General features: G+C 52.5%; 1 protein-coding gene and 1 long non-coding RNA gene across 3 annotated transcripts; one reads left to right on the forward strand and one right to left on the reverse strand.

Annotated features, from left to right (window-relative positions):
• Nucleotides 1-8,922: 8,922 nt before the first annotated feature.
• On the reverse strand, nt 8,923-16,250 carry LOC309615268. 2 transcript variants are annotated; one of them, XR_014236676.1, is made up of 4 exons: nt 16,160-16,250; nt 11,344-12,803; nt 9,849-9,937; nt 8,923-9,696 (listed from the first exon to the last, which is right to left on the reverse strand). It is a non-coding gene; the product is annotated as an uncharacterized lncRNA (long non-coding RNA). The 2 variants fall into 2 exon arrangements; XR_014236677.1 differs by lacking the exon at nt 16,160-16,250 and having other exon boundaries at nt 11,344-14,527.
• KCNK9 (potassium two pore domain channel subfamily K member 9) lies at nt 16,106-105,154 on the forward strand (the record flags this gene model as incomplete). The annotated part of the gene is made up of 2 exons (XM_082364645.1): nt 16,106-16,388; nt 102,303-105,154. 2 exons carry the CDS (start codon nt 16,106-16,108, stop codon nt 103,142-103,144), a joined length of 1,125 nt encoding a protein of 374 aa, XP_082220771.1. The 3' UTR covers nt 103,145-105,154.
• Between the last annotated feature and the right edge of the window lie 37,132 nt (nt 105,155-142,286).

Below are 142,286 nucleotides of genomic sequence, written 5' to 3' on the forward strand. Positions count from 1 at the left end.
TGTCAAAGACATGGCTTTCGGTAAAAAAAAAAAAAAAGAAAGAAAGCTCCTTTGGCACAGATTCAGCAAACCAATAAAGAAATTCTTTCCTTCCACCTTTAGTTTGCCATTTCAAACCTGCTGATTAATCACAGTGTGTTCCTGGCAGCTGCCCAGACCAGCTCCTCTGAAAATAGGTGAAGTGGGAGCCCTCGGACAAGAGCACCTTCAGCACCACGGACAGCAATCCACGGCTGGCCCTTCTGAGACCAGCTATGTAGGGATTCAGAATGTTGCAGAAGGGCAGAGGATGAAATAGAACCCAGGTCTCCTGATACCTAATCTAGTCTTCATTCCATCTCTCCTGGCTTTGGCTAAATGAACTGCAACTCCTCCCTAAACCAAGAAGTCGCCAGGGGACTTCCACATGTGGCGTTCACATATGCCATTGAAAGCTTGGGCTTTGCAGTCAGTCTCAGCAGGGTTGAGATCTGACTCTGCCTGCATCATCTGAATGCTCTCGGAAGTCTCTTCACCTCTCCAAGCCTCAGTGTCAATCATATCAACTCCCCACAGAGTTGCTGCGAGAATTCAGTAATATTAGATCTTGTGCTCTGGTGTGCATTTAAAACCAAGAAAATTCCCTTTCCCTCAGTGGATTTCATATAGAAAAAAAAAAATTGGTTCTTTGGAACATTTAAAAGATGCTGAAACAACTAGAGGCTGTTTTGGAAATAAACCCCACAAAATCTCCATATAAAATCTTGGCATTTGCTAACAGATACTAAGGCTCCCTTGGATGTCGATGTCTTCGTTTTGTCCAGTCTGGTTCATTAGAGCCCCCTGATCGTTGCCTAATATGTCCTTACTTTGTCATGCCAAGAGACGCTCAGAGAAGAGGGGTGAAAATATGCCTACAAAATGTCCCCAAGGCTAAGGGTCCTAAACCACACACTGCTTTCCCACAATGAACCTGAAGGGTAATATATTGTTCTCTTGATTAGTCGCTAGATTCTATTTGCTAGTATTTTATTTAGAAATGTTCACCTATATGTGTGCCATCGGTCTATAGTTCCCCTTATTTTGTATTATTTGTATTAAAGATATTCTAGATGCATAGAATGAATAAAGGTATTTCTCTCCTATCCTTTTCTGTGGCCTCAAATAGCTTAAACAGTATTAAAATGATTCATTCTTTAGAAATTAGATAAAACTCAGCTGTGAGCCTGTCTGATTCTGCTGTCTTTTCACTGATAGATCTCCAGTCACCTTCTAATCTCTTCTATGGTAATTGGTCTATTAAAATTTTCCATTTTTTCTTGGACTGATTTTGGTAATTTACTAGGAAATCATCCATTTCCCTGAGGTTTTCAATTTGTTATCACAGAGTTGCATGTAATATTCTCTCATAATTATTTTTATCTCTCCTGTATCTGTAGTTATATTGGTATGTCTGCCTTCTTACTCCTAATCTTGTCTAATTTTACACTCTCTCTTCATTCTCCATAATTGGACTCATGAGGGTTTTTTCTATTTTATTAGCAATTTCAAAGAATAAGCTTTTGCATTTACATATTCTTCCCACTATTTAAATTTTTTTTCTATTTCATCAATTTCAGTTCTTTATGAATTCCCCTTTTCTTGTTTCTTTTGTTGTTTCTTTTCCTAATTGCTTGAGACAAGTACTAAAAATGATGTTATGTTTAGCCTTTGCCCCTTCGAATGAAGGCATTTAGGCTGTGTGTTTCTAAGCTGTTAACTTTACTCCATATGTTTTAACATGAAGCATTTTCTTTTTCTTTGTTTTCCAGATGATATATAATTTCTCCCTTGATTTTTCTCTTTGATCCAAGAGTTATGCATGAATGTTTTAAATTTGCAAGTAAAGTGTTTGGCTCCCATTTTATTATTAATTACTACTTGTATTGAATATGGCTGGAGCATGAGGCCTGTGAAAACTTCATTCTTGGGTTCTTGAATTTGGTAATGTTTTCTTGTCAGCCTATTATATATATACTGATTTTCCTCAGTGACATTTGGGCACATAAAAAGGGATTCACTATTTGAAAAAATATATATCTATATCTATATCTATATATATAACTATATTATATATACAGTCACAGTTATTGGTTGCATTATTCAGTTCTGGTGTTATTACTTTGTTGTTTTTGAATTTCAAATGTACATAAAAGCAGAGAGATAACATATACTATACATCCATCATCAAGATTCAATAACTGTGTACATTTTGCTATGTTTGTTTTTTACTGAGGTATTTAGAATTAAATTATAGGCCTCATGGCATTCCACCCCTAGATACTTCAGTTTATCTCTTTACTAAAGAAGGATGCTTCCCTACTTAACCATGATACCATTACTGCACCTGAGAAAATAACAGTGATGTTCTATAATCTTCTAAAACTTCATCCATATCAAATTTCCCTAATTGTCCCTAAAACGGCTTTTAAAAATCTGATTTGTTCAAACTAGGATCTAATCAATGGCCATGCAATAAATTTGATTGCCTCTTAACTTCTAACAGTTTCTTAATTTCTAATACTCTTGTCCATTTCTCACAGAGATCGTGCAATGGTCTCTCACTCTAATTATATTTTTATCAGGTTCTCTTTCCTTTCCTAATAGGTTTTGCTTATATATTTAACTCTTTTTTTCTTTTTAAATACAGGCTTATGACTGTATAGCATTTCACTGTATAACATTCTAATTTATCACATATAAATATTTTAAACCTTTTTGAGATTACTATCTACCCGTCCTACTTTATTTTCATTTGCTTTATCCTTGTAGATATTTTCCCAGCAACTTATTTTATTTTATTATTATTTTTTTAATGTTTTTTCTTTAACATCTTTACTGGAGTATAATTGCTTTACAATGTTGTGTTGGACTTCCAGCCTCCAGAACTGTGAGAAACAAATATGAGTTGCGTAAGCCCCCCAGACTGTGGTATTTTGTTATGATCGCCCAAGCAGATAGACCCTAAGACCCCTTCCATTGCACTGATGGCCATTCTCTCTTCCTTGTTTGCCAGATCTCTCTACTTTGAAAATAAGATACCACCTATTCCACACAATAAGATATTCTATTTTTCCCTTGATTATTCCTCCCCAGTCTAATAAGATGACACTTCTAGACATCTTTTATTTTCTTCCTTTCCCCTCCCCCTCCAAGATGAGATCCTTGCAAAGTTTATAAATTTCCTTCCTGGCCGTAACTTGTAGCTATTGCTGAGCTATGACTTTTATAAATAGACTATCATTACAATTTTTCCTTTCAGTACGGACCTTCAATTTTAGGAACCCTTACTTAGCAGTTAGATGATACAGTGCGAGACAGGTCTATCCTTATTCATTTTTATTTAATTTACCACATAGCGAGTTCCATTGCTCACCGTTATGTCTTTCCCTTTTCATCTTTCTTCATTTCGTGGGCTCTGTTCTGTCTTCTTTATTTTCAGGTTTGGATCTTCTCTTGAGTCTTTTCTTCAAATGAAGGATGCAGGGGATAGAAGAGAATTTGGGAAGTGTACTCTCAGAATCTTCCTTTTGCTTTCACGGGTGAGTGGGAACTTGCCTAGAGACAGGATTCTTGGGTGAAGGTCTTTGCCGGGTATGAGGGTGGACAGAAGACCCCAGGCTTGGCCATGTGGCCTGCTTTGGCCAACACAGTGCATTCAGAAGTGATGGAGGATGTTTCTGGGCAGAAGCTTTTGGGACCACGGTGAAATCTGTCAGGTTCTGTCTCCCTGTCGGGGATGGTGGAAGCCTAGGGCGGGGGAGCGTCTGTCAGCCTGGGTCTCAGGGGGCCAGTGAACAGAGCTACTATCAACTCACATGAGCAGGAAATAAGCCTTTGTAATTTGAACCACTGATTTTTTTATTTAAAAATTTTTCTGGTACTGCTATGTCTCAGCACAGGCTGCTGTGACAAAATACTGCAGACAGTGGTGGGGATGGGGGGGTGACTTAAACAACAGACATTTATTTCTCACGGTTCTGGAGGCTGGAGTGTCCAAGACTGGGTGCTGGCAGATCGGGCACCTGGCAAGAGCCCTCTTCCTGGTTTGCAGATGCCCTTTCTCACTGTGTCCTCACGTGGCCGAGAGATAGAGAGAGAGGGCTCTGATCTCTTCCTCTTACTATAAGGGCACTAATCCCATTACGGGGCCACACTCTCATGACCTCATCTAAACCTGATCACCCCCCAAAGGCCCCACCACCAAATGCCATCACACTGAAGGTTAGGTTTCAACATATGAACGTGGGGGACACAGACATTCAGTCCATAACATGCTGTATAATCTATCCCATCCTGACTGATTCAGAAACTGATAGGATGCGGGGAGAGTTCTCACTCTCCAGGTACAACTCTCCCCGTCCTCTCTGGCTCTGGGCCCCCCCCCCCCAGATGCCATGATTTTTCTTTGTCAGCTCTTTGGAGGCTCAGATCTGATAGCTGAGTGCCCCTGTGTTAATCTGGGTCCTCCAAGAAGCAGATGTTGAGATGCAACTAAACACACAAGAAGTTTACTAGGGAGAACACATAAGAGAGGAAACGGGGAGGGAGCTGGGAGAGCCATCACGCCGCGATCTGACCCAGGTGAAAGAGGGAGGGAAGAAAGGATGGTAGGGTGGAAACCGAATACTCAGTTAAATTTAGCCGCCAAAAGGCTACTGCTCAGAAAAGGCAAACAGACAGCAGGTGAAGTGAGGCCTGGCCCCAGAGTCTGGCCTGACCCTTTTCCTGATGCTTCCCACGGCAGCTGAGGTGCAGGCCAGAACACTGGTCAGTATGGCCAAGCATGGGCTGCACAGGAGAGAAAGGGGTGTGGGGTGCATTTGGGACTGAATTGTGGACAGTATTGCTGATGAAAGATCATGGAAGCCAACATGTACACAGTACCTTGGTCTGTGACGTGTAAGCATCCTGACCTCACCTTTGCAGCCTCCAGGGCCTGGACCAGGAACTGGCCGAGTAGATGCTTAACAGACATTCGTGTCAAGAAAGAATGAAGACCTGTATCTCTACTCTGGTCTCAGATTCTAAGACATAGTCTGGGAGAGAGAGACTTTGGGTGGAAGCACCAAGGAGGTGTCCACCAGGACCAGAGTCAGGGAAACTTACCCTGATCGTTTCACCCCTGCCCGTCATCGCTCCCCCCTTCTACCTCGTCTGCACCCCACATTCTCCCTCCTCTTTGGTTCCTGCATCTCTCCTTCTTCTCCCTGATCCCCCAGTCTCTCCACCCTTCTCTCTGGTCCTCCACTTTCCCTTCCTCTTTCCGATGTCCCACTTCTCCCACTCCTGCCCCTGCTCTGCTGGGTTCAAAATCTCAGGACTGTTGTACAGGAGTCACCGGTGACCCTGCATTTGGAGAAGCACCAGTAGCTCATGAGAGAGTGAAATTCAAAGCTAGGGGCAGAGACAAACACAACCAGCTCGCCTTCCTTCAGTGCTTACCTGTGCCAGGCACTCTGCTAAGTGCAAAACACACCACATCCCCATTTCACAGATGAGGAAATTGAGACTTGGGTGAAGTGACAGGCCCAAGGTCAATCAGCCAGTATATGGTGGAGCCAGGATTCAAACCCAGGACCATCTGACTCCAAAGCCCACCTGTTTGCACTACCTCCACCCCAAGCTTGGAGACTGTGCCAGTGTGGTACCTGGCTTTTCATCCTCCCCACCATCCAATCAGCCAGGAGCCCTCATTCCACCCATTCTGCAAGGGACGGGCCTGAGGCTTGAAGTCCGGGGGTTCACCCAGGAAGTCGGTGCCCAGATCTGAGCCAGGTCGGCCCTAGTGCACACGCAGACTGAGTCCTTGACCATTATGGGCCACGTCCTTGCACAAGGTGTCCCCTCCAGCCCTCCTCCACCCCCAGCATCGTGGTCCTGATGCGCCCATGCTCCAGCCGGCCTTGATCCGGGGCTATTCACTTGCGCTGTGTTAGGACTGCGCGGTTGTCACATACTCAAGGGACGGAATCTCTGGCTGGCTCCATCCAAGCTGCACAGTGGCAACTGAGCGTGAGGAAAACAGGAGTGCGACCTGTGACGTGGTCCTTCTCAGCTCAGCCTTCTCTCCTGGGCGTCCTCCTCTCTAACCGTATCCTCGAACCTTCTTGAACATCCATCCCCTTTGCGTTCTCACCTGCTCCCTTGCACTTGACACTTAAGGAAGGTCTTACATCAGCATCCGTGGACTTCAGGCTGTAAAAGTCAGTGTTTCCCAGGGCCGGACCCATTGCTGAAATGGTGCTAACTTCCCTGGGGAAAATCCTTAGGATTTTGTTTCTTTATATTTCTCCTTTTTATATTTTATGCAAAAAGTATTGTTTGTGATCAAGAATAAATAAATTAAAAGGGTACAATGATTATAAAGAGTCAGTAATTCAACCTGCCACCATTAAAGAGATTTTAGGCATCTGAGTGGAGGTGTGGGAGGGATTTGGGGAGTTGGGGACTCTTTCTGTTGCTGCGGAAATCACACCTTGTCCACCAGGCCTGTCCTAGGTCGTTGGAGACCAGACAGCATCAGAAGCTGCAGTGATTTCACCCAACTCACCCCCGGGGCGCCTGGTCCCCTGTGAGTGGACCCCAGCCCCGACAAGAGACGCTCAGCAGTGGCCTCTGGGAGGCTGGGGCCGTGGGCTGTGTGCACTGCAGGCCCCGCCCCTTCACAGTCATCAGAATTGGAGTCGTCATTGTTTTAATTGACCACCCATTTCTTGGGGACCTTTCTTCTTCCAGGTTGGAGAGCTCCCCGGATACCCTGTGGTGCTGATTCTGCAAGATGTGGGTGCTCCACGCTGTCCAGTGAAGCAGATGTGCCTCCTCTCCCTCCCCACACAGTGCACGCGTGGACTTCCGTGAATGCACAAGTGAAATCCATCTTCCTCCCATGGGCTGCGAGAACCTCCGTGATCTGGCCCTGCCTCCCGTCCTCCTGGGGGGGGGGGGGCTCGGAGCCCTGACCTCTGACCTCATCTTGTGCCAGCTTCCTCTGGGCCAGCATCCCAGCCACATTTGCCTTCTGGCTCTTCCCTGAATAAGCCAGTGTCCCTCCCCTGACCCCAGGGCCCTTGCTCAGGCTGTTCCCTCTGCTTAGACACCCTTTCCTGGGTCCAAACATGTCATTCAAGTCTCAGTTCCAGTGTCATCTCTACGGGGTGGCCATCCCTGACTACTGCACCTCAAATCTCTCTCTGCCCAGTACACTTTTCACCATCCCGTGTTTCTCATCTTCCTGCAATCACCTGTCTCTGGCTTTTCCCTGATGGTTAACTGGTTTGCTGTTCACTTTCCCAGCAGGACGATTGCTCCGTGACAGCAGAGACCTTGCTGCTGGCTCCCCAATACTCCTCGAGGCAAGGGCTGGATTGCCAAGCTATGTGGACTCCCTGGAGACCCTCTGGGGGGCCCTGGACCTGGGCTCGGGGGCCTGGGAGGTGGATGGTGTCCCAGCTCTGCAGACGATGGTGACTCTGTGACCTCCCATAAGTCCCTGGACTTCTCCGGCTGCGGTCTCCTTATTCATCAAACGAGGAAGGAGACCTAAGTGCCAGTGTACCTTCTGGCCCTGTGGGAAGAGACTTAAACCCTGGATGGGGCCCCACGATGTGTGCATCCTCAGAGTGTAGTTGTGCCTGCTTCATGTCCATAGCAACCAGAGAGCTGGGATCAGCCCATCCCATGGCCTGGGGACTGGCCAGGAGGAAGCCCTTTGGGGTCCCGCAGTCTAGGCTGGTCTGGGCTCCCACAGCCCCCGTGACTCATGGGTCTCCAGCTCCAGACCTGCCATGGCCATCTCCCATCTATCTGGTGTTACAAACTCCCAGCCCCTGCCTGGCACGGCGGCCCTGAGCCCGGCAGGTGATGTTGGGGCAGAGAGCAGCTCAGGGGCAGAGAAAGCCTCTCTGAAGCCCCAGACCCTTGCAGAGCTCCCATCAACTCAGTGGATGTTTCCTGATCCCTACTCTGTGCTGGGGACACAGACAGGTCGGACAGGCCCTGTCCTAGGAATCTCGAGGCCTGGACCGGAGCCGGGGATGGAGCAACAGAGCTGAGGACGGGCGGTTCGCACCGGGGCACGTGGGCCACGCCCAGACCCCACCTGGGCCAGGAGGGCTTCCAGGGGAAGGCTCCCGTGGAAGAGGAGCCTCTGGAAGCACCCCACCCTCTCTTCCCTCCCCCTGGGCGGTGACAGGCCCGTGATGATACAAACGATACACCTGCGAGTCCCCAAAATAGCAGCAGTGTGTACAGGGATGCCGTGTCTCGCTGCGAAATCGCTGCCACCTCGGGTGCGTTTGCAAAAATACCTTCTGCCACACAAAGGTGAAAATGGCAGAGGCGAGAACCAGGCTTCTGAAAAGGAAAAATATTTAAACACCTTCCGTGGGGATCTGTAAACTCTCGGCACAGGGACAACGATGGCGCCACGTGACCGGACCAAAGTTAGCTCCCACCCGGAGGAAGCTGGCTCCCGGACCGGGGAGGTGGAGGGAGGAGGGCAGCGTGTCCTCCGCGGGGCGGGCGGGACGAGCTCCCGCACCGCGTGGCCCCGCCTGCGGGCCAGGCCTCCGCCCGGGAGCCGCACACGCCTCCCCGCGCTTCATCCGGATGGACGGAGAGCCCTCTTCAGCCCTTGCCAGCCAACTGGTGGGGTGGGGGGCAGGGGCACGGAGCGGGTCGCCCACTCGCCCACGGTCACGCCGGGTGGAAACGACAAGCTTGGGATTTGGATCCCGGCCGCCTGACTCAGAAGCCGGTACTTATCCCACAGCCCGAGTGCCAGTCGGGGTCCGTCTGGGAGAACTGATCTGCTGGTGATGGAGAGCCTGCTCACAGCCCTTGTGCGCTTTAGGGACACGCTGCTTCGGGCGGGGGTGGGGTGGGGGGTGGTCCGCAGAGCAGCCCCCGCGCCCCGGCTCTGCCCCGCGCCCGTGCTGGACAACTTCCAGACGTTCCTGTCCGCAGCCGCATCAACAACCGCGGGTCAGCCCGTCTCACTCCCGAGTGCAAGCTTCCCCAAGTCCCGCGTTTAGAGCGTTTTCCATAAGCTATTGTTTGTTTTCAAGAGCGGAAGATTTTTTATTTTTAATTAATCTTATTTACATCAGCATTAGTATTACAAAGGAGAAGAGCTGGGTTCAACAAATGTCCCCTCTCTATGGGCGCCTAATTATTTTACGTACTGGGTGGTGATGAGGAGGTGACTGAGAGAAAGGTCACCAATGCCATTTCCTGGCCACCGGTATGTCGTTCTTGAATCCATTTCATTAATCTAGTCAGCAAATGCCCAGGAGCCTCTGCTCTGCCAAGCCCCGCGTACCCAGAAGCGGAGGCTGGGGACAGGCTGCCCTCCCCACGGCCCAGGAGTCCCGCTGTGGGTGTAGACGTGCTGCCCTCCCATCTCCTGGGCCTGGCTTTCGAACAGCCTCCCTCAGGGGTTGGCCCTGCCGCTCCGGCCTCGGTTAATGAGACCCTCCTGGTGGGCACAGGGTTCATGCCCCTCCAGCAGCCCCCCTCAGGAGCTGTCAGCTGGTGAAGCCTCTGCCGATGGCCTGATTGATCCTGGCAGCACTGGGGCTCCGTGGGGAACACGATGGAGCTATTTATGGACCAGGTGTGGAGCTGGGCAGTGGTTCAGGCTGCGTTAAGAAGCCTGAAATCCACTAATCATATTTCCTGCAGTAAAGCAAGGGCTTGTGTGTGTGTGTGTCGGGGTGGGGGGGGGGGGTTGGGGGCCGCCCTTGGCTCGAAGGCGGGGCCCCTGGCCTTGCCTCTGCCCTCGTTCGCATGTCACCCTGAGTCCCAGAGAGGGCTGGCTGGCTCCTCACCTGCTAGATGAACTTCCCACTCTTGAGTCCTCTAACTCCGGGGGCAGATCGGATCCTCCCTGAGCCTCGAATCTGCACACCGATCGTTCCTGCAACAGTTTAGAGTGTGAATCTCCCAGGCGTCTTTGCCCACGTGGTCACAATTGGAGACATCACCGCACAAGGAGAACTCTGGGGCTCAGAAATTCCAAGTAAGACCCCCCCCTTGGGCTTCACATCTCAGGGAGGAGGCCCACCCATCTGGGGCTTTGTGTCCTCACATCACCTGTTGATGGACTTAGGGGGCAGCTGGAGGTCCAGCAGCCCCAGGTCACAGGCTCTGACTGTCCACCCTATGAACTACTTCCCCTGCCCCTGACATGACATTCTGGAACCCTCTGGGCAGACTGAGCCTGGCCGGCCTCAGTTTCCCTTTTCTGGCATTGGCTCTGCCTCTTGTGTCTTGGAAGCCCTGGGCCATTTTCCTGCTTCCCTCCCCCGGCTCTCACCACATCAGCCCTGGGACCAGCCTTAGCATATTTGGGATTCAATCACGGAGCCAATGAAACAACTTTTAGCACCTCCTGTGTACCAGGGGCTGGGCTGACTCCCCCTCTTCCTTCTCAGCCTTTTCGCCATCGCACTGGTCCAGCCTGCTTGCCTGTGCCTGGAGAGGAGGATGCAGCCCCCCAGCTCCCACCCACCCCGCAAAGGATCTGCAGTCATGGTCACTGTCCTAAGCTTAGAGCCTTGGCTTCATCTCCGGCCAAGGGGATGACGATGGCCTCACAGAGTCATCATGAGTGCTTAGTGCCCAGCTCAGGCTGAACACCCAGCAGGTGCTCAAGAAAGACTCACTCAGGACCGGCCCACCAGGGCGCCATACACCACCATCACGGTGCCACTTGCTCACGGCTCCCTACGTCCTCTCACGATGGGTGTAAACACTTCTTTGCCATCTCAGCTGGGGCCAGATTGGTGATGGCCTTGAAAGGAAACAGGTGAGCATTGAGCCCAGGATGAGCCCTGTGTGGACCCCTGTGTTCAAGATTCTCAGGCTGTAACAGATCTCGACCAAAGACAGGGCTGGGGTTGATTAGCAATGTCTGCCATGGGCCCAGGCCAAGGGAAGGCAGCCTGTGTGTCAATATTGGTGAGCTCACCCTTGGACCCACTCCCCTCTCCAGGCTCACTCCTCCTTCCACTGTCTGAGCTCTTGTTGCTTTCTGCCCTCTCTTCCACCTCTGCGTTTCATGTTCTTTCTCCTCCTTCTTCATTGTGTTGGACCCCCAGGGACATCAGAGTCAAGGCCTAAACCTCAGAGACTCTCGGGGTCCTGGCAGGCAACCACCTTTGCCATCTGCACAGCTATTTTTTTTTTTTCTCTCACTCTTCTGCATCTACCTCTTCCTGCCTTCCTTTGAGAGATCTCACTTGGGGTGATGACTTCAGACACACTGGCATGTGAACTCAACTCTGCTCTTTAGTTTTTAACAAACATTTATTGTGCACCTACTGTGTGGCAGGTCCTGCATGACCAAGTTGAGGCCGGCATGGCCCCTGCCCTCAAGGAGCTCACAGTCTGGCAGGGGAGGTGTGACTGGCACCAAAGGGGTCACAGGATAGAAGTATGTGCAGGGACACAGGCGCCTCATCCAGGCTGGGGACAGGGGAAGCTTCTGGAGGAGATGCTGCCAGAGCTGAATCTTGAAAGATGAGGAGACGGGAGCCTGAAGAGGACAGGGAAAGGTATATAGGCAGAGGGAACAGCATGAGCAAAGGCACGGAGGTGTGATGTGCTGCACTGGGTAGCTGGCCTGGAGCACGGTACCTCCCTGCTTCCCGCCCGCAGCTGAGTCTTTCACAGACACATAGCGCTGATGTAGAAGCAGCACTAGACTGGGAGTGAGGTCCACTCTGACTCACTGAGGGGCCCGAATAAGCTGGTCGGCCTCTCTGGGTAACACAGGGTAGTGATTCTTAGCCCCAGGGGCTACGGACACGCCCACTGTGTGTAAAGAAACTAGCAAACAACTAGGTGGTAGATAGCGTTATAAAACCATGATGTTCTCTATTATCAGATACATCTGTTTTTACTAAAGAAGACACTGAGGTCCAGGGAGGCCCAGGGACAGATCACTGGAGGAGCACAGACAGGCTGCCAGCTCACAGGCACCAGCAGCACCGGTCTGCTTGGAACCAACTCACAGTGGCCTAAACCAAAAAGTGAATGTATTTGCTCCCTGTAGGGGAGTGGCCTGCAGCCTCAGTACCTGCCTCCCTCCCACGCCTCCGCAAAGAAATGCTTTCCCAGGGTTCTCATTGGTTGAGAGGTGAGCCACGCCCAGCCAATCACCGTGGCTGGGGGAACCTGGCTCTGATTGGCCACACCTGAGCTCTGAATCCACCTCTAGGCTGAGCTGGAGTTGGTGCTCCACAGGGGCAGAGAGGGAGGTGGTCTCCCCAGACGCACTGCCACCAGCCTAACCGCTTTCTGGACTGTCATGCGGCAGCAACCCACAGTGCTAGCTGAGCACCTGCCTTGGGGATGAGTGCTGGGGACACAGGGAAGATGTCAAGACCCAGGCTCTGCTTCAAGGAGTTCACTTCCACCTGCAGGTCAAGACCATGGAAGGAGAGTGTAGGGTGAGGAGAGGAGTGTGGGTGCTGGATGGACAGACCAGGAAACCCTCCTTTTACCCTCCTCCCCGACCAAGAACCCTCCAGAGGCCCGGCTCCCAGGCTTGTTTCTCTTGAGTCCAAAGGCCATATTTGGGGAGGGGGGGAAGTAAAGGAAGAACCAGCGTTTGGGAGTGGTCTGTGGCTATTCGTGGCACTGTGAACTTGGGGTCAGAAGGCAGCTGGGTCCTTGAAGGAACGCAGGACAGAAGCCAGGAGGAGGTTCAGTGCTGGTTCTGGATCCAAATTGCCTGTGTCCCTGGGCACGTGATCCTCTCCGGTTGGAAGTGTTCCCATCTGTAAAACAAGCGGTTTGGACTAGTTTATCTCTGAGGTCCCTTCCAGTACTCACACAAAGCGGCTCCGTTTTCCTGAAAGGTTGTATGTAAACTGAATAAAAGTGGCTCCCTACAAAGCTTGGAATCTGTGGGTGGACAGCATCCCATCCCCCGCTCCCGCACCTGCCAGCGGGGACAGCTTGGACTTTCCTACGAGGGGTTGACTCAAAGCGGGGCGACCTGTGGGTCGGAGTCCAGTGCCCCCTGGTGGCATCCAGGCGGGCAGGCTGCTTCCGGACGGCGTAGGCCCGACGGCTGTGACTCAGGGGTGGCGCCGCTGCAGGGCGGCGGGAGGCCCGACTGGGGTTCCGTCGTGGGCCGAGCCACGGCGCAATTAATTACCAGCTGCTGGGAATCCTTGTCGCCCGCTCGCGGTGACTCACCGGGCGGCCAGGCTCATTCGCCGAGCGCGGGGGCCTCGGTTTCCAAAATGAATTCTGGGGAGAGCGCCTGCTAGGGGTGGGGCTCCCCGCCCCCGCGGGCGAGCTCAGACCCAGTGGAGACCGGGCGGCCCAGACGTCGCCCACAGCGGGGGCCCCCTTCCCTGGTGCGCCCGGGGCGCAAGCACCCGCGAGTCCCCAAAATGTGATGGAGAGCATCCCCGCCGGGGAGCCTCCGTGGGTCCCTAGACTCGCTCGACCCAGACAGAGTCCCGTGGGCGGGGAGCCCAAGCACGGCCCGAGGGGGCGACGCAGAGGGGTCAGGGCTCCCGGAGCGAGCTGCGCGAGGGTTGAGTATAATTCCCTGGCCTACCCCTCATAGCCCATGGCTAGCCTCTGCCCCGTTTTTTAGCCCGCCGCCGGGGCGGGGCGCCCCTTTCCCCAAGTCTCCATCTTTCTTGTCTGGGGTCCAAGGGAGATCGCCTGACCCAGGGAAGTGGAGCCCGGGGGTCTCCGCCACTTGCGCTTGCCGCTTTCGGGCTCCATTGCTCAAGAGGCAATTAAAGGGGCCGGTGGTTGAGGGAAACCCCCTCGACGACCTGAAGGGAGATGGGGGGAAGAGGGCAAAGGAGGCTGAAATAGAAAGGGGGTAAAGCCGAGCGAGGACCCCTCTCTGGACTCAGGGAATAGCTACGCCCAGGCCGAGCCTCGGGTTTCCTCCCCAGGCAGGTCCCGAGAGGCGCCGTCGCGCGGTGCGGGGAGCAGGGGGGAGGGTCAGGGTTGAGTTCTGGGTGCACCCCGCGCCCAACCTCGGGGAACCAAGGAGTGTTTCTCGGAAAAGCAACAGGAAGCAGACAGGGAAAGGGGAATGCGGCGTCCTCCCCAGCGGCCCCGATCCCAAGAGTGGCGGCTCCTGCCATCCTCGGCGCTCTCCCTGGGAATGGCTCAGGTCGGCCGGTGCTGGGCCAACCGGCCGGCGATGCTCTCCGGGTCTGACGCGGCCCTTGGGACCCCAGCACGCGACGAGGAGGTGCCCCAGGCCAATGACACGCACCCGCGCCCGGGCCAGGTGGCTGACCCCGGGGAAGCCGCGTGAGCCGCCGCGCTCCCGGGAGCCCACCGACCCTCCCCTCGTGCTCCCACCCTCCGCCGGATTTCCCCTCTCCCTTAAGCCGCCTGTCTGCCTTCTCCGGCTGGGCTGCATCCCGTTTCTTCTCCCAACCCCGGGTCCCTCAAACTCTCCGCCTCTCGTGGCTGCATGTGCTCTCGGGGAGCTGGCCTAGAACGGCCCAAGCAGCCTCATTTATCCTCCCATCCCCCGCCAAAACCTGCTGGTGGCTCCGCCCCCCACCCCCTCTCGGGCGACACCCAGTCCTCGGCCCGCCTCCGCCCCCTCCCCGGCTGCACCGGCCGCCCCTCCCGAGCTCTCTTCGCGTGCGCCCTGCGCCGCGTTCGGTCTGCAGCGGGAGCCGCCGCGGCAGCCTCTCCAGCTGGCTGGTGACCAGGCGGGAGGTGGCGCGCCCGGGAGGGTGCGGGAGGGAGGGAAGGAGGGAGGGAGGGAGGGAGGCCGGGCCTCGGCTTAGCCCGGCCCCCGCCCCCCGTGGCCCTCCCGCTGGAGCAGGGCTGCCGCGCGCGCGCGCGCGCGCACACACACACACACACACACACACGCGCGCGTCCGCGCGCGCATACACACACACACACACACACACACACACACACACATACACACACACACAGGCACACATACGCACAGACACACGCACACACACTCGGGCTCCCTCCGGCGCGCACGCACGCAGCGCTCCAGGCAGAGCGGCGCTGCGGCCGCCTCCCCGGACGCCCGGACGCCGGAGGGCCCCGACCCCCGCGCGGCTCATGCGCCCGCGCCCACCCCGCATCTCCGCGAGGCCCGCGGGACCCCTCCCGCCGCCGCCTCCGCCGCGCCCGCCGCCCCCGGAGGAGCGGGCTGGGCGACCGCCGCCGCGCCGTTCCCCGGCCGCCCCCGAGGCCGCTCCGCCGCGGGCCCTGCCACCCGGGGGCCGCGCCCCGCTCCCGCGCCTCGGGGGCTGAGCAGAGCAAACTTCGTGGACCGGCCGACGCCTGGCTGGGACCCCGCCGCGTCCCGGCTCGCCCGGGTGGACGCAGCGCGCTCGGACCTTCGGGCACCCGGCCGCCCCAACCGCTGCACCTGCTCGGCCCCCTCCCCGCTCGCTGGGGACTCCGGAGACGCCGCCACTTCGCAAACTTTTTCACCCCCCCTCGAAGGGGAACGCGGAGGGGTAAAAGGGGCAGGAGGTCCCGCGGGGCGCGTGCGGACCTGTGGTCTCCTAGCTGGGCGCCGCCTCCCCGGAGCCGGACCCGGAGGGGCGCGGGCCCCGGCGGCCGCGCTCCGGCTCCCGCTCCCGCCCCTGCTTTTCCGGCGGGAGCTGGGGGCGGGGTGCGGAGGGCAGCGAGGCCCGCGCGGTGCCCGGCGGGGCCGCCGTGCATGGCCCTGCGCAGTGGGGCGGGCTGTTTCGGCCGGGTCTGGCGCAGGGTGTCGGGGCTCCCGGACGCCTGGCCCCGGCGCTCGAGCAGCCTCCTGTGCCTGTCCGCCTTCTCGCCAGAGCCCGGGCCCGCGCCGCCCCTGCCCCGCCAGCCGCCTCGCGGTGGCGGCGGCTGTGGCGGCCCCGGCGGAGGGGGGCCCCCCCAGCCTCCCCGCCCCCCGCCTCCCCGCTGCTGCTGCTGCTGCTGCTGCTGCTGCTGCCGCCGCCGCTTACAACTTGGAGGCGGCGGCGGCGGCGGCGGAGGAGGCGGCGGCGGCCGCCGGGCGCTGCAGTGGGACGCGCGCGGCTGCGAGCCTGCGGGACATGCCCCCCGCGCCGGCTCCTTGCTGGCGGCCATGAAGAGGCAGAACGTGCGGACTCTGTCCCTCATCGTCTGCACCTTCACCTACCTGCTGGTGGGCGCCGCCGTCTTCGACGCCCTCGAGTCGGACCACGAGATGCGCGAGGAGGAAAAACTCAAAGCCGAGGAGATCCGGATCAAGGGCAAGTACAACATCAGCAGCGAGGACTACCGGCAGCTGGAGCTGGTGATCCTGCAGTCGGAGCCACACCGCGCTGGCGTCCAGTGGAAATTCGCCGGCTCCTTCTACTTTGCCATCACGGTCATCACCACCATAGGTAAGGGCTGGGCGCGCCGCCGCCCGGCTCCCCGCGTCCCGGGAGGAGTCCGGGGAGGCGGCTGAGCGCGCGGCGCAGGGCTGGGTGCGGGGTGCCGAGGGTTAAACGCAGCCTGTCGCCGGGGCCCCTCCCGCAGCGCCCCCTCCTCTCCGGGAGCCCCCGCCTCTCCTGCGCCTCCGCGCCGTCTCACCCCTCGCGGACCCCACCCGGTGCTCTCCTCCGCGCCGGTGTCTGGGCCGGGCGTGCGAGCCCGGAGCGAGCGTGCCGGAGCCTGGAGGGCGGAGGCGCCACTTTTGCGAAGAGAGTGGAGCGCTAAGAATAATCCCACAGCAGACACCCACCCACCCACCGCCCCGGCGCGGGCTGGGCTGCGCGGGCCTCCAAGCCTTACACTTACTACCTCTCCGGGAGTTGGAGAGGGCTGGCCTGGCACCTGCGGCGCGGAGACCGACTCAGGTGGCCGCGGGCGGCTCTCGGAGCGAGGCAGGCGCTGACCCTCGCCAGCCTCCAGCCTTCTCAGAGCCCAGGTTTCAGTTTTCCTGCCTCCTGGCTCCTCTTCTTCCATGCTGGAACCTGGTCGTGCCAGGCCCCTGGGAGGAGAGGGTTTGCTCTTTGGTGATGGGGGGGCGGTGCGGTGGCAGCCTGGTGAGTGGCTCTAGGAGCGCGGCGGAGGGCCCGTGGGGGGGCAGGACCAGCCCACCCCCAGGCTGTGCCGGTGGGTAAGGCACGTGTGCGAATTGCCCAGAAGCCGGGGAAGTTCAGCTCTGGTCTGGGGAGAGAGTCCAGTTGGTACACCCTGGGGATTCCTGGGGGTCTGAGCCCAAAGGTGCTGCCCGTGAAGCAGCCTCTCGTGGGCACCTAGGGCAGGACCCCCACTGAGGCCAAGGGGTTCGGGCAACTTGCGTCCATCATACTTGTAGACCTGTGGGGAATAGAGCAGGTCACTTCATCCCAGTGGGTTTGGGGCTGCCCTCCCCACAGCTGCAGGAGGCAGGGTGGTGTCTCTGTGGTGTGCACCTTGTCCCAGCGCGGCACCCGGCCTCTCATGGCCACCTCCTTGGACCTGTCAGGGCCACTGTATTGGCTTGGGGCCACCTCTAGTTTGCTCCCCTCCAGTTCTTTGTGCCCCTGTGCCCTGAGAAGAGGCCTCCTCTTCCCCATCCTTCTCTCCGTCCCTCCTGCCTGACTTCTCTGGACCTCCTTCTCTGATTTTCCCCTTGATATTTTTCCTTCTCTGGAAAGCTCTGCGTGCTGAAAAAACAGGATTTCTCAGTGCCATATGCAACAGGAAGCGCCAGCACAGGACGGCTTGTCTTTCCTTCTTGGTTGAAAAGAGTTTTTAGAGAGTCATCTTGTTTGAAATGTTTAATTCATTGGTGTAGGTTTTTATGTTTTCAGGAGGAAATTGTCCTTCTGTTGTCTGTGGAAGCAGCTTTGCTCCTCTTGCCACACGCCCTTGGCCCAGGGGCCAAAACACAGTAAAGTCCTTCCTTTCCCACCCTGTGCTTCCAGCTCCTGAAAGGGCCAGCCAGTCATAACCATCGTTTCTGTTCTTTACACTTCCAGTGTGAGCTGTGGCCATGACACACATGCACGGGGCGTCCATCCTGCGGGGCAGGGCCCTGCTTGCGGGAGAGCCAGAGAGCCGGGGATATGCCTCCAAAACTGACCACCCCTGGGGAGGGGAAGAACTCATCATTCCCTAAAGTGCCTTGAGTGATGTAGACCCAAATCAGATGAAATCTGCGAGCACGCTGGCCACCAGTAGTGAAATGAGCACAGGAAACCTTGGGCTGGTCCCAAGAGTTGAACTGCAGCATTGAAGAGACGGTTGGAGTTAAAATCAAACCCAGAGATGTTCCATTTACCTGATAAGGTTCTTATCGATTGCGTTTATTGATTCTGATTGGCAGTTCTGGGCATGTGCCTCTGACGGTTAGGACTCCAAAGAGAAAGGGTCAAGGCAGGGTGGCCAGGTGAAGCGTGTGGAGGGGCAGCTGGTGACTGTGCCGACTTATTCCTCACTTCTTTTGTTGAGTTTCCAGCTGATTTTCCAGAAAGAAAGGGTGGAATATATGTGTAAGGCTAGGAAGAAAAGACTGTCCTAACTCAGCTGCCCTGCGGTGGAAAGATGCGAACCTGGAGCCAGCTGACCGGGCTTGTAACCTGAGTCCTGTCAGACGGGAAGACCATGAAGGGGAGGGTGGTGTGCTGACTCCCAGCCTGTTTCCCCACCTGTAGAAGGGGCGTGACACGGTAACCTCCCGCCAGGGTGACTCTGAAGGGCCAGTGGGATCCCTCGTGCCTGCAGCCGCCTGGTACAGCGCTGTGTGCACTTCGTAGGTGAGAATCCATGAATTTTGACATCAGCTGAGCCTCGGACTCTGCCCTAGGAAGCTGTTGAGCTCTGAAGAGCTCGGATTTACGGGAAACCAAGCACCTTTCTAGTTAATTCTGTTTGTTTTCTCCTTTTTTAATATAAATGCAAATTAAGGTGCTCCTAGGCCTAGACCAAAACCCAGCCCCAAGCCAGGCCCTCCAAGGAACCTCCTCCTATCGGGCAGTGATATTAATGAGTCAGGTGCATCTTCACGGGCGTTCTTCTTTTTAATCTAACCTTGAGTGGTTTCTTGAGCATGCGTGCTTCAACTTTGAGCTCGAGTCTCCCAGGTGGGGCAGGAAGCACCCTCACTCCCTCTGCTAGTGTACGCTGCTTCCCGGATGCAGTTAGTAGCGCACTCGGTGAACGGGATCTTAAGAACATATATAATTGCCACTTTGCCTTGGATCTGTGGCCGCCGTTTTCGTCAGAGGCTTTGTTGGGCTCTCACGCTGACCGCCACCCAGCTCTCCCGGGACCCCAGGCACAGGCACCTTTGTCCTAAGGCGGGACGAGCACAGGTCCCACTGGCTCCAAGAAGGCAGATTCACTCCCATCGCTGCTCCAGTTCTGGGTGCCATCCGTCCCCGCTCGCTGCTTCTGATGTCTGTGCCACTTGTAGCTGCTGCCCAGGAGATGGTATTGTTGCGTTCTAAATTTGGCGAGCCCGAGGCCTTCGGAACTCTCCATCATGTTCAAGATGAAAACTCCTTCTGCATCCCCTGCCGTGCCCATCTGATTAGCAGGCGGGTTGGAAACCCTCCCACCTGCCTTCCTGAGCTGTTGGCAGGAGTGGTGGCAGTCAGGAGTCGCGGCGGCCAGGGGCTGTAGAGCGCCTGCTCTGAATCGCTCTGCTCAGGGCTAAGGCCTGGGTGGGAAGGAACCCCCAGCACACTGGGGCTCTTCCTACAGGAGGCGCTTGAGGCCAAAATTGTGTCCCGCCGTCAGCGACTACTTCTGACAACAGCGGGAATCTCCAGACACTTCTCTTTCGACTCTAACATCTGTGTTGCAAGTAGTTACCACCTTCAGGATCATTAAAGAGGAAACTGTGCTTAGAATTCAGATCTCATTTGGAGGATCTAAGAGGACGATTTAAAAACTGGGCCTCACAGGGGAAGGAGGGAAGGAAGGGCCCTGGGTTTTGTTTGTGCTGCTGTTTGGAGGAGGAGCAGACTGACGTCAGGCCCTTTGGGCCCGGCTGATGAGGGCCCCGGCTCAGGAGGTGGGTTCCTGGCAGGGGGTGGGGCACAGTCCGAGAAGGTTCTGCGCTCCTGCGGGCTCCCTGCTCAAGGTCCCCCACCCCAGCATGCGGTGGGGCACCCCCTTTTCTCGGTCATCCGCAGGACCTTGAAGAGACTTCTCACCAAGTGGAAAGCGTCTCCCATGTCCTCTTCTCGCGCTCTGGGGTGCAGGTTTCGATCCACGGTTTACACTCTCGCTGCGTGCCAGCCCCTGCCTGGCCTGTGCTGCCTCTGAGGCTCTGGGGACCGTCTAGATGACAAGATAAGGCCTGGCCTTGAGGCAGGAGGGGAGCTGGAAACCCAAACAGTTGGGTGCAGTCCAGCGTGAAGCGTGGGGACAGCTAAACTAAGTTAACCCTTCCCGAGCCGCCGGCAGACAGCCCAGGGGCTGGGCTGGGGGATCCCGGTGGGCCCTCGCCCTCCAGGACGGCGCGGCTTGCCCTCTGCCCCTCACTGCCCCCGAGCTGTGCCCCCTGCCCTCCGCACCTCCCAGCTCCAGCATTGTTGGTGCCATTTATTCTGCCCCTGGAGGAACCGTGTCTCCTCCGGGCACCGGCGGGGCCTGCACAGAGCCCCACACAGAGTGGTCACCTCCAGAAGGACCGAGGATGGAAGCACCGCTTCTACGCACGTGCGCTCACGTCACCCCCGAGGCGGGAGGAGGTGTTGCCCCACTTTACAGATGGGGAAACTGAGGCCCAGAGAAGGCAGTGCCCACTGAGGCCGAGGGCCTGGAACTCTGCAGTCGGGATCTCCTTACCGCAGGCTCCAAGGATGGATTCCACCCAGGAGCCAGGGATGGGCCTGTGGAATGTTCCATCTGTGTCTTTCTGCTTCTCCCTTTACCTTCACGGTTCAGGAAACCTGCTCAGCCAGGCCCGAGTGAAGGACCCGGCCACCCAGCACACGGTGGGCTGGACGGGAAGGCTGGGGTCTCCTTGTGACTTTCAGTATGGCAGCTGGTCGGGTGCAGGAGCATGAGGTGCCGTGTTCAGCTCCTCCTCCCAGGCCTGCCCGGACCTGGCCTTGCTCGACGTGGCCCTGGCCCTCCAGCAAGCACGGACTATTTATAGATGTCCTGGGGGAGGCAAAGGGGTGAGTTCCTTGACTCGGGGTGACCTGAGAGAGACGGCTCTCCCGAGGCGTATGAGACACCACGCTGAGGGCTCTGAGACGGCAGGGATCACTTGAGACCCCGTGTGCAGACACCTATTGCCTTCACCTGCTCTTTCCTGACGGCCTGGACTTTCATCTGCTAAGTCCGGGGAGGTCAGAGCGGGAGGTGAGCCAGGCTTCCGTGTACATCTCTTCCCCTGTGGACCTGCGTTGGCACCTGCACCCGTCCATCCCCGACTCTGCCCCTCAGCCAGCCCTCCCCGCACCTGTGTGTCAGGCTCCACACATCCCCGCATCCGTCCGTTCTTCCCTCCGCGCTGTAGTTCACTTACTCGTTCGCTCACTCCTCATTGCTCGGAGCACTCACTCAGCTCCATGCGTCTGCTTTCCGTCTTTCCTCCGTCGGTGGGATGTTACCCGGTTCCTCCCATGGGCGGGTCAGGGTGGGTGCGTGGTGGTGAGGAGGAGGGGTGCGGCACCCCTGGCAGGGCTCAGTGAGTGTTAATGCCTCGATGGCGGGGGGTCTTCAGGTTGCTCCGGCCTCATCTCCTTCCTGCCAAATGGTCAGCCGATCCCAGTCACTTTTAATTTTTAATTTTTGAGAGAGTAGAATGTTCGTATGGAGAAGCGCGCGTGTCACAAGTGTCCTGCCCGGTGATTCCGATAAACAAACTCTGCCGTACAACCAGCGCTCAGATCAAGAAACAGAACATTACCAGCACCCGCGATCCTGCCTCATCAGCCGGCCTTTTCTTGAACGCCTCTAGTGACAGGGAGCTCATCACTTCACATGTGATGAAGTGTGTGTGCTTAGAGGAATGTTGAGGTTATTGTGTGAAGTTCTGATCTGTGGGCTTCCATGTGGAAGGGGGTGTGTGTACTGGGGGGGGTCTTCTCTTAAAGGGCTGGCCAGTCTCTATGGTGGTCACCTGAGTAGGGGCCAGAAGGTGTCCATTTAGAAAGTGGAACTCGGGGGCCCAGGCCCAGGAAAGGAGAGGGAACTCAGCACCCAGAGCGCAGGTGAGTCTGGAGTGGGATGTGTGTGGAGTGGTCCAGGGTGGGATGGGCATGGGGAGCTAGGATGGACAGGTGGGCAGCCCCGGGCACCTGCCCCTGTGAGTCAGAACACAGAGCAGCCCCGCTCTGCCTTCACACCAGCCGCGCCAGAGGACCAGGGAAAATGCCGGAGGAGATGAATGTAACGCTGGTCCTGGCAGTGCTCTGGGAGGGAGTTAGGAGGCAAGGACCCTGGAATTCCCCGGTGGTGCAGTGGTTAAGAATCCGCCTGCCAATGCAGGGGATCCGGGTTTGAACCCTGGTCCCGGAAGATCCCACATGCCGCGGAGCAACAAGCCTGTACGCCACAACTACTGAGCCTGAGCTCTAGAGCCCACGAGCCACAAGTACTGAAGCCCGTGTGCCTAGAGCCCGTGCTCCGCAACAAGAGAAGCCACTGCAATGAGAAGCCCGCACACCGCAACGAAGAGTAGCCCCAGCTTGCCGCAACTAGAGAAAGCCTGCACGCAGCAATGAAGACCCAGTGCAGCCAAATAAAAAAAAAAGAGTCCATGGGCAGTGGAATCTGGGACGTGAGAGTCTGGTTGAGGGTCTTCCCCTCCGCCTCGGGGATATCCTCCTCCAGGCCACCCATGGACGGCGGGCGATGTCGAGGTCCGGTGTTCATCTTCTTAAGGGATTTTGTTCAAAGTTCCTTTCTCCTGCCTGTCCCAACTCTGGGACCTCCGTCTGTAGAAGGTTCTCCCTTTTGAGCTGAAGGCACCCACCCTGTGGCTTACAGTTCTCCAACAGAAGGGCTGAGTCGAGCTTGGTTCACTTCCTGTCCTGTAACAGTCTAGGGAATTTGGAGATGGCCCCAGGGCCCCTGAGTTTCTTTTGATAACGCCTTTGTAAGCCGGCCGCTCTCGTCTGAGCAGCTCTGGTGCACACGTGCGCCCTCCAGGTCGGGTGTGATCACGCAGGGAGAGCACACGTGCGGGAGAGCAGAGGGTTGCCTGCACTGGACTTCTGTTCACGCTCCCAGTCAGCACCCCAGCGTTTCTGGGCGGCCCCCTCCCTGCATTGACATGTTTCCAGCTTCTGGCTCACGTGAACTTCTGTTATTCTCTGTCTTGGACTGGGGTGAATCCAGGCCCTGACGTTGATCTCGGAGCGCAAAACAACTATGTGCTGTGGACCCAGAGAAGAAGGGATGGTTGATGGAAAAATTTGCAGCAGGGGAAGATGAGAAAATTTAGGAGCGTCTGTGAGTGCATTGGCCCGGCTTGCCAGGACTCTGTGAGATGTCTGCCCCGGGGCCCGGGAGAAACAGGGAGTCCCCAGCTGAGGACCATCTGCTGCCCTCAGCCACCTCCGCAACCGTGCTCCTCCCTGGGGTCCTGAGCGATGACGGGCCTGGCCGGGAAACAGCTGCTCAAAGGCGGGGCTGCCCCGTGCGGTGGGCTTGCCCTGAACTGCCCTCAACCTTGTCGTGTCCCCAGCCCTGGGAGGAGCCCTGGGTGGCAATGAGGTGAAGGATGGGGCCAGACCAGAGGCGGATGAGCTGTGGCTGGCGTGAGGGACAGGTGCCCTTGGGTGGCAAGGGGCGTGCCGGGCTGGGCGTATGGAGAGCGGAGGGGGCCGGGGCCAGGCCCTACCGCTGGCCTTGGTCTTCAACCCGCAGGAGCGGGTCATGGTGCCGCTTGCCTCCAGAGCCTGAGTCCACGGGACTCGGGGCCGGGGCGGCAGGCAGATCACGGGGTTCCCATAGCCGTGGCAGTACTGCTCACGTCTGCCTGTCCTGGAGGCCTGATCCTAGGCACGTCCCTTTAGCCTGGGGCTTTCTCATCTGTGAAATGGGGACGTAGAGCTTGGTGGCTCTCGAGCATCAGAGAACGTGCCAGAACAACCGTGAAAGGCCTCCTGTCACAGCCCCGGGGCTTTGCTGTGCTGACCGTGGTTGCCAGGTGCCTCGCACCTCCTTGCACTCCGCCAGCTCTTGGCAAATTGGAGCGTCGTCGTTTGCAGCTTCCCAGCCCTGCTCTCCTGCCCCGTCCTGGAGGACATGCCATCCCCTGCCTGTCTCCAGCCCCCACCCCTGCTGGGTCCCGTGGCCCTGACCCTCGTTGGGGGGCTGCCCCACGCCCACTCTGTACTGAGAGAGCAACCCCCGAGATGGAAAAGCTTCTGGCATCCAGCGGAAGGAGGCTCCGGGGGTGGGATGCCAGGCTGGGGGCCTCAGGGGCCTCTGGGGCCGTGGGGTCCAGCCCTGGGCAGTAGGTTTTCTCAACCCAGGCCTGTTGGGAAAATATGGCTTTCCGGGAGGCCGCCTTCCACCCTGCAGCCACGGTGACCTTTCTGAAGCCCACGCCACCATCTTCCTCTGCCACTGACACCCCTGCACCCCCAACTTCTCGGGTCAGAGCCAGGCCCACCACGCCTCCTGCAAGGTGCCCCGGGTGTGTGTGTGTGCCGCAGCCTCCACAGGGGGCACCTGAGTCCCCAGGGCCGCTCAGGGCACCTGCCGGAGGCCGAGGTGCACGCCCAGCCCTGAGAGCTGTGGGGACTTTGAGTGGTTTGGGGCCATCTTCCTGTTCGGATGAGCCTCGGGGCCACTGGGCAGGTGCAGGGCAGAGGCCTGGCCTTTTGAACTTCAGCGTTGGTTGTAAGGGAGGACAGCAGGTTAGGGACCCGTCTTGCCAAATGAGGAGCTTCTCACTCCCACGCCTTAGATGTGTGATCTCGGTCCCCAAGGCCACCGCTAGTGACGGGCTCGTGTGAGTCTGTCAGGCACCTGGCGGGAAGAGACACCCACCTGTGAAACAGCCTTGGGCTGTCACCAGCCCTGCCAGATGTGAGGTACGGGAAGGCGAGAGGTTCCCAGCGGGCAGCCTCACCAGGCCTTTGCCCGGGGCTGAGGCGTTCAGTGTGTTGTCATGGCACCCAGCCCTCCGCCCTGCTGCACCCTGCCTGCCCCTCCCGCCCTGTGGGCCCTCGAACCTCCCTCCCTCTCTCCCCACGCCCCCTGGGACACCACTGCCAGGCAGTTCCCGCCTGGGACCTTGCCCGTGCTGTCCCCTCCGCCCAGCCTGGCCCTGTGCACGCACAAGATCCTGAGACTGTACTCGTGTGTGTCCTCTGGGCGCTGATCAGTAGGTGACAGCAGGAGTCTGCACTGCGCTAGGTCCGCTCGCCTGAAAGGCGCTTGAGGGCTGGGCTCAGGCCTTTTATGCCAGTGTCCCGAGCACCTGGCACATACCGGGCCCCAGAAGGTGTTTGATGATTGACTGCCCGATGGCCCGTCAGGAACAAGATGTTGTACACAGGGACCAAAATGCCAGTAACTGTGAAGCACGCGGCAGTGGTGTCTTTGGTCCCTGTTGGCCATTTGTTGGAGGCGTGCAGGGTGGCACACATCTGGGGTGCTGTGGGTTTCAGGGGCGGGTGAGGCCTGCTGGGAGTGAGGGGCAGAGCCTGGCGCCGGCAGCCACTTTGGGAGCTGCAGCCCCGAGGTGTCCAGGCTGGGCACAGCTGCTCCCTGGACCCTCCCCGTGTGCACGCCTGCCCCCCTTGCTGTCCCTCTCCCACACCTTCGAGCCGTGGTCTTCGTGCACGGGGGAGCTTGGTGAGGATCTCCCTGCTGACTCTTGGGGATTCCATTAGGTACTTCCGTGGTGCCCACTGGCAGTGTCCCCACTTCCGTGGGCAGGAGACCGTGATTGCTCATGAACCACAGTGAGGATGCCGGCATGAGGGCGGGAAAGAGCGCGGGCTGTACGCGGGGCCCCGGCTCTGGTCACCGGGGGACCTCGGGCTGGGGCAGGGTTCTCCCCGTGCACCGTTGACATTCGGGGCTGATACCTCTTTGCAGTGGGGACCGTCCCGTGCATCGCAGGACACGGAGCATCATCCCTGGTCTCCATCCTCTAGTTGCCAGTGGCAACCCCCCTCCCCCACCCAGTAGTGACAAATAAAAATGTCTCTAGACGTTGCCAGATATTCCCCGAAGTGCAAAATGTCCCCTGGCCTGGTGACTTCCCTTCCCTGAGCCTCTTCTGCAGACTGGGAGAAAAAGCCACCTTCCGAATCATGGCCAGAGGGGGCCGAGCGGCGTGGCGTGTGCGTGTGCGCAGTCAGTGCCTGGGAGGTGGGTTCCTTCCCTCTACCTGCCCCCTCCTCCTGCCCAGAGGAGGCCTCACAGCCACATGTCGGGAGGGAGGTGACTCCGGCGTTGATCTTTCAGGCACAGTCCCATGTGGATGGGGGGCAGGAGCCCAGGTGGGATTGGGATGAGTCGCTCAGGTGGGGCTGAGGCGAGCTCGCTCACTCCGGTCGGGTGGGGTGAGCTTGGAGGTGTTGGGGGGAACCGTAGGAGGGCGCTTGGCTTCCCCACCTCAAGCAGAAGCTCTAGGCAGCGTTGTTGTGTTGCAGGGAGCACCGAGGGTGTGGTTCCTGCTCCAGCCCAGCTGCGAGGCCCCAGGTATGTCTGGAGGCAGCTCGGTGTCCCACAGGCTGCACCTGCAGTGTCGGGGCCTTTTCTCTCTTGGACTCTGGTTGGAAATGACTGCTCGTGATGCAGGGCTGGCCTGGCTGGGCTCTAACCACGAGGCTCGTCTGGGCCCCAGGAAAGGGCCTCGCCCAGGGCTACCGTAGGCCTTGGGGGAACGTTCCCTTTGAGTCTGGTCGTAATGAAGGGTTTCCCAGTGTGAGCGCCATTTCCGGGGAGATAATGACCTCTTTGACTGCGCCCCGAGTGCTGAGGGGACCTGGCAGTTGGCACAATTGGTCTAGCATCTATTTGGGACAAGTGTTTAGGCCAGAGGGATTCGAACGCCGACGAAGTTGGTGCCCAGTGTGTGTTGGTTCACAAAGTAGCTCCTACATCACGGAAAAGGGGAAGTAGTGAACCGTGGCAGAGATCGTTTCATAAAGAGGGGAGAAAAGTCCCCACCACTCCCCTGTGGTCTCGTGGTCACATGCAGGAATGGCTTTAGCTTTTCATGTTCCCACTCTCCTCGTTCCCCAACTGTGCTCACTGTTTTTATCCTTTCATCAGGATGAATCTGTAAGGGACTACGTTCCGCTGCCTGTAGCAGAGAACCCAGGTAACCGTGACCGGACCAAACAGCAATGAGGGAGTCTGGGGCAGGTAGATGGGCTGACAGGTGGCTCCACGATGCCTGCAGAGACTCAGGCTCCTTCTATCTTTCTGCTCAGCCGTCTTAGCTTGGCTTCAGTTCTCAGGCTGGTGCCTCTTGGTTCCAAGATGGCTACCCTAACTCCAGCATCACCTCCGGCATCCTTTCCTGGCAGGAGAAAAGAACAAAAGACAAAGGCCTGTATCAGCTGAGCCTGCTCCTTTCTAAACAGCTTGCCTACACGGTCCACCTAAGGACTTCTACTTACACGTCATTGGCCAGGACTTTGTCTTATGGCCAACCCTATCTGCAAGGAAGTCTGGGAAAATGTAGCATGTTGCTTTTCAAGCCAAATGGGTTCTGAAGGTGAGGAAGGAGTGGAGATGGGTATTGGTAGGCCCCCATGGTGTCTAGGCATTTCAGAGTCTTTTTCTCTTTAAGTTTATATCAAACATTACCTTGTGTTTCTGCAGTCTTAAGGGAAATATATTTTCACAGCTCCATATCCACTAAATGAATGTATGATCATCTATTTAACCACTTCTCTATTTATAGTGTTTTAATGTGTCTTTCCTTTTTTTTTTTTTTTTGCCAATTATAGATAGTGCTTTATTGAATGTGTGTGTGTGTGTGTGTGTGCTGGGTTATTACTTAAGGGTTTGCTGTGGTGGTGGGATTCCCAGGTCAGAGGGCACGAGCACCTGGGAGTGATGTGTGTTGTCTTGTAAACAACAGCATATGGTGCAGGGCTTCTAGTCTCACTGCAATTTCAGCAGCCCTCAGCAATGTTGAAGACGTGTTTTGGATGTTCTTACTATTTTAGGACATTCTCTTAGCAATCTTTATGTGGCCTGGACCAGGTCATGTGGGGCTAGAGGGCTGGTGTCCACAGCTGTGAGAACCCATCGTCATCCCAGACTCAGCTAGTCCAAGGGAGTCTTGCGGGGGCAGTTGACACCTGGAACCCACAACCTCCTGGAAACCCCGGAGCCAGGTGGAGGCAGGGGAGCCAGTGGGCCCTGGTCTGGCTCCCAGGGTCGGAGGTTTTGCCTGATCAGTCTGGTCCAGCCCGTTGGCTTGGTCACTGGAACTCTGAGCTGAGAAGCAGCTCCAGTGGGGAGGAGTGCTGTGATTGATTAGTCATGTGTGCCACGGGTATAGAATGGACAATGGCAGTATGCCTGCCATGTGCTTGCCCACCCCAAGCTAGCGAAAGACATAACTTCAGAGGTGGAGGGCTTTTCCCTCAATACGCCTGGAGTGACATCTCTGTGGAGGACTCTATGGATATGGATGTGGTTTGTCCCCACTGTTATCTCGTTCACAAAGCAGGGTCCCATCCACTACCATCTCTCATCCACATAACAACCCTGTGAAATAGGCATGGTTAAGATTAACTCTGTTATGCCAGCGAGGCCAGACACGTCCAGTGGCTTCCCAAGGTCACACAGTGGAGTTTGGGACTTGAACCCAGGTCTCCTGCCCTCAAGCCCAACATTCTCTTCTTTATACCACTGTTCACCTTCCTGGCATCATGGGTTGGATACAGGGCAGAAGACCTGCCTCGGTGATTACCGTCTGACAGTCAAGAGGATTCAAAGGTCATCTGGTCCTACCCTTTCAGGATGGCATCGTTGCTTGACCCTCCAGTGACAGGGAGCTCACTGCCTCACTAAATTAGTAAGGAAAGGCAGATGTGGGACTGATGTTAAAACAAAAGAAGACAAAAGGTTCTCATCTGCTTGTCTTGGTCATGCTGACCAGAGCACCCCAGGGCAAGCTTAATCTCTAGTCCCTGTCACAACAATAGAGCTATCACTCATGGGGTTTTGTTTTTCTACAGATACCATCTCAATTAACTTTATCCTCTCAACAACCCTATCAGATAGATATTTTCATGTAGTCCCATTTTACAGATGTGGCTATGGAAGATCAGAGAGGTCAAGCAATTTTCCCAAGGTTACACAGCAAAATAATGTCAGAGTCAGGAGTTACACCCAGGCAGTCTGACTTCAGAGTCTGTGCTTGTTACTCTTTCGTTAAATACTGCTTCTTTTGACCTTCTATATCAGTTAGCTAGTGACGTGTAACAAATCACCCACAAATAGAGAGGCTTAAAACAATGACCACTTATTATTGCTCACAGACTGTGGCTCAGATGGGCTCCAGAGCACTCAGCTGGGCAGCTTTTTTCTCATTGCTGGTCTGAAGCTGACGGGGCAGCTCTGTTCCAAGCCACTGTGTGTTTTCCTCTTGGTGATGGCAGAGGTGCAAGAGGGCAGTGAAAGCAAGTGAGGTGTCTTATGCCATGACCCTGCTACCGTGCTGTCATTTCTTCCACATACCATTGTCTGAAGCAAGTCACTGACAAAGTCCAGAGCGTAAGGGCAGGAGATACACCTGCCCACGATGAGGCCAAGGCAAGGGTGCAGTCTACTCATCCTCCTGGACCAACAGTTTGTCCACGCCCCTTGCTGAGCCTTTCCTGCTCTCCATGCTTAGCTGCCTGGTGCAGTGGAGAGAGCATAGCTTTGGACTCTCATCTGGGTTCAAATGCTGCCCACTTCATAGCTCTAAGATGTGCCGTTCTCTTATCTGTGAAATAGACAGTGTATCATCTACCTCTGTATCAAGCTCAGGCTGCCATAACAAAGCACCATGGACTGGGTAGCTTAAACAACAGAACTTTATTTTTTTTGCAATTCTGGAGACCAGTAGTCTGAGATCAAGGTGTCGGCAGGTTTGGTTCCTCCTGAGGCCTCACTCCTTGGCTTAGAGATGGCCACCTTCTCTTTGTGTCTTCGCATGGTTGTCCCTCTATGGGTGTCTGTGTCCTAGTCTCTTCTTATAAGGACATCAGTCACACTGGATTAGGGCTACCCTACTGACCTCATGTTAACTTAATCACCACTTTAAATACCCCCATCTCCAAATTTGGTCCCATTCTGAGGTGGGGGGTTGGGACTTCAACATATGAATTTGGGGGACACAATTCAGCCCATAGTATCTTCCTAGGACTGCTATGAGCAGAAAAATGGAAATGAAAGTACCTATCCAGGCCTGTCGTGCAGAATTGCCTCCATAAATGTTGGTCTCTGCCCTATCACATGTAAGAGTGTGAGCGTATATCCCTACGGCCAAGGAGCTTTTGTTGCCCCGATGTATTAATTATCCTATCATTATTTTCAAAATCTGGTTACATGTTGGGTCAAAAGGCTGCCACGGTAGAGCGGACCCAGCCTGGGATGTGTCATCAAGAGGCCCGAGCTCAAATCCCTGCTCCACCTCTTACTGGCTGGGAGACGGTGGGCAAACCCCTTCCCTGGTCTCAGCCTCAGTGTCCCCATTTGTTCACTCCAGGTGATCCTTCAGCATGTTTTGGGGTATATGAGGTCTACTGTGCTTCTTTTAAACTTCTTTCTTAATTGGATTTTCTAACAGGTAGCGTGTAGTACTTCCGTAATTAAACACACATACATAGTAATGTTAAGTTTTTGGTGTGATTATTTTATTATGGTTATATATAATAAGTGAGTCCTTATCTTTTAGAGATATATACTGAAACGTTTAGAGATGAGATGAAATGTCTGGGATTTGCTTCAAAATTATCTGAATTGCAGGGGAAGTGGGTGGATGTTTAGATGAAATGAGATTGGCCATAGGTTGTTAATTACTGAAGTTTGATTATTTGTGTTTGGGGGTTTATTATACTTCTAACCTCTACCTTAGTATATATTTGAACAAAACGTAAAGTAAAAGTGGAAGTCTCTCGTCACAGTCTAGCCCCTTAGCCCCACTTCCAGGTAACAGCTGCCAGCAGGTTGCTGTGTAGAAGAGGATGAAACAGTTGGCTCCTATGCAGGCTCTGGCCTGCTCACAAGTTTTCTTTGGCCCTTACATTGCTTGAAAATATTTTGAATTAGTTGCCAACATATGTTGATCTTTCAAAAGAACCAGCTCTTGGTTTTATTATAGTATAGTAAGGTTATCTATCTTATTGATTTTTGCTTTTGCATTTATTAAATACTTATTTTACATTCTTTAGTTTTATTTTTCTTTTCCGCCCTTCACACACTGACAGCTTCTGTTTCTTAAATAAATGTATCAAAGGCTATACATGTTCCTCTGCATGCCACTTTGGCTATATCCCATAGGTCTCTCATTATCACTTATTTGTAAATAACTTGCAAATTAGTATTTTCTTTAACAAGAATTATTTGAAGTGTGTGTATGTGTTTTAAAATTATGCACACACACACACACACATAAAGTTAGCATAGTTGGTTACAAGCATAAGCTTTGGAGCCAGACTGCCTGGGTATTATTCTTTCTTGGCCATTTACTAACTGTGACCTTGGGCTTTTCCCATCTATAAAATTGACGATAATGATAGTAATAATAGGAATAATAAATAATAATAATAATAGCCCTCAAGTTGTTGAGAAAATTGTTAGCTATTGCATTCCGGAAGTTTAAGAGAGCTAATGTTTACTGAGTGTTCACTATCTGTAGGCACATTTCTAAAGCATAATTTCTGTATTCTAAGATTTACTATAATTTTTCTTTGTAGCTCAATGATTACTTTTTGTAGCATTCCATGTATATTTGAAAAGAACTTATCTCTTTGTTGTGCATGAAGTTCTATATAAATCTAAGTCAAACTTGTTTGTTATGTTGTTCAAAGCCTTTTCAAGGGTTGAAACTAGTGATTATTAGCTAAATCAGCCTGCACACCTGTGCTTCTATACTGTTTTAAATGATCATTATTTTGTTAATTCTCATGCCTTTCATGGAGCACGTGCTCTTTCCAGTTCGCCACAGTCCCCACCATCATCACATCAGGTCACCTCACTCATTTACTTCAGCTGCCTAGCTCTACAGACATTTCTGCTTGTGCCCTTGCCTTATAATCATCTGATTGTCATTATTATTAGGTCTACTTTATTTTTGAAGGAGATTGTTAGTGTCTCTTTCAGTGCTTCCTCACTGTGGTTTGTCACTTTCTCCTTGTATTTCTGTCAATTTTAGTTTTATGTATTTTGAAGCTATCTGGTTAGATGCATAAAGGTTCGTGTTTCTCATTCCTTCTTGGTGGGGAGATAAGCTTGCCTTTATAAAACATGCTTTTTTTTTTTAATGCGCTTGATATTTTTTGCCTTGGGTTCTTTTTTTCCTGATATTATTTCTGTGCCTGCTTTCTTTTATTAGCATTTGTTATATGTGTGTGTGTGTGTGTGTATATATATATATATATATATATATATATATATATATATATATATATATATATATATACACACACACACACACACACGTTTTGAGCTTATTTTTACCCTTTCTCTTTTCTCTTCTAGGAAGATTTTGATATGGCTTATAACAAAATGCCTAAAAATAAGGTACAAAGGTCCAGGAATCTGGGCTGTGTGCCTGTTTCACGTATATTAACTCTCATGATGGCCATGATAGAAGTTCAAATTTACGTGGAGTTTCCTAGGATAAAGGACAAAAAGAAAAGAAAACGTGTCAAATGTTATAACTCCTACTGTAGAGTGTTTGGCACTAAATTGCACAAGAAGGGCTCGCAGAGTAATGTGTTGGTGTCACGAACATCGATGGGGGCTGTGCTGAGATGTGGCTGACCTGGAGACAACCGGAGGACCTGGAGTTCCCGGGGGACGTCTGGGTGGAACATTCGGGGAGTGACGGTGCTAGTCTCTGCGGTACTCTGTCCAGGGCCATCTGGGCTCCCAGTTCCTTTGATTTTCCTGCTTTGTCTTCTTTACGTGTTGTCATCTATACCCGTGTTGATCATATCTATGTCCCAGGCAGGAAGAAGAAGGGTGGGCTAAAGGTCAGAAGGGGTATGCCAGCTGAGATTGCCCTTTGAACAAACTTTCCTGGAAGCCCCACCCAGCAACTTTCGCTTCTCCCTCATTGGCCAGGGGTGGATCCTGTGGCCACACTTAGACCAGTCATTGGAAGATGATGGAGAAGGGGGTGTGGCTGCGTGCCCGATTTCACACATGCCTGAAGGCCTAGGGAACATGAAGCCCGGACTTCTGGGGTGGAAGGCGCCTCCTGGCAGCCTGTTCAGAGGCCTTGCAGATTCCGCCTGTACGCCCCATGTACCAGGGACAGCTCTCTGAGCCCTCGGCCATGGTCAGCTACCACGTGTCCTGGTATGTGATCTGGTACCACGTGGTCAGCTCCGACCCCTCGGGCAGGTTTCCCTTCCCTGTTTGGGCTTTATCTCCTGAGTGCGAAGTGAACCCGCAGACGAGGTTGGCTCTGAGGTCTCCGGTGGCTGGCGATGGAAACCCTTGGACCTGCTGCTGAAGACACAGGCCACTGGCTGCGTTGTTTGGCGTCTCAGGGTGTCCCGAGAGTCCCGTCGTAAAGGGGTCAGAAGAGAAGATGCAGCTGAGATGGGGAATGCTGTTGGCAGGGGATCACCTTGTGGGAGGAGCAGGGGTGGGAGAGGTGAGCAGAGGAAGCTGCCGGCTGGTGATGCTTTCCCTGGCTGCCTTCTTCTCACGCCTGGTGTCCAGACACCTGCTCTCCACCCCTCTGGCAGGGGAGATGCTGGCAGGCCAGTGCCCTCCTCTTACGTCTTGCTGGGCCCATCAGTGACCTTTACAAGGTGGGGTGTTAGGTGCTGTTGGTACCTTGTACTCGCTTCTTCCTATCCAGTGGGCATTGGCAATCAGCCAGGACCTTGTCCTGTCACTGTCGCCTCCCCCAGCCCCTGATGCCCCTGGCTGAAGTCCTGCCTCCCACCAGACCCAGGAGACCCAGCCATCGGAAATGTTCTGGGTTTTTTCCTTTGGGTTTTGTTTTCCAGCTCAGCCTCAGTCTTTTCTGGGCACACAGAGGAGCCCTCTCTAATTTTTGGCTTGCTCTGGGGATGACCTAAGCATTTGTTTTTAAAGGGCTGGCGGGGGGCCACGGGGCATCATGCAACACTGCACTGAGACCACATTACCCACTCGGCCTTGTCCCAGTGCATGCATTTCTGAGATGGCTCAAGGCCTGTGCTGATATGCATCAAGCTGGCCACAGGCCATCAAATCAGATCGAGTCACTCCCCTGCTCCAAAGCTGTCGATGGCTCCCAGCTGCCTGCAGTGCACAGGCATTGCCCACCACGGCCCTTGGAGTCTGAGCTGTTGCCTACCACTCAGCGCCATTCAGCACCGCACCCTGTGCCATGTAGATGGAGTCCCTAACCACTAAAGACCGCTCCTCTCTGGCTGGTTAGGTGTCCCTCCTGTTGTCCCTGTAGCTCCAGGGCCCCCGCCAGCTCAGCCCCTGTCACCCCATGTCATGCCCAGCTCCTCCCAAGTCTGACTTCCTCCCCTGCCCGCTGCCTTCCCAGCAGGGACTGAGGCATTTGTCCGCCAGTGTCTGGCGCTGAGCAAGCCTTCGGAGAATGTTTGTTGAATGAATATAGGCATGGAAGTGGAACAGCTTCCACAGGAGCTATATTTAATTGTTCTAGAATATTCTCCAAGTCTTTCAGAAAAGCAAATCCTTGAAAAACCACAGCCCACGAATCTGAATGGCAGGTGTTTGCACGAAGTGGTGGGTAGTCCCGTTGGGAGGGCAGCCCCGCTTTCCGTGGGAGTGGGGTTCTCCCTGCACCCCTCACCCTCCCGGCTCACTCTCAGGAGCCTGCTGATTTTGCTGTTTTTCCTCCAAATCCCAGGGTACCTGCAGGGCCTGGTCTGGTTCCCTTGGGGTTGCCGGGAGCTTTTGTATGAGCAGGCCATGGGAAGGAAGGGGGCCTTCCTTCGTCCACCTGAGGCTGGGCTACTTTTCCAGGTGGCTTGCTTTCCTGAGCCCCGAGTGCGGCTCTGACTACGGGCCAGGCAAGCTGCCAGTCAGTTAAATAAACTTCTCCACAACGTCACTCTGTGCACTGGTCCACGTGCAGACCTCTCTAAGTAGGGTGCTGGGTCCAGGCGTCCACTGCAGGTGGCCAGTGCCCCACCCCCTGACGTAGGATCAACGCACCGCCGGCCTCACCACGGAAGCCTCTGGGACTCTAGTACCTTCCAGCAAAGGGAGCAGTCAGCCTGATGTCCCCTGTGGTGTGGGGTGAGCTTCCTAAAGCCTGTGGCCCTTGTCCCGCCCCCAAACCCTCAGGGGCTCTGGGAGGTCTGCAGGGTCAAGTCCAAACCTCGGAGATGTGTGGACCTCCCCCCACGACTCTACCCATCTGTGCCAGCATCCTCTGTCCTTCACACTGTGGTCTGTGCCTCCTGCTTCCCACCTTTGCTCAGGCTGGTCCCTCTGGCCCACATCCTTCCAGGCTGCCCTGCTGTCTCTTCATCCAATGCGCACGCGTGAAGCACCTTGTTAGTGAGAGGAGCCCTGCTCCATGGTTAGAACCGCTGTGGACTCAGGCTTTGTCGGTGCTTGTCCTGGCCTTTCTCTTGAGCAGCTCAGTGTTTTCATATGTAAAATGGGTAGACCAGTGGCTGCTTCTGAGAGGTTTTCTGAGAATTAAGAGAAAGTGGGTAAAGTGCTTGGCCTGGTACCTGGCATGTGGTCCGTGATGGATAGACAGTGGATGCTGTGATGTTGATGTGCTGGACTCTGCCAGATGCGGTTGGCTCAGAGGTGAATGAAACAGACACGAAAGCCACATGTCTGCTCCAGGAGATAGTTGTTAAACAAGTGAAGACACAAATCTGAAGCTCCAAGTCGTGGGATGTGCTGAGAAGGGCAAGAAGTGGGTGCTATGAGAGTGAGTGCTGGGGACTAAACTCCGATTAGGTGGTCAGGGGCAGCGTCCCCCGGAAGTGCCATTTAAACTGAGACTTGACGTAGGGAGAAGTTACTTGCCCAGGACGAGGGAACAGCGTGGCATGTGCAAAGGCCCTGTGGCAGGAGAGGGACTGAAAGAAGGCTGGGGATGAGGCCAGAGAGAGTGCCCCGGGCTGGGTGAGTGGGGCCTGGAAGAGTTGAGGGAGGTGGCAGAGCTCTGGAATTGGAGAATTGGGCCAGTGGGGCTCAAATCCTTAGCCATTTACTAGTGTGTGGCTTTCTTGCCCACGTTACTTAACCTCTCTGTGCCCTCGTTTTCTCAGCTCCAGAGTAGAGGTTGTGAGTGTCAACCTCAAAGGGCTGTGTGTAGATTCAGAGAAAGAGTACAAGTGCCAATCCCGGCACACAGTGGGAGCTCACCTAACTTCCAGACACTCCCTCGGCTAAATAAACCACTGCATGCACTTGAGTGCAAGGGGTTGCAAGGTGCACTTGAGAAAGACCTCTGGCTGCAGGGGAAGGGTGGGCTGCAGGGAGAGGGGGAGCGGTGGGATGCAGCCTTCATGCCTTCTGGGTGCAGAGGGAGGCTCTGGGTGGGGTGGTAGCCTCAGGGAAGGGGAGAGGCAGACCTGAGACGCTGAAGTCGCAGGAGGGCAGCTTCCTCCATGGGAAGGATCCCTCCCGTCTGCCCCTCCCCCAGCCCCAGGACTGTCCCCGAGGTGGCCCTCAGTGCTGTCCAACTCTAGCCCCTTGGAGGTATGCAGGGCCCAGCTGGCCTCAGGAGCTGCCACTGCAGGACCTGGACGAGGCCCTTGCTCTGATTCCTGAGGCCAGTGAAGCAGGAGGTCAGGGTGGGCAGCTGAAGGGGAAGGCTCCTTCCTGAAGCTGGGACCTGCCCTGTCCCCTGTGACACCCCTGCAGGATTGGGCACTGGAACTTCCGATCCCTCCACCTCTGCCGCTGCTGACCCAGGCCAGGTCAGGAGCCTGCACTTGGCTGGCCCTGGGCAGAGGCTGTGCCAGCCGGAAGAGTCTCTGCCAGCTCCTGCTGGCCTCGGGCATGACTCCCCAAGTCCCCGCAGGCATGGGTGGGCCCAGGTGGCTCGGAGGACAGGACCCAGGAGCTGCAGACCCCCAGGCCATGTGCCCCAGGCTAACCCCGCCAGGGTCACTGCATCACTTGGTGAATAATAACAGCTGTGATGTGGCTCGAAGCGAGGCTGAGAAAGAGCCTCCGGCTGCAGGCAAAGTGTGGGTTCCAGGGCCAGAGCACAGGTGGGAAGGTAGTGGGGCTGCGGCCTCTGTCCTTGTTTCATCCTTGTCCCCATGTCCTAACTCAGTACTTGCTTATTAACGAGTGAGTCCTCTTGGAGTCCTGCTCTGCCCCCAGGTGTGGAGCTGCTTCCCGGCTCTGGCTTCAATCTCCCCTTCTGTGAAGGAGGAAACTGAGCATCTCTGAAAAGACCTGGGTTCAGATCCTGACCTGTGCCCTCACAGGCTGTGTGACCTTGGGTGAGTTCATTAACCTCTCCGAGCAGTTTTCGCATCTGTAAAATGGGACTGCCAGTGTGAGGACTAATGGAGAAAAGGCTGGTGCGTGGTAACCTCTTGGTGACCTTGGCTGGTTCCTACTAACAATCCCTCAGTCTTATCCAGGCATGTGTGTACCCAGAGATCCTGGATTGAATGATCGCTACCTGTGTCAGTGAGGAATGGGTTGACTTCTTGTGAGTCTTGTAAAAATCTGACCACAGCAGCTTAACCAGTTTGGGATTTTCCCTAGAACAGGAAGTTTGGGTGTCAGCAGGCCAGCTCCTTGGGGAAGTCATCAAGGACCCAGGCCCTTCTGGCCCCCTGTGCCCCCATCTTGGCGAGCAGCTTTTATCCTGCCTCCTCGGTGGGAGGAAGGGGAGGAGTGAAGGTGGGTGTCTGTTGGGGCTGCCCTTGTGTATCGGGGACATGGGCTCCCCCAGAGCCCTGCCTGGCAGGCGCTTCCGCTGTCACTGGGCAGATCAGGGGCCTGTGCCCACCTCTGGTGTTTCTAGCTGGGCCCATGGCTGTTCCAAGTAAAACTGGGGTTCTCTCAGTGAGGAAAAAGGGAGTACGGTATGGAGTGGCCAACCCACGTGCAGGCCCCACATTGAATGCTTACTACTCTGAAATGGGCTTAAAAAGAAAAAACCTGCAAATGCGTCAGGGGTAGTCTTTCAGGTCAGTGTAGACCCGGGCCTCTGCAGTAGCTGCTGCGTCTCTGCCGCCGTGTGAATGTAACGCGGGGTGTAGCCATGCCCAGTGAGGGAGGGTGCAGCTTTCTTGCCCACTTAATGCCTGGGGAGAGGCCGTTCATTGCTGCATCTTAGAGCAAGGCCCTGGGTCCAGAACGGGAGCCCACATGTCCCTAAAGGCCCAGTGATGGCCCCCAGCCTGGCCACGAAGCCCCCAAGCCAGCAGGCCCCAGACTCCCAAAGGGAATAGTGTCTGTGTGGCGTTGGAAGTGGCCGTGCAGCTGAACCAGTGACCTTGCCAACAGCGGGCTCGGACGCCCGTGCGGACGCCAGAGGACATCCCAGGTGTGTGAGGGCCCTGCTCCCCGGAGCCTCATCCCAGCAGAGCTGGAGGCCCCCGTGGAAGGGCCAAGCTGGCTGCGGACTAAGATCCAGACGCACTTTGAAGTGACGTGGAGAGGGGTGTCCGGAGAGCCCGGGTGAGCACGGGGCAGTGGTTCCAGAGGGACAGAGACCTCGGGGCTCTCAGCCCACAGAGGGGAGGTGGGCTCAAATTCTGAATCCAGGAGGGGAGGCCCGAGGGGCATACCTGCCAGGAGAGGCCTCTCCGCGACCCTGCGGAATCCTTCCACCTGAAAGAGGGGGGCCCACACTTGGGCGGAATCCCGCTTCCAGAACTTCCCAGGAGTTGTTGCGGCCCTGCAGAGCCTGGGGAGGAAGGTTGGGCTCCCGAGTCCAGGAGGCTCCAGGCCAAGCAGGGGGGCAGCTGGGCGGCCCTGGGCTGGCCAGGGCGCTGGGCCTCCGGGCTGGGGTGCCAGGTACTGCGCTGGATTTCAGAGCATCCCGCTTCTTTCTCTTCTTGTCAAGGGTTCCGACCCACTTTTCCCCCTTTGCTGAGTGCTCAGTGTTTAGAGGAATTATGTTCTCTCTTGACCCCGAGCTGTCTCTTGGGGTTGGAACAAACCAGCAGGCCAGGCGGGCTGGGTGATGAACGCTTCTTGGCATTTGGGGTCAGACTAGCCTGCAGGACAAGTGCTGTGCACAGAGCCACAGGCCCTGGGGTTAGGCAGGCCTGCTCGTGAGCCCAGTGCTGTCCCTCCTCCCCGGCGTGACTCAGTGTCTCGGCCTCAGTTTCCCCATCTGCCACATGGGGTTCGCACACCCAGAGGTGACAGGGAAAGCATCTGACGCCCGGCACAGCTGCGGCAGGGCCCGCTGCCCAACATCAGCCTTCAGCTGGTAGGTATGAGGGACAGGGCAGTGGGGTACAAGATGGCACGTGAGGGGGCGTCTGTCTCCCAGCTGGTGGGGAGAATGGCTGTGTTTCAGCGACGTGGGCTCCCTGTGTTGGTGAGAAGTGCTAGTGACATGTGCGCCCACCTCGCAAGGGATGGTGGCGTCTGTGAGGCACCTCGTGTGCGGAGTGCGGTGTCCCTTTTGGTTCCCTTCGGTCTCCGGGCCCCTGGGATAGGTTCCTCCTTCTCAAGCCCAAGTAGGCTCCTGGGCAGGGAGGCCCACTCTCGCGGGCCACCGTCCCTCTCTGATGCCTCACTTCCACTCAGCTGGTGGACAGTGTCTGTCCCTCTTGATTCCTTTGCCCTGAGTGCCCGGAATTTGCACTCAGCTGATCTGGGGGTGAGCAGCTCACAAGGGCAGCCCTGGGGACAATTGACCCTCGGGCCAGACTGCCACGGCCTGGATGTGTGTCCTCAGCAGGAGGTGGGGCTGGAGTGGGGGCAAACACGATGCTGGCCTACGTCTGGGGGAAGCATGTACATTCCGGGGCCCCGCGGCCTGGCTTTTATCCACTACTTGCAACCTGCCCGCCATGGGCCGTGGACAAGTGACTTGCCTCGGTTTGGGGAAAGGTAAAGTGAGCATGTACTTGGGAAGAGCTTAGGACGGTGCCTGACGTGGGGCTGATCCCTAGTCATTGCTTACGCTTGGAGAATCAGGCACAAGCTGAGACTGGAAGGCCCTCTGGGAACAAACCTCTCATTTTCCAGGTGATCCTATCCTGAGGAATTCTGGTGTCTTCATCAGGCAAAATTTATGATTGCCGACTCTGCACCAGCTCCAGCTAGGGAAACGGAAATGAGGAAGTGACAGGTTGTACCTTGGTCATAGACCAGGGTGGGAGACAGACAAGAACCTGGCTAGTGGTGGTGCAGAGGACCAAGGGCCAGGAGGGGGCCTGAGGAGGGAGCCACCACTGGACATCTTTGTTGTTGGAGAGGAGTTGGGGCTGTGTATTCGTCAGCATAGGCTGACTGCTGTAACAGACACTCCCACGTCCCAGTGACTTAGCACAATACAAGTTTATTTTGCTCAAGTTAATACAGGTTAGAGACTCTGCTCCACTAGGTCACTCAGGGCCCCAGGCTTCTTCCATCTTGTGGCTGTGCCTTCTTCTAGGTCCTTGGAGTGCTCTCCGTTCAGCTAGCCAATGGGGAAAGACAGCTTGGAGGTGTGTGCAGAGACAGACCTGGAATTGGTGTGTTTCATGCCTGCCCACATCCCATTGGCCAGCACACAGTCATGTGGTCCTGCCTAGCTGCAAAGAAGTCTGGGAGATGTAGTCCAGCTGTGTGCCCGGGAGGAAGTGTGTGAGGTGTGCCAGGTTTGGCGAACACCAGCGGGTCTGTACCAAGAGGCTTCTGGGAGAAGCTAAGGCTGGCCCGGGCCGTGGAAGATGCCTGGGAGTGGGGAGGGGAGACAGGCCCTCCAGGCAGGGGGGCAGCTTGGGTGAGGGCTGAGAGAGCCCAGCACATGTAGGGGAGACAGGAAGCCCAGGGGATGGGGTGAGTGGAAAGGCGTGCAGGGGATCATGGGATGTCTCCCCTCATCCCCCAGTCCTTCAGGGTTTTGGTGTTCGTTTCCAGTTGAGGCACTGCCCGTGCCCCGAGCAGGCCCCGCTGTGAACATTATTACCTCATTCAGTCCTGCCGCCTCTGGTCCCTTTGGGGCTGGTGGACACCCAGGGCTCCGGGACATGAAGTCATTTTCCTGTAGCTCACTCAGACAAGTAGCGTGGAGCCAGGATTCGAATCCCAGTGTGCAGTCAGTGCTATTTCTGGTGCTCCACACCGCATCTGTGTCACCGGGCCAGGAGTGCATGCGGGCACCCAGCGTGGGGAAGCCTCTGGGCTGACATGCCAGCCCATGGACATGGCCCTTGGGTGTGGCTTTCAGGGAAGCACGTTCCGTGCACAGGGGCCTCTGAAGGCCGCACCCTGTGCTGAATCCCCATCTGCTGCTTGGCCTCAGGGCCACCGGGTGTCTGAGCTCTTGTGACCCTGACCGCACGGGTCCCGTCACAGTGTCATTATTCCCATGAACATGTCGGCGAAGGAGGAGGGCCTCAAGCAGAGCAGAAGTGGGGGAGGGAGGCCGTCTGGCCGGGTTGGGGTGGCACAGGTTTCTGGGCAGAGCTGGGTGCCGGGGCATGAGGTCCTGGGTTCGAGTCCTGGTTCCCTGCTCCATAGCTGTGTGCTTTGTACGAGAAAGCGCGTCGGGCTCCTCATCTGTGAAATGGGAGTGCCGGGTCCCCTGCCTCACAGACACAGTACTGGGGGCACTGCTGTCTGTCCACCTGGCCCTGGCACCCTGTCTTGGTCAGCTCAGTGACCATAACAAAATGCCTCAAGCTGGGTGGCTTAAACAACAGAAATTCATTTCTCACAGCTCTGGAGGCTGGAAAGTCTGAGATCAAGGTGCCAGCCTGGTTGGGTGAGGACCCCCTTCCTGGTTGGCAGATGGCCGCCTCCTCGCTGTATCCTTCTGTGTTGGAGAGAGAGAGCTCTGGTCCCTTCCTCTTCCTATAAGGACATGAATCCCATCATGGGGCTCCACCCCCATGACCCCATCTATAATCAGTTACCTTCCAAAGGCCCCACCTCCAAATACCATTGCATTGGGTATTAGGGTTTCAACATGTGGACGTTGGGGAGACACAAACATTCAGTACATAACACACCCCAAACGGGCCGTGGAAAACAAGCTTGGGGTTTTGTCTCCCTGGTGGGTACGGTGGTCTAGAGCTGGAAGGATCCAAAGACAGCCCAGACAGCCGAGGCGGCAGGGAGGGCAGAGCTGCCTTGGGCTGGAGCAGTGGGGTCCAGCTTTGGGAGGAGGGCGCCCTAAATCCGGCCTTGGAGGAAGCCGGGGCACTGGGTGGGCTCTGCACTCAGTGTAATGCTGGAATGGGTTCTCTTCTCTCTGTGGGACCCTGAGGTCCCACCACCGCAGAAGGAAATGGGAGGCTGGGCCGCCTCCTGGGTGGTATCTTCACCACCTGCAAAGGTGTTTAGCCCACTGTCTCAAACGTGGACGGCTGGCGTTTCGCTTGTCTCCACGAATTCTCTCTCCAGCCTGTGTTTGCCAGCTCTGCGGCCCTGGTGAGCTCCGGAAGCTCTCGTAACCCGACTGTCCCCACCTGAAAAGTGGGCTACTGGCGTTTAGCAGGTCAGATTATCAGGGCTGTCAAGTGAGATATTGACTGTCGAGGTGATCGGTGGAATGTTTGGCGTCCCCGCTGCTCACCTGGCATCGGCCAGGTCCTGCTAAGGTGCCCCTCCTGATTGTTGGCACAGGTCTGGTGGGGTTTTCTTTCTTCTTTGTAGCAGCTTTATTGAGATATACAGTTCATAGACCGTACAATTTCCTCATTCAAGGTGTACAATTCCATGGTTTTCAGCATATTTACAGATTGTGCAACTGTCCACGGTCACTTTTAGAGCCATTCATCACCTCAAAAAGAAACCCTGTGACCTTTAACCATCACCCCGTCCCCCTTCCACCAGCTCGAAGCAAGCGCTGATCGCCTTGCTGCCTCTTTCAGGCAAGGCTTTGGGCTCGTGTCTGCTGGGTGTTGGTTTGGCCGCTCAGGGGGGACTAGGTCCTGAAGCCGAGGACCCAGGGCTTCCTCGCTGTCACTCTCTGGGCCCACACCCCATTCTGCCGGGGGTGAGGCGAGGACTCTGTGGCTGGACCCATGGCTGTTTGTTTATTTCTCCCCCTTGTCGTGTCCCCCCGCTGGACTGGCCGCTGCCCACCTCGCCCACCCTGGGGGGCCTGGCACCTTGCCTCGCGGGAGGTGTTGCTGGGGAGCTGGGCTCGGGGGAGCTGTGAAGGCCCTGCAGGCTTGGGCAGCTTCTCTGTGGCCCGCCCCAGTCCACACGTTCTAGGCTGTTGCTGGAGCCCAAGCTCCTAACTCACGTTGTCCCTGGAGAAGACACAGGACTGGAAAGGGGGCCGGGCCCTCTGCCCCCGAGGTGCGCCGTGTCCTGGAGCGCCTGAGCCCACCTGCCCCATGGCCATACTCCTCCGGAGGCAGCCCTCAGGCGTGGGGCAGTTGCCATGGGAATTGTATATTGGGATCTATTTTGAGACCATCTTGTAGCAGGATTTTTATTACTGCCTGGTGTTGGCTGTTGGTTTTTCTCTTTTTCCCAAGTGAGCGGGTTTTGACTGGCCAGTAGGTTGGGCCGGGTTTGTTTCTTTCTGCGGCATTGCCCAGAGCACGGTCTGAGGAATTAGTAACAGGGGGGCAGGGGCCTTGCGAGGACCCCCTTCAGAGGACGCGATGTGGCGCCCCTCCCCCGGCCTCTGGCCAGCCGGGGCATCAGTGGGCGGGGCCCGCGCCATGCGGGACAGATGAGGACCCCAGGAGGGAGTCACCCCCCGGGCTCTGGGAATTCGATGAGAGGCCGGGGGTGAGGGACTGACTGTGGCCGGTACCGTGATGAGCGGCTGACATTCACGGGCGCTCCAGCTGCGGCCTGGCCTGATGCGGGGTCTCGCCCACTGCTGGCTCCCGGGGCCCCCGGCCACCCCCGCATGGCACTCATCATGCATCAGAGCTTGACCTGTGAGCTGAGAGCGCATCCCTCAACGTCTGCCTCTCCCGCTGGGCTGCAGGCCCCAAGGGGAAAGCCGGGGGCCGTGCTCCTCCCGCCATCCCCGCGGTGTGCCTAGCACAAGGGAACCGTGAATAAATACTTGTGAATAAGAGAAAGGATGTAAGCGAGAGGCCTCAGGAAGGGGCTCGATGCTGGCCAAGCCTCTTGCCTGCGGGAGCTTCTGGCGGCATGTCACCTCCCCTGGGCAGGCTTCGGGGTCCTGCCTCTGGGGCTACAGAGCAAAGACGTGAGGACGTCGGCCAGAGGGGGTCCGGGAGGGTGACCCCTAGGAGGGATGAGCCAGGGAAGGGAGGGAGGGAGGTGCTGACCGTGGAGAGCCTGTCTTTGGGGTCAGGCCACCTGGAGCCCAGACGTTCTCTGCACATGGGCTCTCTTTGCTGCCTCTGCTTCCAGGAGGGGCCTGGCAGGTGACCTGCCTGCACACGTGATGCCAGCTGCTGCTCTTATCTGGATATTCGCTTACTGATGCTGTGATTAAAGCAGACATGGATCCGGGAAGGAAGCCCATGGGATGAGCAGGGGACACTCCCACTCCTCCACGTGGCTGGGTGGGGGCCGGGGTCAAGGTGATGCGGCCACAGAGCCCCTGCTCGGTGATGGGGACGTCCCCGGGGCCATCATCCAGTCCCGGAGCTGGGAAGACTCTCAGTGGGAGGTCAGGCCGCCCAAACGTGTCCTGTTGCGTTGTTTCTAAATTTAAAAAGCAAAACATTATAATCAGGTCAGCAATACGTGATCATTGTAAGCAACGTTAGAAAGTACAGGTGAGGAAAAAGATCTGATTTCCTACCCGCTGAATCTACGGTTTCTAGTGTATTGGTCCACACTTTTCAAATACATATACGGCCGGCATCTGTTTCCTGTTCTTATTCTTATTTTTATTTATTTTGCAAGAAAAACAGGATTGTACTACACTTACTTTCCTGGACCTTTGTTTGCCATTTAGTGTATCCAGAACCTACTCTCATGGACGTAAGTATAATAGTGGACATCTCTAGCCCTGCTTAAATGGTCCATCTGTGCCGTGGAATCTTTTTTTTTTTTTTTAACATCTTTATTGGAGTATAATTACTTTACAACGGTGTGTTAGTTTCTGCTTTATAACAAAGTGAATCAGTTATACATACACATATGTTCCCATATCTCTTCCCTCTTGCATCTCCCTCCCTCCCACCCTCCCTATCCCACCCCTCTAGGTGGTCACAAAGCACCGAGCTGATCTCCCTGTGCTATGCGGCTGCTTCCCACTAGCTATCTATTTTACATTTGGTAGTGTATATATGTCCATGCCACTCTCTCACTTTGTCACATCTCACCCCTCCCCCTCCCCATATCCTCAAGTCCATTCTCTAGTAGGTCTGTGTCTTTATTCCCGTCTTGCCACTAGGTTCTTCATGACCTTTTTTTTTTTTCCCTTAGATTCCATATATATGTGTTAGCATACTGTACTTGTTTTTCTCTTTCTGACTTACTTCACTCTGTATGACAGACTCTAACTCCATCCACCTCACTACAAATAACTCAATTTCATTTCTTTTTTGTGCGGTGGAATCGTAACAAGCCATAATGAACTGCTCTCCGGTGTTGGAGATTCAGATCCTTTCAAGTTTTGCTGCTATAAGGAACGCTGTGATGACTGTCTTGTTCACAGCCCTTTGTACACTTGTCCAATTGTCCCCTTAGGATGCAGTCCTGTGAGTACAATTGCAGTGTCGTCATCTACAACCCACTCTGCTCCATCCTCACAAAAGCTGCCTGGGTTGTGAAGGTGGAGCCCGTGCTGGGGGGTCCTTGCTGGAGGGCGTGGACGGCGGCTGACGTCCTCCCCCGGAGCTGCTAAGCCCTCTTCGCTTACACGGCAGTTAAGCACGTGACCAGGAACCTCGGGCTTCTCACCTTTGCAACGGCGATAACGCAGTTCACCTCTCTGCATCTTCCTGTAGGTGAAATCTCATGGTACCGGGTCCCTCATGGTGTTGGGCGCTGGCCGTTCTAAGGAAATGCGTGGATGGTGCCTCTGGCCGGGTGGCATCTGGGTCTTCATTCTCTCCATCCCCGGGCAGGGCGAGGTCACAGGAGAGCCGCACACGTCAGCAGGACCTACCCCGGAATGAATCACTTCACCCTCTGGGGCCCGTGGTGTTTGGGATCGATTTTACAAAGGGACAAGGTTTTGTAGGGATGACAGAGCGGGGGTGGGCATGAACGGGGGAGAGCCAGCGTCCTCCTCTGCCACTTTCAGGGCCCCTTGAGTCTCCTGCAGGTCGTTTAGGGAGGAGAGGAAATGGGGTCTAGGTGAGTGATTGGCGTAATTGCTAAAAAACAGTTCCGGCGTGGTGGGTCAGAGGTGTCAGACTGAGGGATGTGGTGTGTCTGGGGTCTCTGAGCAGCCCCGCTTCGGGAGGGGTTGGTGGGCTGGGGGTTGTCCTGACAAAGGCTTCGTCCGTTAGCCTAGCGATTCCCGAAGAGGGGAAGGGCGTCAAGGCAGGTGGGATGTGTCCTGCAGGCAGCAGGGCTCTGTGGCTCCCACGCTCCCTCGGCCTCCCCAGCCCGTGGCTGGCGGCCCTTCACGTGATCTCGTGAGCCTGTCTTTGGGTCCTACCTTGCCCAGAACCCAGGAAGGGGGCTCTGGGCACCAGGGGACGTTCTTGTGCCTGAGAAGGCAGTTCAGCTGTGATTTGGGGGCCAGAACTGTTTTCAGTTGATGCCAGTTGCAGCCCTGCCTTGGGGCAGGGGTGTAAGGCAGCTTCGAGGCGAGGCTGGGAGGAGGCCAGGGACCCGGGCCCGCGTCGCCTGCCTCGGTCGGTCTGCGCGCTGCTGCTCCTTGGCCCCTGACTGAATCCTTGTCCCGCTCAGGTCGCGGTGCCAGGGAGGCCACCAGGAGGGCTGCAGTCAGAGACGCAGAGGGACGTTGAGGGCGATGGCGGAGGCGCTTGCGTTGGCTCCGGGCAGGGGGATGAGCGGGAGGGGCCGTGAAGGGTCCCCAAGGGAGTGGTTTCCCTGAGCAGCTGCTCACAGGCCGCCTGGGCCTCGGTGAAAAGTCCTTTTAACGGAGGTTCCGGAATGGAGCCAGTGTCTCAGGATCCAAGCAGGTGGGGCGCAGGCGGAATTCGGTCGCCTTGTCTCCCTGGGTGACACCTCCAGAGCTGTCTGGGCCTCCTGGCTCCCTTCGGGGCTGTGGAGCCGGAGAGGTGACGTTAGGATCGTGCTCAGGGCCCCATGGCCATTGACTCCCGCCCGGCGCCACCCGCCACCCCGCGTGATCCAGAGATGGTGCCGTCCCCACGCCCCCTACCCCAGCCCAGGCTCCTGAGGGGGAACCCGGTGGCCCAGGCGGCTGCCGCGGGTTTGCATCGGGACCGCCTCGGCTGGTGCATTGTCCAGCGGGTGTGTGTGGCCCATCAGCCTGGCGCAGGCATGGGTGGTGGGACGTGATGGGCAGGAGGGCTGCCGGCCCCGCGGGGCCTCTTTGTTTTATCCACAGGTTCGGGCTGGCGTGGGGAGAGCCAGGGTCTGCGGGCTGGCTGGTCTCGGCCACCCCCTGGCTGGGTGGCCTTGTGGGCAGGACTCTCTGTGGGTCCTCGATGTTGTCTGCAGGGAATGGACGGGCCAGCCGGTGGCTCGTGAGACTGCAGGCTGAGAGGGCTGAGGGACACGTTTACCCTGTGGCCCAGCGCCTGCCCGCCCGCCCGCCCCCCTCTTTCCTGGAAAACTGACAGTTCCGTGAAGCAGGGAGGACGGTGCCACCCAAGCTGCACTGGGCGCTCCTGGTCCTGCCTCTCTCTCCCTTCCCTCCCCGTCTCCCTCCTCCTCTCCCTGCCCCTCTCATCTCTTCTCTCTCTTCATTTCTTTTCCATGATCAGAAAAAGATGAGGATCACAGCCGCGAAATCGGTTCTCCGTCCACTGCCGTCGTCTGTGGGTCTCTGGTACAGGCTCTGCTGGGCCAGGCCTCTCCCCTTCTGGATGCCCACGGAGACCCCAGCAGAACTGGGAAGACATCCTGAAGATGGGACCTTTATTAGTTTATTTTTTTAAGTCAGTGGACACTCCCTAGGGGCAGCGTCCGGAGGGAGCAGGCTCTCTCCAGGGTCCTGGCCTTGACTTCGGAGTCAGGCTGCTCTGAACACTTAGCACAGAACCCTGGACGAGCCCCTTGGCCTTGGAGGCCTCGGCTTTTCCCAGTTGTGGGGTGTGTACGGGGGCCCCGGCCTCTGGGGTCCTGGCCAGGATTCAGAGAGAGGACACACGTCCCACACGGGGTACAGTGCGGCCCTCGTTCTGGGAGCTTCCATCACCCTTGGCTGGGCTCCTCCCCCACCTCTGGCCTCTGACTCCGCCCCCGTAGGACGGAGAGCCGAGTCCTAGTGAGAGGCTGCACAGCCGGACCCCAGCCGTGTCTCCTCGCCTGTCGCCTCTGGAGCAGAGGTATTAAGTGCCTGACCCGTTGGAGACCTTCCAGAAGCTGCGGCGTGTTGCTGGTGTGGACCCGTTGCGTAGAGGTGTTTTAAGGTTTGGCGGTTGGTGTTCCGTCGGTGGACGCTCCCCCTCTGCTGTAGATTCATCGTGTCGAAAGGTCCTCCGTCTCCGCGTCAGCAGTGCGGGAACCATCGCGTGCCGGGTGTGTGCTGTGTTCTCTCTCATGTCACACGGCTGCTTGTGGAACGTAGGCCTGGGGCCTGACTCCCACGTCACTCAGGCGCCTCTGCGGCTATGCGGCCTTGGCCCGAGCCAGGCCACGCGTCCCCACTGGGCCCTCGACCACCGAGCCGTCGGGTGCCGGGCGGGTGGGTGTTGCGCCAGCCTCACATGCAGCCCCAGTGATGCTGCCGTGGGCGGAGGTGGGGGGCCTTTGCTCAAGGGCGAGACCCAGCCCTCCAGGCCAGGGCAAGGCCACGGGCATCAGTGCCCAAGGAGGCACGTGGCTGAAGGCCGAAAAGCAGGTGGGGGAAACCTAAGTGGGAAGAAATAAAAACCACACTGCCTATTGGTGAAGAGGTGGTGGGCTTTCAGGTATCAGATGCGGTTTGATGTGGATCTGGACTTTTCTATGGAGCCTTTTCAGATAGCAGGCATTTGAGCACCTGCTGTATGCAACGCTGCTGTGGCTCAGAGCACAGACTCGGGCCGGCTGCCAGGTTCAAGGGCTGGCTGTGCCGCTCATCGGCCTCCAGAGCTGGCTGATGAATGGGGCCTCCCTTGCATCGGTTTCCTCATCTGTAAAATGGGATGATCCAGCTTATAGAGATTGCCAGCGAGGAGCTGATGCATTCAAACCTGCCAGCACCCAAGAGGTAGGTACTCATGTGTCTATATTTATTTCGCACTTCATAGAAAGGGCATATAGCAGGGCTTAAGATACTATTGCATATTGTTTTAACCACCCTGCACAACAGGCTTTATTCCCATTTTACAGGTAGGGAAACCAAGGCTCAGGAATATTAGGAACTTGCCTCTGGTCACCCGGGCAGTACTTGGTAAAAGCAGGATTTGCACCTCTATTCCTATTAGTCACTGTTATTGGCCCCCAGTTTTCTCTGCTCTAGACTAAGGATGCCTAACTGCCACACGATGCATGGCTGGTAGCCGGGTAGCGGGGATCAGACCCCAGATGCGTCCCCGGTTCTTCCCTTGCAAGATTCAGCTTTGGGTTACGACCCCTTAGTGCATCCCAGGTATGGTGGTGATGGAGTAGAACGTGGGCATTGATGAGCTTAGCTCCGATGAGATGGGGTAGAGCCGAGATCCTCCCACTCGGCCGCGCTCAGTGTTGTCTGGGGCCAGCAGCGCTGGCCTCACTGGCAGCTGGGCGGACAGGTGAGTCTCAGCCAGACCTTCGTCATCCAAGGCTGCCTTCTGATGAGACCCCCCCCCCCCGCCCCGCCAGGGGACTGTGCATGTTCAAGTTGGAGAAGCCTGGTCTGGATGGCGGGCTGGGGGTCATCCTGCCTCGGCTGTTCTGGAGTGCATCTTGGGGTAGTGCCCCTCACCCCCCTTTGCGCCTCCTCGTACCATTTCACAAAAGGGGAAGTTGTTAGGGGAGGGGTGGGGGGAAGGAGCCAAGCTCCGGGGGACCACCTGTGAAATGTTCCAGGCGGGGTGGGCACCTGGCAGTTGCAGAATAAATGTGCCCCTCACCCAGAAACGTCCTCACACCTGTGAACATGTTACCTTGCACAGCAGGGAGAATTAAGGCAGCAGGTGGAGCCGAGGTTGCTAGCCAGCTGACCCTGAGATAGGAGAGTGTCCTGGATTGTCCAGGGCCCAGGGTAATCACAGGGTCCTTGAAAGAGCGAGACAGAGGCCCGGAGTCACAGACGGCACGTCGTGATGCGAGCAGAGGTGAGAGAGGGAGAGATGGGAAGAGGCTTGGAAAGTGGAGGAAGGGGCCATGGCATCCGACAGCCTCCAGAAGGAGTGCAGTCCTGCTGATGCCTTGGCTTTAGTCTAATGAGACACAGTTCAGCATCTGACCTCTCAAACTGCACACAAATAAATCTGTGCTGTTTTAAGCCACCAAGTTTGTGGCAATCCGTTACAGCCACCGTAAGAAGCCAATACGCAGAGCGGATGTCGTCCTGATTACTTTTTTGTTGTTGTTGTTGTTGAAATTTTATTGAAGTGTAGTTGATTTACAGTGTTGTGTTAATTTCTGCTGTTCAGCAAAGTGATTCAGTTATACATATATATATTCTTTTTCATATTCTTTTCCATTGTGGTTTATCCCAGGATAGTGACTATAGTTCCCTGCGCTATACAGTAGGACCTGTTGTTTATCCATTCTCTATATAATAGTTTGCGTCGGCCTGAGTACTTTATGTAGAACTGTGCTGGTACTGGGGTCTGCCCATCCTTGTTTTGGGAAGGAAACATCCTCCAAATCCCTCAGGTAGAACTGCCGAAGACCCCTGGGCGTGGGGAGGCGGGGGCCAGCCTGGTGAGAAGCTGGGGGCAGGGGAGCTTCCTTTTAAACTCCTCACACTGAAGGGTCACCCCAGCCACGCTGGCTCCCAGCCTATTGCCATGGCGCCCCATCCCTGTGGTCCACTCCTGGCCTGAGGTTGGTCCCCTGGCCCCCTCTCCTCCCAGTGCGCCAGCAAGGCCGTGCCCAGCCGTGTCCGGCTCAGCGTAGGCCCTCGTGAGATATTGAGTTGCTGGAACAATGGTGCCCAGTGACGGCCCCCCGGGCTTGACCCTTCCTCAAGGCCAGGAGCAGCTGGGTGAGCAGGGGTTGGGGGGAGGGGGGGCACTGGCCGAGGCCTTAAGCCAGATGTGTGCCCACAGCCCCCTGGGCCTGCCTTGGTTGGAGACTCAGGGTAAGGCCATCCCTGACCGAGTGCCTGTCTCACTTGGCCACGCCTGTGCCTTTGGCCCCTCTGAGTCCTCCTCCTGCCTTCACTTGCTGAGCCCTGGGCAGGGAGGGGGGACCACCGGCCTCCCCACTCGCCTCTTCCTGCCCGCAGTGGAAACTCAGGAGCCAAGGGACTGGGGGAGGCCCCGGGCCGGCCCGAAGAGGGAAGGACACCAGACAGGCCACAGGGAGTGGGACAGCTCCGTGGTCCGGAGCCCCAGCAGCGGGGAGAGAGGGGGCTCAGAGCACGGCAGGCCCTGGGCCGGCGCTGGAGGAGGGCAAAGCCGCCCGCCCAGGCCAGCACTGTCCAGTCCTGAGCCCCTCGTAGCCTCAGCTGGGATACTCCAGACGCTGTGTCCACCCTGCCACTTGGGCGGTGAGGAATTATAAGGCGATTGTCATGGCAACGGGGAAGCAGGGTGGGGCGGGCTCCCAGAGGGCTGGAGTCTGCGGGCTCAGCCTGCCTGGGCGGTGGGGCCCAGGTCTCAGTCCCAAAGAAGACCTGGGGAGCTGGGCTATCTCCACTCTGAGCCTCAGTTTCCCCATGAAGGAAAGAGGCTGTGCCTACGTCTGGGGGCGCCCGGCAGGCCTGGGTGCTGAGGCAGCAGCCTGGCGGGGGGACTTCTGCTGAGCCCTGGTTCTGCAAAGGGCAAGTCTAACCTCTGTGTGCCTCAGTTTCCTTATCTGCAAAATGGGAGTGCTGTTAGCAGTCATCCTCATAGTTGCCCCACCCGGTGCCTCCAGCAGCGCCCGCCTTGCCCGGGTGTTGGCTCCTCCATCTTTCCAGTGGTTCAGGCTAGAAACCTCAGCTCCGTTCAACCCAACACCCAGGCTTGTGGCCCACCTGCAGAAGCGACCCAGCATCCAGCCCTCCTCCTGTCACCTTGGCCACACCCTGGACAGGCCACTGGCGCTAGCCGGGCCTCCCGTCACCCTGCAGCTGCCCCGCTGGCCCTTCATCCCCCACACCACAGCTAGACTGAGGGAGATCCGCTAAAGACGGGGTCTGATTGCATGGTTCCGGCTTTCATTTGGAAGGAGATGGAAACTTCTGGAAGGTTTGAGTCAAGTCCTCACAGTGGACCACAAAGCCTTAGGTCCCCTGCCCCGCCTTGTACTCCCCCCAGGAAGCAGGAGGAGAGCAGGAATTCGGTCACCCTGCTCCCTGACACTTCATCTTCCTCCAGCAGAGATGCTGTCCCCTTGGACACCTCTACGTCCTCCGAGATCTGCTCAAAGCCCACCTGGCTGCCTGGCCGTGCTCTCTCCTAGCCCTGACACCCCTCGTGCGTTATCACCTGTGCCCTGGCCCCGCCTCACTCCGTCTCACAAACTAAATGGTCACCTCCCCTCCTCAGGGAGCTTACATTCCAGTGGGAGAGAGGCTGTCCCCAGCTCACTGTCCTCAGTGGCTAGAACAGGGCTGGCACATAGTAGGAGCTCAGGGCATGTTTGTGGCATGAGTGGTCCCCGCTGTGTGGCTGGAGGCCCGGGCATGGCTGGTGCTCTGTCGTCCACCGCCCTCGGCCCTGGCTCTGCCACGTTCTAAGTGGGGCCCCAGGAAAGTTATTTGGATCTGAGCATTGTCATTGCATTTCTACCAAAGATGCATGGAAGGTGCCAGTGCTTGTTGGGAGCTGGGGGTTGAGGATGCCCCCCCGCCGGCAGTGGGGCAGCAATGGGGGTTTTGAAGCTGAGGGAACTGGGCTCCTTTTACTGACTGGCTCTGAGACCTCCTTAGGCAGATGGCTTGACCTCTCTAAGCCTTAGTTTTTCCATCTGGAATATGGGGATGGTCGTAGACACAGAAAGTCTCAAAACAGCCTAGGTGCGAGCGACTGTCTAGCGCGCTAAGCCCCTTAATGGCCAGCAGCGTGTATCATTGATAATCAATAAATGTCTGTTAACTGAATGAAAAATATATCCAATATGTAGGTTTCACCCAGTCATTTTTGTGCTTTATATGAAGGAGTTGGGTCATAATAGCCCCATTCTTCCTTGTCAGCTGTTATTACCGAGTGATTGCTACCTGCGATTTGGCGGTCTAAGTGCTTTTTAGCGATTCTCACATTTCATCAATATAATAATATTACAGAGAGGCTAAGGCTCAGTTTTATTGTTAACACTAGCACCTTCGGAAATGTGTTACTCGCCCAGGGTCACATAAAAATAAATAAAACCGCTCTGACCAGCTATTTGATCCAGTAGGTAATATTGATACATTTCCATAGTTCAGATATTAAGCCAAGATACGAAGGTGTTCATTGAAATAACTCACTCCCATCCTGTTTTTTCCATCCCATCTGCATCTGTTTTTCCATGTTCTTACTAATAAAGTAGGAATCATTTTTATTAATATCTGTGTTTCTGATGGAGACACAAACATCTATTATTATCCCCCCTTTCTTACACAGAAGGCAGCATCTCTATCACTGTTCTGTCTCTTGCTTTCTCATAACAATAAATCCCAGAGATCTTTGCATACCAGTACGTAACTTCCCCCCCCCTTTTTTTTTTTTGACATAGGCACAGTTTTCCATTGTGCGAATGTACCAGAATTCAGTGAGGTCTCTACTAATTGATGTTCTATTCCTGATAGAAAAGGACTGGAAACAACTCGTGAATGAATAACTTTGTACCAACGTCATTTCATACGTGTGCAGGTGTACCTTGAGGATAAATGTGCAGAAGTGGAATTGCAAATGCATTTGTAAACTTGGTAGATGTAGAAATTCCCCTCCATGGGGTTGTACTATTGTGCCTGCCCGCCAGCAACCTATTAGTGGGAAATGGTAGTTTGGTGTAGCTTGAGCGTGAGGTTGAGTATCTTTTCCTATGTTGAGTGGTTATTTGTGGGTTTTTTTTTCCTCAGGAAATTGTCTGTTCACGTCATTTGCCCAGGCTCTCGGTTTTGACCCCCCAGGTTCAAATTCCAGCTCTCCAGAACTTGAGAAGAAATAGGGGAATAATAATAAAAAGAGGAGGGGGAACCTTTGAGAAACAGGCCCCCAGGGAAGGAGCCCACCCTCTCCCCTTGCTGATCGCTTGGCCACTGCTGTTGGATAGGCAGCAGGCGGGTGCCTTGAACCTGGCACCGGGGTCAGGTCTGTGCTTCCAGGGGCTTGGGGCCCAGTGCCAGAGGGCAGGACAGGGCAGCATTCTCCATTTTTAATCAATGTGCCTGAGGCAGAGAGCAAAGAGGAGAGAAACCCAGCCTGTGCCCTCAATCCTAGGCATGAGCTTTGCTTCAGAAATTTGAAGGGGACCCCTGGGACCAGTAAGGAAAACCTAGCCTGCAGCTGTGTCCCTAGGAGGCGGGGGGGCCTTGGGCCAGTCCCCTATGACAGTCAGGGCCCCCATCCACATGGGGTGCCTTGGGGCACAAGCACTTTCTGGCCTATGAACTCATTTGGTACCCACAGGGCCCCCAGTGGCTTTGCACGTGCTGTTCCTCCCCCCCGGGAATGCCTCCCTTGGTAACTTGCCCTGCCTCAGTATTTTAATTTTTACTTTCAAATCACTTCTGATGTTGTCCCCTCGGGGAGCTTCCCAGGGCCGCCCCCTCCACAACCCCCCAGAGAACATTAGTTCTCTCCACGCTGTGTTACCCTCTGAACTTGGGGGTCTCAGCACCTTGGACAGCGCCCGAGTCAGCGGGAACCTAGAGAGCTGGTCCAGGGCCCTGACAAGCCTGGGACTCTGCGGGGAGACGGAAGCGAAGTCACGCAGAGCTCCTGGAACACGGCCTTGCTAGCCGTGACCATGCCATCAGCTCCGCTTGGCAGGTGGGAGAAGGGCTGTGCTCGCAGACGCACTTGCCCCCTTCTCCTGCGGTGGACGGCAGGGAACTCATTCCCAGGCTCCCTTGCGCTCTGGTCTGGGGGACTTTAGCCCAGGGCAGGCAGCGGCAGAAGTTGAAACGGCAGGGTGATGAGAGGGTGCACACTGCACCCTCCCTTCCCCCTCATCCCTGGCAGCGGCTCCAGCTCCTGGTGGAGAGTGCCATGGCTCCTGCTCTGGCCAGTGACCTGACCCTGGCCTGCCTGCTCTCACTGCCCAAGCCTGGTGGCAGCTTCTGGTCCCCACTCTGGGCTGCTTCAGCTTTCTTGTCACCCCCATGACTGGGTGGAATTCCCTCTGTTCTAAATTTTTCAAGTGGGTCCTCGTTTCCTGGTTAGACTCCTAAGAGGATTACACTCAGAGAGGCTCAGTGACCTGCCTAAGGTCACACAGCAGGTTAGGCACACCAGGATGCCTGAGTTCAGTCCTAGCTCAAACCAGCACCTGCCTTTCCGCTGCTCAGTGCAGCCTGGCTTCCCTGGGAACACAAGGGCAGGCTTCCTGGAGGTGGTGACGTTAGAGCTGAGCCTTGGGGAGGAGCAGGACTTAGTCGGGAGGACCTAGCAGGATGGAGATGGCTGTTCCTTGGAGGACACAGCACGTGCAGTGGAGTGGAGGGGCAAGGTGGTGGCTTTAGAATGGATCCCGAGGCCAGGAAGGCTGCAGGAAGATGGGGCTGGAAGGGGGAAGCACAGGCTGTGCAGGGGTGGGTCGGGGTGGGGTAGAGCCCTGGCGCTGGGGGGTCGAGCAGGGCTAGGGCATGATCCGATTTGTGTTGGAGAGGACCGTTCTGGCCACTGGATGGTCCATCCCTTGTGCCAGGGATGGGGAGGCCATGAGGAGGTTGTGGCCTGTGTCCAGGTGAGAGATGATGGTGGCCTGTACCTGGCCAATGCGTGGAGCCCGAGAGAAGCGACGGGTCTGGGAGAGGCTCATGATCGTTCAGGAAGTCTCTGCGGCAGTAGATGGAGCATTGTGTGAGTTTGAGCCCCTCCAAAGTTTGGCTTAAAGGAGGAAGTAATCAACTGTTTCCGGGAAGGTGAGGGCAAGGAGGCTGGAGGCTTCCTGGAGGAGAGGCCATCTGACAAGGCTCCGTGCACCCAGCCGCTTGTTTGTCTGTGTGCTCCTCGGGGCTGGAAGCGCCTTGGGGAGAACCGGCCTGAGGTGGTGAGGGAGAAGTCAGTGTGGTCCCACCTGAGATGACAGTGAGGGGGAAGCATACCAAGGAGAATGGGGAAGGGCGCTTTGGGCAGGAGGAACAGCGTGGGCGGAGGCCCAGAGGTGAGAACGTGCTCGTTGCCTCTGGACAGCAGGCGTGGCAGGGAGGTGTGAGCTGGAGGAGGCTGGAAGGTCAGGGTCGGGGCCGAGCCACTTCCAGCTCCCCTCTCAGGCTGCTCCCATTTTGCTTCCTGCGCTCTTGAGGGCCAGGCTGGCGGCAGGGAGAGCTGACAGCTGCCTCTCAGCTCAGATCAGAGCCCCAGTGGGGTTCATTCACCTGCAACTGGGGGCATCAGTGGCCCCTGACCTTGGCTCCTCCGAACCTCCCTTGCTGGGCCTGTGAGAAGAGTGGAGCAGAGGGCCCCTGAGTCACCTGAGTGTCCACCGAGCCATGTGGCTCAGTGCCCATCAGAGGGCGGCCCTAGCTCTTTATCTGATTTGAACTTCACTCCACCTCCCTCCCAGGGTTCTTGTTCCCATTACGCAGATGAGGAAGCTGAGGCTAACAGGGCTCCAGGAACTTTGCCAAGGTCCCCCCAGCGTTGCTCTACCTTTCATTTGCTGTAGGTTGAAATCCTCTTTTGAATCCTGTCTTCTCCTCCAGGAAGCCCTCCCTGACTACCCTGCATTGGCCTGCCACATCTGCTTTCTCCCCTCCAGCTCTTTGGCAGAGTCCCTGGATGAGGAGGCTCAGGGTGTGGGGGAAGCAGGCTGGTGGAGTTAGCCACACCTGCTTGTGAGAGTTTAAGCAGTTACTTCCCTTCTCTGGGCCTCAGTTTACTTGTATGAGAAATGGGGGTCACAGTGCCTTCCTGGAAGGGTGGACTGGGGATTCTCCACGTCGTGACACCACAGCACAGGGCTTGACGCCAGTCAGCTCCCTGCTTCCCTTCTGGACCTGGTGGGAGTCCAGCCTCTCCTGCCCCTTCCCTCCCCCATCCCCAGCTCAGGGCTCTAGAAAATCTGCCTAGTCAGGTTTGAATGAGGGAGAGCCAGCCAGCCAGCGTGTCTGGGTGGCGAGAGAGGCTATTTTGGGAACGAGCGGGGAAGGAGTGTTTTGTTTTGTTTGCTCCTTGTGATTACAAGAGGTGGCAGAGTTCTGCCTCTCCTCCCCTGGACACCAAGTGAGGGCTGAGCAAGGGATGGGGAAGGGAAGGAGGGCATGGCTCTCAGCGAGATGGACTGTCAGACTTCCTGACAACTGGAGGCCACATGGGTCTGCAGCCTAGCCCCCGTCACTTGTCACTGTCGTCTTGTCCCCAAGCAGTGTCTGAGAGAAAAGGAGTGGAGGAAGGGAGGGTTGAGAAAGCAGGGAACTCGGATCCTGCCACACCAGTTTTGTTTCCAGCTCTGCCATCTGCTCGTGCGTCCACCCATCCACCCACTGACCTGTCCATTTGCAACAAACCGTCCTCTTACCCATTCACCCATCCACCCATTTATCTACCCCCCCATTCATCCCCAACCATGCACCCACCCATCCATCCATTTGTCCATATGAACCATCTATTCATTGAAACAGTTATCCATCCATCCATCCATCCATCTATCCAATCACCCACCCATCTATCCATCCATCTATCCATCCATCCATCCATCCATCTATCCGATCACCCACCCATCTATCCATCCATCCATCCATCCATCCCTCCATCCACCTATCCAATCACCCACCCATCTATCCATCTATCCATCCATCCATCCATCCATCCATCCATCCATCCATCCACCTATCCAATCATCCATCCATCCATCCATCCATCCACCTATCCAGTCATCCATCCATCCATCCATCCATCCACCCATCCATCCACTCACGCACCCATCCATCCACCCCCCCCACCCATCCATCCTTCTTCAGCAGATACCACAGGTGCTCCATAAATCTGTGCTTTGTCTTGTACAAGGCTCCAGGATAGAATGGTAAACAAGACACACTATTGCCACCCGCCTTCCCCACTAGAGGCCATGATTAAACAACTAACCTGGCATTTAGTGCTTATCTTTCTGGACCTTACAGTATCCCGAGGGGTCTGGAAGATTTGAACCAGGTACTGTGTGAGGGAACCACTGGGGGCCAAACTGAAAGGCTCCTGGAGGGATGGTGTCCCAGCTTCGACCCAGGCAGAGTCCAGGTGTCTGCCCAGCACACCTGATGTCAGCTGAGCGGGGAGCCAGCGAGGCCCCGAGGTGGGAGGGGCTTGTTGTCAGGGAGCCTCCCCGAGGTGAGAGGGTCTGCAGCTCAGCGAGGGAGAGGGGGAGGGGCCCTGAGGGCTGGAGAGTGTCTGTCTGTCTGGCCATCTGACATAGTCCATGGCACACCTGGACGGGCCTGGACACATGGGCACACGCTCTGAGGCCAGCTTCCTATTCAGAAACTGTCTTCTTGGATCAGGCAGAGCTGTCCCCAGATGAAGGGGGCTGGGGCAGCTGGACACTGGGGCACCCAAGCGATTTGGTGCCTTATGTTTTACAAGTAAGTGTTAAAAACCCTCCCTGAGCTTTCCCTGGCTATATAAGCTGAAAATTCAGATAAACCTCAGCTATTCCTAGGTTATGCTTGGACTTAGAGTTTTCTCTTTCTTAAATGAAAGCATCATCCTTTTTCTCATCAGGTGTGTTAACCTGGAAAGCTCTGTTCCTGAGAAAATTGAGTGGACAAGGCCTTGGGCATGAGGCTCAGCGTCCTGGCACTGGATTGCTGTGTGGGCACTGACTTGCTGTGTGGCCTTCGAGCACTCGCTTGCCCACTCGGGGCCTCCACTTCCTCCTGGCTAAAAGGAACGTGGGGATTAGAGCCTGCCACTTCTGCTCTGAGGCTCTGGGGTTGGGGGACTTGGGGGCCGTGAGGCCTTGGGCAGCATGGAGCAGACATTCTCGGGAGGGTGCTGCTGAGAGCTGACCCGGGCTGGCATGGGGAGGAGTGAGCTTGTTGGCCTCTGGACAGCGTGGAAGACAGATTCTTTCTGAGCCGATAATACCGCCTTGTGTTTGTAGAGCGATTTATGGATTTTGAAAGCACTTTCCCTTGTGTCATCTGAGTTGAGTTTTGAGTGTCTGTCGAACAAGTGTTTGCATATAGTGGACAAGGGGAAGCCGGGCCCTGTGGGGTCAGAGAGGCAGTGGGGATGGCTCTGCCCCCAGGGGCTCACATTCCCACAGGGGCCCCAGCCCCACCCCAGAAATTTCTGGAGAGAGCAGGAGGAAGGGTAGGTCTCTGGTGGAGGGTTCTGAGTGTGGACCACCAGAACGATGGACCCTGAGATTGGAAGGAGGGTCATCTGCGGGGGGGCGGGGAGACTAGATCAGGCAGGGTCTCGGGGTGGGAGACCGCAATTTGATTCAAAGCAAATATGACACCAAGAAAGCAGACATTTCAGGTACTCTTCTAATTATGCTAAGGTAAAGCCAATGTGTATAAAGCACGTCCAAACATTTATTCCTGGCCAGGCATTTGTGATCTCTCATAATACAATACTTTTTAGAAGAGTGGTCTCAGCTACTTGGAAACGGGTCTGGGATCAGAGGCCGACAGGGCTGGTGGCTTGTGTGATGGTTCTGCATCGCTTCCTGCAGCGAACACTGGGCGGCAGGGCACAGGCAGGCCAGCGCTTCTGCACCCCCAGCGTCCACACGTGGAAGGAGGGCCCCTGCGGAGCCCCCAGGGAGCAGCCGCAAACTGCCATCACGGCACACAGCGCACCATCCCCGGCCCCCAAGATGCCAAGTTCTGACTCCAGGAGGGAGGGTGAGGCTGCAGCCGGGGTTGGGAGCCCCTGCCTGGTCTTGGCGGCTTTGAACTCAGAGGGACCCTGGGCTGCTGCCAGCCGGGAACCGGGTGTCAGGGGCGCCCAGAGCATGCCACCTGCTGACGGGTGCTCCCGGCAGCCAGCGGCTGACAGCGCTTGGTGTATTTATGGACCCATAAAATATTAAATAATCATCACGCAGCACTTTTTCTCCTGAAAGCTCTTTAGGGTGCATATTTCCCCTATCTGGAAGGCAGAACAAATAACCATTTAATTAACCCCCAGCTCCCGGCACGAGAATCGTGCCTTTGGAGGACTCCAGGGCCGGCAGCCTCCACCTCTTCCCGCCCCTCACCTGATGAATATCAGGGGAATCCTCCCCCCAGCTTTTTACAGGGAGGGGTGCTGATGCAGGCAGCAGGCCAGTGGCAGGACAGGGGCTTGAACCCTGAGCCCCTGGGACAGCCGAGGGACCAGGTAGGGAGGGCGGTTCTCCCAAATCGGCCGCCCCAGCTGCATGTGATCAGCTCGCCACGCCCAGGTTGCTCAGGTGTTGGTCCTTAAATGCATTTAGGTGGAGAAGCGTTTTTCTCACAAACGAGGACACAGAGCTCTGGAGCCGTCGTGGGCTGAGAAGTGCGTGTCGGGCTTGAAGCCAGGGGAGCTGTGGATGACTCCAGCGTGGTGGTGCCTTCGGAAAATCAGGTCTGAAGCTTCCTGTGTGTCTGATCCTGGGTGGTTTTGTCGCCGGTCTACTGGGAGGGCTCGGCGCCGTGTGGAACCTCTGCTGTGGGTGTTTTTCATCTGCTGGCCACTAGCCTGTGCCCGCCTATCCTACCATTTCATTTAATTTTGCAAAAAGCTGGGATCATGTTACCCAGGTCACAGGGGGTTGAGAGTGAGGACATTTGAGACTCAAACTGGTGACATGGGGGGTTCACAAGATGGGGAAGTTCAGGCACAGAACGGATTTTAGGTGCTTTGGTTGGGGATCTGAGGGCTCAGGTGATGCTGTCAGAGCTAAGAGAGGAGCCCAGGTGTTTCTCTCTGAGGGGGGAGGACGCAGAGGGTGAGTGGGGCTCAAACCGCAGCCTTAGCCGGAGCGGAGACCGCATCCTTATATGCGACGCCAGGGAAAGACTCGGGCCGAGGGTGGGATGGGGCTGTGCTTGGAAGCCCCCCCGCCCCAGGACCACAGGCTGGGTGTGTGTGTATGGTGGGGTGTTGATCCTGGAGGTGGACCAGATGCCTGCGTCTCTGACTGTGTGGTCGTTGGTACCCGTTGATAGGGGCTGAGTTGCGATTGCAGATTGTCCCGCATTCACACCCCCTCCAGGCCTCCCTCTGGCTCCAGCCCCTCCTCGAACGTTTGGTGAACTGCTCACGGGTCATCCAGCCTTGGCCTTGCAGCCAGGAAGAAGTGGAATGGAATTTAAAACGCATTCTCTTGACCCGCAGCCTAATCCAGAGATCCTGGAACTCTTGATATTAGTAGGAGCAGAGGTTCTTGCGGTTGGCTGGGGCTCCAAGGCCCCCACCCAGCATCACTTGCGAGGGGACGAGGGGCTGGGGGAGTCTCGGTGAGTCTCCGGGCCCAGCCCGTTGAGGGCTGATGGGAGGCCGCTTCCTTCCTCCCCTGCGACGGCACCAGCTATGGCAGGGCTGCACCCCTCACTGGGCGCAGGCCACCTCACCCACATCTTGGGCAGAGTGTTGCCTTTCCCAGGGACTTCTGGTTGTTGAAATTCACTCTGGGCCAGTTGCAAACTTTCAGTCTGTATCCGGTCCAAAGCCAGTCCCTTCCTGCTATGGTCAGATGGCAAGGACCTGAGGTGGGGAGGGGACGTGGGTCCTCTGTTCACCCTCCTTCCCCTCCCTCCTGGGGGTTGCCTCTCAGTGGAGAGGACAGGGAGGAGGGGGGTGGGGAGAGCAGCCACAAGCACCAGGGTGGGCACAGGGGCACCTCGACTCAGCCCCTTCCCCTGTCCTAAGGCAGCATCTGCCTCCACTGCCCACCCTCGGGCTCTTTGGTGCCCTGTTAACAATCATAATAAGCACTGAATTAACCAGTGATGTGTGTGCCAGGCTGCTTCAGGGTTCACGGTGAGACTTGAGGCTGGGCTGGCGGGGGGGTAGTTACTGGTACTCATAGAGCTGCCACGGGGGTGACATGATTAAACCAAAGGTGCCCCACCTTTGCCCTCAACAGTCTACGCTTCACACAGTAGCCAGAATGATCCACTGAAAACTGAACTCAGATTCAGGACGCTGGAGCTTATTCTGGGTGAAATGAGAAGCCGTGGGGAGTTTTGCGCCAAGCTCCTCCCATGGCCTCGGGACCTTAATTTGCCTGGGTTGGCTGCTTCTGCCCCAGGGCCTTTGTACATGCCGTTCTCTCCACCCCTCAGGTATCTGCCTGGCTTGCTCTCTCACTGCCTTTCGTCAGATGAAATAGAGGGGCCCTCCCCACACTGCCTCTTCCCCCAGTGAACGGAGAGTTTCCTCTCAGTTTCTTCGGATCCTCCGTTCTGGTGGGGAGACTTTGTTTACTGCCTCTCTGTCAGCGCTGCTTTGTTCTCTGCTGTATCCCCAGACCTTAGAACATGCTAGGTGCTCCGTGAATTTTCTCTTAATGAGTGATTGAGGCAGAGAGGTTAAGTAATTTGTCCAGGGTCACACAGCTGAGAAGTGGAAGGGCTGGGATTGGAAGCCAGGCAGCGCAGCCCTGGAACCAGACCCCGGTTGCCTTGCAGGGGCTGGGGAGCCATCAAAGGTACTTGCGCAGGGGGTGCCCCCTTGGGCACAGTGCAGGAGGAGGATGGGGAGTGGGGGTTCGACCAGGGTGGGATGCAGAGTCCACGGCAGGAACCCAGGGAGTGTGGCGTGTGCGTGGGACATGTTGGGGGTGGATTTGGCCTACCCTGTGACTCGGTGTTTGCTCAGCCCACCCTCTTTCTACACCCACGATGTCCACTTGCCGCCAACCCCCAAATCCAACAGCGAGTTCATCACAGGCCTCCTGCGCCCCCAGCGCCAGCGTTTGCATAATTAAACACGCGCTTCTGACACGCCACTCTGGCCAATTTTCCAGATCGTGTCTACTTGAAAATCTTGTCATTTTCCACCAGCTGAGTTACAGTGAAAAAGGAGAATTTAACCGGAGTGCATCCATCTTCAATGCAAGTGAGCAATTGGACCCCGTCTGCAGGTGAAGGGCCTGAAATCTGGGGTGTGGAAAGAAAGAGAACACTTCCTGGAGGGCAAACAGCAGCTCAGCCATCTTTGATTATTTTGGGGGGACATTTCACAGAAGTGAATTATGAAAACCCATGGAAAGAATTCTTTAGGCTTCGGGAGGCTCCTTCCCTCTTATAGGCAGATGACTTCCTGCCACGGGGGAGACGTGAGGTGGAGATTGAAACTGGGAAAGATGGGCGGGGCAGCAGCAGCCCCCAGCCCAGTCCCCAGGACGGAGCTCCGGGCAGTGGGGCAGCCCGTGGGGCGTCTGTGAGTGGCTCCCTGGGGGCAGGCGCCCTGTCCTTACCTGTCTGCAGGCCAGCATGTGCTTTTCACGGGTTAACCCCGTTTGCACCAGGCTCTGGGTTGAAACACGGCTGCTCTGGATGGGCTGATGCCAGCGGGTGTTTATGGTCACTAACTGGTGACGGCGAGTTCCTGAATTTGTGTGCTGAGCTAGTGGCCGCCCCCTTGGTGGGGGGAGGGTGTAGGAGGCAGGAGCCCCAAGTCGGGGTCGATACTGCAGCCGCTACCATCTTGAGTCGGGCTTGTGTGGCCCCCATCTCCAATTAAGGTAAAATACATCCCATAAAATCAGTAATTGTAAAGTGTACAATTCAGTGGCATTTGGTACATTCAGTGTTGTGTAATGTAACCATCACCTCTATCTGGTTCCAAAACATTTTCATCCTCCCAAAAGGACACCCCGTACCCGTTAAACACTAACTCTCCATCCCCACTCCTCCCAGCTCTCAAAACCATCAGATGGGCATAACTTGTTTTACTGTGCTTCGCAGATACTGGTTGTTGCATATTGAAGGTTTGTGACAACCCTGCATCAGGCAAGTCTATTGGTGCTATTTTTTCCAACAGCATTGGCTCACTTCGTGTCTCTGTCACATTTCGGTAATTCTCATAATATTTCAATCGTTTTCATTATTGTTATATTTGTTACAGTGATCTGTGATCAGCTATCTTTGGCGTTTCTATGATAACTGAGCTTTTTTTTTTGCAACAAAGTATTTTATTTTTATTTTTTTTAAATACCTTTGGATTTTTTTTTTGTTTAGTAATTTAATTAAATTAATTAATTTATTTTTTGGCTGAATTGGGTCTTCGCTGCTGCACGCGGGCTTTCTCTGGTTGTGGCGAGCGGCAGCTACTCTTCGTTGCAGTGCACAGGCTCTAGGTGCGCAGGCTTCAGTCATTGTGGCCCGTGGGCTCAATAGTTGTGGCTCGCAGGCTCTAGAGTGCAGGCTCAGTAGTTGTGGCGCACAGGCTTAGTTGCTCTGCGGCATGTGGGATCTTCCCGGACCAGGGCTCGAACCCGTGTCCCCTGCATCGGCAGGCAGATTCTTAACCACTGTGCCACCGGGGAAGTCCAACAAAGTATTTTAAAATTAAGGTACGTCCATTTTGTTAGACATAATGCGATTGCACACTTAATAGACGACAGTATAATATAAACATAACTTTTACATGCACTGGGAAACCAAAAAGTTCATGTGACTGGCTTTATTGCCATATTTGCTTTGTTATGGTGGTCTGGAACCCAACCCACGGTCTCTCTGAGGTGCGCCTGTCATCTGCTTTCTGTTCCTATGGCTTTGCCTATTCTGGATATTTCGTGGAATCATCTAGTGCGACGTCTTTTGTGTCTGGCCCCTTTCCCTCAGCAGAATGTTTTCGAGGTTCGTCCACGTTGCAGCCTGTGTCAGACCTTCATTCTCTGTAGCGTGTGTCCACGGCTGAGCAATGTGCCATTGTGAGGACATACACGTTCGTGTGTTGATGGACACTTGGGTTGTCTCTGCCTTTTGGCTGTTGTGAATAGCATCGCTTATGAACATGTGTTTGTCTGAGTTCTGTTGTCAGTTCTTTGGCGTACATACTTAGGAGGGGAATTGCTGGCTCATGTTGTCATTCTAGGTTTAACTTTTGGAGGAACCGCCAAACTGTTTGTACGTGGCCGCCCCATTTTATATTCTGCGGTAGCCTCTGGAGAGGGGGCAAAGGATTTGGAGACCTACCTTTTAGAGTGGAAGCCAGGGCAGAACACTGTGGGTTCAGAACCTTCTAGACCTTCCTGTGTCTGTTGGAGGAAAAACTAAAGCCCTTAAAATGGCCCACAGCCCTGCCCGTCGGGTCCCTGCGACTGTCCCTGTCATTCCCTCCTCCCCCTCACCAGCCACCCCGGCCCCTCTGCTGTCCTCCAATGGCCAGCATGCCTGTGTCTCAGGGCCTTTGCACGGCTGTCCTGTAGCCATGGGGGTTGCTGCAGAAGACAGTGACGTGTGCCCTTACCACCCTCTCTCCTGTTGTATAATTTACTTATTTATTGTGTTTGGTAATCATTGTCTTGTCTCCCTTCCTTCCTCTCCCCACAAAAGAATCCAAATGTCTACAACTGTGCCTACCGGTTAAGTGCTCAGTAAATATTTGCTGAGTGAATGAATGAAGGTGAGGACACAGATGAGCTTTTTTCTTAGACCTCCCACCAGCTTCTCGGGGCTATGGGTTTGGGGAGACCGGGACCCCTTCTTCAGACTTCTGTCCCTGGGCCCATCCCACTGTGTTAGTGCCTCCTCAAAAACCCACGCTCACCGGGACACAGCCCTAGCACCCCTTCTCGTGCCTTTGAACCTCAGACTTGCAGAGAATCCTGCTGCCAACAGAGGGTGGGAGGGGATGCTTGGTTAGGGACCTGTGTGCCCGGTGCACAGAGGGACCGATTCGCCTTTACATGCATAGCACACCTACTATGTGGATGTGTTAGGGCTGGTGACCAGTTTCAGGGCAGTGAGCCAGGGTCCCCCTGTTAGAGATGTCAGAGATCTCTTTTGGGGCGGTCACGTCAGTTTACTGTATTCAACTAAGAGTTACCCGTTAAGGTCAAGTCTATGTTTGCGCCATAAACTTAGAGCCCGTTTCTGGGAATTCTTGTTTATCATGATTTATTTTATCTTGTTAGGGTCAAGATTTTAAAATGCTGGAAAGGTGGCCAGAACTACCATTCAAAATACCATTCATTCATTCATTCAGTTAGCAAGTGTCCCTGGAATACCTATTATTCCCATGTCTCAGATACTGCTTGACACAAAGACATGGTACCGTCCTTGAGGGCACCCATCCATTTACAGTGGGCTGTCCCTCATTGTTCTGTGTGAGAGGCTTCTTCTGAGACATTATCTGAGTCATTAATGAAAAATATTGCTCAGGTCAAGTCCAAGATAGAGCCCTGTGGCCAGCCACTAGAGACCTCCTTCCATGTTGACCTGGTCACTAGAATCCCTGTTGTGCTATTATTAACAGAAGTTCAGATGCCACTGCCTCATCTGCACATGTTCATCCGTCTTCTCCACGGGTTACTGGAAGAGATTCAGAAACTGATGAATTTGGCAAAATGTCTATCGTTATTGGTCTTGGTCTTTGCAAACGGAACCAGCACTGTACATCTGCAGGAGCCAGCACAGGGCCGGCAGGGGAGATGCCACAAGGCGTGTGTGCCATGGGGGCTGCATCTCAGCGGGGCTGCCGATGTGCCATGCTCACAGCCTTTCCCGATAGGCGCTGGCCCCAGGGGTCCTCCTGCTCGCTGGACCCAGGCAGGGCTTCCCAGGGGAGGTGACATCCACCTGGGCCTTGAACACTGGGTACAGTTCCGACCTGAGACGGGGGCAGGAGGGATCCTTCTGGTGAGCGGCAGGGCCACGGGGTGGAGGTGTCAGAGGATGGGCAGCGGGGAAGCAGCAGGCTTTTCCCGGGAGCTCTGAGCATGCCAGGAGGGGCAGGTGGGTAAGAACTGGGAGAACTTGGGGCGCCAGGCTAAGGTGGTGGGGTGCTGAGCAGTGTTGGGGGAGTCTTTGGGGTCCCCTGCAGGGGCAGGGCAGCATCTGGTCTGAGGTTCAGGAGGCCCCTCTTGCTGCCGCCGGGGTGGAGGCTGGGGCGTAGGTGGAGGAGTGGGAGGCCCCAGGCAGTGACAACAAATTCCCCCATATACCTCTCGGGGCTTCAAAAGCAGGTGCTCAAAATGGATGGCTAATTGGCTCCAGGTGATGTGAGAGAGTGTCTGGCTGAAGCTGTCCCCGAGACAAACGTGGACCAGGCTGGCGGTGGCGGGTCCCAGGTGCCAGGATGCTGGGGGATGGGCAGGAGGGCAGAGGACTGGCTTCCCCGGAGCACCTGCTCTGGGCATCAAACAAGTTCAGTGTTTTCTGAGATACCTTCTCTTGTAACGTTTTACACATCCTGTATGGGGGGCAGTTCAGGCCTTGATTTACAGACAGGGAAGCCCAGAGCTGGGGAGGCTCCCAGCTCTTCCACTGCCTGGCTTTGCCAACCTCCTGACGGCCCAGCCTGGACTCTGTTGGCCCCTGCCCTTTCCAGTGCTGAGGGCAGGTAGGCCTGGGCAGGGAGGGGCAGGGGCTTTTGCCCTCTGCAGCCAAATCCTTGAGTGGGATGGGCCTTGGGCTTACGGGGAAGCCCCAGCCTTTGGAAGGTGAAAGAATCCTGACCTCTTCATGTAGGTGGTTCCACAAGAGCCCAGAGAGGGTGAGTGAGACACCTAAAGTCACACAGCATCAATCTTCCGCTCACCCTTGATGCTCAGGGCCCCATGGGCACCTGTGGAATGCTTCCCTGGGACCCTCTGGAGCCCTCAGGGGTAGCACCTGCTTGGGGGTCCACGGCCCATGGTTCCCACTCCACATTCTTAATTCTGAGATGACAAAACGGCCCACGGTGTGGGGAGGGAAGCAGCCTCGTGTTTCAGTCTGGTGCCAGCCTTCTGTTTCTGCAGCCTCCTCCCGCCTGGTATGGACCCAGGTAGGCACCCTGTGCCCGCTGGGGCCGCGGAGCAGGCCTCCCGAGCCTGTTGCCTCAGCTCCGAATCAGGGGCAATGATGCCCACGGACGAATGGGAGTCTGAGCCTCTGGACCCACCTGAGTGTTGCAGCCTCTCGCTCCCAAGCCCATCCCGCCTGCCTCAGGCTGCAAAGCCCTGCCCAGGAATATCGTCTAAACCGTGGGCTGTGATCCATTAGTGGGTCATGAAATCAAGTTAGTGGGTCACAGCCAGCATATTAAAACACAAACTAGAATAGAAGGGAATCAAATAGTAGGATAGAGAGAGGGAGCCGCACTGTCAGGAGAGCCTGCTCTGAGACCCAGCTTCACACGCTGGCTGCTGCCACACTGCGTGAAATACATTTCTGGCCACATCGGTTTCAGCCTGGCTGGGTCTGTTGGCCCTGCTACCTGCCAGCAGGAGATGCTGGTTAGCTCCTCCCCCTCTGTCCCTCCTCGGTCAGACAGGATAATAAGGATAATGATAGTACCCGCACCCCACAGTCCCCAAAATCCCTTTATTTGCAGAACGCTTTTCACGGCCCTGACCCTTCCTAATGGCAAGAGTATTAAAGCTGGGATTACTGTTACTTCAGCAGCAGCTTCTAGCTCCCGAGCGAAGATGCCATGGGAGGGTGGGGACCACAGCCACCACCCTGCTGGGGCCCGTGTTGATGCCGAGAACACCCCAGGCCCGGGGAGCTGGAGTCCAGGCTCACCTTTCTGCCTGCTGCATGATGCGCGGTGCCAGGTGGAGGTGTCGTCGGAATTCTCAGGGCCCCTGTGTCCCTCCTCCCTGCTAGGCCCTCTCAGTCCCTGGAGCCCCGGCTCCCCACGCGAGCCCTCCCCTCCAATGATCTCGCTCCCTAAGCTCCCAGCTCAGGGGGCACAGGGTGTGGTCCCTGACCCCTGCTCCCTGCCCTGGCTCTCTAGGGCTTTCTTAGAAGCACCCGCTTGGTCTCACCCAGGTTTTGGCTCAGGCAGTCCTTCTGTCTGGGACCCAGTTCCCCCCCCGCTTTTCCGCCCCTCCATGTGCAGGGTTTTGTCCAGCTGCAGCTGAGTCCTGCAGGGGGACGGGTTTGAAGTCCTCTCCTCCAGGGAGCCTCTCTGGACCCCGATCCGGGTGAGGGACACCTCCTGCTGGCTCCCAGGGTCTCCTCCTCATCTCCTCCCACAGCCCAGGGACTGACCAGGGTGGACCTTGAACCTGGCTTCCAGAGTGGGGGGCCCTGGCTCTTCCCTGATCAGCCCGAATTGTCCACCGCGAGCTCTCTGGGCTCCCATGAAACCCGCACACAGTGAGTGTTCAGCTGTGAGATGAATGAGTGAGGGAAGGGATGCTTCTCCCCCAGCTTCTCCAAAGTGCTTCCTGTTGGAATATCAGGAGGACTTCCTGTAAGGGGGGGCTTTGTGGAACGGGAGCAGCTTGGAGACACAGAGGTGGAGGGGATCGGCTTGGCTGGTTCCATGGAGTCTGAACTGTTTGCTGAGCGTGGTGCCGGCAGCAAGTCCCTGCTTTGCGGGACAGTGACAGGGTGGGATGAGGGGGCGTTAGGATCTCCACTTGCCAGATGAGAACACCTGTGACCTTGGCAAGCTGGCTCGCCCACTGCAAGGATGAGAGGTAGAGGGATGAGGCCGAGGGCGTAGGGGGGCTCTTGGAGGCCTAGCCGAGTTTGGGGCGGGTTGGGAGAGGTCTCGACTATTAGGGGTCTGGGCTTTGTTGGAGTGCCTGGGGCGTCCCTGGGGTATTTGAGCAGGGGGTGGATGGTAGTTTTCCCCTTTCTGACCACAGTACACAGCTCACGTTCATCAGCCATCGACCCCCAAACCTGCTCTTCTACCGGACAGAGAGGATCCTGGTGTCCCAGCATGGATTACATACTCACCCTGGGCCCGGAGCCAGCTGGCTGGCGCCCTCTGCCCACATGGGGGTGCCACTCCAGGGGCTTAGTGTTTCTCTTTGGGGAGTGGGTATGGCAAGGAAGGAGGCTGGAGGAGGCGTCCTACTTGGTGATCTCACGGTGGGGGACCAGCTGGAGCTCGGGTTGGCATCACCATCACACAACAGATTCAGAAACCACCCCTTGGCCTCCGGGGTCCGGGTTCTGGAATGTTCTTTGCTCTCACCCCCAGCCCCCCGTCCTGTGTCCCTCGGGTGTGGGATCCAGCTTGGGGCTGCCGACCTCACCCTCTCTCCTCAAAGTCCTGTGAGGGGGTGGGTTCTACCCAGAGAAAGGAGCTTCTCCCAGGGTCCCTTCTGGGGGGCGACCTGTCGAGAACTGTCTGTGCTCCGGGCCTTTTGGCCACCAGGCTAAGCCAGGTGGGGAGAGATCCCAGGGAGCCCAGGGAGGGCATGTTGACTTGCAAAGTCACTTGTCACTTCACAAGGCTGGGGGCTAGTTCACACCCATGGCATTCTACAAGAGCCTCACTTTAAAAAAAAACAACAACAAAAAACCTCAGGCTTTTACAAAAAACATGCTTTTAAGCTCACTAAAATTGTTTATTGGTTTTGATTACAGCAAACGAGTGAATTAGAGTTCTTCTTTTTCAATCAATTTAATTGTTTTGGTGCTGTTCCCAATTTTTTCAGCAGGGGTTGAATCGCCTTTGTTCAAGGACCTCTGGTTCCAGCCCCGTACTTAGCGTCTCCTGAGCCTGGGTGGCTGTCTCTGAAGGAGCCGCTAGATTTGCACTAAAACCTGCTCTCGGTGGGGGATAGAATTTAGTTGATTTCAGTTTTAGGTGGGGAAAGGGCTGTCCCCGAGCCATAGATGCCACTTGGGGTTATAGGAGCACCTGAGCTGGAGTAAGGACACTTCAGCGTTCCTCCTCTGATGCAGGGGTCTGTTCCGGACCACCTTGGGTGAGTGGCTGTCCAGCCCTAGCTTCATACGCTCAGCCATGGGCACTTCACTGGCTCACCCGGCTATGGCTGGTCCCTGCTGCAGAGTGGCAATGGACATCTGTCTGGCAGAGTCTGGGAGGAGACCTGTTCATTGCACAGGGTGAGCCCTGCCAGCGGGACAGGTCCTCCAGTGGGCCCTTCCAGAGTTCTCGTCTCTCACCTCCTGCAGCACAGGCCTTGCCCTCAGGGAGCTCCTGGTCAGGTGTGGGCTGGCTCGGGGGATGGGCGAGGAGGGGAGAGAAGCATATCACCAGGGGATCATGGCCCTGACCGGGCGCAGAGGCTGGGCACTGGGCAGAAGCGGCATCAGGAAAGTTGCGATGGATGGGCGGCCGAGGTCAGCTCGTCCCACGATCGGGGGTCAGACCAGACAGAGGGCGTGGCAGGGGCAAGGCTGCTGGTGAGAAGGGGCTCTGCCTGCTCACGGACGAGGGGGTAACGTGGTGTATTAGAATTGGGTGTGCCGCCGGGGGCAGGCTGGAGAGGTAGGTGTGGGTCAGAGTGGGTGAGGACACCATTATTTGAGGTGACCCTCATGTGCCACTCCACCTCCAGGAGAAGAAAGGTCACGATGCCCATTTCCTGGGGGCTGAGGCGGTCTGAGGAGGCCAGGGCCCAGCGTCCCTCGGGTAATCTGCAGCAGGCTGTGTGGTCCGTGCCAAGCTCGGCATGCTGACGGGTGGCCTTTCTGCCACAGGCTGGGGAAAGCCGGGTAGTTTTAGGAGACAGAAGATGGAGAGGGAAGTGTCCTGTGCCCCGAGGGCACCCTGGGGTGGGGCTGGGGTGCAGCTGCAGGAAGTGGGGGAACTCCCCCTGCAGGGTGGTCCAGGCATCCGCTGCCACCCCCAAAAGTACAGGCCACAGGGTGCCCCAAACCACCCGGAGAGACAGAGCCCCTACCTGGTGTCAGGCCCCGGGCAGGGCGATTCCCTGGTCATCTCCCTTAATCCTCTCTAGAAACCAGTAAAACTGAAACACAGGTATGAAACTAATTTTTTTTTTTTTTTTTTTTTAATTTTTGGCTGTGTTGGGTCTTCGTTTCTGTGCGAGGGCTTTCTCTAGTTGCGGCAAGCGGGGGCCACTCTTCATCGCGGTGCGTGGGCCTTTCACTGTCGCGGCCTCTCTTGTTGCGGAGCACAGGCTCCAGACGCGCAGGCTCAGTAGTTGTGGCGCACGGGCCCAGTTGCTCCGCGGCATGTGGGATCCTCCCAGACCAGGGCTCGAACCCGTGTCCCCTGCAGTGGCAGGCAGACTCTCAACCACTGCACCACCAGGGAAGCCCTGAAACTAATTTTTAAGAGTGGGTGACCCACTGATAAGTGTGCTTTCTGACCGACGCGTTCAATAACAGGGACCATGGTGGGCCCAGCGACTACCATGAGCCCCCAGCGATGATGCATGTCTGCGATGTCTCAAAATGTCCCCAGCTGCACACATGGGAGGGAAACACGTCTCATTTCTGTTGACGTCACAGCAGTAGCCACTACTGACCCCTCTTTGTGGTTTGTTGTTCATAAGTGTAATAGAAGGAATCGCTAAATTTCAGCCAGAGGGTGGTGAAATTGAAGATGGTGTATTTTTCCACATCCAAGTTTTGGACACCCCTGAATTCTATCCACAGAGCCACCCCTGCAGGATTCAGAGTCCCTGTCCAAGGTTGTCCTCGGCAGCCCCGAGGGCAGATGGGCTCATGGTTCGAGGAGGCCCTGGTGAGCCCCAAGTGGCTCTGGGTGCAGGTCTGTGACCAGGATGAACAGCATTGAAGAAATGCATCCCTCTGACTGAGGGTTCTGACCGTGGCCAGCACAGGGCTGCAGGAGCACGGGGCTGCAGGAGCACGGGGCTGCAGGAGCACGGGGAGGACCCCAAACCAGTTTATAAGGGCCCCGCAGATGGGCCCTGACTGCCGACTTGGAGAAAAAGAGGTGTGAGGTGTCACAGGCTGGGGTACTAGCCCATCCATCATCCCAGTGGCGTCAACAACTTGACTTGTTCTGGGAGTGGGGAGTGTACAGCATAGCAGGAGCTTGGCGGGTACTCTGGGGTAGAGCAAAGGAGAAAGACATTTAAGGAGGTGGGTTAGGTGACAGACTAGGGTTCAAGTCACCAGCTCGACTGCTGACATGCTCAAGCAGGGATGCTTTGCAGACGCCAAGGCCATGGGCGTTATTTCATTTACGTGGCACACCACCTCTCTGTGCTGCGTGGAGCTGAGCACAGCGCCTGGGGCCCGCTCCGAAGCGTTAGCCGAGCTTGGCTGGTTTTACGGCTCTTCTGGGGCTGGGGGGCGTGCCGAGCACAGGAGGCCCCACGATCTGCGCCTTGCCCAGAAGAGCAGGAAGAGGCGGGGCTCGGGATGGATGGAGGTGTGATTAGCAGGCTCAGAGGCTTCGTGACCCGCTGGAGGCTCGTGCAGGGACCAGGTGAGGCATGAGGCTGCCACTCAGCCCCGGCACAGGCAAGCTGTCCCCTGATGCCATCTCTGGGATGGATGGGGCAGAGCTGGGGTCCTTACCTCTTCTTGCAGATGTGGACGCTGACCTCAGAGAGGTTATGTCTGAGGCCCAGCTGGGCGGCCCTGCGGTCTGGCCACAGCTTGCTTGTGCAGTGCCGGCGAGCCGGGGGCTGGTTGGTTTGGGGGACTCGGCTGGGCTGGCTGCTCCACGTGGTCTCTCTCCCGTAGGGAAGCTGGGGTCTTGTCACACACACGGAGGCTGGGCTTCAAAAGCAGTCAGAGAGGCCAGCCCTGAAGCAGAAGCACTTTCCTAGCCTTTCTTAAAATAGTCCCACCTCTATGCTGTCTATAGGAGACTCTTTTTTTTTAAAGATTTATTGATTGATTGATTGATTGATTCCTATGTTGGGTCTTCGTTTCTGTGCTAGGGCTTTCTCTAGTTGCGGCAAGTGGGGGCCACTCTTCATCGTGGTGCGCGGGCCTCTCACTATCGTGGCCTCTCTTGTTGCGGAGCACAGGCTCCAGACGCGCAGGCTCAGTAGTTGTGGCTCACGGGCCCAGTTGCTCCGCGGCATGTGGGGTCTTCCCAGACCCGGGCTCGAACCCGTGTCCCCTGCATTAGCAGGCAGATTCTCAACCACTGCACCACCAGGGAAGCCCCCTTCCTAGCCTTTCTTGCATCGCATTTTCTACTGTCCCTTTGGCTAAAATGAGCCTCGTGGCCAGGCCCAGATTCCACATACTCAGAGCTGTGGGGATGGAGCCACAGGCCAACGCAGGGCAAACTGCTCTGTAACTGGGTTCTCATCCTTCCCCAGTTGCTTGGCACAGGGCGTTTATTCACCCCGTGGCCTCGGGGCTCGTTGGCACTTTTGGACAGAGAAGGGAGAGTAGCTAGCATTTGTTGGTCAACTACTATATGCCAGGCATGGTGCCAGACACACCTGCAAAATGAACAAACGCGCGTAGTCGCACCGCCTGGGGTCAAACCCCAGCGTTGCTACTTGCTAGTGGCCTGGCCTCTGGTAAGGTCCTTCACCTTCCCTGTTTCTGCCTCCGTTTCTGCTTCTGCAGAGTGGGGATAACACTAGGACCTGCTGGGGGACTATGATGAGGGTTAGTGGGCTTATCCATTTAGCATCACTTGGCATGGAAATAGTGTTCAGTGCATATCAGCAGCTAATATTTTATGAGAAAAGTGGAGCTCGGAGAGATGAAGTAACGTGCCCAAGGTGGCACAGCTGGCTACTAGGCTTCAAAGCTCAGGTTTCATCCTCTCCATGCCCCTCTCACTTACGTTAATTAGCAGCACATATGGGATGCGTCTATCAACCGTAGAGCTCCACGTGAATACTGGGCTTTGATATTTGGGTGCAGTCAGCTTGGGAGCAAGTGCCCAGAATACGTCGTGGGAGACAGCTGAGGCCACGGGAGGGAGCTGAGTCCCCTCCCCCTGCTCTGCCACTCACGCAAGACTGAGTCTACGAGGGGATGGGAGCCGGTGTCATCGCCAGGCTGCGGGTCCCCTTCCATTTCTTCCTGTTCCCAGTCAGGATGCCAGCTCCATTCTGCACTGGAAGTAGAGGAGGAGACAAGATTTAAATTGAGTTTGAGATGGCACTGTAGGCTTTCTTGAGAGTTGAATAACTGAAAGGGACTGGACAGTTTTGGAATCTTCCCCAGGTATCCTGAAGGGTTGATGGGACAGGGTGTGGTTGATGGCAGTTGACTGGGAAAAAAATTGAACCAGTCCTTACATCAGTGAAGTTCTGTTTCATGCATTTTGGGCCTCTGTTATTAGGTAAATGTATGTTTATAATTATGATGCCTTCCTGATAGATTGAACCTCTTATGCTTCTAAAATGTCCCTCTTTGTCTCTATTAAAAATCTTTGCCTTAAAGTTTATTTGGTCTGATAGTATAGCCACACTCCAGCTCTTTTGGCAAGTTTGTATGATCTATATTTTCCATCCTTTTGCTTTAAACCTGTTTGTGTCCTTGAATCTAAAGTGTGTCTTTCATAGACAGCCTATAGTTGGATCATGTTTTTGTTCTTTGTCCAATCTGCCAATTTCTGCCTGTTAATTGCAGTATGTAGTAAATTTATATTTAATGTAGTTATTGATAACATAGGGTTTAAGTCTATCATTTTGCTATTTGTTTTCTGTATGTATTCTTTTTTATGCCTTGATTCCTCCATTACTGTGTTTAAATAGATATTTTCTAGTATATAATTTTGATTTCTTTGTTGTTTGTTTTACTATATATATTTTTTGAATTATTTTCTTAAGTTTCCCTGGGGATTATAATTAACATCTTAACTTTAAAAAGTCTAGTTTTGATGGATACTCACTTAATTTCAATGGTATGTAAAAACTGCTTCACTATAACTCCATTCCCTCTCTCTTCCTTTGCACTATTATTGTAAAAAAAAATTACATCTTTGGGAATTTTCTGGAGGTCCAGTGGTTAGGACTTAGCGCTTTCACTGCCAAGGGCCTGGGTTCAATCTCTGGTCGAGGAACTAAGATCCCGCAAGCTGTGCAGCCTGGCCAAAAAAAAAAAAAATTACATCTTTACACATTATAAGCCCTTCAACACTGTTTTATTATTATTGCTTTATTCAATTGTCTTAAATCAGATAGAAGAAAAGGGTTACAAATAAAACGCATATGTACTCATACATTTACCTATGTAAAGTTGTTAGCTTTACTGGCATTCTTTATTTCTTTCTGTGGATTTGAGTTACTGTCGAATGTCCTTTCATTTAATCCTGAAGGACTTCTTTTAATATTTTTTGTAGGGTAGGTCTGCTAGCAATGACTTCTTTGAGTTTTTGTTTATCTGGGAATGTCTAAATTTCTCCTTTGTTTTTGAAGGGTAGTTTTGCTGGGTATAGAATTTTTGGTTAACAGTCTTTGTCTTTCAACACTTTGAACATGTCACCAGAGCCTTCTGGCCTCCGTGGTGTCAGATGAGAAGTCAGTTGTGATCTTATTGAAGATTCCCTGTACATTTTGGGTTATTCTTCTCTTGCTTCTTTCAAGAGTTTATCCTTGTTTATGACTCAATAGCTTAACTATTATGTGTCTAGGTGTGGATCTCTTTGACTTTGTCCTATTTGGGGTTTGTTAGTCTTCTTTGATGTGCAGATTAATGTTTTCATCAAATTTTGGTAGATTTGGGTCATTATTTCTTTGTATATTCTTTCTGCCCCTTTTTTCTCTTTTCCTTCCAGGACCATAATGAAATAAATGGTAGATATTTTATTACAGTCTCATGGGTCTCTGAGGGCTCTGTTTATCTTTTTTCCATTTTTTTTTCTGTTCCTCAGACTTGGTAATCTCAATTAACCTGTCTTTAGGTTCACTGTTTTTTTCTTCTGTCAGTTCATATTTGATGTTGGACCTTCTGGAGGATTTTCCCTTTCACTTATTGTACTTCTCAATCCCAGAATTTTTATTAAGGAATAATTTCTATCTCTTTACTATTTAGTGAGACATCATTCTCATGCTTTCCTTTATTTCTTTAGACATGGTTTCTTTTAGTCTTTGAACATATTTATAAAACCTGATTTAGCATCACTACTAATCTCTGGCTTCCTCAGAGACAGTGTCTATTGACTGTCCCCCCCCCCCCTTTTTTTCCCTGTGTATGGGCCATACTGTCCTGTGTCTTTGTGTGTCTTGGAATTTTCTGTTGAAAACTAGACGTTTACAATGGGTATAATATGGAAACTCTGGAAATCAAATTGCTCCTTAACCTCCAGGATTTAATGTTGTTATTTTTTGTTGTTGTTGATGCTGCTGTTTGCAGGCTTAGCAACTTTCCTGGATGAATTCTGTAAAGTCTGTATTCTTTGTCACATGTGGCCATGAAGTCTCTGCCTGGTTAGCTTAGTGGTCATCTAACTGTTGGACAGAGATTTCCTTAGATGCCTTGAGCAGATAAGTCTCCCCGTCTTTGCTGAGGGAATCTATGTGTGGGTTGGGGTACACAGTGCTCTGGCAGGCATTTTACCACTTCATCTTAGCCTTCACTTCCTGCTTGGGTAGAGTCTCATGGTCATCCATAAGTGGGGGATTAGGGCCATCTAAAGTGTTCCCTGGTAATGTGCACTTTCTAGATTCCCAGGAACATGTCAGAGCTTTTCAAAGTCTTCCATTCCCCAGTTTTTTAATTTTTTGGTCAGCCTCTTGTTAGCCCCAACTGGTAACTCCACTTCAGGCAGCTGCACTGTTAAAGAATTTTCCTCTGACTGTTTTCAGCAAATGCCCTGGGTATATGGTGTCTCACAGAGCAGGCTCTGAGTCAGGTCAAATAAAGACTAGCCATGGGAATGGAACTTTTCAGGAAGCTGCCAGACAGGTCAAATAGTGGCAGTTCTCTGGGTATAGGTTTTTTTGGGAGCTCCAACCCTCCTCTGCCCCCTCCCATGGCTGCTGGGATGCTGTTTTCACAGCTGTCACGATTGCTGGGCTGTTGGCTTTCAAGGCTACCATGGAGCTGGGGACAGGGAGATGAGACTAGGAAAAGTTAAAATACCGTAAAGCTTTCCTTTCTTACTGTAATTTAGTCAGTCATTTTTCTTGAATAAACATCTTGAATTATTGAAAGCCTTTTGTTAATTTCCAGAATTTGAAAAAGTTGATGTTGACACTTTTCCCAGTGCTCTCATTGTTTATCTGGCGGAGCAGATTTTTGGAGGTCCTTACTCTGCCATTCTGGAAGCTGGCTATCCAGCAGTGAAGTTCTGTGACCTCAGAAAGCACATTACAGTTTGGGTTCATCAGCAGTAGGTGGGACCCACCTCTGCTGAAAGAAAAGGGCCACAGTGAGGGGAAAAGAGAGACTCTGGATCTGGCCGGATGAGAGGCTCAGGAATTGACCCTACCCTGGGGCACAGGGCCGGCCCTGTTCATCCCAGCCTGGTTGTCTCCAGCCCTGGCTGTGACCATCAGCATGGGAATAGCTGGAACTTTGGGGTCATACTAGCCGTATGACCTGGGGCAAATCACTTGACCTCTCTAAGCATGTGTCTTCATCCAGGAAAATGGGGGTGATTTTTCCTAGAAGATGGGCATGCCGTGGGAAGAAGTTTCTCATTAGATGCTGCCCTCAGAAAAGGGGACAACGAGGGATCCTTTTCAGCTTTGAATCTCTTGCTGTGCTCAGCCCAGGTTCAGGCATTTCTTTGGTTTCTGGTCTTTTTAATGTGGTATGAATAAAATACCAAGGGCCAGAAACAGTGTGGTTTTGGCTAAAACACAAATGGTCATTAGCAACAGAGACAAACTGGAGATCAATGGATTCCCTATTTAGCCTATTTAGGTGAAGAAATTATGGCACGTCTACTTGAAGTTTATGAAGAATTAAAAATGTTTATGAAAATTTTTATTGGCAATATAGTGGCATAAGCATTTTCTTATAAGTAGAAGAAAGAAGGCTACATAATTGCTTAGATACAGTTTGCCCTCAGCCATGGAAGATGTATTTAGGAAAAGGCTGGAGGAAATATAACAAAATGTTCACAGGGCTGCCTCTTGAGTGGTGGGATTGTGGGTAATTCTTTCCTGCTTCTGTAGACTTTTTTTTTTTTTTAACTTTGCGATGCTCTTCAGTAAGCAAGTATTATTCCTACAATTAGCAATTTACAAATGGAAAAATCTCAAAAGTAGAAAACAAAGAGAAGTGGCTGGAAGTCCAGGAGATAAATTAAGAAGGATTAGGTCGGTGGGGATTTTTCCATCTCTTGTTTTGCCTCTCAGTGTTTGACTTCTGCTAGGTTAGGTGACTTGCCCAAGGTCACACGGCTGAGACACGGAGGAGGTGGCGCCGGGACCCGGGTCTTCTCTCATAGTTATGACAGAGTGATTACGAATATAGTGCACCCCGCTCAGAGACGCCAGCCTGCTCACCTTGCTGGTGGTGTCTGATGCTCCAGCATCAGATGGTGATGGGAATTGATGGTGACAGATTCAGGAGAGAGTCCACCCCAGTGACTGTCGCCCTTGGCTTTTTCAGGAAGGGTATTAAGGGCAGTGCTCTGGGTGGGCAGGATTTTCTCCCTGTGGGGCTGGTACAAAGAAGCCTAAAACAGTGGGTATCTGCCTTTGGGGGCCCTGCGAGCATCCATCCAAGCTGCATCCAAACCCTCGGAGATCCATCCAACTTTCCACCTCACACCAGGCTCAGAAATAGGCACCAAACCCAGAGCCCAGCTCAGGTTAGGGCTGTGGCTCTCAGAACCCGGTTTGGGTAGTTCTATAAGGTAGATTCCAGGGCCTGCTCCCAGGGTCCTGATTCCATGGGTCAGGGGCAGGGCCCAGAATCTGCATTTTGACCGTTGCACTAGGGAGTCCCATGAATGGTCTGTGGCCATGCTTTGCAAAACACTGGGCTGGGGAGCACCTGAATGGTTGGTGCCTCAAAAGGAGGGGATGTGGGATTTTGCGGAAAGACACGTGGGGGTGGCCCAGGGCTGGCTGGGGGAGAAGATGACCACCGTTGGGACTTGTGAGTACCTGGCCCTGGGCAGGAATCACACACAATGTCCACCCCCCATTTGGGGGGGTTCCTTTCCCTTTGACAGATGAGGAAATGGAGGCTCAGAGAGGCTAAGTGACTTGCTCAGTCACGTGACCCATGTGAGCACGTGCAAGTCCAACTTTAGACCAGCCAGTACAGGGCTCCCCGAATGTCACCTCCATCCTGTAGGCAAAAGGTTGGACAGCTTTCCTGCTGCAATACCCACCTGGCTCTTCCAGCAGACTGTCCTGGAGGAATAGTGTTCTGGGGACGGGTTTTGATTGGGGGAACGATGGGGATGGGAAGGGGGCTAGGTTTCCACTCACATTTGTTGAGGGCCTACTGTGTGTCTGCAATGTCATTTCGCGTCAACTGCGGTATTCTCAGGAAGGTCAGTAACAGATGGTGACGTTGTGTTGTTTTTAGTGGTAATGCAGCAGTTTCTAAATACCTGGCCCTGTCCAATCAGAGTTCAAGTTACCCACTGAGCCCTCCCAGACACCCCAGGCAGCAGGACCAATCTTGTTCCGTGTGGCAGAGGGGAAACTGGGTCCCAGAGAGGCCAGCACTCTTCCTGTAACCGGTGCCCAGTGCTTCTCCCTGTGGCCAGCATCTGGGGATCTCCAGAGGAGCGCGGTGCAGTCAGAAGGGGACCTCACCCAGGGCAGCCTCAGAAGCGGAGCCCGTCCTCATTTTCCCTGGGGGCTGAGTGGGGTGGAGCCCATCCTGGCAGACAGCACGGCCGTGTGGGCAGGAGGATATGGGGCGGTCCTCTCTGGCCTGGCTCCCTTGGCTGAGGCTGAGTCTCCAGACCTGCACAAGCAGCTCCAGGACACCAAGCCACTAACAAGACTGATACAGGGCCGCTCTCACGGTCCAAGGGCCATCCCTCATCCACAGACAGCTGGGCAGGCTCTTTAATTAAAAGGGCTCCGTGGCTCTGGAGAGATGAATTGAGGCCAGCTTCTGTTTGTAAACGCTTCCTGCAGCAGGGCTGGAGGTTCTGGGCAGGCTCTTCTCCATGGGGATGGGTGGGTGGGTAAGCAGGTACCCTGCCCTTCTCAGATGCTAAGCCCAGGGCTGGCTTCCTCATTTACAGCCAGGGGCCAGGTGGGTGGCTTAGCATGTGAGGTCCTGGGGAAGTGACAGCGTGAACTGAGGATACAGTAGGCTTATCCGAGAGCCCTTCTGTCTCACATCCTTCACAACACCCTAGCGGCTGCTGTGCCTTCTGTGACAATGCCACTGACTTACAGCCTTTAGAACAGTGCCCGACACAGAGCATCTCCCCCTCATCATCCTCGTGGTGTTGCCCTCATCGTCCTCACCACTCTCATCGTCATCATCACTAGCTTGACCTTCCCAGTGCCTAGCACAGTGCCTGACACATAGTGTCACCATCATCATCGTCATCATTGTATCCTTGTCATCATTATCATCATATCGCTGCTGTCATTATAATCCTCATCGGCCTCGTCTCCATCATCCTCCTCCTCCTCTTCTTCCTTCCCATCATCACCATCATCACCATCACCATCATCACCGTCACCACCATCACCATCACCATCGTCACCGTCACCATCACCATCATCACCATCACCACCATCACCACCATCACCATCACCATCGTCACCATCACCATCACCACCATCATCACCACCACCACCATCAACATCACCACCATCACCACCATCACCATCACCATCACCATCGTCACCATCACCATCACCACCATCATCACCACCACCACCATCAACATCACCACCATCACCACCATCACCACCATCACCATCACCATCGTCACCATCACCATCACCACCATCATCACCACCACCATCACCACCATCACCACCATCATCACCACCATCACCACCATCACCATCACCACCATCACCACCATCATCACCACCATCACCACCATCACCATCACCACCATCACCATCATCACCATCATCACCATCACCACCATCACCATCACCACCATCACCACCATCACCATCACCACCATCACCACCATCATCACCACCATCACCATCATCACCACCATCACCATCATCACCATCACCATCATCATCATCATCACCATCATCACCATCACCATCATCACCATCATCATCACCATCATCACCATCACCATCATCACCATCACCATCACCACCATCACCACCATCACCATCACCATCACCACCATCACCATCACCACCATCACCATCACCACCATCACCACCATCACCATCACCACCATCACCACCATCATCACCATCATCACCATCACCACCATCACCATCATCACCATCATCATCACCATCATCACCATCACCACCATCACCACCATCATCACCATCATCACCATCACCACCATCACCATCATCACCATCATCATCACCATCATCACCATCACCACCATCACCACCATCATCACCATCATCACCACCATCACCATCACCACCATCACCATCATCACCATCACCATCACCACCATCACCATCACCATCATCACCATCATCACCACCATCATCACCATCACCATCATCACCATCATCACCACCATCATCGTTGTTGTCCTTGTCATCATTGTCATCCTCCTCCTCATCACCATCATCTTCGTTGTCACGGTCATTATTATCACCATTGTTGTGATCATCACCCAAGTCATCCTCATCGCCATCCTCCTCCTCCCCCTCCCCATCATCATCCCCATCACTGCTGTCATCACTCTCTTGGCCTTCCCCATGCCCAGCACATGGTGGGTGGGTGCTCAGTAGTTACCTGTTGGATGAATGAAGGGATGAAATAAGTGCCTGCATGTCCCAGGCACTGGAGTGCAGAGATGAAAGACACAGGCATTTCACCCGCTGAGGCAGGAAAGGAGATGCTGCCACCCTGCCCTGCAGCAGTCTGTTCACATAAAGGCAGGTGTCACCCTTGGAGACTTTTGAGCCATTTGGCCCTGATGTCAGAGCCCTCAACCTTCCTCTCCACTTCGACACTCCCCACCTGCCTCTTTGCTGCCTTCCCTCTTCCTGCCCTGGCCTCCTTCCCAAGACCCTGCCCTGTACCTCCCCATGGGACAGGAGGCACTGCTTTGTCGTATGTGACAATCTGACCCCACCCTGGCAGCAAGGTGGCCTCGGGGACAGGGGTTTGAGGGAGCAGGGTTCTGGGTTTGAATTCCCTCTTGGCCGTGTTGACAGCTGGGTGATCCTGTGCTAGTTACTGGCCCCTAAGCCTCAGTTTTCTTGTTTAAAATATGGGTGTAGTAACTGTACCTCCTGTGGGTGTTTAGAACAGTGGCTGGCACGTGGCTGACATGTTATATACTTGATGGTTTGTATTTGTTCACTTATTCATTCATTTCACAAATGTTTTATTGAGGTTCTGTGTACCAGACACTGGGGATACTTATGGCCGTGAATAAGATGGGCTTTAGAGAGCTGTGTGAGGGACACTGCCTGCCCCCAACTCTGCCCACAGCCTGGCCGCCCAGCCCCCTCTTCCAGGGCTCTGTATGCCGCAGGGGAATGATCGGATGGTGACCTGAGGCAGGGAGCAGCGCGAGGCTGCCCCTGCCTCCCTGGCCAGTGTTACAGGTGATTCCTCCTCATCCACTGACCACCCCTGTGCCCCAGGCAGCGCCCCTCCTACAAAGTCCTTGGTAAAACACAATTCCCGTGCACACGAGAGGCCTGGCATGCCTCGGCCAATTTCTGTCTGTATCATCTGCCTTCACCCAAGGATCCCACTGACACCCAGTGTCAGTCCTGAGTGGAATCATACCTGGAAGAGACGCACCAGAGGAGACCTCCCTTGTCTGGCCATTCGTCATGCCAGGCTTGGTCCTGGGGCTCCAGAAAAAAGTCAGAGGCTGCCCTTGAGGTGTTCCTGCTGGTCTGGGGAGGACAGATGGTCCAGCACGGGTGAGCCGGCCCCTCCAGGAGATGGGAGGGAGTGGGAAACCTCGAGATACGGGAGAGATGGTGCCGTCCTGCAGGGCTAGTGACGGTGGACGTGCCTCCCCTGCAACCCTCGGGCTGAGGGGAGTGAGGACTCCGGGGAGGGCACCTGGCAGACCCCTGGCACCCAGACACCAACGCCTCCTTGCCAAGAGGGTAGGGAAGACATCGATGAGGCAGAGGCTTTGCAAATGTTCAGTCTGTGCATCTGGACGCCTCCCTTTCTGCGAAGGAGGTCAGGCCCCCTGGGCTGTGACCCTGCAGAGCAGTAACTGGCTGGGGCTGCCCACGTGCTCTCCCCTTCCTCAGGGTCTCCTCCCACTGACCTCTGGGACAAGTCCTGCTCCCTCGGGACTGGCACTTACCCGGTCCCTTGAGGCCACCAGCCTAAGGGAGCCACGAGGCAGGGGCACCTTGGCTCCGTACTGGGTCCCTGTGCTGAGCCATCCCAGCCTGAGGCTGAGGGCCCAGAGGTGAACCTGTAGGCAAGGTGGAGCCGAGGAGGGTGCCGGCGCCCATGGCTGGCAGCACAGCACGTGCAAAGTCCCTGGGCATAAAGTAGAAGAAAGGAGACTCGTGCGCCTGGGACAAGCTCATTTACAACGTTTGCAGGGTGTCTGGGAAACCAAAAGTCAAAAATCACAGGCCAGAAGGGTCCAGGGAGAGGCCCCTGCCCTTAGGGAGGCCAGTGCCATTGTTTCGTGTCTGTCACCTTCTTCAATGCTCGCAGCAAGCCTTGGGGGAGGCGCGGGTTGACATCACCTCCAGGACAGACCCGGGCGCGAGGTGCTGGAGCACGTTCCCAGAGTCCCACAGACGAGCAAGCAGGCCGAGCTGGTGTGGCTCACGCCGGGCTGTTTCTACTCGACCTGGAGACACCTCGGGCTGCCGTTGTGCAAGCGAGGGTCTGGGAGAGCCGAGGTCCGGGCCGTGTGCGTGCGCGTGTCTTCCCGCAGGGGCTGCAGCCGCGGGAAGGAGGTGAACACAGGGTGGTCGTATGGCACCGCAGTGGCCCGCGTATTAGCTGTGCGTACTTAGTCACGTGGCTTGGCTGGAATCCTTGAGGCCTCCCCACTCCACGAGGCTGGTGCTCTTGTTACTCTCCATTTTCCAGCAAGGGGACCGAGCACAGAGGCTGTGTGCCGAGCGCTGCCCCTCGGCTTTTGTGAGTGCTCACGCGTAGCGCACGCTCACGCTTAATAACTGGAGAGGGAGTGAGGGGCTTGCTGTGCTCCTCAGCTTTATCTCGCTGCTTTTCTGTTGCTCTCCGGAGTGTCTTGGGCCCCAGAGGTGCATATGTGTGTGGGCCCCAGAGGTGCATATGTGTGTGTGGGCGTGTGTGTGCATATATATCTGTGTACGTCTCTGTGTGCATGTGTGCATATCTGTGTGTGCACACATATGTGTGCGTGTATGTGGTGTGTGTCTACAGGTGCATCTCTGTGTTCCTATGTATATGTACATGTGTATCTGTGTATACCTGTGTCTGCTTGTGCGTGCACACATACATGTGTGTGCATGTGTGTATGTGGCATCTGCATGTGTATCTCTGTGTGCATGTGTATGTGCATAGGTATCTGTGTATGCCTGTGCGTGCACACATACATGTGTGTGCATGTGTGTATGTGGTGTGCCTGCATGTGTGTGTATCTCTGTGTGCATGTGTATGTGCCTAGGTATCTGTGTATGTCTGTGTGTGCCTGCATGTGTGTGTATCTCTGTGTGCATGTGTATGTGCATATGTATCTGTGTATGTCTGTGCATGCACACATACATGTGTGTGCATGTGTGTATGTGGTGTGCCTGCATGTGTGTGTATCTCTGTGCATGTGTATGTGCCTAGGTCTCTGTGTATGTCTGTGTGTGAATGCGTGTGTGTGTCTCTGTGCGCATGTGTATGTGCATATGTATCTGTGTATGTCTGTGTGTGCCTGCGTGTGTGTGTATCTCTGTGTGCATGTGTATGTGCATATGTATCTGTGTATGTCTGTGTGTGCCTGCGTGTGTGTGTATCTCTGTGTGCATGTGTGTGTGCCTAGGTCTCTGTGTATGTCTGTGTGTGCCTGCATGTGTGTGTATCTCTGTGTGCATGTGTGTGTGCCTAGGTCTCTGTGTATGTCTGTGTGTGCCTGCATGTGTGTGTATCTCTGTGTGCATGTGTGTGTGCCTAGGTCTCTGTGTATGTCTGTGTGTGCCTGCATGTGTGTGTATCTCTGTGTGCATGTGTGTGTGCCTAGGTATCTGTGTATGTCTGTGTGTGCATGCGTGTGTGTGTATCTCTGTGCGCATGTGTATGTGCCTAGGTATCTGTGTATGTCTGTGTGTGCCTGCATGTGTGTGTATCTCTGTGTGCATGTGTATGTGCCTAGGTCTCTGTGTATGTCTGTGTGTGCCTGCATGTGTGTGTATCTCTGTGTGCATATGTATCTGTGTATGTCTGTGTGTGCATGCGTGTGTGTGTATCTCTGTGTGCATGTGTGTGTGCCTAGGTCTCTGTGTATGTCTGTGTGCGCATGCGTGTGTGTGTACTTGCATACACATGCACGGGGGCTGTCAGCATTGTACAGCAGGCTGCACTGTGTAGTCACGGCTGTGTCCCACGCCTCGCCCCACTACATATGGGATGTCCCTGAGGTCGCACAGCTAATCATGTCCTGGAGACCAAGTTTTCTCACCTGTGAAATGGACACGGCCGTCCCCGCCTGGCCGCCCCTGGCAGATGTGGAAACAGGTACAGAAGGGCTCATCCGTGTCTGCACCCAAGTCGGGGGGATCCTGTTGGACAGCAGGGTCGGCGATGACGGCCTGTGCGTACCTGCCCCTTGAGTGCGGCCCCTGTGCTGGTAAACCCTGATCTCCACTAAGCGCTTGTTGTGAGCCGGGGGCGCAGCAAGCACCTCCCCTCATCCCCGGCTTCATGCGACCCCAGCTCCTTTACCCCTCGTGTCCCAGTCACCGGGGATCGGCAGGGCCTCTGTTGCGCACGGTCATTCAGGAACCCGGGCTCCGAACAGCTGCTGTTCAGGCAGAGCGGGGAAGAGGAAGGAGGGAGGGGACACAGGAGAGAGAACGAGAGTCCCGAGGCCGGGTTTACGGGCCAGGCCTGGAGCCCTGCAGGAGGCCCGAGGGCCGTGTGGCCCGCCGTGCGCGGAGCAGGAGAGGGCCCACATCTGGGTGGGCACCAGCGCTCTCGGCTAGAGCCCCCCTGCTTCCGCTGCTGCTTGAGGAAGTGAGCCTCTCTCACCACGGGGAGCAAGTCTGCTGCTGTCAGACCCCCGGCGGGTGCTGAGTCGTGCACGCGACATGAGCTCAGTTCTAACCATCACCACACACTTGGGACCAGGCCGGGTGACATCCGCTGAGGCCGGGCGCTGACCCCCTCAGCTCCGACAGGCCCCTGCTTCCCTTCAGATCCCTCCCTAGTGGTGGGAGGATCCAGGGAGCTGGAGAGAAATGCAGAGTCCCAGGCCCGGACCCCTGCCTCAGGACCTGCCCTGGAACAAGACCCCAGGGCGGCCAATCCCTGTGAGCACAGGCGGTTTGGGAAGCCGAGCTGTCTACCTTTTACCTTCACTTCAGCTCATCGGGTGTCCCAGAGGCAGAGGCGTTTGCATTTTAGCATTTTCAGCTGTGAAAGCAGCGTGTCTTTGCCCTCAGCGGCGTGAATCACGCTCCTTTCACCGAGAGGGGAGCCAGGCTTGAAGACAGGCCACCTAACGCCGTGTCCCTTAGGTCCCTGTGTGCCCAGAGCGCCTTTGCGATTTGGGGGTGAGGAGAAGAGGGCCTCCCCGGAGGAGGTGGCCTTTGAGCCGGGCCCTGAGAGGGGGCAGAAGCTTCCGGGAGGGAAGGGCAGGCCGCACCTGGGGGGCTGGGGGCTTTGGGGAGCTGGCACTCAGAGGCTGAGTACCTTGGCATCCAGGGCTCTCTCTGTTCGGCCCCCATGGATCTTTCCTCCATGAATTCGCCTGCTCCCTCCTTCTCCTGCCCTCCAGGCCCTGAAGGAGCGTCTCCACCTCAAACAGAAACAAAGCACGAGTTTGAATAGTTGTGACTTGGTTTTACTTCTTTAAAAATACAAGTATCAATGATTACCGAATGAGTGGGTATTCTTGGGTATTAAGCCTGTCTTAAAATTGTCTTAGTCTACCCTAGACTTTTCAAAAGTCAGCCCGATTTTATATAATTTTTATGAACTTAATTTTTAAATTTAGGTTTGTTTCCCCAGATTTCCTTGCAGTTTTTGTCTTGGGATGGGGGGGGGGCGTTATGGACCGTGGGCAGCGAGGGAAGGAGAGTAGAATGGGAGAGGGAGGAGGATTTTCTTGCAGAGGGCTGGAGGAGACAGAAGGAAAACACCTCTTCTTCAGTATGTGGCTGGCTGAGAGCGGGGAGTTAGGATGGGCACCAGCTCTGTCTGACTCTGGGGCTTCCCATCCATGACCCCCGCCCGAGAGAACACCACTCACTACGCAGAGGGCGTTCCCTCTCCCCGCAGAGCGAATGAGTTAAGGAACGTGAAACATGCTAGCTCGGTCCCTGGCGCAGCGCATGCCCTCTGTAGACAGTGGTGTGACCACCATCATCTATTATTATGTTTCGTCAGTGATGCCGTTGGTTGGTGGTAACTTATGAGAAGTTCACCACACGGCACACGTCCTCTGTGAAAAAGATGAATGGCTTTTCCCTGACTCCCTGGTTCTGGACGCTGTCCCAGGGGAACCCAGGGCTGGTGGCCCATGCGGCCGAGTTCCGGCTCTGCAGTTGTCCGTGTGCCCGCCAGAGGGCGCCCTTGCATTTTGGTCGCTGACTGGCGGTCCGAGGCTCTTTAGCAAGTGGGCCTGAAAATACTGAGAGTTGTAGGCTTTAACCATCACTTCAGCCCCTTGAACTCTTTACTGGCCACGTTTTATATGATCCTCTTCAAGAGCAAACTTAATTGGCGGATGGAGGGCCTTTAACCTCTTCCAGCAGTGAGGTTCCGTGCCTCTGAGGGTCCAAGCTTGAGATATTTGAGGGTCTGGGGTCTGGGAGGGGGTATGCCTTGACCCAGTGCTGCTCCTGATGTCTCTCCTGTTCGGGTCAGAGCCGGGACCCCCGGAAAATGGGAAGCGTTTGGCTTTAAAAATAATGTTTTTTGTCCCCCCACTTCTTGAGGTACAATAGGCATAATATAAAATTAGCCATTTTCAAGTGTACAGTTCAATGGCATTTAGTGCATAAATAATTTTTGCAAACCACCACTTCAATCTAGTTCCAGGACATTTCCATCACCCCAAAAGGAAACCCCCGACTCATCAAGCAGTCGCTGTGTCGTCCCCTCCCCCAGCCCCGGGAACCCCTAATCTGCTGTTTCTGCAGACTTGCCCATTCTGGATATTTCATACAAATGGAATCGTACAGTGTTACCTGTTGTGTCCGGCTTCTTTCTCTTTGAATAATGTTTTCGAGGCTCAGCAACGTTGTAACATGTGTCAGAGATCCCTTCCTGTTAAAAACATTTTTTAATGAGATATAATTGAACCGTAACATAGTAGTTTCAGGTGTATGACATAACGATTTTATATTTGTTTATATTGTGAAATGATCACCACAATACATCCATCACCACACACAGTTACCGTTGTTTTTCTTGTGGTGAGAACTTTTAAGATCTGTTCTCTTAGCAACTTTCAAATATGCAATAGAGTGTTATGAACTACGGTCGCTGTGCTGTACATTACGTCCCCAGGACTTATTTATTTTACACCTGGAAGTTTGCTCCTTTGATCCCCTGCACCCATTTTGCCCACTCGTCCCCCGAGTCCCACCTCCAGCAGCTGTCAATCTTTTCTCTATGAGCTTGATTTTTTTTTTCATGATTCTATATATAAGTGAGATAATACAGTATTTGTCTTTCCCAGACTCATTTTACTTAGCGTGATGTCTATTTGTGTTGTCACAAATGGCAAGATTTCCTTCTCTTTTATGGCTGAGTAATGTTCCATTGTATACATGCACCAGCTTTTCTTTATTTTTAATTAATTAGTTTTTTAAATTGGTTTGTAGCATTATATGTTTCATGTGTACAGTGTTATATTTCTACTTCTGGACACAGCATAGCATGCTCACCCCTGAAAGTTTAGTTTCCATCTGTCCCCACACTGTGGACCCCCTTTGCCCATTTCGCCCTCCCCCAACCTCCATCACCCTGGTAACCACTACCCTGGTTCTCAGTATCTGTGTGCTAGTTTTCGTTTGGTTCATTCGTTTATTTTTTTTCTTTTTAAAATTTTTATTGAAGTATAGTTGATTTACAATGTTGTGTTAGTTTCAGGTGTACAGCAAAGTGATTCAGATTTTATATATATATGCATATATATATTCTTTTTTAGATTCTTTTCCATTATAGGTTATTACAAGATACTGAGTATAGTTCCCTGTGCTATACAGTAGGTCCTTGTTGGTAATCTATTTTATATATAGTAGTGTGTATATTTTAATCCCAAATTCTTAATTTATCCCTCCCCTGACACCCCTTCCCCCTTTGGTAACCATAAATTTGTTTTCGGTGTCTGTGAGTCTATTTCTGTTTTGTAAACAGGTTCATTTGTATCATTGTTTTAGATTCCACGTATAAGTGATATCATGATATTTGTCTTTGTCTAACTTACTTCACTTAGTATGATCATCTTTAGGTCCATCAGTGTTGCTGCAAATGGTATTATTTCATTCTTTTTTTATGGCTGAGTAATATTCCATTGCATCAAAATACCACATCTTCTTTATCCATTCATCTGTCGACGGGCATTTAGGTTGCTTCCATGTCTTGGCTATTGTAAATAGTGCTGCAATGAACATAAGGGTGCATGTATCTTTTTGAATTACAGTTTTCTCCAGATACAGGCCCAGGAGTGGGATCACTGGGTCATATGGTAGTTCTATTTTTAGTTTTCTAAGGAACCTCCATACTGTTCTCCATAGTGGCTGCACCAGTTTACATTCCCACCAACAGTGCAAGAGGGCTCCCTTTTCTCCACACCCTCTCCAGAATTTATTATTTGTAGACTTTTTGATGATGGCCATTTTGAGCAGCGTGAGGTGATACTTCATTGTAATTTTGATTTGCATTTCTCTGATAATTAGTGATGTTGAGCATCTTTTCATGTGCCTGTTGGCCATCTGTATGTCTTCTTTGGAGAAATGTCTATTTAGGTCTTCTGCCCATTTTTTGACTGGGTTCTTTTTTTGATATTGAGCCGTATGAGCTGCTTGTGTATTTTGGAAATTAATCCCTTGTTGGTTGAGTCACGTGCAAATAGTTTCTCCCATTCCGTAGGTTGTCTTTTCATCTTGTTTATGTTTTCCTTTGCTGTGCAAAAGCTTTTGAGTTTAATTAGGTCCCACACCACGTTTTCTTTATCCATTCATCTATCAGTGGACACTTAGGTTGCTTCCATTCCTTTTTTTTTTAAGGCTGAATAATATCCCATTGCAGGGATAGACCACATTTTGCTAATCCATTCATCTGCTGATGGACATTTGGGCCGTCTCCACCTTTTGGCTGTTGTGAATAGTGCTGCTATGAACATGCGTGTACGAGTATTTGAATACCTATTTTAAATTCTTTTGGCTGTATAACTAGGAGTAGAGTTGCTAAAAAGGGTTTTTAAAGGAAGTATTTTTTGTTACTTTGGTCTGCGCTAAGAGTAGAGAACAGTCTTGAGCAAACTGTAAAGTCTTGCCTTTTACTTCCCCGCTGACTTCTGGGTGGTCACCACCATCTGCTGTGGGCGTCATTCTCAGCACCCTCAGGGACCCCTGGGATGCATCTCTGCCCCCATCTGTGGGGTCTCCTGATGCCAGCCTCCCGAGGTCTTTGTGGGACTAAAGGAGAAGCACACGGGGCTGCCCAGGCTCAGTTTCCTCCTCCGTAAGATAGGGATAACGACACGTGACTGGATCCCACTGGATCCTCATAACACAAAGGAAACAGGAGCCAGGGAGGTGCAGCCCAGAGCTGGGAAGAGGCCCAGCTGGAGTCTGGACCAGGGTTTCTAGGAGCCCACCGTCTCATCTGCCAGGCGCTCCTGAGTTATAGCACAGACCAAGCGAGAGACGCAGTGTCCATTTAGCACAGGCGGGGGGAGTGGGTGCCAGGTTGATATGAGTGGGAAGGTCCCTGAGGCTGAGCGGGCTCTGGCCTCACCTGACACCCCTCACCCCGGCCTTCCCAGCCCTCCCAGGAAGGGGCTCACCGGGCTCTCCCCAGGGCGTCCTCACATGAGGCCTCCCTCCAGACAGAAGAGAAAGACCTATCATGAGCTGTTGTTAGAAATCTGCGCCTTGTGAGCTTGCATATTTTTAAAAATATATTTTTAGGTCTTCTTTCCCTCTTAAGACATATCAAAACAATGAAGCGAAACCAAAAGGGAACGTTTCGGGAAATTAATGAGGGAATTGCTCTGTCATTAAATAAAACACCAAATCTGCCAGGTTTTCTTCCAGGGATCACAGTGCCAAACTGGTGACTGAGCAAGTCACCAGGCCTCCAGGCGCCACTGAGAGGGGCCAGGGCTCAGGCCTTGGAATCCCCGGCCCTGGACAGAAAGCCTCAGGGATCTCGTCTGTGAGATAGGGTCGTGGTCCTGTGGGCTGAGTCCCCTTGGGGATGGTGCCCAGGATGGTCACACTCACCTGGCCGTGGCTCTGCTTGCTGCTCTGAGCGGGGCAGGCGCGTCTATGGCCTTTATTTGTGCATCTGTGAAATGGAACCAGCAGATGACTCTTGCAGCAGGGACCTCACTGTGATGGGGGAAGGTGAATGGGGGGTGTGAGATGGGGCTCGGGGGTGGGGAGCCACGGGCCTGGCTGGCCTCTCACTGCTCCCTCTGCTGCCCCCGCCCTCCCTTTCCTCAAGTCCCTTCTGTCCTCTCCTCCCTCTCCTCCAGTTCTTGAGCATCGTGACTTATGCATTGGACAAACAGATGGTCAGTTTTCTCTTACTGTGCTTGGCCTGTGCCACGTTTTAAAATGTTTCATTAGATACCAGTTAGATCCCACATTTTCAATATCCAGTGTTTCCAGCTTCTCTTTAAAAATCAGGACATTGGGTCACCCTGGCCTGCAGCCCCGGTTGCTGGGCTCGGGGAGCAGCTGCTCTTTCCGGGGACGTGGGTCTCCAGCTGGCCGCCGGCTGCCCACAGGCCTGGTTGGCCTCACCTGCCCACTTCCCCTCAGACAGACCTAGTGGCTGTAAGAGAAACCGTGTGGGGTGCAGGGGTGTGTGAACTGCAAAGTGCTTTGTTATCCATCCCAAACTGCTCTTTGTTATTTGTAGTCATGCTGAGGTGTAGGACATGTTGAGTGTTAATCCACTGCAGTCAAAACACTGCCTAAAGCCAGATTACTGGGACACAGACAGGAGTGCCTGAGAAGGGCTGACTGGAGACTGGGCTCAGACCTGGGGGTGGAACAATAGCCCCCGTTTCTCAGGATAGTCTCCTGCATGGTTGGGCTCATCCTCATGGTGGTGAAATGACTTCAGAGGCTCCGGACATCACACTCTGGCCCCTTCAAGTCTGGCAGGAAAGAACAAAAGGCTCATTGGTTCAGGGCTTGGCCGGAGACCCAATTGGAGCCCACAGGACGCATCCTCCCCTCTCGGGGGCTGAACGGCCGTCCTGCACATTAGCCCAAGCCCCCGTGGTGGGACCCGGGAGAAATTCAGGTTCGGTTATAGTGTGAGAAGGGTGGCTTGACCTGGGGCTGCCACAAGGGATGGCCCTTTCAGATGAAAGAATGAATGCAGAAAAGCTTTGCAGACTGTAGAGTGCTGTGGAACTGACTGGAAGGGACGCCTCGTTCCTCACTCCCCTCTACGGACGAGAGTAAAGGCTTAGAGTCTAGGTGGCTTTCCCAAGGTCATGGTTGGTAAAGTAGGAGATGGAGCCAGATGTAGTCCTTGGGACTTACTGATTTCCATCCAGGAACCTCTGGAGGACCCTTCCTGCCCACCCTCACCCCCACTCCCCAAGCCCCACGGGGCCCGTGAATCGTTTTCCCTTTTGGTGTCTGCAGACACCTGGGTCTTCATAATCATGCAGAGCCCATGCGGGGGCCGGAGCCGGGCCAGCACAGTTGGAGGACAGACGCGTGGGATGCTTGTCGCAGGCTGAAGTGGGGAGCCAGCCAGAAAGCACGGGGGGCTGAGGGCAGCCCCCTTCTCCGGCACCTCTCTCCACAATGCCACGTTGAGTCATTCTTTAATGGAATTTGTGCCTATTTTAAGTCGTACAGGCACAAAATCCTTGCGTGTCCTTTATAAATATTTCATTCTCTTCCAGCAGCAAATTTCCTGATGCCCAAATGCCTGGGTGGCCATCTCCTTCCCTGGGCCGGGCGGCCTCTGGGCTGGAAGAGATGCCCATGACCGCTCTCACCTGGCACCTGGCCTTGATGGCCACTTCTGCCCAGTGAGCAGCAGAGTATCCCTGGGAGGTTGGGATCGCAGTGAACTTGACTGAAGAGAATGAGGAGGCCTGGGCACCCACGGTCCCTAAGGGGCGGAGTCAGGGCTTCTGATGCCAGGTTGTCCTGATGCCAGGGGCCAGCCTTGTCCCGCCCGCTGAAGTGTCCTGGAGGGGAATTCAAAGCTGGGTTGGTCGTTTCTGGCAGAGGGATCAGGGCAGGCTTCAGGGAGGGGCACTCCACGGTGGGGGAAGCTTTGCAAACTGTGAAGTGCTGTGAGAGTCTGGAAAGGGCTTTTACGGCCAACTGTTTATAGGCCTAGATTCCCAGGGAAAAGGAGGGAGCCATGGACAGTCCGGGAGTGTCAGGAGTGAGGCTGGTCTACGACCCACACTGCCCAGTTGCCTTATTTACTTCTCACAGTGAGGACAGCCCGCTGGACACTCATGACATCTTAATGAAATGCTGCCCAGGGCAGGAGCTGGGCCTGGGAACGTCTCGGACCCGGCGGTTGTCAGCTTCTGGGAAATCTAGTAGGAGCCGGGGGAGCACAGGGTGTCTTGCAAGGGAGCGCTGCCTTCTAGCTGCAGCTGGCTCTTTGGGGAGCCCCCAACCCAATAGAAATGATTAGTTTTATTACCCTCTTTCCCTGCCTCATTCCCCTCCGGGAAGACAGAGCCTATTCATTTGTTTTATTTGTTAGCCAGCTGCAGTCCAGAGATGCAGGCCTCTTCTCTGCAAAGCCTCTCCCAGGACAGATCAAAGAGACCCACTAAGTATATTAAAGGGACCATGAAAATCGGGCTGGATGATGCAGTGTCTTGGGCAAAGCTGCCCTCAGCCATGCTGGGCTTGGGGATGGGCCAGGACTTCAAGGCAGGCCTGGAAGACGGAGGTCATATGCATGGTGATGCCGCCCTCTAAATTCTGAGTGCCTGTTCCGTGCTGGGCTCTGGGGGTCCACAGGGGTGAGCCAGGGGTGGGCTCTGCCCTCCTGGGAGCTCAGAGTCTGGCAAGAAGGCAGTGGAAGGGAGGGAAGGAGGGAGGGATGACCTCCAAATGTCATCTCACTGTGGGGGGTAGGGCTTCAACGTATGAATTTGTGGGGGACAAACACTTAGTCCGTAGCAGGGACCTGGTGACCTGATAAGAGGTCAATTCCCATTGCATCTCTGTTTCTGCTCCCTGTCCTTGGCCCCATTTCACAGATGAGGAAACCGAGGTGTCTTTCTAGGATGCTCAGGAGTCCAGATCAGCTTTTCAAGGTGGGGCTTGTTATTTGAACAGTTCTGTCCCCTTTTGGGATTTGTAGGTTAGGAAGCCCATGCTGGCCTGTGGTGTGGCGCTGGGATCTGCAGCCCTTTCTGGGTGGGGAGGTCGGCCGGGCGAAGTGGAGGTTCTTTGCAAGGCTGACTTTGTGCATTCCTCTTAGCAAATAGCCTTGCAGCTCTTCGAATGCTCCATCCCTACCCCTGGGCTTAGCGCGTGGGTGCACGTGCACGGGCTGGGATGTGGGGCTGGGCTTGCGGTCTTCCTTTCTGTTCTGCTAAACCTCCTTCACCGCATATGTCCACCTGCCCTGCTCTTAGCACTCCTGGTGGGGAGGCCAGGGTCCTGGGCTCAGGCGCTAAGCAGAAGCCCATATGTCCACCTGCCTCTGCCCTTAGCCTGGTCCTGGGCCCTGCCACCTGCTGACAAAGAGAACCCTGGCCCAGGGAGCACAGTGTTGGAGATGCAGCTGCCGTGTGTGCACACTGGGGGTGGCTTTTCAGGTTGTCACCGCCATCGCCATCCATGTCAGTGGTCCCCATGGCTGGCCTCACACCCAGGGGCCTGGCCCCTTGTGGCCATCTGAGCAGCCCATCGGGGCCACGAGCAAGTCTGAGTCTCTGGCTTTGCACACGTGGAAAAGTCAGCAGAAAGGGGGCGGCAGGGCTGGGTGCAGAGGGACAGTGTGAGTCACTGTGTCCCCTGTGTGTAGGGAGCTTCGCATCTGGTGGCTGGTGGTCTTCATGTTCCCCAGTTTGTGGAGGTCTGGGTGACGGTCATGTTGGTCACTGCTGGGCTCCTGCAGGGCTGGGGAAGGATGACCCTGTCTCTTGCAGAGTGGCCGTGAACTGGTCTGATCTCCCCTTTCCAGCCTCATTTCTCACAACTGTCCAGGGGACTGAATAACTCTGCTGAGGTCACAGAGCAGCAGCCCAGAGGTTTCAGCATATCTTCTGCACCCCAAGCACACCTCCTGAGCCCCGTATAAATCAATTTTAGATGTCTCTTTGCCAAAAGGATGAATTGTTTATGATGATGGAAGGATGAGCAGTATGGTCCTAGGTGGGATTCCTGAGGTTTTGTCGGTGGAGGAGAAACTGGCTCCCAGTGTCTGGGAAGATGGGGGGCAGGGGGAGCCCAGGATCTCAAAGGGAAAACCTGGACAGGGATGTGGCTCTGAGCTCAAGGGACTGGTCCTCACAGGTGGGGTGGGAGGCAACCCAGGAGAACAGGCACCAGCCTGGGAGTCCTCAGTGGCACTGCGACACCCATGCCCTCCACCTAAGGTCCCCTTGTCCAGGCACTGGGTGGGGGTCTGAGCACGGGCTGGCTGGTGCCCCTCTGGAGATCTCGGGGGAATATGAAAAGCCCCCGTGGATCCCCTGTGCCAGGCACAGGTCATGGTGCATAGTCAAGGCTCTGGATGAGTCTCAATGGGTAACATATGAGTAGATGCATAAATCCGGCTCCCAGCCCAGGAAGGCCAGGCTGCCTTCATTCACTCACAGATTTAAAAAAAAAAAAAAAAAAACCACCCACAGTCTTCTAGGATCTGACTTGTCACACAGTTTCTCTGAGAGCATTGAAGATTTGTAGCTTGTTCTCCTCTTGGGCTCTCTACCCTGTTCCATTGATCTATATTTCTGTTTTTGTGTCAGTACCATACTGTTTTGATTACTGTAGCTTTGTAGTATAGCCTGAAGTCAGGAAGCCTGATTCCTCCAGCTCCATTTTTCTTTCTCAATATTGCTTTGGCTATTCGGGGTCTTTTGTGTTTCTATACAAATTAAAATTTTTTTGTGTGCTAGTTCTCTAAAAAATACCATTGGTAATTTGACAGAGATTGCACTGAATCTGTAGATTGCCTTGGGTAGTATAGTCATTTTAACAATATTGATTCTTCCATTCCAAGAACATGGTATATCTTTCCATCTGTTTGTGTCATCTTCAGTTTCTTTCATCAGCATCTTATAGTTTTCAGAGTGTAGTAGGTCTTTTGCCTCCTTAGGTAGCTTTATTCCTAGGTATTTTATTCTCTTTGATGTGCTGGTCAATGGGGCTGTTTCCTTAATTTCTCTTTCTGATCTTTCATTGTTGTTATAGAAATATAACAGATTTCTGTATATTAATTCCATTCTCCTCTTGGGAAGGAGAAGCTGTCTTCTCTCGTGTGTCTGGCATATGTGTATTTTGTATGTTCTCCACTGCATATACCTGTTATCTGTAGATATCATGGATGCTATTGAGATATGGGTACGTACAATCCCTGCAGCCTATGCATACATGTGGTGCACACATCCTGTGTCTTGAGTGCACTTTCTGTGCACACGCACATCCTACACAAAGTGTGTGACTCTGGGTGTGCGGTGGGTATACTGTAGATGCTTTGTGTGTTGGTCTAATACATATATGGTATGTGGCTTTTGCCCACATGTTTCACATCCACGTGCAGTTACTCTACCCAACACATCCATCTTTCACAAAGTTCCGAGTGTATACCATGTGTATTTGTATAAAGCATCCATGCTATGTCTCTGTGTTCCATTGATACTTTATGAATATTCTATATGTAGACTTGATATGTGTTGACCCGTTTGCATGCAGTGCCACCGTGTTGCATCATAAGGAGACCTGGGAAGCAGATCCAGTGGAGAATACATGTGGTATATCAGCCAGAGTCTTTGCAGGAGGTGGCACTCTCAACTTGAACAGTTAATTAATGGCTATTTATAGTGTGGGAGGGTGGGTAGTTTGGAGGGAAAGCAACGAGGGAAGGTGTGGTAGCCTGGGATGAGCAACTGTGGAGAGCTGTCAGTCAACATGCCTGGGATGTAGCTGCTGGCGCTTGTAGAGTTGCTCCATGGCGTGAACCTGCTGGCAGATTCATTACCAAGGTCCTCATCTTCCTCCCGTCCTCTGACCTCCTGCTGGGGCTGTGCCTTGGATGAACTCAGCTGGACACCAGAGGGCCAAGAACCCCTTGAGGTGGCTTATGCAGACTTAGCCTCCCCAGTGGAGAGCAGGGTGGAGATGGGTGCGTCTAGATGGGGAAATTTGAAGATATCCAGCCAGGCCTCTGTCTTCCTGAAAGGCTCTGCAAGTTGGGCAGCTTCTTTCTCGCTGCAGTGGGAATGGTCCTGTGTCCTGGACCACTGGGGCCCCAGGAGATTTATTCTAGGGCCTGAACTTTGGAAGGCCCTGAACTTTGGGGGTGTTCCCGGCCCACACTCGCTTGTGCACGTGTCTTGCTAAGGGATGTCATTGCTGTAACGGATCAGTGAGATATACTGTGGGATGTCAAAACGATGGAGTTCTTTCTGTAGTATGACGGGCCGCGGGAAAATTGACACCACCCCGGGACAGGATACACGGGCATACTGCCGTCCAGGCCCTGTGAAGGGACACCGCTTCTGATCATTTTTACTTACAGGAGGGGGGCCTGAGCACCTGGGTTTGAGCCAGCAAATGCTGTGCTGGTTTCCTCCAGTAAATGTATCCCATCCGGAACCGTTAGCTAATTTACCGCCTTATTAAGTTGCCAGCAATCTACTGTCTTCCAGCATCCATCTGGGTTTTATACCAGCCACACAGGTGAGCTATATGGCGATGTCGCGGGATTCCCACCCCTGAACTTTGTATAAATATAAACCCACTTGTTTACCAAGATGCACTTCACTCTTTCCTGAAGACCTAAGTCTCCATCTGGTGCCATTTCCCTCCAGGCAGAAGAACTTCCTTAGTAATCATGCTATGCAGAGCAGCAGGAAACAAGTTTTTAGTCTGAAAGTAGATTTTGCCTTCATTCTTAAAGAATGCTTTCCCTGGATAGACAGTTCTGGGTTACGGTCTTTTTTAAAAAGCTCTTTAAAGATGTTATTCCACTGTTTCCTGGCCCCTGTTGTTTATGATTGGAAGTAAGTGCTGTTCAAATAGTTGTTTTCCTGTATGTGATACATGGTTTCTCTCTGGTGCTTTCAAGATCTTCCCCCTCTGGTTTTCAGCAGCTTGATTCCGATGTGGAATGTATGTGGTTTTCGTTGTATTTATCTTGCTTGAGGCTTACCGAGTTTCTTGAATCTGTAAATTTGTCTTCCACCAAATTTGGTTAATTTTGGCTATTATTTCTTCAATTTTTTGGTCTCATTCTCTTTCTTCTAGGACACCTGGTGACACTGTCCTACATGTCTCTGAGGCTTTTAAAATTTATTAATTTTTGACCTTTATTCCTCTCTTCAGATTGGATGATTTCTATTGATATGCCTGTTGTCCTCTCCTTCTTGCTGTTTCCGTTCTGTCCTTTCTGGCCCAACTCCAGTGTTGACCTGCCATTTCTGCTCTTTCGTAAGGGCTGTGGGGTTGCTGAGGGGTCAGAGCTCTACACTGGCTCAGTGGGCTGAGGGCCAGAGAGGATACAAACGTGTGATGTCATCTCTGCCGTGACAGTGTGGCCCCCGGGGCAGGCAGGACGTGGCACAAGTTCATGCCAGGGGAGAGGCAGGCTGAACGGAAGTGATGAGTCTCTGGGAGAGAGGCCTGGGCTAGGGCAGTCAGGGTGGTCTTCCTGGGGGACGCAGTGGGCAGGGTGCAGGTCCCTCCTGAGTCCTAGGCCCTGGGCTAGCTGCTCTCTGACCTCAGCAGATCTGCACAACATCCCCACCTCAAAATTATCATCGTCCCACGTAACAGATGAGGAAACCCAGGCTGGGAGAGGTAGTCTGGGGCCCAAGGTAGCGCAGCTGGTTAAATGACCATGCGCGTGTGGCTCAGGGGAGCGCCAGGGAAGCCTTTTTTGATGGGGCAGGATTTGAGTTGTTGTTGGAAGGCCATGTTCATCCTCCAAGTTCTCAGTCCAAATACTGCCCATGATCCTGGTATTTTTCTGGGCAGTATCAGTCCCGGAACTTGAACTAGTCTTAGGTTTCTTCTGCCATGTTGTGCAGACCCTATCCTGGCTCTGACATGATCACTGACCAGCTGGGTGACGCCGGCAGGTAACTTCACCTTTCCAGCACCACTGTCCTCATGTGAATGTGAGGATATACAGGCTCGGTTTTGCACAGTTGATGCAGGGGATCAACGAAGTGATGGTCTGTGCAGCTGCGTGAAGAGTTTCAAAAGCACTTACACACATGAGGTCTCTAAGGATTATTCGTTCCCTCGATTCTGACAAGGCCGCATTCACACAGTGGCATAAATTTATTCTGTCCTTTGTTAAAGCGGTATTTTATGTGCTCGGTGTTTCTCTAGGTGTGAGGATACAGCAGGGAACAAAACAGGTAACAATCTTTGCCCTCGTGGTGTTCATGCGCCACCCTGCAATGACCTCTCTCAATTCAAGACGTCTGCTTTTAAAAAAGCCTCATTCTTGGGATTTGAACCCAGACTTTTCAGCCACCAAGTCTGAAGAAACCAAGCTACCCTGCTACTAAGTAACTAACTCGGTTTCCTAGCCAGTGGTGTCAGATGCATCGTGCCTGTTTTATAGGGTCGTCACGAGGGTAGAAGGAGGTGATGTATGACAAGGAGTCCACACAGACTAGCTGTGGGCTGGCGGATCCCCGATGCCTGAGCTGGGGACACGGGGAGCCTGGGGCAGAAGGCAAGTCGTCTTTGCTCCATGCTGAGCTTTCTGGCACCACCGCTGAGAACGTGGAAACCGGGGTTCTTTCTCCCCTTTCCCAGCACACGCAGAAAGGACTCCAGGGGATCCATCATCCCCTCCCACCCCGTGCACCCCTCTTACCTTCCGTGGTGTCCCCACCTCCCTGGGCAGCCCCACAGCTCCCAGCGGGGGAGGTGCCGGGAGCCACACCTCCTTGGCTGTCCGTCCGTCCGCCCACCTGTCCGCCCTACCTGGCCTTGGACGGAGCATTTATCTAAGAATAAAATCATGGCGGTCAAAAACAAGAACAGCAACAACAAAACCCAGTTAGTTAGCATTCTTTGACTCTTCACTCTTAATATTGATCCATGTTGGGATATTTAATTTTCTCCCTTGGGCTGGCTACTTCTGGAGTTTTCTGCAAAATATTATGAGTGAATATGCTGCTTTTCTTTGAAAAAAACTTTGTGTTACTGGAAGAGCAGTGAAATGACCCCCAAGCTCCTCTTGTGACCAAATGCCCCAGACCACCTCCCCCGTCCCCAAACTTCAAAGGCTATTTCTTCATTGATTCCTCCCTGTTCTTCGCCCCACCCCTCAGGCGCCAGCCCCGCCCCCAGCTCCATCGCAACTGCCGCGCCCACCTCCACACCCACCCCAAACCTCAGGAGACCCCAGCTGACTGACTCCCTCTCGCTGTCCTCTCTCGCACCTCCCCCCGCAGGTTACGGGCACGCTGCTCCCGGCACGGACGCGGGCAAGGCCTTCTGCATGTTCTACGCGGTGCTGGGTATCCCGCTGACCCTGGTCATGTTCCAGAGCCTGGGCGAGCGGATGAACACGTTCGTGCGCTACCTGCTGAAGCGCATCAAGAGGTGCTGCGGCATGCGCAACACGGAGGTGTCCATGGAGAACATGGTGACCGTGGGCTTCTTCTCCTGCATGGGGACGCTGTGCATCGGGGCGGCCGCCTTCTCCCAGTGCGAGGAGTGGAGCTTCTTCCACGCCTACTACTACTGCTTCATCACGTTGACTACCATTGGGTTTGGGGATTACGTGGCCCTGCAGACCAAGGGCGCCCTGCAAAAGAAGCCGCTCTACGTGGCCTTTAGCTTCATGTATATCCTGGTGGGGCTGACGGTCATCGGGGCCTTCCTCAACCTGGTGGTCCTCAGGTTCCTGACCATGAACAGCGAGGACGAGCGGCGGGACGCCGAGGAGCGGGCGTCCCTCGCCGGCAACCGCAACAGCATGGCCATCCACATCCCCGAGGAGGCACGGCAGGGCCGGCCCCGGTACAAGGCGGACGTGGCGGACCTGCAGTCCGTGTGCTCCTGCACCTGCTACCGCCCGCAGGAATACGGTGGCCGCTCGGCGGCACAGCAGAACTCCTTCAGCGCCAAGCTCGCCCCCCAGTACTTCCACCCCATCTCTTACAAGATCGAGGAGATCTCACCAAGCACATTAAAAAACAGCCTCTTCCCGTCCCCTATTAGCTCCATTTCTCCCGGGTTACACAGCTTTACCGACAACCACAGGCTGATGAGACGGCGGAAGTCCATCTAGGGTCTGGGGAGGGAAATGCAAACAAACAGAAGTCATTTGTCATATCGGACGTTCAGTCTCATTGGCCCACCTTGTCTTATTTATTTATTATGGTTATCCTTTATTGTTATGATTATTGTCATCATGTTTTTCTCTCTCTCCTTCCTTTTCTTTCTCGGTTTCATTTCTTCCCCACCTTTCCAGCGAGACAGAGCAGGCCAAAGGGAAAAAAGAAAGGCCCGTCTTCCTGTGAAACTCGCATCTGAGCATGAAGCATGGATTTCTTCCTTCTTCCCAGCAAAGTATGCCTTACATTTCTCCCCAGCCCGCCCCATCTCTGGGGTGGCTTTCCCAGGACAGGTGTGAGACCCAGACAAGGAGACAGAGCCCGGAGGATACCCGACCCAAAGTTGCACACGCGGCTGAGAGCCTCGAGTGCCCACCCACGGTGGTGTCTCTGACCCAACTCCTTTCTCTTTTCCTCCCCAAGCAGTGGGTGGCCGAATGTGTGTGGTCTGAGTGTGTGTGAATGCGTGCACACACCAGTGTGCTTCTGTGTGCTTGATGTGACAAAATGGAAAGTATCAGGTGTTCATCTTTCTTTTCCGTCACACAATTTTGTTAATAGCCTGCTTTCGGCTGCTTCCAAACAAAACGGGAAAACAAAACCCACAAGGTTTTTGATTTATCATCTTGCCAAATCAAGCATGTTCCACAAGCAGTCTTTCTCCCAGATATGTCATGACCACATTTTTAAAGTGCTAGGTTCTAAATTATATTAAAACTTCTTTTTAGGGGGTGGGTGGGCAAGCCGACACGGATCATTTTAGCTTGCCAGTTCAAAAATTTTTTAAACAAGCATGCACTTTGTTAAACTGGTATGCGTTATCAACACAAGAAAACAAAACTAGCAATGGAATAATCAAAAGCCAATAATATTAATTTATTAGAGACATTTTTAATTTTACCATCTCTAGTTCCAACAATTTTCCATGTAACTGGACGTGTTGGGGGAAACTGGAAAATTGTTGCAACCACAGAGTATTTTATTCTCTCTTATTTGTGTGATGATGATGATTTGTGTAGCATCTACCTACGTGAATAAGAATTACAGTTCAGGATGCTTGGATGAGAATGGGTATTAGTAAGTGGATGTGGTTTCTTTTCCTAATGAAAAAATGACAGGGCATTCCTCATTTTAAAGAATATATATAATGTATTTTAAGAAAGATTGTCTCTAACTGCATTTGATTTGTAAATAAGGGAATGTTGATGTTGGTCTCAGGAAGAGTTTAGAGGCAAGGAGCTGCGTCTTGGCCTGCTGGGAACTTGTCAATCTCAGGGGGTGATTTTTTTCTGAATAATGGAGAAATTCCTCCCCACTCTCAATAGGGGATGACCCCAAAGGGAAGGCCTGCTAACATCCTGGGGGGCCTATAGAACATGGCACATTGGAGGCCCTTTCCATGACAGGAATAAAGGAAAGTCTCACCTCCAGATTCACGGGGGGACCTTCATTTCCCTCATCACTGTCTCGGCCATTTCTAAAAATCAGCCATCCTCACGGCCCTTTTTCAAAACCTGGAAGTTCTTCCAGTTCTTCCAGCTCTGGCTTTGGCTGGGCTACTCAGGAGGAGCAGTGGGGGCCCCAGTGGGATCTCCCAGGACGGAGGATCTGCTCCCAGGCAAGAGGAGACCCACAAGCTTTCCTAAGAGACGGCCCCAAGTGCACCCCTCCCAAGCATCTGGGCCATTGGAGTGACCACAGCCCTCAAGATTCCTCTGAAAAGGCAAGCACTTTAATGTTACATCCCATATTGAAATGGCCCCTTCATCTAGGACACAGGGCCTGTGGAATGAGTCTGGGAACCTCAGATTCTCTAGGCCAAAGAGGACAGTTATTGATCTTCAAGGTCATATCGATTAACTCATTTTTAAGACTTAAAAAAATTTTTTTTTAGGGCTCTAAAATCTGTCTAGAGAATAGAAGCAGTTGCTCTTTAATTTTTTTTTTCTCTTGGAAGAGATTGTTGGCTTTAGCGAGTCACAGGTGCAAAAGTACTAGTGCATATTTGCAGAGTGCTTCATGCTCTGGAGAAGGCTGCTTGTAGTAAGTGTGGGGTTTCTCAGCAAAACCTTTGTACAGTTAAGACTTGACCTCAAATGGGTGTATGTGTGATAATCTTTGATCTATAAAAGAGAGAGAGGCACTGAGAGGGTGAGAGATTTGCTCAACGTCAGAGAGCTGGTCTTTGCTAGAACTGAGACATTAGTCTCAGTCTGGACCCCAAAAGGGTCCAAGAAGCTGACCCCACCACACTATGGCACCCTCATTCAGCCCTCAGATGAGGGAACCTGCATCTCTTTCTCCGCAGGTAAGTGCACCAGGCTCTTAGAGTCAGCTAGAGGAACATGGGTTCAACCCTTCACTCAGAACTGGTCCCCTCACCAGTGTACAGTGGTCATAAAGTGACCTACTTCTGCTTGAATGCTTCCAGTGACAGGGAGCTCCTCCCTTCGCAGGGAAGTTTAGAAAACATCCCATAATCTCTCTTTCCACAGAGCTGACTCTTCTTTGTAGGATTAAGGATGGTAAGATGAAGTCTTTTCCGTTTGTGGGATGACCACCAGCTTAAGTGTCTGAAGCAACTCGGAATTTCTCTTGGTTCCATATCCTCCCCCCAACCCCCTGCCCTTTGCCACCAGCTCAGCCCCTGAAGGACATGTACCGAGTCTTCTGTTCCAAAGGTAAACATCCTTGTTTATGCTCAGAGTGGTCGGGGGTGGAGGGGAACCTTGGTTTGCTTCCCTTGTGATGTCCTTCTTTTTCTCAGATGGTCCAGCTCTTCCCTACTGCGCTCTCTGGCCAAGGAGTCCTCTAGGTGCATCCAGTGAGGTGCTCTGATGGGGGCGCTGAGTCAGGAGTTCTCCAGGGTTCTCCTCTCTTGATAAAGCAGGCCTGGGGCATCTCCACCTAGAGCTTGGCCCACCCCATCAGCATTGGAATCCTCAAAAGCCAGGGGGAAACTTAGTCTGAGTCACCTCGCTGAGGTCCCTCATCTTCAGGAAAGGAAATCGAGGTCCAGAAAGGCTGGACACGAATCTGAGGCCCCACAGCCAGAACCTAGGTCTTCCCACTTGTTTATCCTGCTGCTGCTTTCTTGGCTGCTTTGTCATTGCTGTCACTTACACCCTCCAAACAGTCCTTGTTGCTGGACTTTTTAGCATCTCGGACCCAGGTCTCTCTTCCCCGCTCACAGCTGATGATTTCTTTCTTTCAGCCCAGGTTTCCCACACCCTTCTTCCAGTTGACCACACCCACTCAGGGATGGGGAAGAAATCTCACCAGGTTGTTTGAATTTGGGCCCCAACTTCTGTTAGAATGAGCTGAAGAAGAGCCACATTCCACCAGCATCACAGGAGGTTGGCCTGCCACGTGGTCCCTGGTGGGGGTCTAGAAATCAACATGCCACATAGATACTCAAAGAGATTTTGGACTCTCACTTGAATGCTTTCCAACTAGGAGATCTCAATCCATCCCCTCCATCAAAGACAAAAGGAAGGTAGGCAGTGGTACCGATTATCCCAGCAGCTCTGAGTGCCATGCTTTCTAGAGACCATCCCATTTTGATCTTTATGACATCCATCCTGGGTGGAAGGTGCTGTCATGCCATTGGTCTACTAGATTCTTTACATAGGAGTGAACCAACCTGTTTGGCTTTTGAGATACCCGGTTAGCCGCAGAGCTGGGATCAGAGCGCTTCTTTCCATCCACACCGCTCTGTCCTGAAACTCAGGCAGCAGCCTCTTAAACACAGCAGGCTGCCTGGTGCTCTAAATTTAAATACTCTCTCTGAAGCATCTGTTGTGCTCCACTGTGCATCACCAGTTGGGAGGAGGGTACCTGCGCTTTGGAATGATCGCAGCAGATCACTTGCAGCCCAGGAATCCCCACTGGGTCCCTAATCCTTCCAGCAGAGGAAGCAGATGGATGCAGACTGCTGCCCAGGAGGCCTGGCTTCGCAGGTGCTCGTTAAAACCCATCTGTAGAAAAGGGTGAGTTGACTGCTTAATCTCGGTGCACCGTTTGGTCTCTGCACACGGGGCCTCGCTTGGGAGAATATCTGGATGGTGACTTGGAAACCTGCAGATAAGCCCAGGCAGGTCATTTTTCTCTGCCTCCAGATCTGAAAGCCTTGATTCCTAGTGATTCTTAGTGATTCCTGGTCACTAGCGGTTTGAAGCTGGAGGGAAGAATGCTTTAGAGGCATTCGTTGTGCACACTGAGTTTGGAGGGGAAGGTGAGAGAGGTAAAAATGATTAAAGAAGGAAAACCACCCATCACTGAGGTTTTCGGCCCTATTTCTTTATGTAAACTTCTTCTTAAGTAATAGGCCCTAATTAGGGTACCCGTTAAGGGCATCCACAGAGGCGTGGGGTCTGAGGCCTGTGCCGGACTATGTCCGTTCTCTTGGTGGGATGGGTGGTATCATCTGTCCAACACTCCAATGAATTGTATCTTCGCCCTGAAAGGGGTGGGATGTGGGGTCTGTCACATGCAGGCCTGCTGCCTGGGAGTGGCTACCGTGTGTTTCTTACAGAGTCATGGTTTGTGTGGGACCCCGGAGGCATCCCAGGCAAGGAAGGTTTGGCAGGACAGGGACCCGGCTCTCACCTCCAGCTTCACTGGGCTCCTGGAAATCCGTTCCCCTCCCTGGGCCTCTGTAGCTTCCTCATCCTCACAGTGGGCCAATTTGGGCTGAATTTGTGAGCATTTAGCACAAAATCAGTTTGACCGATGAAGACATTTGGCCTGATGTCCTGGTCACTGGGCACATGTGAGGCTCCAGAAAACTTCCATATCCCTTTCACCCAGACTCACCAGCCTTCAGAACTTTGCCACATTTGCTTAAACCCCTCCACACCCCCGACATTCATACCCAGGGACATTTGGAGGAGGAAGTGACGTCTGCAACTTTTAGGTGGTTCGGCCAAGGGAAAAGTTGTTTCTCTCCCAGGAACAAAAGCATTCTCTTTGGTAGCGGTGCTGTTATCACCCTTAAGTTTGGCAGTCATACAATAATATTGTCTAAGACGTAACCCATATTCACATTTCTCACGTCGTCCCAAAAATGTCCTCCAGGGCCTTTTTGTGAATCTGAGAGACAATCCAAGATCGCATCCCACATTGCTTGTCTGCTCACCCCAGACTCCCCCAGTCTAGGACATTTTCTCCATTTTTGTTTGTCGTGACGTTGCCGCTTTGGAGTCTGGGCCAGTTCTCTTGTGGGCGGGCCCACAATCTGCCTCTGTTTCCCCAGGTTAAGGAATTAAAGGTGATGTTGTTACGATTAATGCATTTGAGAAATTTGACTTTCTGGAGACCTCTGTGATCATCTCTTTCATCGTAGATAAATAAGGCATATTAAATGCTGCTCTCCTTTGCCGGAGACACGAACTGAAGCTGTAGGAAAGGTGTCCAGGAGCCCCTGGATGCTGGGTCTCGTCACCAAAGCCGAGCGAGGCTCTGCTATTTCTAACTTCTCACATGGATCTCTCTTCTCTGCTGAGAGTCACCAGTCTTTCCCCTAAACACCTGTGGGGATGATCCAGCTATAAATAGACATAAAGCACCAAGACATTCTTTCATGGATTGTAAAGGGCTAGCAAGTGTAGCCCAGTAGGGTGGTTGGAAGGATGCCCGTGAGCCAGTGGGGTACTCGGCACCCAGTTGCTTCTCATCTCTGCTTGAGATTTGTGTTTGCGCTGGCAAGTTCTACAGCATGGCCTTCTCAGTTCTGGTAACATAGAGCAACCCACCGGCTGAGGCTCGGTCCCTTTAATTTTGATCAAGAAAATATGTCCATACAGATTCCCGCCTCTGAGCCTTTGCCCATTCTGTTCCCACTACCTGGAAGGTATCCCTGCCGCTCTCCAGCATGGCGGTGGAGATGGGAGCATCTCATGCATACTTTAAAAGCTCCTTCTATTTGTTCCATGAGGGACTCAATGATGCCCTCCTCTGGGGTCCCCAGTCCTTCTTTCTATCATGGACAAATACACTGGGAAGCAAACCTCCAGTGACCCGGCCATAGGAGCTATACGTTCTGGGCAGCGCCCACAGCAGGGCGTAAAGACAATAAGACTTCCAGCATCTTGCCTAAATGGCCACTCGTCACTGTCATCAAGGCACGTCTTAACTTCACTGCAGGCCTTTGTTCCATCCCTGGAAACCGATGCACATCCACGGGACGAAAACCATCACCCCACTGTTGGCGATTCAGAGGCATTTGCCCGGCAGAGTTGGGTGGGCCGTGTGCAATAGGGCCACAAGCTGTCCACAGCTGGGCATTTCCCATAAAGCAGGTGATCGGGACATCTTCAGACGTACCAGGGGCACGCTTGTGACATTCTGCCCTGGAGTGAGTGAGCCCTGAGATGCGCATGTCACCAGGCGCCAGGGCAGCGCCGTTTTCTCACGGGAGTACTTCTGGTAGAGGCTGAGCAGCGTGGGGCGCACACAGCGAGTGATGGGATCCCCGGCCTCGGCTCTGCGCCTGCCCAGTGCCCGCTCTGGGGCCCTGAGACAGGACAGGGCGGGCTTCTCTTTCTCCGCAGAGCAGCGTGAGGGAATAAAGCTGCACGCGCACCTGGGACCGGCTTCTGCCGTTCCCAGGCAGGTGGTGGTTTTGCCTCTCTGAGCCTCAGTGCTCCAGCCTTTAAAGTTGGAGATTTCAGATAAACCCCATTGCACAGGGAGGCTGCAAGAACAGCATGTGACAACGTCGGGCGCCTATTCTGAGCAGAGTGCCGAGCTAGAGTTCTTAACGCCGTTTGCATTTCTCGTAAAGGCCAGTCCGAGGCTCCTGCAAGCTTACTCCTGGGCACTTGAAGTCCAGCTATGGAAAGAGGTGATCAGTCTGGTGGAGGAACGCAGGCAGGGCTTCAGGGAGGAATTGGCTTTTGGTAATCTTTGAGGAGAGCCTTGAAGGAGCAAGTGGGCACTGCCGCATGGGCAGAGGCCCAGGTGTGTGAAAGGGCAGGGAGCAGCGATTTCATCCAGTGCTCAGTGGCTCCCTCCCACAGAGCCACACCTGAAAGATGAGTCAGTGAGCTGTCAAGGCCCTTCACAAGCTGGTCACACCTTAAATCATCCAGGCTATTCTCCTGCTCAAGAACCTTCCATGGCTCCCCAGTGCCCACACATTTTATTTCAAGGTCCTTCACTCTAACACCCATAGCCTGAGTCTTGGGCTCTGATGGAGGAGCTATCCATCCTGATATCCCTACTGGGTTCTCCTCTGATTACAAAAGTCTGAAACTAGATCCTGGAGTCTCACCCAATTTGAATTCTGTGGAGTCCTATTCTTTCTTTAGGTGGAGGTTTTCTTCCTTCTTCTGGACATTAGCTCTAATGTGCATATGGGAATATTTCTGGATAAGATCTACTTGGTCTTTCATTTAAGCATCCTGGGGGCTTGTTCTGGTGAAGGCTTCCAACAACTTGACCAAAGCTTAGCATGAAACCACTAAAAGGAAAATGTATAATTCTTGGGCTTTCTTGGCGTGAAGAATTCGCTGTTTCCTGAGACTCTGGGAGCAACAGATTTTGTGACTGCCTGTGACCAGGAATCAGGGATGGAGAGAGGAGAAGAGGATGCATTTGAGGGCAAGGTAACTTTTTACTTGGGGAGTTTTTATCCTTCACATCATCCCATTCACTCTTGGATCCTAACTCCAGCCTCTTGGAGGCTCCAGTCGAGTTGCCTGGGGACCCCTACCATCCAGAGAGCAGCTCTTGATCTTGAAGAGGGAGGTCTTGTGAAGTTTAGCTATAAGCCTCGACCACTAAAAACATAAAACCTCAGCTTTGCCCCTTCCAGCTCCTGAGCATTGGGAGGTGGAGACCTCAGGGCCTTCGTAAGCACCCGCCCCAGCTTTCTTTCCTTCCTCTTTGTAATCAGGCCAAGTGGCCTTGGGCAAGTCACTTCCTCTCTGACAAAGGATGGAATGGCCAGGGGAGAGGCAGATGCTGGTGAAGATGACAGGAGATAAGTGTCATTATGTTCCATGCTCTTGGTTGACATTTCCTTGGGGGGTGGGGTGGGAGGGGGGATTTGGGGGTGGGATGGCCAAGTCCTCCCAAGCATAGGGTTCCTGAGTGGGGCCAGCTCCTTTCCCCTGGGGAACGTCACATTTTCCAGGTAGAGTTGTTCTATAACCCTCCTCGCACCAAAGAATCATGTCTTTACCCAGCTCCTCTGACCCTTCTGTTGACGGGTTCTCCTTTGTGGCCCTGCTCAGTCCCCAGTGGACCAAATGCTTGGCAATGGGGGGGGGGGGGACATTGCCCAGTGAACCAAAGCCCCCCTTTCCCTGACAAACCTTGGGGAAAGTCCTACCTTTCCTTAACCTGAGAGATCAAAGCAGCTACTGACATGAGCTGCAGCAGTGGCTCCGCAGGGCCCCCTCGGAGCAGTAGTCCCTGCTGATTGATTCACTTACCCAGCGATTATTTCTAGAGCTTTTGGGCATCTGCCATCAACCTCAGTGAGAGGCCGTTGTGGTGAACTGGACGGTCGAATTCCGTGGCCTCATAAGGCTAAAATTCCACTGGATCACATGCTCCCAAGATGCACACGTTCTAGAAACAGAGTCAGATGAGCACTTCTTGGAATCAGAACATGGCTCAGCTATCGCTGCATTTTCTTGAGCTGAATTTTAGAAGCTGGGTAGAAAAATAATCGAATGAGAGGCAAAACACGATTAGTGGGAATCCAACAAAGCAGAACCCACAATTAACCAGATTTCTCTATAATTTGATGGCTCCTCAGAGAAGAACATGGTCCTGAAAAAGGCTAATTACATATTTGTTTAATCAGCCCACAAATAGCATTTTGACGGCCGTTGGGGGCTGGAAGGGACCTCCAGAGGCCATCTCAGTCCACACTGTGCTTTATCAGAAATCTCCAGGGAACAGAAAATGCATTGGATTAGGTGACGCTGTTGGCCTTATTGAGTGAAATTTAAATAGGAAAACAGACTAACCCCACCTGGAAGGTCTGAGGCTCTCTCGTTTGTCCGTAATGTTGATCAGAAGGCTTGTAATTGAACAAACAGAGGAGACACAGGAAAGATGTCAAAGAGGATGAGATTTTAAAAGTCACTGAACCGCTTAACAAGAAGGAAGAATTTCTAGTCTATTCCCAGCAGGCCAAGAAATTGCTGATACTCCCTCTACCATGTACCCTTTTTAACTTCAGCCAACTGTGTATCCTTGTACCTCAAACATTAAACATTTAAAAAAGTGTCATTTGTGACCCTAGGCATAGAAGAGGTTAAGCTTGAATTAGGTTCAAACTCACACCCATTAAAATGATTAGCCTCTATGCACAGGGAGTTCATTCTGGGAGTTGGGGGCACAGAGGTGTGATCCTCACTTATTCATCTGGGGCGCGCGCGTGTATGCACTGACCGGGTATCTTTGGGTCTCTGGATTTTTTTCTTTCTTCTTGGCACGGCTGGACATTTTCATGACTGCATGCTAAAAGGACCTGGGTTTGTTCTGATGGCAATGCTGCTGCTGGAAGGCTTCCAGAACATTCCCGAGGAGTGATGGAGATCAGGAAGTTTCTAGCAGAAGCTGGGTCAGCCTGGCCACATGCCAGGAGGATGGAACGGTTTGTCCCGAGCCCCTAGCAGGGCCCTCCCTTCCCACGTTGGTGGGCGTTTGGGATTTGGATGATAGGCCCAACTGTGGTCAAGGCATCAGACCTTGGGTGGGAAGCCGCACCAGATTTGGCAGATTCAGTGATCCCAACTGGACCACAGTGAACCCGTTTCAAAGAAGCCTACTGTTCCTGTTCGTTTTCCTTTCGTTTATCTTCTCTGGCCTTCTCCACCTGTGGAGAGGGCGCCTTCACAAATGGCCTTAGAATGCCGTTCTGAAGTTTAACAGAATGAGACAACCATCAAATGAATATCAGAGGTATTTACTATCGCAGCTTATCTGAAGAATGAAAAACAAAAACAAAACAAAACTGTATCACCAATGTTTACAAGTCCAAGTAGACATCCAGCCCATGTAAAATATGTAATTTATGCAAGGGATTGCATCTTTCTTTTGTAACGAATGCACTAAGCAACCCTGTATATATTTTACAATGTCTTTACAGAAAAAAGAAAATCATTTACTGTAGTGTTGTAAAATAATGCACTTTTCTAATTTTTTCATTAAAATCTCTATGGCACGTTTGCAAATGTGTCTTGGTCTTCCTTCACTAAGAAAGGGGAATTAAGAGCTGTTTTTGTCCAGGCTCTCCTGCCTTAAGCCACGTTCGGAAAACTTTCTCAAGCAAGGTGGACAGAGTCAAAATTGGGCACCAGTTGTCACTGGTCTTCCTCACTGCAGGCAGGCCCGCTAAGAAGCCTTGCCCCTAAAAACCTCGGCAAGGACTTCAAATCAACCGAGAGCCCCCGATTTGCCAATTTTTGTTTTTCTGGCTGAGGAATTTGAGTTCAAAACATGAGACAACCCCTTTTGCGCTTTTCTACCTGTCTCTGCGTGTGTGTGGAAAAAAGGAGAAACAGGCAGATAAAGCTGCTCTGTAATCTCTGTGGCAAAGGTCAACTCTGCTCCCGGCAACCCACAGTAGCTGCTGAAAGGTTAGGGGCTTCTGACTTCACTCACGTTCCAGAGGCCTGGGCATCATGGAACTCTGGGGGTGCCAGTGTCAGAGCTTCCTGAAGGGGTGGTATTCTCCGATCTTGCCCGCATCCAGAAGGCTCCTGAAAACACAGATTGCCAGGCCCCATCCTCACTGTGGGTCCAGGATGGGGCCACAACTGTGCGTTTCTAACAAGGCCTCAGGGGTCCTGATGCTGCTAGGGTGGGGACCACACCTTGAGGACCGTGGTCTTCTCCGTGCTGTCCCAACTCTGAGATTAAGGGGAGATTCTGGACCAAAGCGCATCATGGCCACAGGTGGAGCCCCACGGAAGCCAGGCTCCTTTCTACCGGTCCTGTCGGAAGTGTACTCATTCATGGGGTACCTGCTGCCTGCTCTGCTCTGCTCCCCCAGAACAGAGGCTCATACAGGGAACGGGCCTGACCCTGGTAAGAACCTTGACTCTCAATGGTCAACATCACATCACCACAGTTTGTTCCTCGATAGAACACCTTGTTTCGGGAGCCGGGTCTTCTAAGCCAGGGGTTAGACAACTTTGACAATAAAGAGCCAGACGGTACCTATCTTAGACTTAATGCCAGACCCCAACTCTGCCGCTGTAGCAGGAGAGCAGCCAGAGATAATACGTAAATGAATGGGCACAGCTCTGTCCAATACACCTGTATTTATGGAGACTGAAATTTGAATTTCACAGTATTTTCATAGGTCACAAAATATTCTTCGTCTTTGGTATCCACCCCCCACACCATTTAATAATGTAAAACTCACTCTTAGCTGGTGGGCCACGCGGAGACCGGGGGCCGGGTGTGGCCTGGAGGCCACGGTGTGCAGACCCCCTGTCCTAAGCTCTTCTCCAGATATGGACTTGTTTCATCTTCCCACCACCCCCAAGTTTGGTACTGTTTTCACCACTCAGTGTTCTCATCTGAGCCAGGGTTTCTCACAATAGCAGCAAGGGCTAAAAATCAGTTCACGGGTCAAAGGAGGCTTTATTTTGTCCATCCTTCATGGACGTCCACCTTTGGGAGGGTTCAGAGAGATCATCAGCCCGGCCAGCCCAGGCCAGCCTCCCCTGACCGTGGTTCCTCTCCTCACTCCGTACCACCCCAGCCCCGCCTGAACATCAAGCATCAGCGAAGACACTGCTGGAACCCAGCAAGTACAGTTAAGGGCCAGATGCCGCGTCCCTCCCCCAGGTGAGGTCAGGGAGCCCAGGCCATTGTCCCTGGCACTGTCATCCCACAGAGAACCTCTTCAGGCTGGGTCTCCTCGTCCTGCCTCTGGGAGGTTCCCAAGGAGATCACAGGCAGCATCTGGAAGAGGATTTACAATCTGTGTTGACATTTTAGAGACAAAGGTCTCGCTGTGACCCATGAGTCTCAGTGTGCGGTGACAGACCTCCATCTAGTGTCAGCCAGCCAGGCTGCTGAGAGCACGGCAGGTCTCGGACGGGACAACAGTCGGGTGTGGATTCCTCCTGCTCTCCCCCCTCCCTCTTTCTCTCCTTCCCTCTCTCCCTCTTCCCGCCCCCTCTCCCCTTCCTCCCTCTTCCTCCCCTTCTTCCCCACCTCCCTCCCTTCCATCCAGCAACCATTCATTAAAAATCTCCGGTCTGTACATCCACCTGCCCGTTACACGTGTTCACTTGGGTTTCCAACAGGCATCTCCCACTTCACGGGTCCAACGTGAACTCCTCATCACCTCCCTCCCCCCACCTCCCCAGACTCCTGCTTCTCTTGAAGGGCTTCTCATCTCAGTAAGTCAGTGCCATCCTTCTAGCTGTTCAGGCCAAAGAACTCTGGAATTATCCTCGACTTCTCTTTTCTACCCCAAATCCAAGCCCTCAGAAAGTCGCGTTGGTTCTACCTTCAACATTTATCCGGAATCTGACCCCTTCTCCTCACCTCCACCAACCCGCCCTGGGTCCACAGTACCAGGTCTCGCCTGGATTATTGCGTCAGCCCTCCCCCCCCCCACCTCCCCTCCCCCTTTCCTCCCGTCTGCTTTCAATACAGAAGCCAATGCATGCTTTTGCATTTTAAACTCAGGGTTAGTGAGGCATAACTCACATACAGAACAAGTCACCCTTTCTGGGTGTAGAGTTCTCTGAATCCTGACAACACACAGGGACTTAAAACAATCCTTCTAGAGTGTAAATAAGGTCGGGTCACTTTCCCTGCTCCACCCTCCCGGTGGTTCCCATCCACCCCAGCTGACAAGGCCCTCCCAGACCTGCTCCCCTGACCCCCTTGCAGCCCTGCTGGCCTCCTGGCTGTGCCTGGGCACCACTGCCCAGCGTGCTCTTCATGCTGTGGCCTGTCACCCCCAATCAGGAGTCACAGGCCTCTTTGTCACTTTGGTTTCAGCTGCACTGGAGTATAACTGCACTTCCCCCTGGGGTCCTCTTCAGGGACCCCCAAAGTGAATGTTGTGTATACCTGTATTCAGTGCCAGGCCTTCACAAACATACCTAACAAACTTGGTGAAAATCTAACCACACGATACAGTAACGGAGCCCATAGTTTACATTAGGGTTCACTGTTGGTGTTGTACATTCTGTGGGTTCGGGCAAATGTGTAATGACATGTGTCCACCATGTCATACAGAGCAGTTTCACTGCCCTAAAAAATCCTCTGTGCTCTGCCTATTCATCTGCTGAGTCCTTCTCACGTAATAACTCATAGCCTTTCCCAAAATACGTCCCGTGGAATGCTTGTCCCCAGCCCCACCTGCCAACACAGGTTATATGCGTTGCCGTATCCCATGTCCCCTTCCTGGAGATTGACAAGCCACCACACCACAGTGCCTCATAGCCTTTGCTATATGAAGAAACCCAGAGCTCTGATAGCCCAGCGACGCCCGAGCATGATGGGTAAAGGGGTCCTCGCTCCCCAGCGCACCTGTTTACAACCGTCAGAACCCCACCCCGCATGCGCTGGTGCACCCGTTCTTCCCGTTCTCCATGCTCCAGCCACAGGCAGTTGGCACTTCCTGGTCCCCTGGGTGGGTGGAATCATGGGGCTAGGTCTGGCCAATGAATCCTGAGTGAAGTGACATTGGTCCCTTCTTGGCTGGAGCATCAATTGTCAACGTGAGACCCTCCAGAACACCATGCTGACAGTCAGGTTTCAAGATAGAGGCTGCTGAGTCCAGGTCCTGAAGTGAAGAGGTGGGGCATAGGGTCCCCAGCTGGCCCACAGCGGACACAGAAAGTGAGGGGGAAAAATACCTTTACACCACTAAGATGCTGGGGTTCGGACTATCCGCAGCCTATATCCTGACGGAACCGCACCCCTTGGGACACTGGTTTCTCAGGCCTGTGGTGCCTGGCACATGTTTGGTTCATAACGAAACCAAGTCTCCCAAAACCAAGTTCCTCTGCCGAGTTTATGGTTCACCGTTGAAACCTTATACAAGCCTCCATGTCCCTGTCCTTGGAAATAAAAGGCTTTTGCTTTAGTCTCTCAGGCCTCCCCTGAGTCTCAAAGGCTGGCTCAAGAGTTAATGATTAGAAATGTGAAGATGTAGAAACCAAGAATAGCTGTTGGGCCAGGAAACTGGTAACAATTTAGACTATAAATACGTCACGTGGCGGAGTGGCCGAACTCCCAGTTCTCTGAAAGATATAGATAAAGGCCTGACACACGGTCCTAAGTTGTTTTTCATAGGAACCAGACCCCCACCAGATGACAACTGCTGACCACAAGCACATAGACCCCAGACCATTGAAACCAGAGATCTGATGATACTTGAAACTTCACCTTGATGCCAACCAATGTGAGAACTGTGCATGAGCTGATCATGTACCCTGCAGCCCCTCCCTCGCATTGCCTTAAGACCCCCTTCCCTGAAAGCCGTCAGGGAGTTGAGCATGAGCTGCGCATTCTCCTTGCTTGGCACCCTGCGATAAATGCTGCACTTTCCTTCACCACAACCCAGTGTCAGTAGATTGACTTTACTGCCTGCAGGCAAGTGGACCCAAGTTTGGTTCGGTAACAGTAAAGAATATCTATGAGTTAACGATCAGCCCAAAGCATCTTCCTGGAGACAGTTGCATGCACTGAAATCAATTCCACGTCAGGGTCTTACTCATCTGGGTTAAGCATAAGCCACTCCAGTCCCATTCCCATTTTTGGGACTTCAAAAGAATCTTTGTCATGTCCAGCATTTCCCTCATGTGCAGAAGAGCCCATGTCAGGGGGTAGTGACACCCTCTACAAATGAGGACACTGAGAAAGCCACTTCCTTTCCTGGACCCTCAGCATCCTTCAATCAGCAGTGGAAGACATTGGATCAAGAAGCACTGGCTGTGGATAAAAATCCAGATCTTGGTTTTCATGATGTGTCCAGAGCTGATGGCAGCAGGGCATAAACCTCAGCCTAGCTGTGATTCCAGCCTTGCCAAGCCCTCCCGAGAGCCCAAATCAGTCATCCAAAGAGAGAACACAGATGGGTGGAGGGAGCTCCAGGCACAGGGTCAGTGACACAGCCTGGGCGGCCTTTCCAAGTCCCTGCCGAGGAGTTAGGAAGTCCGTGGATTCAGCTATTAAATTGCCTGAGAAGCTCAAGTCCGCTGTCTTAGCAGCTCCGATCAACTCAGCCTCAGCCAGACCAAGAATTGCATTGAAAACCAAAACCCAAACAGCCTGAGGATGCAGGGCTCTGTCCCCTGGCCCACCTGCAGGGCTGGGCACAGTGGCAGGGAGGGTGGGAGCTCTGGGGTCAGCCTCCCAGCTCAGCGCCCACAGTCTTAGGTAGCAATGCTTAGGTAGCTTACTACACCACAGGTTTCCTGTGTGTAAAACAGGGCTCTTTTGAGGAATTATGATTATTAACATCACCCCCTGAGTCAAGGTACCTACTGAGATAATATATTCAATGCTCATAGTAAAAGCTAGCTGTGTGCCAGCACTGTTCTGAGACCCTGATTTCGTGGTTATTGTTTTCGGTTCCGCTGTATGCATTCCACACACATTCCCTTTGACTATTTGTCTACCGTGGGCTGTGTGTCTACTAGGAAAAGCGGCTTCCAGGGTGTCTATGTGTCTGGTGCCTGCCCCCTGTTGCTCTTTCTTCTGGTAATTGTTCAGACTTGAGCCAGATTACTGACTCAGAACCCTTTGAATGAAGGGGAGGCCGGGTGCCCTTGAGGAAGGACCCGGGCACAGCACCTAAAGTGTATATTATTAACCTTTCTCCCAGCCTTCTCTGAAGGCTGTTTACCAGGGTGACTGTGCCGTGGGGAAAGGGAAATAAGCAGACTTTTGGGGGGATTCCTGGACACTGGCTCTGAGCTGACACTAATTCCAGGAGACCCAAGACGTCTCCGTGGTCCGCCCGTCAGAGCAGGAGCTTATAGAGGTCAGGTGATCAACGATATCAAGTCTGTCTCACAGTGGGTCCCCCAAGTCATCCTGTGTTTGTTGTTTCAAGTTCTGGGCTGCACCACTGGGCAGTCACACTCAGCAATGGCAGGGCCCCTGCGCTGGCAACAGACCTTGCTCCCAGCCACAGGTGTGGTCTGTCAGCCAGGCTGGGCTAATTACAGCACCATGTCCCCTGGGCCACCACGGTGATTGCTCCAGGGATGACCACGTGACCCAAATCAGCCAGTGGGAGCCCTCCCTTTTTTTCCCCCCCGGCAGGACTTGGTAGGGAAGAGCTGTGTCTGGGGCCTCTTGAAGCAGGTGGGCTGACACATCTCACAGAGCCTAAGAGCATTTAAGTCTTGAATCAAGTTGTACCTGAGACCAGATCTACCCTTGCACTTTCTACTGGCTGATGGTACAAGCTAATCAATTTCAGTGAGCCAGTGAGAGCTTGGATTTGACTCTAGTGTCCCAAGACAAATGCTGTGCTGGGAATCTTCTATTTTCCCCTCCAAATCTCTCTCCACCTTTATCCACTCTGCTCTGTGTCCATGGAAACAAACCTGTGTGGCTTCCACTTAGATTCGGCCAATGGGGAGCTCTGGCACAAAGTCAGGAGGTTTGAGGAAAGGGAGGGGGAGCACTTCTTCCCTCCGTTTGAGTCGTGGAGACCCTGGGGTCTGCGTGTTTCCTAAGCAAGGGTCCCAGCCTCCCCCAGGTAGCCTTCTCCGCACAGCCTCTGCTTCCAGGCTCAGAAGTGCCCCTCTTACCCTGGCGCAGGGGGTAATGGTGCCCTGACATTATTAGCTTCCGGTACTGCACTACCCTTTACGGTTTCTTTATACTTTAAGTTTTTGAAAATAGTCCCTTCATTAAACGGTTCTCAAATCACCCAGTGTGAGTATGCTATCTGTCTCCCGGCAGACTCTGCCAGCTACATACACTACATGATTGCTACACCCAGACGACTCAGCCTAAGTGGACAAAATATCATCACAGGGATCATCGCATCCTGAGAGCTGGGTGCATATCTCTGCCCAGGCAAAGATCTCGGGGAAGTTAACTTCCGTTGTACAGGAAAGGAAAGCAATTGCTTAGTATATGAGCAATTAGGACATGAGGATTGTGATTGATCATCTGTCCAGGATTATGTGGCCATGCCTCCTTCAAAACCAGAACCTATTATCTGCTAAGAGAAAGGCGAACAGGCCGAGATTGGCAGTGGGGGAATGGATGGGGGAGCGGGTGGGGGAGGATGGGGGAGAGGACCAGGGGTTTCCCAGCAGTCATATGAATGCTCACCTGCAAAATGGGAATAATGCTTCCCCAGCCCATGTGACGTGTCTGTTAAACTGAGATGCAGTGGGCACAGGAAGACATGGAAGACATAGTCTCTCCTTCCTTTGCTTGGACACAGAAGCACTACTTGGTGAGCCTCAGCCTTACGTCTACCCCCAGTGGTACAGCTGCCCCCTCACTTCCCAGGGTTCAGGATGGCCAGCTCCAGCCCAGCTCTGGATAAAGGGACAGGACACTGCTTACGTGGGATCTTTCCTCTACTGTCCTAGGGAGCACCGCCCACCCAGTGTTCCCCTTCACGGGGAAACAGGGTTGATTTTTCCCTGGAGGAACACACCTCCCACGCTCTCGGCCCATACAGCCGCCCCGCTCCTAGCTTCAGCACTAGAACAGGACCCTGGTTTTCTGCATTTCTCAGCCAACCCTTCTATGGCCCCTCTGCCAGGGTGCTTGGCCCCTGGGCCCGATGTGAGGCAAGCTCATTGAAGGGGCGTAGGAAGGGAGGGTGTGTATTCACCGCCCAAAGCAGGTGGTGCTGGCTTGTACAGCTGCTCTGCGAACCGTGAGGTCCCCACAGAACCATCAGAGAAGCACGCCGGCTTACTGAGCCTCCCGCGTTGCCCTGTTGCCATGGCAATGCCCCAGTGCCGCACCAGGAATAGATGGTTTTTTAAAGGGGGGTGGGTGGGTGGCATCTTGAAAGAAGTATGAGCAGTTGAGGGGGAGGGACTTCTTTGAGTGGGCGCAGGGGCCTTGGCTGCCCCCCCAGTTCAGGGCTGCCCACTTCCACCCTGTCCTGCCAGCAAGCAGCTCTTCCTTTCATTTTTGAGACAAACGCCAGCTGCTTGCATGGAGTGCTGGTGGCGGTGCTGGGCACGAGGGGGAGTGAGGTACGAGGCACAGGGGCTGACGGGGGTATAACCAAGACCCACTCATCCCTGAGTCCTGGAGGCCAGGGCCCACCCTGGGCCACATGGCCTTCCACAGTTAAAGGCAAAGCACAGAGCTTGGGGTCAGAGGCGCCTGGGTCCTCAGCCTGGGTCTCCACTTCGTGCTGAGCAAGCCCCGGGCAAGTCCCTTAACCTGTCAAAGGCTCAGTGCTGCAGTCGGGCAGGGATCCACCAGAGAAGCAGAACCAGGAGGAGATGTGCATTAGGAGGTTTATTGCAAGGAGCCGGTTTACGTGATTGTGGGGTCTGGCTCAGTAAGTCTGGAGTCCACAGGGCAGACCATCAGGAAGGGCAGACTGCACTTCTCCAGCAGGGGCTGAAGCTGCTCTCCACAGGTGGAATTCTTTTCTTTATCAGGGAGGCCTCAGCTCTGCTTTAAAGGCCTTTCAATGGACTGAACGAGGCCCACCCAGATTATCTAGGGTGACCGTTCTTGCTTGGAAGTCAACTGATTATGGCCTTATTCACATCTACAAAAATACCTTCCCCGCAGCACCTAGATTAATGTTTGGTTGAGAAACTGGGGACTGTTTGACACACAAGAACACCATGACAAGTGGCTCCTCTGTAAAGTGGGGCCAGTGGGCTTTTGGGGGAACTTACTATGTGATTTATAAGTGCTTATCTTACTTAAGCCTAATACTAGCAATAATGACAAAAGCGTTAACCGTAGCCAACCGGAATCTCACTGTGTGCCAGTCATATCCTAAGTACCTATTTAATCCTCTCAATGAGCATATCTGGCAGGTGCCTTTTGATCCCCATGGACCAAAGAGGTTACTTTACCCGAGTCTAAGATCTGCAGGATCCAGAAGCCAAAGAAAGGCATATTTTAAACCAGGTGCTATGCTGGACACTTTACATAGGAGAGTGCTGTGAGGGGATTAAACTCAATCTGATAAGAGCGAAGAAATACCCTTTGTGTTCACTCATTCTCCCCTCGTTCTTCAAACAGGCGGCAGGCCCCCACTGCATGCTTTACCTGTCTTCTCACCTAGCCCTTGGTGCCTCCCTGTATAGTGACGTTATTATCCTCGTGTGGTCATTGAAGATGCAGAGACCGTAGGTAAGGTGAGGCGTTGAATTGAGGTCTGTGTGACTTTGAGGCTGTGCCTCTTGGATACTTGGCATTGTTGGAAGAAGTGCCTGGTTTGGCCCCGGGGCTCTTGAACTCAAGCTTCAAGCCTCGGATCTGGGATAACTTCCTTACGGATGATGTGCTGGCCATTCTCCAGACCTGTTCTCTGCCCACCCCTTCCCTGCTCTGTGCCCCGGGAGGCTGACCCTGTGAACTGCATCATCCTGGGTCCCTCTGGCTTCTCGGGGGACTTGGTCAATGGGAGACACTGGTAGGAGGTGGGAGGGTGGGAAGAGAGAGATTAGGACATACACTGACCTTGACTCCTCCCTGCCTTGCCGCGGCACCCGTAGTGGCCCATCCCTCTCTGCACCTGGCAACACACCCGCCTCCTTTCCCCCAGACCCTTCCAGGCCGCAGAGTGGCAAAGGTTTCCCACAGTTCTCAGGCCGCTGGTGCCTCACCATCCCTTCCTGGTTCCCCTGGCCCTGCCCTCATCTCTACTGATAGTACCTTCATTACACTCCCTCCAAGGAAACCTCTGGGCACTCCATCTGCCTCCTGCTGGAGCCCCGACAAACTGGCAGATCTGGGAACTGCTAGCTGGCAGCCCACCTTGGGTGATGGAAGGTGTCTGCAGGAACTGAGGCAGGGGGAGGGCAGGGCCACTCCAACCCCTGCAAAAGGACAACATGCTTTATGAGCCTTTGGTAGGATCAGCTGAGTCTGGCCCCCTGGATGTGTGAGGGAGAAGCAGGGTGCCAAAGTCATTCCGATTTGCCGGGGACATTCCTGGCTTTAACGTTAAATGTCCCCTCCTTCTCGGACACCCCCAGTCCCGGGCAGATGGTGACAGGTGGTCACCCCAGAGTGAAGTTACCCCCCTTTTGCCGTGCACGACTCTCACTGGCCTCACCGCTCAGGGAGGTGCCCAGACGCGTCCCCAGGAGCCCTAGCCTGGGCTCCACGGAGGAGGTGAGAGCAGCTCAACGTGCGGAGACCGAGGCCCCGAGGGAGAGGGGCAGCTCGGCAGGCCCTCTGTCCATCCTGCCTCACCGGGGAGCCTGCAGCCTGGAAGTGTCACTTCCTTCAGCGGTTCTCCTTGAGGCCTGGCTGGGTCTAATTGCTTGGCAGCTGGAACCCCAGGGTCCAGCACAATCACTGAGTATTTAATAATAATTAAAAGACAATGGGATAAGCTTCTCCTCTGTACCTCTCACTGTGGGGTCTGTATTCCCCTAGGCACGCTTAATTGCTGTAATGACAATGTGAACGTACAAGCCACAGCCTCTTAAAGTCCTGACAGGGAAGGATGAGCAGAAGTTTGTGCTGGATCAGTGATGCCAGGCAGGGGATGGGGCTACATCGCCTTCGTTTACACACGTTGTTCCCTTTGCCTGGGCGGCCCTCCCCTCACCGATAAGCCTGGTGCCTACCCTCCCTGGCTCAGCAAACACCCCATACAGTGCTCCCTCCTTGCCAGACATCCTTAGGAGCCGAGCAGACAGCACTGAACCAGACCAGTGGAACAGAGTAGCAGTTCCAGGGCTCGCCCTGTGCCTGTCACCCTCCCATTGTCTCCAGCTGGACCAGAGCAATTAGAACAGTGTCACGTGGAGACACCCCTCTTCGGGGGTCCAGGCCCTGAGGCCTGCGGGTGACTTTGAGGCATTTGTCAAACTCTGATCCCACCCACCATGGATGTGTCAAATCTCAGAAGGCAGCCACTGATCTCTGTCTGTTCTGAATCAAATCGGAGCCTCTCAACACTCGTGTCCACCTTCCCTGGTTGACAACAACGCCCCACCAGTAGGCTACTGTTGTCCTCAGCCAATGAGAAGCCATGAATAGGTTCTGGGCAGAGGAAGGCCGTTGTCTGAATTACTTGCCCTGGACTACAAGACCCGAAAGTCCTGCACAGCCTCCTCCCTGCCCCCTGCCCTCCAGTAACAGTTGCCTTCTCCTGGCATGCTTAGGGCACCTTGTGTTCTCCTGACTCACGGCCTGGGCCTCACTCTTTGGTCTGCATGGAAGGCCCCCCTCCTGGGGCTTGGTCAATTCCTACTCATCCTTCAGGCCTCAGAGATGGCTTCCTTGGCCATACCTCCTCTGCCCCCTCAACATAAACTCCAGGTTTCTCTTGTACTCTCACAATGCCCTGGACTTTCCTTCCATAGCACTTGTGAAAACTTGCAAGAAGACAGTAACCGAATAACTGGACAACTAAATATGCCTCCCCCAGCTCTGAGAGCAGAATCTACAACGTTGTCATTGCTGTGTCCTCAGGGCCCAGCATCAGGGTACCTATCACACAGCAGGCTCTCAATAAGTGTTTGCTGATTTAAATGAATAAAGTACGACTTCCTCTTGGAAAAGAAATGTAGACATTTGGGGAATCATCCTCTACAGAAAGTGGGTTTTCCTCTCTTGCTTCATCCACTCCAGAACCTCTTGCAGAGCAAACACTTCTATAGCACTTACTGTGTGCCAAGCAGTTTTCTAAGTGCCTTACATACGTCATCTCATTTAATGGTCACCACTCTATGAGGTGGATACTATTATTATCCACAATTGACGTAGGAGGAAACTGGGGCACAGAAAGCTTAAATAATCTTAAGCAGCTAAGGAGGCTGCAGAGATAATCCCAGTGGGATAAGACTGTAATTTCTTTAGGTCTTCAATTCAGTGATCATAAATATGGAGAGAAGGGGTAGGCTCATCTTGTCTGAAGACAGAGTCAAAAATCCAAACTTTTTTTTGGGTATCTGACTTCTTTAGGAGTTCAGGTGTCTTCTTAGACACGAATCTCTTTTTTTTTTTCTTTTTGGGTAATTGTTGGATTGCAAATCTCATGTGCTTGCTTTTGGTAGAAATGTATCATCATAAGCCCCAAGTTTCTTTGATTTTATCTTAGTTAAAATTTGGTTAAAGCCAGAGACCACAAAATTCACGTATCGGTTAATGAGAATACCTTTTAAAAATAACTTTTATAATGAAGCTGATCGCACAAGTGTTTTGAGAACACAAAGCACTGGGTTAGCCAGCCATCAGCTTTTGTTTGGAAAGAAAGAAAAGATTCGGCAAGTATTTGCACAGTAGTGTCTATAACATTTTAATTTAAGCTACACTTGCTCTGTATATGTCATCATAAAGTTCTGAAGGAAAATGACTACAACTTAGAATTCTATACCAAGCAAAACTATCATATGTGATGATACAGTATAAAAACTCAGACAAAGTGTGTCCTGGATCTTACTAAAGTTGGCAGTAGGTCTCTTGGTAATGGCAGTTATCAAAACTTTGTCCCTGATTTACTCTTTTCCAGTCCAGACTAACTGCCTGGTACACAGCAGTCATCCTGGATCTTTCATCATTTTATGTTTTTCATCTCTTGCTTCCTCTATCCCACTTCCCCATGTACTCCATTGTTTTGTTGGAGCATATCTTCCAGGAGCTTTCTGCAAAAAGTTTGCTTGGGGGGTAAATTCTTGGAAGAAATTTTCTGTAAAAAACTGTCTTTATTTTACCATTATATTTGATTAATAGTTTGAAAAGGAATAGAATTTTGGTTTGGAAATGATTTTCCTTCAAATTCTTAAAGGTATTGCTTTAGAATTCTGTCTCCTAGTGTTGATGTTGGAAAGCCTAAAGACATTCTAATATCTGATCCTTTGATGCCAAGTTTGTTTTTTTTCTGGAAGTAAAGTATACAATCTTTTTCATCTCTGTTGTTCTTTAATTTCATGATAATGTGTAAGGATTGATATGCAGGGAACTTGGTAATCCCTTTTTGTCTTTAAAGTCAGGGGAAACCCTGAAGGGGGGTGGGGTGAGAGGGGTTTCTAAGGCTGCTTCTAAATTGCCATATCGGGGAAACAATTTTAAAAACTTATTTCATTAATGATTTCCTCTTCTCTGGTTTCCCTTTCTGGAACTCCTATTATTTACCTCTTGTATCCCCTAGGATGGTCTTTTAATATTCTCATGTTTTGCCTTCTTTTATTCATCCCTTTGTTCTTTGCTTACTTCCTAGAGATTTCTTCAAAAATTGTTCTACAGCCCTCCCACTGAGTTTTTCATGTCTGCCTTTATTTTCAAACTCCAAAAGTTTTTTTTTTCCCTAAAAAAATTGCATCCTGTTTTATGTCATGGATATAGCGTCTCTGAGGATATTAATAAGTTTTTTCCCCCACCTTTCTTCCTGCTTTGTCTCCATTATTTCAACTTTGTTTTTCCTGCTTTTTTTGGTTTCTGCTTTTTATGTTAGACTTTCCCCTCATATTTCTGGTAATCTTTGGTTGTCTGCTTATGTTTAAGAGTGGGGAACAAAGGAGCTGATGGGGTCTCTGAGCACAGGGTTGACCTTGCTGACTGTGAACTTCAGTGTAGGGTGATCGTCAGTGTAGGGTGATCTAGTAGGGCCTTTTTTTGGGAGGAGTCCTTGAGGTTGGTCAGAGGTTCACAAAGAGTACTCTTTCCAACTTGTGTCTGAAGGATTGAGGTTGGGCTGCCAGTAGTTAGGAGCTAAGAAACGAAAAGAACTGGAACATCTCACTGTTCATTGTGCATGTGACAATTTAATGCCCTGCTTTTCTAACAGTACTTCTGCCCCTAAGTGTCCAGGGATCCTCTAGATTAGAGATTCTCTGTTTTACTCACTCCAGTGAATAAATTTCCAGGCTTCTGCCAGGGTGATGGAGGGGAAACCCTGAAGGGGGGGGGGTGGGGTGAGAGGGCTTTCTAAGGCTGCTTCTAAATTGCTATCGTTGAATGCTCCTTATTTTAGCCTCCTGTTTCACCCTCCACCACTGCAAGTACCTGGTGCCATCAGTTCCTGAGCCTTCTGAGGACTCTGTACCGCCAGTTGGCTCTTGGCTTTCCCCACTGCCTGACTAGCACTTGAATTTCTCAGGGCAGCTGAGATAATAAGTACGACTATCCTGTCTGCTTTCCTGTTACCGAAATCTGTTGCTGTCCACTGCTCTTTTCTTCCTGTTCTTCTGCATATGAGATTAAAAATTCCCTTTTCTGCAGTTTTAGTGGAGATTTAGAGAGAATGAAATCAGATATGTTTGCACAATGTGTCATCTTTAGGACAGACAATGTTTCAGGTAAAAGATCCTCAGAACACACTTTTCTTGCCCATATCTGACCACAGCCAGCTGTGTGACTTGTCTCTCTAGGCCAATCTCTGGCCTCTTTGTCCAGACGAAGAGATTAACACTGGGGAACTCTGTGCGTTTCTCACAAATCCATGGTGATATAGGTTTTACCCCCTGGATGGGAACCAAGACCGTGGAGGCTTGTGGAGGAAGAGAAGGGTCAACCGAGGGGCTTTAAAAGTGTGTTCAAAAGAGAAAACAGCAGGAACGGTTTGTGCCTGAGGGCTGAAGTCGTCCTGGAGTGCTAAAGCCAATGATATGATGTCAGCACATGATGAGTAAAGCTTTCTAAATATGGCCTCCTAATGAGGCTAAGTTCAGCGATGGCCAAGCTAAGAGACCCGGGAGCTCTGCAAGGCCAACTCCTCCACTTCCACATGGGGAGACGGAGGCCTGCAGGGGGCAGCCTCTTCCTCAGACATACCCGAGACAGCACTGGCTAAGGGGCTGTGTGGATGGAGACTTCCGGAAGCTGACCACAAGACAAAGAGAGGACTGCAAGAGGTTACTGGGGGATGATGCGTGTGACAGATAAAGCAGCGAGGAAGCAGCACTGGGTAGAGGACACCATCAGATCACGAGTAGATCTGACAAAGTCTCGGTCAGCTCGACCCGGAGCTCCAGAGCAAAGACGGCTCCTTAGAGGAATCTGTGTTGGACAGAAATGGCCAGGCCCTGGTTCCTGCCCCCTCACACCCCCCATGTTGTTCAGTCCCAGTGGCTGTCCGGGAAGAGTGTAGACACAGGGCAAAAGCTGAGATGGGCTCTAAAAACACGAACAGCTGGAAGCTGCCAGGAAACAGCACTATTTACAGCTGAAGGGCAAGTCCTTTCTTGAAGGGAGAGCTGGGGCTATGTCTCCGTGGCTCATGGGGATGGAGGAGACAGGAGGCGACAGGAGCTAGCCTCACCATCCTCTCTCCCCTGCTTGCCCACCTGAGGGGGAGGGCAAGGCTCTCCGAAGCCCTACATGTCCCATTTTCAGGACGGGGACAGCCCTGTGCAAAGGCTGAAGGACCTTCCATTGAGAGCAAGGGGGTTAGTTCCTGCTCGCCTGATGATCCCACCTCACAGGGCTAGTCTTTCCCCTCAGGCTGACCAACACCCACCCTCAAGACAGCTTGCATGGAGGCCCTGGAAGTACTAGCCAGGAAGAGATTTTCTTGGAGTCTCTTGCCTCTCAGATCCATCTCACTGGCCCTCTGCAGTTTTCAGGAAGGCCTCCTGATCTTGTAGGCGAACTGCAGCCCCAATTCCTGGATGCCCAGCTGTTCCTCAGGCCTGAGGATGGTGAAAATGGCAGAGGCAGCCAGTGGGCATGGGAAGCCCCTGTGACCGTGAGAAGGTCAGGCGGCCTCCAGCTGGAACATCCAAAGCCCATCTGTCCAGGGACATTCACTCATTCCTCAGTTGCCCAAGGAAGTCAGGGTGTGTGTAATCCTGGATGCTGTCTGGCCACTAGTTTTCCAGTGAAAACACAGGATTATTATTATCATCAATATTATTATTATTACTTTAAGCTCTAAATGTAAGCAGAGAAGCAGCGGGAGCCTTGATTTTTATTACTTTGCTCTTTCTCTCCATATGTCCCTAGAAGCCGTGGAAAGCAGAGGCAGGTAACGTGCTGATCAGGCAACGTGAGAAAGCAGAGCCCTCATCCTGGTTCTGGGGCCTGGCCCCGTCACAGGAAAATGGGAGAAATACTCTCATGAGGCAGGTATAGAGGAGGGCCCAGCCTGGCCCATGTGAACAGTCATCCCTGTCTCTAGATGGAGGCATTTGTCCACCCACCCCGGAATGCAAGGCTGGGCTGCCCGAAGCTGAGAATGGACCAGCCTGTGTATGAACACTTAGTACCTGTCCGCTTAATTGAGGACTTTTCTGGACTGTCTAGATCAGTGGTTCTCATTTGGGGCTGATTAGCCTGCAAGGGATATTTGGCCAAGTCTGGAGACAGTTTTGGTTGCCGCAGCTCCTGGGTGATGGGGGTGTGGGTGCTACTGGCATCTAGTGAGCGGAGGCCAGGGATGCTGGTAAGAATCCTATAATGTGCAGGGCAGAGCCCCTACCCCGCCCCCCAAAAACGAACTACCTTACCTGAAACATCAACAACGCCTGCTCTGAAACCCTGCTCTAGAAGATGTCTGATCGGAAATCAATCCTAGCCGCCATTTATTGAGTATCTACTACAATGAGGCATGTTACGTTCAGTATCTCAACTCCAGACTCGGAGGCTTGCTGAGGTTAATACCTTCACTCTGGAGATGAGGAACGACCAGAGAGGGAAAATCAAATTCCCCCTGGTGTCCTGTCCCTAAGGGCCTGGGGCATGGATTCAAACTGAGGTTGGTTTGACTCCAAAGCCCAGGCCTTTGATGCCCAGACCTGGCTGCAAATCGACAGGGTGGGCTGTGCTTACGATCTGGTGGGAAGATGCCACTGCTAGGAGGATACGATTGCGGGCAACTTGGTGCCTGAGACAGTGCGTGGGCTACGGTGTTTCCCTTGGCGCTGGAGGAATCACAGTTTTAATTTTTTGAATAGACTATTTATTCACATGGTTCAGAATTCAAAAGGTACAAAAGAGGACTCAGTGAAAGTTTCTCTCCCACTCCTGTCCCCCATCTACCCAGTCCCCAGCCACACGGACAGCCAATGTAGACAGTTTTTTTTTTTTTTAAACATCCTTCTAGAGATAAGGCACTTAAGTTTTCTTAGAAAATTAAGCTGCTTTTGTTTTTTTGTTTTTGTTTTTACAGTGAATATGTATTGCTTGTTTAATGAGGATAAGCAAACAGAAACCAAGAGAATAAAATTATCCATAATCCTACTCCACAAAAAAGTCACCATAGGGCTTCCCTGGTGGCGCAGTGGTTGAGAATCTGCCTCCTAATTCAGGGGACACGGGTTCGAGCCCTGGTCTGGGAAGATCCCACATGCCGCGGAGCAACTAGGCCCGTGAGCCACAACTACTGAGCCTGCGCGTCTGGAGCCTGTGCTCCGCAACAAGAGAGGCCGCGATAGTGAGAGGCCCGTGCACCGTGATGAAGAGTGGCCCCCGCTTGCCACAACTAGAGAAGGCCCTTGCACAGAAACGAAGACCCAACACGGCCAAAAATAAATAAATAAATACATTAAAAAAAAAAAATCACCATGCATGCTTTGGTGTATAAATGTCCAGATGCGTTTTCTATTCAAAAATCTATGGAGATGTACCACAATGTTCATTGCAGCTCTATTTATAATAGCCAGGACATGGAAGTGTCCATCAACAGATGAATAGATAAAGAAGATGTGGCACATATATACAATGGAATATTACTCAGCCATAAAAAGAAACGAAATTGAGTTATTTGTAGTGGGGTGGATGGACCTAGAGACTGTCATACAGAGTGAAGTCAGAAAGAGAAAAACAAATACCATATGCTAACACATACATATGGAATCTAAAAAAAAAAAAAAAGGTTCTGAAGAACCTAGGGGCAGGATAAGAATAAAGACACAGACGTAGAGAATGGATTTGAGGACACGGGGAGGGGGAAGGGTAAGCTGGGACAAAGTGAGAGAGTGGCATTGACATATACACACTACCAAATGTAAAATAGATAGCTAGTGGGAAGCAGCCGCATAGCACAGGGAGATCAGCTCAGTGCTTTGTGACCACCTAGAGGGGTGGGATAGGGAGGGTGGGAGGGAGACACAAGAGGGAGGGGATATGAGGATGTATGTATACGTATAGCTGATTCACTTTGTTATACAGCAGAAACTAACACACCATTGTAAAGCAATTATACTCCAATAAAGATGTTAAAAAAAAAAATCTATGGAGAACTCTCTCTACATATGGATAGGAAAATAACTTTGGTATAACAATAATATAAAACTTCATAAAAAAAAAAATATAAAATAGTAATATAAAAACAACTTTCCAAAAGCAAGACAAGAAACCCAGAAGCTGGACAGCAAGAGAAATTTGACTAAGAAGATTAAAATTTTGAATAAAAATAAGCACTATACAGTCAAAAGACATAACAGCCTGAGGAAATGTTTATCCTTATAACACCAACTTAATAGGTAGGAGTCTGATGTAACCCATACGAAAGATAAAAATTAGCATTTTTAATATTCAAGCAGCACACTTTTCTGTCCTGCTCAGGAAGGCCTCCAGCGCACCAAGCTTATTACATTTTTTCCTAAATGTTCTTTTAGGAGTTTTATTATGCACATTTGTTATTACTTAAATCTTTACACTTTTACATGTATTTGTCACATACGTACACTTCAATTTTTAATCCCCCTGGTGCTCATTTTTGTATATGGTATGACGTGGGGGTCTGGCTTTGCTCTGTTCCAAATGGAGAGCCAATTATTCCAGCAACATTTACAAACTAGACAGTTATTTTCTCATTGAATTGAAATGCAGCCTTTGTCGTAGAGTGAGCTCTCCAAGGTACGCAAGTCAGTAGATCAGAATTTTCCAAAAAAAGGTAAGATCATGATTCTCACACAGATATAAAGATAAAACATTAAATATTTTGTTTAACTAAATAATGAGAAAACTGGTGAGGTGGTACAACCAGTTCAAAGGAGAATCCAAAGAACACCTATTTATAGATCAGAAATATTGATAGAGACGTGCCAATGGAGCGGAAATGGATTCTTTTGGTGGGTTGGGGGCAGTGGAGGGTTCATTTGCATTTCACAACAAGAATGATTTTGCATTGCTATCAGTTATCTACAACTTCCAGAGGTGTCAAATAGCTTCTATAAACTCAGAATCGCACACGGAAGGGAGCGCTATAGATACACCATCATTTTCCATTGAAGCATATATTTTTCTCCCTTGTATCTCCACTTCTACTCAAAGATAAAAAAAAATTATTCTTGGGCTTCCCTGGTGGCGCAGTGGTTGAGAATCTGCCTGCCAATGCAGGAGACACGGGTTCGAGCCCTGGTCTGGGAAGATCCCACATGCCGTGGAGCAACTAGGCCCGTGAGCCACAACTACTGAGCCTGCGCGTCTGGAGCCCGTGCTCCGCAACAAGAGAGGCCGCGATAGTGACAGGCCCGCGCACCGCGATGAAGAGTGGCCCCCGCTCGCCGCAACTAGAGAAAGACCTCGCACAGAAACGAAGACCCAACACAGCCAAAAATTAAAAAAAAAAAAAAAAAAAAATTATTCTTGATCACAGAGTAAGTCTGGTCTCATTAGTTTGGCCCTGATTATGTACATAGGTACACCAAGAGTGTTAATTTACCATAAAGGCCCTAAGCTTGCTTTGCTAGAAGTTTTCATAAGGAATCTCAGGTTGGATTTTTAACTAACGAGTCCACAAGAACTTTGAAGAATGCAAAAGGATTTTGGATAACAAAAATACCCTCAACACTGCTGCTTTAGGACAAAACTACTCTTCCTTGTGCAACAGAAGCACGTGCATTGTTATATTTCTCTGAAACCACTGCTCCCAAGTATAGTCTCAACCACGTATAATAATTAGTATATTCACGATATTAGTTATTTAAAATCAAAGTAGTTAGTAATATCTTACAGAGAAAACTCGGGGGTAATTGAGAACCGCGTGTCACACACCAGCATTTGAACTATCAGAGCTCATGGAAACGCACAACACAGCTCCCTACAGCCACACACCTTCCTTACACAAATTCTCAGTGGCAAAATGAAACTGTTCTTAACAGACCCAAAGATATAGCCTCTCTGTAGTGTATAAAAATAAGAAGCAAAATCACATAACCTTAAAGTCATTCTTTGTGATCTGGGTTTCACAATTCTATTTCACTTAAAATTTATCCAGGCATCCAATGAGTATCACTAATTAACTCAATTTAACATTAGTCCAAGGTTTTAAGTTATCTAAAGATCTTGGAAATTATCTTCAAGCTGACAAATTACAAAACAATGTTGACATACAAGTTCATCACAAGAATAAATTAATTTAGGTAAATGCAAATTTACATTTTTCATACTATTTACATTTTTCATAATATTAAACATGTAGGAGTAGTGTTAGCTCCTTTGATCAGTAAACCTGAATCCATTTAGGAAGAACATCCCCAAGTAGAATAAAAACATATGCTTGTATTATACTTAACATTGACAGACGAGAGAAGATTTAACACTGACAAATCAGAGAAGATACAGCTCTGTTTTCACTGAGCTAAAAATATTAAGCTTATTTGCCAAAGATTTATGCTCAATTCTGTGTGCTTGAACTCTTAAAATATGAGTTGACTTTTAAAAATAGCCATATTGAGATATAATATGCACAACATAAAATTCAGCTTTAAGTGTAAAATTCAATTTTGGGGGTTATTTTTATAAGTTGTCAAAAAAAAAAAATCACTGCAGTCTAATTTTAGAATGTTTCCATCACCCCTAAAAGGAGACACTTCCATCAGCCCTAGACAGCCATTAATCCACTTTGTCTCCATTGATTTGTCCATTATGGACAGTTCATATTACTGGAAACATACAACATGCTGTCTTTTGTGTCTGGCTTCCCTTATTTAGCACAGTGTTTTTTAGGTTTATCAGTGTTCTAGCATGGATCAGTACTTCATTCTTTCTTATTGCTTAGTGGAATTCCAGTGTATGGATAGACCACACTTTGTATTATATATTCATCAGGTGATGGACCTCTGGGTTGTTTCAGCTTTGGGCCTATTCAGATTTATTGTTATTGTGAATGGAATTTTATTCCAATTTCATTTCTAGCTTTTTATTGCTAGAGAAAAGATTTTTAAATACATATCTGCTATTCCTCACCTTAAGAAATCAAAAGTTACGTCTAAATTTTTTATTTGTATTTTTTTTTAACCTCTGTCTCTAAGGTTTCCTGGATTTATAGTTATGCAATTATAGCGTCTGTAAATAAAGATGTCTCTTTTTCAAACATTTGTTTTGAGCACTTACTTTGTATACCCTATTATGCTTGTTAATAGCTCTGAAAATATTAAGTAATAGTTTTTGGTGAATAGTCTTAATAATGTCTAATCAAGACATAACATGGAAAAATGTTCTAGATTTTAATGAAAATTCCCTTAATAAGTAGTAGTTTCTATTTAATCCTATTTCACACATAATGTTTATTAGGAATTACTGCTGAATTGTATGAAATGTCAATTTGGTAGCTATTGATGCAATTTTTTAACCTCCTTTATCATGTAATTCATTACTTTCACAGGTTAGAACTCCTGAGGTTGAATTCTCTCTGTATTCTCAGACTAAAACTGACTTGGTCACTGTCTATTGATGCTGCAGGCTGGGTTCCATGGAAACAGGTTCTTAGACGGAGAGTTATGTGCAGCAACAACGGAGGGAGAGAAGGAACCAGGATTGGACAGAAGGGGATGTTGAACAGCTAACCCCACAGGGAATGCTGGGACCGACTGATGGATCATGAGTTGTCTTGGATTGAGGCGAGGTGGTTGGGCCTTTGTACCCCCTGCATCCACCAGGAAGGGAGTATAGCCTTGGACCTTGGGGAGACACTCTGTCCAGTCAAGGTCAATGCCCAGGGAGGGTCTCATCTGAGAGCTATCAGCCACTAACACTCCCGTCCACTGGTAGTAATTCCATCAACAAAAGGGGTGGGGCGAGATCTGTGTGATGTGCTGTATCATCTACTACAATTGATACACTGATATGCCAGCAGGTTGCATGATGTGCATTTATATTCAGAAGACAATCAATATTTTTGGTTTTATTTTGATTAGATTCTGATATTAAGGTTACATTAGTTCTAGAAAATTAAGTGGTGAGCTTTCCATCTGTTTCTGGTATTTAAAGTCCTAAATGAACTCACCTAGGAGGCTGGGTATGAGGAGAGGAGAGGAGCAAGGAGCAGACCCTGGGACTCTGACACGTAAAGGCGGGGTCAAGGAAGAGGACACAGTGAAGGAGACTGAGAAGAGGCGGAGGAGGTAGGAGGAAACCACCAGGGTGGTGCCGGGTTCCCGAGTCTCCGCAGTGCCTGTCACTTGACTTTCCTCCATAAGATGAATAGTACGGGGGGAACTTTCTTCTTTACCCCAGATGCTTCCTTCTAGGTGGGAAGAGTTCAATTAATGTTAACTCCTGGCTTTGTGCCACCTCTTCATTCATTTTGCATCAGGGAAAGAGAGTAACTTGACCAGCTGGCAAGCTCAGGAAGAATAAACTGGGCATGCCCAGTTCAGCCCTTTCCTCTCCTCCTCTGGGTACCAGCCGGCCAGAGAGAACACCATCCTCCTAGTTCCCTCGGGCCAGGCCTGGGCCCTGCATGGCTCTCACAAGAAGTTACAGCCCCCAGCTCCACCTTTATCAATAATAAAGCTAATATGTTGGAGTTTCATCTGCCGCTCCTTCATAGGTTCTCTAAGTGTGTTCTGAAACCAGTGGAGAATGGGAGGGTTGGGGGCATTTATCAGGTGTGCCCTCTAAAAATTTAGTTTGCTTTTTCTACTCTTACAATGAAACTCAAAGCTCAAGCTTTTGTGATAATAGGATCCAGATCACTTTTTAGATTCCAAATGACTGTTACTAAAACAAGTCCATCTAACAGTATATTCTCTGAACAGTGGATAGAGTTAGACTGTTACTAAAACAAGTCCATCTAACAGTATATTCTCTGAACAGTGGATAGAGTTAAACTCATTCAAGCATCAAGACTATCTAGATTTAGCCCGTATATAAGTGGAGTTAAAGTTCGTATACATACCTGATCACATTTAATCTTTGCAACAGTACTATGGTTTAGATGCTGTGATTAATCACACTATAGCAACACTTAACTGGCGTAAATACTTTCAGTTCTTTTGCACCACTACTTCCCTTCTTTGGAGCAAGCTCTCTGGGAAGTAAACCTCTAAGGCCAGACATCATTGAACTTGACTTGCCTTCATATATGAACAGCCAGTATTGAAAGCACCACATGATATTGCAAAAGAGCCCCATATAAGGAAAGATGAAGTAATTTAAGCTCATTTATTAAAAACAAAAGTACCCAACTCTCCAACTGGGTTACAAAAAAATTTACCTACATTTTGCTTAACAAGAAGCTCACATAAACTTGTTTATCCTTCTATCTTTAACCTTTTGTTTTTGTTTCAGGGCGATGCAAACAAACAGAAAAGTGGCATGGAGATATTGATCTCAGACACAGTATGAAATGGAATGGTCTATTTTATATTGATAAATGATCCAATTCACAATGGAGAGAAAATAGTTTGCTTATAGGTTCAGTACATAGGTCCACAATAATTATTCAAAGTTCTAAGAATACCTAATTACGCTCACATACATGACTCCTTTTCCCCCAATCCTGCTGAAACGACCAGTCTAATAAAACAGTGAAAATTATGCAGCGTTAGCGTATTCTTGGGAAGAGTCCAATGAAAACAGCAGGAATCACTGCAGAACCAGTGTTGAGAAGGACTTGCTTTCTGTCTCTCTGCTCATCCACATGGACTGAGATTCTTTACAGATATTTGAAAGGCTTAAAGTCAAAATAGATAATTAGTCTGAACAAAAAGCAAATACTCTCCGATGAAGTAGTCACTAGGGGAAATTGGAGAGAAGAAACAAGCCTCAAATGTCAAGACCTCACAGGAAAAACTGTAAAAGAAAGGATAGACAATGTGTTTGTGAAGATTCTTTTGGTTGTGAGTGAAAAATGCTTAGTGGTCCAGCTACCTATTGCTGTGTAACAAACCATCCAAATTCTTAGTGGCTCAAAACAACAGTTCATTATCTCTCTCATGGTTCTGTGGGTTGACTGGACTCAGCTGGGTGGTCCTTGCTCAGGAGTGTTAGTGTGATTGTACCTGTGTTTGTGTATTTGTAGCTGTACTGGATGTATGTGTTAGGGCTCTCCAGAGAAAGAGAACCAGTAGGAGATACATATATACATATGAGAGAGAGAGAGATTTTTTTTTTTTAACATGTGTTTTCTTACTTTTTTTTTTTTTTAACGTGTTTTTTTACTTTTTTGGGGGGGGGTTTATTTATTTATTTATTTTTGGCTGTGTTGGGTCTTCGTTTCTGTGCAAGGGCTTTCTCCAGTTGCGGCAAGCAGGGGCCACTCTTCATCGCGGTGCGCGGGCCTCTCACTATCGCGGCCTCTCTTGTTGCGGAGCACAGGCTCCAGACGCACAGGCTCAGTAGTTGTGGCTCACGGGCCTAGCCGCTCCGCAGCATGTGGGATCCTCCCAGACCAGGGCTCGAACCCGCATCCCCTGCATTGGCAGGCAGATTCTCAACCACTGCGCCACCAGGGAAGCCCGAGAGAGATTTATTTTAAGGAATTGGCTTATGTAATTATGGAGGCTGGGAAGTCCAAAATCTGCAGGGTGGACCTGCAGGCTGCAGACACAGGGGAGAACTGATATTGCAGTTCAAGTCCAAAGCCTGTCTTCTGGCTGAATTCCCTCTTCTTCGGGGGAGGTCAGTCTTTTGTTCCATTCGGGCCTTCAGCTGCTTACATGAAGCCCACCCACAGGACTGAAGGCAATCTGATTTACTTCAATTCCACTGAGTTAAATGTTAATCTCATCCCAAGACACTCTTACAGAGACATACAAACATATGGAATAACGTTTGGCCAAATGTCTGGGCACTGCGGCTCAGCCAAGTTGACATGTAAAACATCAGTTCTCAGGGCAGGCCAGCATCCTGGAAATTCAGGCAAGAGTTGCGGTTGCAGTCTTGAGTCCAAAGGATGGAAACTCAGGAAGAACTTCTATACTGCAGCCTGGAAGCAGAATTTCTTCCTTTTTGGGAGACCTCAACTTTGTTCTTAAGACCTTCAACTGATTGGATGACGCCCACCCCTGTTATGAAGGGTAATCTTCTTTATTCAAAGTCTCCTGATTTAAATGTTAAATCCCATCTAAAAAAAATGCCTTTATGGCAACATCTAGGCTGGTGTTTGGCCAAACAACTAACTGGGCACCACAGCCTAGCCAAGGTGAAACATGAGATTTACCACCACATGGAGTCTGGAGTCATTGGAAGGCTCCACTAAGTTGGATGTTAAGGTGGTTCACTCACATGGTTGGCAGTGGTTGCTGGCTTAGTGAGTGCTCAGCTATCCCCTGGGACAGGCCCATGGCCTCTTCATGGAGCTTGGACTTCTCACAGCTTGGTGGCTGGGTTCCCGAAAGGAGTGTCCCAAGGGTGAGCAATCCAAGACACATTTCTTTCATCAAAGGATGATTTCTCTAGATAAGCACTCTTCTTTTCTGTATTTGGTTTGTCTTGAGCTTATGTTGATGGAGTTCTTGCTTTGCTCTCTAGGTCCCGATGCTGGAAACACCAGAGGACACTAATTTCTGAACAGAACAGTTCTGTTTTGACCTATTCTTCAGAACTGGAGGTAGGCAAGGAAGATCTTAAAAGCAGAAGAACAGCCTCTTTCTTCTTGCAATCTCTAAATGCCCCAGCTGTGGTTTTCTTGTCTCTCACAACTCATTCATGAGTTTCTCTACTAGCTGGACCAGGATGGGCTCTTGTAAATGGTTGGAGCTGACCGCAGGCTAAAACCCAAGGAGTCTGTTTAGTTTTTCTTCTCACAGGAGCCTTTGTCTAACAGAGGTAACAGTGCCCTTTCCTTAGCTAGGTTTAGGCTTGTTATTCAGTTTCTAAAACAGCTATCCAATTTATTGTTTTGGTACTTTTTAAAAAAAATTAATTATTTTTTATACAGCAGGTTCTTCTTAGTTATCTACTTTATACATATTAGTGTATATATGTTTTGGTATTCTTATTATAACATTTACATTTATTAAAAATAAGGACATCGTGACCATATTCCTAACTTTTGTGTTAATCTTTGGGTGCTGGGAGGAAAAGGGGGTGCTATGAAGGAGGCATGCAGAGGGCTTCTAAGGTACTGGAAATGTTTTATTAATCTGGTTAGTAAATGTATGTTCAAAGAAAAATAAGGCAAATACCCTTAAATGTTGTAAACACCCTTCTACATGTATAATACATTCTTTTTTTTTTTTTTAATTTTTATTTATTTATTTATTTATTTATTTTTGGCTGTGTTGGGTCTTCGTTTCTGCGCGAGGGCTTTCTCTAGTTGCGGCGAGTGGGGGCCACTCTTCATCGCGGTGCGCGGGCCTCTCACTATCGCGGCCTCTCTTGTTGCAGAGCACAGGCTCCAGACGCGCAGGCTCAGTAGTTGTGGCTCACGGGCCTAGTTGCTCCGCGGCATGTGGGATCTTCCCAGACCAGGGCTCGAACCCATGTCCCCTGCATTGGCAGGCAGACTCTCAACCACTGCGCCACCAGGGAAGCCCTGTATAATACATTCTTAAACTGGTTTATAAAACAAAATCTACCTGCATAATATTTCAAGAGAAACTTGTAAACTTAATGACGGAAAGGTTTTCTATGGTTACAGGGTTGGTCAAATTTTCTACCTCTTGGTGAGTCATTCTTTTTTAAACCTTTTGCGAGAAGAGCGTCTGCTTCCACTAGGTTTTCAAATTCTTCACAAAGTTGCAAGTATCATTTCCGTTAGATTTTCAAACTAGCTGTCTTGGAGTTGCAAAGTAATTTAATAAGCTCCCATAGAGCTGCAAATATAACCATAGATACAGAAATACAAGAATATCTTCCTTTTTAAATCCGGTTCCTCTATGCATATATTCACATGTGCTTTTACATAAATGCCTAAATCGGATGATATACAGCATATAGAGTGTTCTGGGCAGAGCAACAGTGCGAAGGGGGACCTCGGAAGGGAAAGCAGCACCGGAAGGTAGCCACATGGCGGAGGCTTAGCTGGTGTGGGGAGAGGTAGCAGGAGATGCAGTTAGGGAAGCAAGTAGGGGCCACGGTACCCAGAGCTCTGGAGGATAAAATGCAAAATCCTTACCTAAGGACTATGGAGGTCACAGAAAAATACATATCAATAAATACAAATGTGCCTCATTATGTTTAATGGCTGTGATACTCGTACGATGTAGAAGCATTTGATCAAAATCCTATTAATGGATATTTTAGCTGGTCAGTTTTTGCTACCTTGAACATAGTGTGTTGAGTATCTGCATATCTACGTTTTTGTAAATTTGTGTGATTACCACCCTTGAATTGGGTTGGTGGGTCAGTTAATATGCGTATTTTATGTGGTCACATTGTATCAAACCGGAAACCATGCTGGTAGAAGTGTAAATTCGTACCGTCTTTCTGGAGGTAACCAACCTCAGGGACATGAGTGGCATTGGTATTTTATCATCTGTCCTTTTTTGTTGTCTGTTGCATTTAGCAGCATTCTTTTCCTCTGATGCTTTTTTCTCCCTCCTTATTTTACAGGGCTGGTGCCTGGAACCCACATTTTCCAGAACCCTTTTTCAGTAGTATACTGGTTTAGCCTCTGTCATGATGAGGTCCTCAGGCAAGAGCTGGAAAGTGCCCAAAAGCAAAACCATTATTCTTCTCCTGGAAGTCGGAGGCAAAGGCATGGCCTTGGCTGACCTTGAGCTTTGCAGTGGCCTCTGTGGGAGGGGGGAGGGGGAGGGTGGGCCTCTTTGTTGCCGGCAGCTCTGACCCTTCAGTGCTTTCCTGCTGGTCCAGGCCTGGGGGCAGGAACAACTTCCAGATTCCTTGGTGGAAAACCAGAGAGCTAACAGAGGCCCTTCCTCAATTTCCTCCTTCCAAACTTTTCCAGATGTTTTGTCAACACCTAACTTCCTGTTTTAAATCCCTACCTACTTGAAATGCCAAGAGTGGTTTCTGTTTTCCTAATTGAATCCAGACTGATACCTTTGCATTTTTTTTTGTTACTGATGAGGTTATTCTTTCACAGATTTGTTGGCGTTTGTGTTGTTTTTATTAAGAAAGAGCAAATGACACATGCAAGGCTTATTTGGGGATTTTAAAGTGTTCATCTTTTCTCACTGATTTGTAAGTGTTCCTTAAAATTAGGCATTTTTGTTTGGCGCACGGGTTTAAAACATTTTTGTGAGATTAATCTGAGTTTTACTAAAAATTAAATGTTTTAAAGTAAAAAAAAGAATAACCCTCAGAGATTAGCATAATCAAAGACTTGAAAGGTACCTGGGTTTCTAATCCCCAGTAGGTGACATCGGGCCAGATAATTCTGTATAGTTGGGGCAGATGGGCGGTCCTGTGCATTATGGGTCATTTAGCAGCATCCTGGCCTCTACCCACTAGTTGCCATTAACAATCCACTTGGACTTCCCTGGTGGCGCAGTGGTTAGGAATCCGCCTGCCAACTCAGGGGACACGGGTTTGAGCCCTGGTCCGGGAAGATCCCACGTGCCGCGGAGCAACTAAGCCCGTGCGCCACAACTACTGAGCCTGCACTCCAGAGCCCACAAGCCACAACTACTGAAGCCCGCACGCCTAGAGCCCGTGCTCCAGAACAAGAGAAGCCACCGCAACGAGAAGCCCGCTCACTGCAACGAAGAGTAGCCCCCACTCGCCGCAACTAGAGAAAGCCCACGCGCAGCAACGAAGACCCAACACAGCCAAAAATAAATAAATTTATAAAACAAAAACAAAACAAAAACAATCCTCTTCCCCACCCCGTTTGATAACCAAGACTGTCTCTTCAGTAATGGGGTCCTTCTTGCAGTCTGGCCAGTGAGT

Source organism: Balaenoptera borealis (genome assembly GCF_965194805.1).
Source record: "Balaenoptera borealis genome assembly, chromosome: 17".
In the NCBI taxonomy this organism is placed as follows: Eukaryota; Metazoa; Chordata; class Mammalia; order Artiodactyla; family Balaenopteridae; genus Balaenoptera; species Balaenoptera borealis.